At 44.9% G+C, this 121,115-nt stretch overlaps 1 protein-coding gene across 1 annotated transcript; it reads right to left on the bottom strand.

Moving 5' to 3' along the window:
• Positions 1-24,660: 24,660 nt before the first annotated feature.
• On the bottom strand, positions 24,661-116,350 carry Gxylt2 (glucoside xylosyltransferase 2). Its single transcript, XM_036182782.1, has 7 exons — positions 116,070-116,350; positions 89,584-89,773; positions 76,263-76,394; positions 40,872-41,123; positions 37,952-38,075; positions 30,901-31,073; positions 24,661-24,933 (listed from the first exon to the last, which is right to left on the bottom strand). Exons 1-7 carry the CDS (start codon positions 116,348-116,350, stop codon positions 24,751-24,753), a joined length of 1,335 nt encoding a protein of 444 aa, XP_036038675.1. The 3' UTR covers positions 24,661-24,750.
• Between the last annotated feature and the right edge of the window lie 4,765 nt (positions 116,351-121,115).

The following is a 121,115-nucleotide window of genomic DNA, read 5'->3' as shown; positions in this document are numbered from 1 at the left end:
ACAGAGTGGAGACAGGAAGTGATAAGGTGGGGCAGAGATAGGATCTCAACCCTTTTGGACAGAGGATCAGGAGAGGTTGGAAGTCCTGGTGGCTGCTTGTCCACTTATCTTTCAGGTTTTATCCCAATATCTGACTCCTGATTTTTATTGATAAGATTCATTAGATTTATGCTTCACACTTCTTTCTGTCTTGTACTTTATCTGGTATTTTCAGGCTTGCAAAGAGAGGAGCCTGAGGACGGTTTCTTTGGTTCATTCTCTACTTCCTCCTGGAATTCTTCACTGGCCAGCCTCCTGCTAAACCCTGATAATTCCCTGGGAGGGAAGCAGGACCAAGACGTGGCTGCCAGCCACAGAACTCCCCATGATTCTTGGGTTTCCTGCCTATGTAAGATCTCTCCCTACATTGAATCAGTGTACATGGTGGAGGGCGATGGCTGGATCATAGACTACCCCTGGTCTTCTGCCTTGGAGGCTTGATGGCAGAAGTCAGCTGCCATTCACGGGAACACTGGCTAGCCTGGTGGCAAGAGCCTGATGGAGAAAGGCAGAGGAGAGCGTAGATTGGGCACTCTTTCTGTGAGTGCGGCCCCAGCTGATGCTAGCATTGCATTAAAGGCTGCAGCAACTAGAACAGCCCATAGGGGCAAGTTCCCAATTACTGTTAAAAAGGAGCAATGAACAATGGCTATTGTTGTTTGAATCTTAGACGGTCTTTTAATAAAAAGCCCAGAGCCAGATATCAGGGTGAAAGCTGAAAGATCAGAGAAGCAGAACAGCCAGCCACTAGTTCTTACATCTATGAATTCCTCAGCCTAAAGAGAGTGAGTTCCTGCTTCCTCACACCTTATATGCCTTTCTCTGCCCTGCCATATTGCTTTCTGGGATTGAAGACGTGTGTGCTTCCTAAGCAAAGGCATGAGATCTCAAGCGCCGAGATTAAAGGTGTGTACCACTGCCTGGCTCTGTTTCTCTCCTATACTGGATCAGTCTCATGTAGCCTAGTATGGCCTTGAACTCTCAGAGATCCAGATGGGTCTCTGCCTCCAAGTGATAGGATTAAAGGTGTGTGCCACCACTGCCTGACCTCTGTGTCTAATCTAATGACTGGCTCTGTCCTCTGATCCTCAGACAAGTTTATTAGGGTACACAATATATCACCACAGGTTATAATGGTTCCACTTCTGAAATTTCAGGATTTTTTTTTTTTTTTTTTGAGAAAGGGTTTCTATTTGGAGCCCTGATTGTTCTGAAACTAACTTTGTAGACAAGGCTAACCTTGAGTTCAGAGACCCACCTGCCTCTGCCTCCCAAGTTCTAGGATTAAAGGAGTATGCCACCATGCCTAACTCAGGATAATTTTTTTATGTGTAACAGAAAAATAATGCAAATAAAAATTAAAAAGTAGCAAAAATTACTACATTTTTAGGGTTTTTGTTCTTTGTTTTTTGTTTGTTTGTTTTTTGCCAGAGCTGAGGATCGAACCCAAGGCCTTGTGCTTGCTAGGCAAGCGCTCTACCACTGAGCTAAATCCCCAACCCCTGCTTTGTTTTTTGATAGGATCTCACTGTGTGGTGACCAGCTAGACCTGACTCAACTGGAACTCACTTTACAGATCATGCTGGCATCAGATTCACAGAGATCCACCTGCTCTACCTCCGGAGTGCTGGGACTAAGGGCTAATTTCATGCCAATGTCACACTCCCAGGCGAGAGGTTCACAGGGTTCTGGCAAGGATCAGCAGGGCCAGCCACATGGAGCTCAGGAATGACAGCCGGCGTGTACAAGTTAGTGTCTTAGCTTTCACCTCACTGTGATCCAATGCCTTAACTCACTGTTTAGGAGGGCTTCGTCCCTCATGATGGGGAAGGCGTGGTAGAGCCACCCAGTGCATGGTGCTGGGAGGTGGGTTAAGCATTGTTCCCATCACAGCAGACAAGGAAGCAGAGAGAACATGGCGAGAACCAGCAACACGCTTCAAAGTCCAAGCCCTGCAACTGCTTCCTCCAGCTCCCAAGACACACACCACACTTCCTGTAGGTACCACAGTGTCCCTAAGCATTGCTATCTGCTGGGGACCAAGCATTATGAACTGAGCCAGTAGGGAACATTTCAGACTTAAACGAAAACAGAGAAGGCTTTTGAGCCACTGCAAAGATGGACTGAGGGGCTGTAGCCCCGCTGCACTGTGCGTACACAGAGGGAAGAACCAGAGCATGGAAAAGACAGACAGTAGGTAGTGGAAGATGGAGAGGGAAAGAAAGGGAAGAGTGAAAACACCCAGAGAGACTTCAGAGAACATGGAGGAGGATCTTTTTATAACCCCACAGGGAATTATGTGGGTCTGGCTGCCCTCCTGAGCTGAGTTTGTGGAAAAAGACAAGCGACTTGGGGGAAAATATAGAAAAACCATCATCCAGTCTCCACAGGATGGAGACCAGCAGACAGGCCTGGGTTGAAATATCACTGTATCACTGCTCAGCAAACAAAGCAATCAATGGAAAGAAAAATGCAGAATGGGAGAACATATCTGTGAACTATTCCTCCAAAAGGGGGTTAATATTCAGAATATATAAGGAACTGACAAAATCCAGTAACAACAAACTAGTTTAAAAATGAGCATTATAGGGGATGGAGAGAAGGGTCAGTGGGTAAAAATACTTGTTCCTCTTGCAAAGCACCCAGGTTCAGTTCCCAGCACTTACATGGCAGATCACAGTTGTTTGGAACTCCAGGTTTCAACACCTTCTGGCCGATATGGGCACCCATAGTCATGTGATATGCACATAGAAGCCACTGTATACACACATACACATAAATAAAAATAAAATTTTTAAACGAGAACTAGACCTAAATGTAAATTTTTATGTGTATATGTATATTTAGGTTTGTGTATGTGTGTTTGGGACACATATATGTATAGTTGGTGGGGGTTTTTTGTTTTTTTTTTACTCTTTAGAGGCCCACCACCCAGCTCCCAAATAAATACACAGAGACTTATTCTTACTTATGAATGCACAGCCTTAGCTTGGCTTGTTTCTAGACAGTTTTTCTAACTTAAACTACCCTGTTTCTCTTTAACTATGTTTTGCCTCTGGGCTTTTTAACTTTCTTTGTTCTATCTATCTTTCTTTTCTTCTTACTCTGTGGCTGGTTAGTTGGTCCCTGGCATCCTCCTCTTCTTCTTTTCTCACTTCTTGCTTCTTTGCTTCTACTTATTCTCTCTGCATGCCAGCCCTGCCTATCCCTTCTCAGCCTTAGCTATTGGCTGTCCAGCTCTTTATGAGACCAATCATGTGTCTTAGGCAGGTAAAGCATACAGCTTTAAAGAGCTAAACAAATGCAATATCAAAGAATGCAACACATCTTTGCATCATTAATATTCCACAACATGTATGTACATGCATTTGGAACTCATATCATGTAAGCCAACCTAAAGAAATGCATGTCATTCTACCTGCTATATAACAGGAGATGTCAGTGTGCACCTCACAATGGGTTATTTATACATAATGACATCACGGTGTATATTTTACAATTCTAGGAAAACGTAAAAAATTCCTGTAATCCCAGCACTTGAGAAACAGAAGCATGAGGGTCTCTGAGTTCAAGGCCAGTGTCTACATAGTGAAAGCTCCAGGACAGCCAGGACTGCATAGAGAGATCCTGTAGATAGATAGATAGATAGATAGATAGATAGATAGATAGATAGATAAAGTAGGCCTGTAGGAGTTCATCAGGAGGGCTCCCGTCCTTGCCTAACTCCCTCAGACTCCAACCCTCTTCCCTAGCCGATCCCGATCAGTGGTGGTGCATGCACTCCAAGCACTCGGGAGGCAGAGGAAGGTGGAGCTCTGAGTTTGAGTCCAGCCTGGTCTATCAGAATGAGTTCCATGACAGCCAAGGCTACACAGAGAAACTGTCTAAAAAAAAAAATAGATAGATGATAGATAGACAGATATATAGATAGATACAAAATGCTAGAAAAAGGAATTAGAATCTTTGCCATAAAGAAATGATAAGCATTGCCAGGCAGTGGTGGCACACACACCTTTAATTCCAGCTCTCAGGAAGCAGAGTCAGGCAGGTCTCAGTACAAGGACAGCCTGGCCTATAGAGTGACTTCCAGAACAGCCAGGGATACACAGAGAAATTTTGTCTTGAAAAACAAAAGGAAGAAAGAAAGGAAGGAAGGAAGGAAGGAAGGAAGGAAGGAAGGAAGGAAGGGAGACAGAAATGATGTTTGTGAAAATTGATAAGCTTATCTTGATTTAACTATACAAAAGCCAGGTGTGGTGGCCTCAGGCCCTTACCCCAGCATTCGGAAAATAGAGGCTGATAATCTCTGAGTTCAAGGCCAGCCTGGTTTAATAGTGAGTTCCTAGACAGCCAGATCTAAATAAAGAGACCTTGTCTCAAAAAAATTTAAATAAATAAATAAAATAAATGACCTGATACACAGATTATACTCAAAATGTATACAATTGTTATATCTTTATGTGTCTGTTAAAAATAAATTTAAATTAAAGTGCACTGTATAAAGCCTTGGCAGTTCTGCAATTCCTGTAGCATTTATTTATGCCTTTGAGTCCTTTACTTGTATATCACAAAGGGTGTGAAGATAGAACTGAGGTGGACAAAATAGACTGGCTATAATGTTCTCAACCGTGAGAAGGCTGCTTCACAAACACACTGGGTTTCCTGTCATTCCCCCGACTCTCAGAAGTGAACAGGCTTTCAGTGAAAGGGTCTGTCCTTAAAGACCCCAGGTTGTGTTCTGTTGGTGTCATGGCCACCATGATCATTGCTGCTGGTGACATGCAGTTTGCAAGCGCACTGAGAAACACTGGGCAGGCTGGATAAAGGCCTATCTTCATTCAGCCTGACTGCCATGGTGGAAGCGGACTTCCAGAAGTTTGGGGGTGGGGTGGGAAACAAACAGAACACAACAAAAAGAAGAGGTTGCTGGGAGAGCGCAGTGTCCTATGAGATCAGGACCTCCCCTCTACCTACCCGCCATTCGTGGGCCCCTCTCCCTCTTGTTCTTCTTTATGTCTCTATTTTTCTCTCTGCATCACCCCTCTTAAAAGTACACACCTTCATTCTGATTGGCTTGCTAAGGATGACTGAATGGTGTGGTTCAGTTACCATCAAAGTATTTGAATAGCTAACTCAGGCCACATGTCCATACCGCTATACCCAGGAACCAAGGTCTTGTATATGTCCTGCTGTTGCTGGCCATTGAGACAGAGAGGCCAGGAAATGGAACTTCTCAGAGAAGGGGAGAGGGTAGACTTTGGCTGGACTTTGAGCACATCTGCAAGTGTGTCTCTGCATGGGACATCTGAGAAGAACTGGCCCTTCCTTAATGTGGGTGGGCCTCATCTCGTCAGGCAAGGGCCTCAATACAACACAGCCTTCCTCTTCCCCAAAATGAGAGAAAACCTTTCCTGTCTGATTGATCTGCCAAGGACCTGGCTTGTCAAGTCACCCTGTAGGTCTTAGGACTAGCAGTGTCTGTAATCAGATGAGCCACTGTACTGAAAATCCTTATAATTCTCAACCCTTCTCCTCTGCCTCCTCAGCCTCTCACCCTTTCACCCCCACTTTCCTCTTTGTTGTTGTGAGCGTGTATACACCACACTACCAGGCACACCTGTGTCATGCATAATCCTACTGCTGGGGAGGTAGACAGGAAGATCTTTGGGGCTCACTGGAATCACTGGGTTCAGGCTCAGTGAAAGACTATGACTCAAAAAATGAAGTGTCTCTCTGTCCCACATACACAGACACACAGACACAATTTTTGTTTCTTTGAAAAACCTCAGACATATACATGTAAACGTACAGATGCACATACTCTATCAGTAATTGAATATGATAAAACCGGATGCTGTGGTTTAGATAAAGGTCTAAAATCTGACATCTGGGTTTAACTCCCAGGTTCTCACTTCCTGATTGTGTGAATTCAGGTAAATCATTAATGTCTAAAATGCCTGTTTCTTCAACTGTGACCTGAAGCCAACAGAGGTAACTTAACCAGTTAAGCCAGTGGTTTGCCTCAGGGACTATGACCTGGTGTTCTTATTTAGGCTAACTGACTTTTGTGATTTCTGTGATTTTGCTACCTTTGTCCTTTGGATAACTTCAAATGCAAAGAGTTACCACTAATACAAACACTTTTTCCAAGCTGCTTAAGGCCAAGGTGCTTGAGGTACCACAGGCTCCTGAAACCTTCGTGTAAATCCCTACCACAAGGACAACCAGGTTACTCTTCATTTTAGCAGGACATGAGCACTGATATGATACCTCCACCTGACACAGAGTCCTTTGTAACAATGGATCTAGTTCAGCATCATTCAGAAGAGCCTGGCAGGAATGCCATGAGGAGATGTTGGCTTTTCTTTCCACCTATTACATGGAAAATGTCAGCTGTGTCCCATCATTAGTGATACGTTACTCGCGTCATCAAGATAGTGTACCATATTTCTCCTATGTACCTTCCTTCCCTCGTGCCCTGGAATTGTATTTGTTGTCTGTAAACTCCAGTGACAATTCAGTGCTAACTCAGTTGCTTAAACTGATGTAACTGCAGCCTTCCGCAGACCCGGGGGCTGGGGGTGGGAGTGGGGGGAGTCTGAAGTCAAGGTGCGGTGGATCTGACTCCTCTGAAAGCTCTCGGGCCTCTTTCAGTCTCTGTCTCCCCCCCCCCACCCCATCTTGTCTCATGTAGCCCAGGCTGGCTTCAAACTCATGTACGAGAGGATGACCTGGAACTCCTGATTATTCTGACTCCACCTCCACAGTGTTGAGATGAAGCTGTGGGAGCACACCACACTCCCTGGTTTACGGAGTGCCGGGGATTGAACCCAGGGTTTCACGTCACCAGCTGAGCTTCTTCTGATTCTTTTGGATAGTCTTGTGTAGCCCAAGCTGGCCTCAAACTTTATATGTAGCCCAGGATAACTCTGACCCCCTATCTGTGCCTTTCTCACAGGCTTTCCCCACGTGGCTTGGCAACCGTCACCCTTGCTCTTTAAAAGGAGTGTGTGTGTGTGTGTGTGTGTGTGTGTGTGTGTGTGTGTGTGTAAGAGTGGCATACAAATGCCACTAAACACCTTGGTGATCAGAGCACAACTTGCAGGTATCAGTTCTCTCCTTCTACCGTTTGACCCTGGAGATCAATCTCAGGTCCTACGGCTTGGCAGCAAGTGCCTCTATCAGCCCCACCCTTAGCCTTAAAAGAATACTAGTTGGGGGCTGGGGATATGGTCAGTTACTAAAACTGAACCGTTGTGGTCCCGGAAGTGGTGAGTGAGATGTGAGAGAAAAGAGGAGAAGGTGCAGCTAGGCCTGTGAAGCCATGCTCAAGAATTTTCAACCCTCGTGGGACATAAAATGAAATGTTGGTTTATTTAGGGTTTTTGGGGTTTGGTTTTTTTTTTTTCTTTTGTGTGTGTGTCTGTGTGTGTGGGTGTGTGTGGTGAATGAGTGCCTGCACCCATGCATGCACATGCAGAGGCCAGAGAAAAGCATGGAGTGTCTTCTTTTTCTGCCTATTGACTTGAGACGGGGTTTCTCAGCGAGCCTTTGTGCTCAGGAGATACACCCCTCCTCACCTCAGTGCCGGGGTTACAGCCTTATGCAACCAAGTCTGGCTTCTGGCCTGAGTGCTGAGGAATTTGATCTTGGGACCTTCCAGTTACGGAGTGAGGGCTCTTACCCACTGAGCTGTCCCCAGCCCCTGCAGTGGAACGGGCTTTTGTTCTGATGGTGGGGTTAGTGGGGTTGGTTGGTTGAGATAAGATCTTGCCATGTAACTTGGCTGGCCTGGAACTCACTCTGTAAACCAGGCTGACCTTGAACTCCTTGAGATCGGCTTACCTTTGCCTCTTGAGTGCTGGGATTAAAAGGCATGTGACACCATGTCTGCTGATAGTGGAATGTTTTACACATCCAAATGACAGACACTGATTTATGTTTGTCAAAATCCTGTGTTCTTGTTGAATCTTCTGGACTCTCAAGAGAATGCTCATCTTTTAGAGATGCCCAGGTCCTGACACTTCCTCAAACATTCTAAAATCTGCCATTGGTAACACACTGCTAGACTGATCATTCTCAATTTGTGGAGAGAATTAGAATTGCTTGGGAGCAGCTTGAGGAGAGGGGACATTCTGGATCCCAACTCGCAAGGTTCTGAGTCAAACAGCCTTGAGTAGGAGGAAGGATTGTCCATTTCAGTCATTTTCGAAGTTACTTGAAGGGCTTGTTCAAACACAGAATGTGGGCATGAGTTGTAGTTCAGAGAGAGAGTGCTTCAGCATGCCTGAGGCTGTAGTCTTGACCTCCAGCACCACTAAAGCCGAAACCTGCACCACTCAAAGCTGGCTGTGGGGGTCCGCCCACAGGTTCTAGATTCAATTAAGTCTGTGGCAGGATCCAAGGATAGCCATTGCTATCAAGTCAAAAAAAACACACTGTAGGAACCATGGTCCAAGGGGGAATATTAATAAGTGTGGCCCCTGAGACCATACTTGGAGAAACATAACATACCTTTAATCCCAGCACTCAGGAGGCAGAGGCACATGGATCTCTGTGAGTTCAAGGTCAGCCTGACCTGCATAGTGAGTTCCAGGGGTACACAGTGAAATGCTGCCTGTCTAAAATAATAATAATTAAAAAAATCAAAGATGTTGCTCATGGCAGATAATAAGACAAAGATGTTGTTCTGTATGCTGTGAATATGTTGCTCTGATGGGTTGGTAAATAAAATGCTGATTGGCCAGGAGCCAGGCAGGAAGTATAGGTGGGGTAAACAGACAAGGAGAATTCTGGGAACAGGAAGGCTGAGTCAGGAGATGCCAGCCTGCCGTCTAGGGAGCAGCATGTAATGGCACACAGGTAAAGCCAGGGAACACGTGGCAACATATAGATTAATAGAAATGGGCTGAGTTTAAGAGCTAGTCAGTGGTAGGCCTGAGCTAATGGCTGAGCAGTTTTAATTAATATAATCTTCTGAGTGATTATTTTATAAGTGGGTGTGGGGTACATGGGGCTGGGCAGGACCTGAGGAAAACATTTAGCTACACAAAGATTTGAGTGTTTTCCCTGGGGGCCAAGACTGCAGAACTGTGGGTAGAAGGGTTAAGGGTCAGACAGGAAAGCAAGGAGGCCAACAGAGAACACACTATCAAGGACATTCCCATTATTGGCTCTTTGAACTTCTACTGGGGAATTCTGAGATCAAATTGTGGAGCAGACAATTCCATTACCCACCTGATGAGAGTTAGCCAGGGTATAGACACACCCACTCCGGTCAGTCTATTTGGAAGCCTATTCCAGGAAATGTTCATTTTCCAGCTCCTTCTGCATGCCATTAAGCAAGCAGAGCAGGTGTGGTGGCAGAGGCTAGGCTGCAGGCAGTCAGGGTTGGGAAGTGGAATGAAAAGTGCTTTGCATGGCATTCATGTGTGTGGAGAATAAGACAGAAAGTCCAACGGTAGCTGTACACGCAGAAACTGTGAGTCAGAGGGCAACTTTAGAGAGGTTCAGTCCTAATGTACAACAAATCAATTCTTTTGTTTGTTTGGCTGGTTGGTTGGTTAGTTGGTTGGTTGGTTGGTTGGTTGGTTGGTTAGTTTTTCAAGACAGGGTTTGTCTGTGTAGACCTGGCTGTCCTGAAACTCACTCTGTAGACCAGGCTGTCCTTGAACTCAGAGATTCACCTACCTCTGTCTCTCAGAGTGCTGGGATTAAAGATGTGTGATACCACCACCTGGCCTATTCTTTGTTTTTGTTTTTTGTTTTTTTTAACTTTTATTTTTGTTTTATGTGTATGGGTAATACGCCTGTATGTAAGTCAATGTCTTCAGGTCAAGGTGTTGGACCTCTTAGGCCTGCCTGGAGTTACGAATGGTTGTGAGCTGCCATGTGGGTGCTGGGAATCAAACAATGGTCCTCTGGAAGAACAGCCAGCCATCAGTCTTAAACAACAAGCCATCTCTCCAATTAAAATTTGGCATCAAATGTTTTCCCATTTGAACACATCTTGCTTTTGTTAACTATTGTCTGTATTACCACACATGTGCCAGTGATAGTGAACTGTCAGAGGACCTGTTTTAATCACTGGTCAGGGTTCAAACACTTGGTGTACCCAAAATGGTATAATTTCTTAATTTTTTGTTTTAAGTCTGTATCCTTGAAATAATTCCTAATAATAACTGAAAAATCTTGTTTCTAAGCCAATGAGACAGCTGATCATATAAGACCACTTGCTGCCAACCCTGATTACCTAAGTTTGATCCCTGGGACCCACATGATGGAAGGAAAAAAAACTGATTCCTACAAGTTGACCTCTGATCTCCACAAGTGTACTGTAATACATGTGTGTGTGTGTGTGTGTGTGTGTGTGTGTGTGTGTGTGTGTGTTGTGTTACACACAGATAAAAATAAATTTGAAGAAGAATCCAATTTTCCAATATGACATATATACTTATCATTTAACGCAACATGGCAATCCTAGAGAAAGGGAATGTTATTGTTTTGTTAAGTCCTACATGTTCACTAACAACAGGTATTCTCCCAAGTTCCTTTACAGTCACACTTTACATACACACTACAGAAGTGAAGAAGATACATTTACACTCATGACTTTGCCTACAATTATAGGGGATTGCTAAACTACTCTAGTCTAACAGACAGGGTTTATGGTTAGATTACTGAATTAATCTGGGGAAGGCTTTAGGTGGCCCATGGTTTTTCACCATTCAGGGAAAGTGAATTTTTTAATTATTTAAAGACAAACACTAGGAGAATAATTTTCTTGATGTGTTGGCCCAGCTTGGCAATGTCATTTTTTCATCCGGACATAGAGACAATGTGTTTCAGCAGATAGAAAGATACTATTGAAATGACATGAAAATTTTATGGCTGCAATCCTAGAAGGATGTCCAATGGTTTTCAATAAAATATTCATGACAAAAGCACTGTGAAAGAGATACATTTCCCTTGGTATCATTTGAGCCTTTGAGTACATACAGATTTTGTTGGGTGGGAGGCAGGTATCTTTTTACTTACATGAACCAATCCATGTTCATATTTTGTCTCTTTGTCTTTTTGTCTCTCACTCATACCTCCACACTACACACTAAATGCGCTATGTTTGCTATTATTTACTATTTAAATAATAAATGATGAAATAAATTGGTACCAGGAATAGGGTGGTTGGTTTCCAGACAAATGCCCTCCCCACAGCCATACAGAACAGACTGCAAAGACTGAGGATTTAAGCAGAAAACAACTTACAAGGGTCTCTGCCTCAGCCTTATCTTCTAATGAGTAAATAAATCCCTAAGAAACAACTCAATAAACTTTCAGTGGATAGGACTTCCTACCTCTGCAAGAACCTTTACAGGAAAAGTAATTTTTAAGGGTAACCAAAATCAGAGTTCTGAAGCTTTGCTGATAGGGCTGGATCTCAGATGAGCATCTAGCCAAATCATTTATTTCTTCATTAACTGTGATGAACAGTGTGTTCATCATCCAAGTCCAGAACAGAGAACAGGATAGCAAGGGTTGTTCCTTTAAGGAATGGTGTGTCTCCTGGGGAAGACAGTAATAAGTATGACACAAGTATTGTGTTGTTACTATTTATTTTCCTACTTTTTTTTTTTTTTTTTTTGAGACCAGGCTTCAGAGACCAGAGTATTCTAGAACGCACAGACATCCATCTGCCTCTGCCTCCTGAGTGCTGGGATTAAAGGCACATGCCACTGTGCCTGGTTTACTGAACTATTTCACTAGACAGACATGACAGTGTGCAGGGAGACCCATACAAATGAGTATACAAGAAGGCCTTGTCATCCTTGGGGGACCACAGGAAGCGTTCAAAAATGAATGACACCTTCATTAAGATCTGAAGAGTAGTAGACATTTATCAGGTGAAAGAAAAAGGGAAGCAAAGAGGATGCTAGAGAGGCTGAAAGTCCCTGTGATGGGTAGAGCTTGGAGAGAAGAATGGAAATTAGTGAAGAAGTCGGGGAAGGAAGTCAGGAGGAGGCCGGGGGTGGATCACAAAGAGACTTCCTGGGATATCTGAAGAGCAGCTTGGGCATTATTCTAAGAGCAAAAAGGAGTGATGGAGGAGCTTTACACAGGGAGGGCTGGGGCTGTGAAGTCAGGAGGGTGAAGACCTGGGTCAGAGGACTTGGGTACAGGGAGTAATGTTTTCAACAGAGGTAGCAGCGAAGGTAAACAGAGGAAGCTGAAGTTGTTATTGAGGATCCTCTCTCTCTCTCTCTCTCTCTCTCTCTCTCTCTCTCTCTCTCTCTCTCTCACACACACACACACACACACACACACACACACACACACACACACACACTTCTGACAGGGTCTCACTAGCTTCAAACTCAAGATCATCTTACCTCAGCCTCTTGAGAGCTGTGATTACAGGCATGCTCTGTGGTACTTGGCCTAGAATGTATCTTTTTAACCATTATTGTTTATTGCTTTCTATCATAGCAGCTTGTTTTCTTTCCTTTTTTCCTTCCCCTCCTTCTCCTCTTCCCCTCTTTATTTGGGGGTCAGGGGCTGTGGATTGAATCCAGGGCCTTGTGCATGCTAGGCAACTTGTCCTACTGAGTTACACCTCCACCTTCAAGTTGCACTATATTTAATATAGTTTCAAATCCTCAGAATGAGACCTTGGGAAGACATACCAGACTTGTTCCATGGTTTGGACTTCCACCTCCTTCCTAACTGTATTAAGCCATAAAGGAAATACACATGTTTAAAAACATTCATTTATTCAATATACTTCAAGAACAATGTAGGTACTGTTGTGGTCCTACCTGCCTGGAACCACACACTTTTGCTTTCACTCTAATATTTTAGCTTAATATTATCTTAATATTCACCAATAAAATGAATTTAGAGACTCTTTCATGAAATCTCAGATGAAAAAAAGTGAGATGTACCTAAGTCAACATCCCATCCCATGCTATGTAGGCCAAAAGCCTTGGCAGACCAGCCTTTGTTTGGATTTGGGTTGGTACAATTCAACTGGGGTTATTGTATCACAAGTTCCTACTTTAGTAGACAGGTCCCTGGTAGCAGCATTAGCTAGTGTTTGCATGTAAACCAAGTGTTTATCGTGTGTCAAGTATTTAATGCACATTTCTTCAATTACTCTTCAGAACATTACATAAGAGGAGAGGTATATAAACGGACATTTCCTGTCCTGATCACCTGGTCCAAATAACTGACTCAGAGGCTGAATATGAATTATATATGTTCAGCCAATAGCTAAGGCTTGTTGCTAGCTAACGCTTACACTTAAATTAATCCATATTTCTATTTATGCTTTGCCATGTGGCTTATGGCTTGTTACCTCATTTTTTACATATCCTGCTTGCCTGTGGCTGGCTTTCATCTCCTCCAACTCTCCTGACTCTGCCCTTCTTTCTCCTATTATTCTCTCTGTGTCAGGCTGTCTCGCCCAATCACTTCTTGCCCTGCTATTGGCCAGTTTTGTTTTTTTTTAATTAACAGTGAGTATAATCCATAGCATTTCCCCTTTTGTCTAATAAAAAAGATAAGTTTCAACCTTAATATAGTAAAACTATATACAACAAAAAGTTATTAAGTAAGAATTACAGTAACAATATCCAATCCATTTGCATTTGGCAAAATTGGACAAAATAATTGTCTATCATATCTTGGTGAGTTTAAATTTTTGTACCAACTGTCCTACTTGTTCTTTGTATAACCAAATTCTACTACCTGTAGGAAGTAACGCAAAGTGTGCTCAAAGAAGTGAAATTTGGCAAATGGACTTGTTTCATTTTTCAGAGTCTGGAAAATCAAAATATGTACACCATACCTTAGATGCATATTCAGGATTTCAATGGGAAACTGCTTTGAGTTCTGACAAGGCTGATTCTATAATCACACATTTGTTAGAAGTTATGGCCATCATGGGGATACCTGTACAAATTAAGACTGACAATGCTCCAGCATATGTTTCTAGTAAAATGAAACAGTTTTTTTTTTTTGTATATTACAACATAGAGCATATTACAGGTATACCACACAATCCTACAGGGCAAGCAGTTATAGAAAGATCTAATTGAACTCTAAAAGATAAGCTTAATAAACAGAAAGGGATAATAAAGAAGCCCCAGAGATAGAATGCACAATACTCTCTTAACTTTAAATTTTTAAATGCGAATGAAAAGGAATGACAGCTATGGAGAAACATAATAGAAAAAAAAACTGAATTAAATCAGCCTGTATACCTTAAAGATGTGTTGACCTCAGAATGGAAACCAGAGTATGTGCTACATTGGGGAAGAGGTTTTGCTTTTGTTTCCATAGCAGAAGAAATATATTTTAATTTTTGTCATGATATTAATAGCCATATAGAGTACTAACTAATTCTAGAAAAAGGCTTCATTTAGGTTCCCGATTTCAGGTTTGAGTCTCTTTTAGGTAACTAGGAATTAAGTTTTTGTACTCTGGATGTACGTAACAAATTATGATACTTTAACCTCTTCAAAATATGCTACATATGACATTCAAAATATTTAAGTTTACGCTGGGCGGTGGTGGCACACGCCTTTAATCCCAGCACTTGGGAGGCAGAGCCAGGTGGATCTCTGTGAGTTTGAGGCCAGCCTGGGCTACAGAGTGAGTTCCAGGAAAGGTGCAAAGCTACACAGAGAAACCCTGTCTTGAAAAACCAGAAAAAAAAATATTTAAGTTCTCAGCAGTGAACAATGACCATGCCTAACAGCAACATTTGAAGTCTCCAAAAGGAGGATGGGGCCCCACAATGAAGATTCCACCTGGATTGTGGTAGCATCACTAAACTGACAAACACCACCCAAAGACTGGCTTTGGACTACAAACTGGTCAGGACAATTTTGAGGTGGCTGCGATGCTGCAGCCTCACAGACTACTCTAGCCAGGACTTGAGACAGCCCTGCACTTTCACACAGAGACTGGACAACAAATGGCACAGCCAGCTCCCCCAGCACTCGACAGTTACCCGTTTTCCCAAGGTCCCCTAAAGACGCTGTTCCCTACAGACAGCAGGAAGTAATTTTAGGAACACGACACCCACATTCCCAAGAAGTGGAGTGGGCAGTTTTTGGTTGTTCAGTGAGTTATAGATATTTGTCATCGTTTAGTGGGGTTGGTTACAAGTTGTAATTGGTAATGGTCAGGAAAAAGGCTGAACAAAGGGTATTAGATTCGAGGATCTTGTTCTGAAAAGAAAAATGGGGGATATAGAAATGATAGAATAAAGAGTATGTTATTGAATCAACTTTTTTTAAAAATTGGAGCTGAGGATCGAACCCAGGGTCTTACGCTTGCTAGGCAAGCACTCTACCACTGAGCTAAATCCCTAACCCCTTGAATCTACTTTTAAACCCAAAAAGCAACTACTCATCTTAAATATTTTACATTGGTATGGATTTTGTATACTTGCTGTGGGATGTTCTGTATGTTAAATGTGTTGCTTTGATTGGTTAATAAATAAAACACTGATTGGCCAGTAGCCAGGCAGGAAGTATAGGCGGGACAAAGAGAGAGGAGAATTTTGGGAAGTGGAAAGCTGAGGCAGAGAGGTGCTGCTAGACACCTCCATGAGAAGATGTTAAGATACTGGTAAGCCACAAGCCACATCGCAACTTATAAATTAATAGAAGTGGGTTGATTTAAGATATAAAAACAGTTAGCAAGAAGCCTGCCATGGCCATACAGTTTGTAAGCAATATAAGTCTCTGTGTGTTTACTTGGTTGGGTCTGAGCGGCTGTGGGACTGGCGGGTGAGAGAGATTTGTCCTGACCGTGGGCCAGGCAGGACCAGGAAAACTCTAGCTACATATACTGATACAAATTTGAGGTTATTTTTGTTATACTAATATATGTTTCTACTCTTAAGATATTTTTGTATATTGATACAAATTTAATGTTATTTTTGTTAGAACCTCCTGTACCTACATTTCTATTCTTGTTTAAGATATTGCACCATATAGCTTATTTAACAATGTGTTATAAAATTTTAGTCCTTGAAAGTTATTATTACAAACTATGTATGATAATAAAGAAATGCAGTCAGTAGCTAGTCACTTATTACAATCAAAATTGTAGTCATGTTAGGAATGTTTTCAAGGTCAAATAGATATATTTTAGATAGATAGGTCATCTTCAAACACTTCAGAGATTTACAGAATATAGCATTTAAGATGTTTTAATAACATAAGGTTTTTATGACAATGAGACAGGTCTGCTCCTGGCAGCATCAAGAAGATGATGGGCATCAAAGAAACTCCATATGGTAAAAGTTAGCCATGGGGCAAGAAACTGCCCTTGCCTCAACTGCTGACAGCATGTTGTCCAAATTGGACACAAGCAAGACACAAAAGTGACTGCTGAACTTTGCCAAGACAAGGCACAGCAGTCCTTCAAAAATCCTGCTTCACAGAAAAGTCTGTCAGATATTCTAGGCCTGTAGTCCAAAGATGGATGTCCCAATTTGCAGAGGAACCTTGGGTGACTGTCCAGTCAGCCATCTGTTTCTGTTATTTCTTAGTTTTGGAAATTGTTTGCTATGCACTTCCTGTTTAGTTAAGTAATATATCCTTCTTGGGTCTCTGATGGAGTTGAAGACTAGTTAGTTATACTTATAGGTTTCCTTGTTACAAAATTCAGAAAAGAATCTTACAAAACAGGGTGTAAAGTGTATAAGGTTGAGAGACATAAGATAGTTTTGGGTTGATAATACAAGTTAGGATAGAAAGTGAATTAGCTACAACACTTTGGACTCATCAAGATAGGATAGAAAATGGAGTATTTTCTCTGAATTTGTCAAATGCAAATGGACTAGACATTATTATTGTAATTCTTGCCTGTACATATTTGGATATAATTATTGTACTTATTATAAATAGTTTTAGTATGTTAGTTAAAACCTTTGTTTTTTTTTTTTTTTTTTTTTTTGCCGGAGCTGAGGACCAAACCCAGGGCCTTGTGCTTGCTAGGTAAGCGCTCTACCACTGAGCTAAATCCCCAACCCCAAACCTTTGCTTTTTATTTAGACAAAAAGAGGGAAATGTTGTGCAATAATTTGATTATGTTCTGACAAATAAAGCTTGCTTAGAGTCAGAGGGTGGAGCTAGCCACTAGCTGACCATAGAGGTTTGGAGGACTGTAGAGAGAGGAGACAGGAAGTGGTAAGGTAGGACTGAGAGAGGATCTTGGCCCTTTTGTACTGAGGAATTGAAGATGTAGGAAGCAACTGTTGGCTGATCCTTGTTCTCTGATCTTTCAGGTTCTTACCCCAACATTTGACTCCCTATTTTTTATTGATAAGATTAATTAGAATAACACTCCAGAGAGGCACCTCTTATTCCTTTAACGCAAAGAAGCTGGTAAGGTGTAGAGTTACGTTCTATCAGACATTGGCAGCACTAGAATTTAAATTTAATTTTGAGGGTTGTAGAAATGGCAGAGGACTAAGTTTGGTTCCCAAGAACCCATTGGGCTGCTCACAAAAGCCAATAGCTCCAGCTTCAGGGAATCTGATGCCATCTCTGGCCTCCTGAGGCACTGTGCTCATGTGCACATATCCACAAATGTGCATACTTACACATAATTAAACTTGTTTGGTTTGATTTTGTTCTGAGACAGGGCATCTCTGTATAGCCCTGGCTGTCCTTGAACTCAGAGATCTGCTTGCCTCTGCCTCCCAAGTGCTGAAATCAAAGGCATGCACCACCACAGAGGTGGTCCCTGGTCTACAGAGATAGTTACAGGATAGCCAGGACTACTGTCTAGGATAGGAGTGGGGAACACTTAAAGTTTAGTCAAATATGAGGGAAAAAATCAGGAGATGAACTGAACACCTTATATTGATTCTAAAAAGAGACAATAGGAACAATGTTTCCATCAGATCAAAACCTTTGAAGCATTTCAGTTATTTCTGTACGTGCTGTAGCCAAACAAGTCAAGCCCAGTTTTGCTAAACACAACAAGGGATTACAGAGAGCTTATTTTCACATTTGTCAAACTTCGTTCATTCTTCCTTGGACAGAGAGGGCTACTAAAAACACAGATAACTTAGGATGATGCTATTAAAAGCAAGGTAAAATTTTTAATGATTTTCAAAAAAATAAACTATGCTACTTATTAAATACTTTTTACTAGTTATACATACTTAAGATACACTTTTAGGCTTAAAATCTTATAAAGAAAAACATACATAATTCAAAAGCAATACAAATAACACATATTTAAAGCTTCTAGTTTTAAAGAAGGTGAGAGACGACACTTAAAAAGATGAGACAGTCATTTCATCTTGGTACTGGTCTCCCATTTTACTCATTATTATAATTCTTTGTCTTTGGATTATTCTTTTTTTTAATGCATTTCTTTGCAAACAAAAATTACAACAACAAAAACATCTATGTTTTCCGATTTAAAAAAAATGCATCCAGGGACTCCTTAGGAGCTCTGAACAACGGACACACCTTTTCAATGACAATATGAACACGTCAACTCAGTGAAGAACAAAACCGCACCTGGTTCTCACATGCTGACACACGTGGTGACACACGTGAGTTTTCTGTTGAAGACTCAGGAGACTATTTCCAGTTTTGAACTGCGGAAAAACAAAAACTAGAACAAAGCTCTCTCTTTCACCCAAGAAATCTCGTCAGAGTTAAATGGCAGCAAGGCTATTGTGAAATGACCTAAGGGTTAACCATGCAGAATTCTTCAACTCACGGCTACAGCATAAGTTGGCGTCGCTTTTGACAGACATGTGATGTGTGTGCAGGTGTTAACTTTTTAAAATGTCCATCTTAGAAGACAGCATCTAAGGTCCTGATAGAGCTCTCTTCTGTCTACACAGGGGCCCCCAAATTCTTTCTCTTGGTCCACTGAAGCCCAGGTTCCTGTGGTACCCAGACATTTATATCGTAGGCAGAGATGGGAAGGCAAATATGAAAACAAAAGCAAAAAACAAAGGCATAAGAAGAGTTGCAATTCTCTGTTAGATGGCACTAGTACACTAACAGTGGATTTCTGAATTTCGTCATGAAATGATGTCCATTTTGGCTCATTAAACATATGGGATTTATCCTTTATGAGTAAATACCAAATAATATACTATAGTTCTACATTTGGTCACAGGTGTCCTGTTTGCAGGGCATACTGTAATGATTTTTAACTTCCTGAGTAACTATTTTATGATCAATCATAGTAACTTTTTGTTTGAGACAGAGCAGTGTGTGTGTGTGTGTGTGTGTGTGTGTGTGTGTGTGTGTGTGTGTGTGTGTATGCATGCGTTTGGCTTTGTTTCTTGAGAAAGGGTCTCACTATGTAGCCCCAGCTGGTCTGGATCTCACTCTGAGGACCAGCCTGGCCTTGAACTCACAGAGATTCACCTGCCTTTGTCTCCCTAGTGCTTGGACTAAAAGCATGTGTCATGCTTCAGTGTTTTTAAATTTTTAAAAATTGTATGTATGGGCATTTTGTCTGCATGTATGTCTGTGAATCACATGCATGCCTGGTATCCTAAGAAGTCACAGGAGGGTATTCCATTCCCTTCAAACTGAAATGACAGATGGTTGTAGACCACCACGTAGGTGCTAGAAATTAAACCCAGGTCCTCTGGAAAGAAGTAATGTCAGTGCTCTTAACCACAGACCCATCTCTCCAGTCCCCTGTCTATCTCCCCTCGATTTTTTTTTTTTTTTTTTCTGAAAAAGGCCTGGTGACCTGGTACTCACTATGAAGTCATTCCTGGCTGGCCTCTAATTCAAGCCATCTTCCTAAACACTGGGATTACAGATATGAGCCACCATGCCCAGAGCTAGCACTGTGAATTGTTTTTATTATGCACAGTTTGGTTGGTTTGTTTCTTTTTGCTTATGGGCACTATAAATGCATTCATAGGAATATTGGCCAGCCTCTGGAGTGCATAAACGCCCCCTTCGGAAGCAGACAGTGAAAGTGTAGACTGCTCACAGAGGATCGCTGAATATGAGATCCAAATGTCATAAAAAAGCTGAAACTTGAGGTTGGGGTAAGCTCAGTGGTAGACTGCTTGCCTAGCAAGCGCAAGGCCCTGGGTTCGATCCTCAGCTACAAAAACAAAAAACAAAAAACAAACAAACAAACAAACAAAAAAAAAAACCCTGAAACTTGGAGCGCTGTGCCCCAAATGCAATTGTCAAAGCTGAGGAGATACTCAAATTGATTTTGCAGACAGGACTTGCTCAAGTATTAGAATTTTCATGTAGGTCACAATTTCTCAGATTTACATTGGAAATACACAGCAAGAAATAATGTCAGCCTTTCTTCTAACCTTGCCGTTGAAATCTCCCTTCGACATGTGCCAAAGCATGGCCACTGCTTGCTATTAGAAAGTGCTGACATTCTCCACAGAACTTCATTTCTACTACATCTGTGAAGCAGATTTAAAAAAAAAAAAAAAAAAAAAAGGAAATGAGAAGAGAGAAGGCAGATGTAGTGATTTGAACGAGAATGCCCCCCATAGGCTCATATGTTCGCATGCTAGTCCTCAGTTGATGGGAGGTGTGTCCTTGTTGGAGCAGGTGTGTCCCTGGGAGTGGGCCCACATGAGGGCCAATCTCTCTGCCTGCTGCTGGAGGATCAGGATGTGAAGCTCTCAGCTACTGCTCCAGCTCCATGCCTGTCTGCTTCCCGACACTATGATAATGGACTAACTCTCTAAATGTAAGCAAGTTCCCAATGAAATGCTTTCTGAGAGTTGCCTTGGTCAAGGTGTCTCTTCACAGCAATACATCCATGACTAAAGACAGAAGGAAGGGGAGAGGAGGGAAAGGAAAGAGGGGGACAGACCTGGAGAAGGTGAGAGAAGCCGCCTTAGCTGTTCCCAGTATGGATTCAGTGTGGTCTAGGGAGCTAAAAGGCAGCCTGTTACTTCCTACCACAGACCACGTTTTCGAAGTTCATTGAATAAACACGTGCGGCTCTTGGGAGTTCAAAGGTGTTTGCCAGGAAGTACCAAAGGCAGAGAAAACCCTACCTTGTAGTAATATCTTAGTATAGAAAGTAATTACCATTTTTAGGTAAAAAAGAGTTGGAAGAGAAATTTTTTTCTTAAGTTCCCCACTAAACACCTAAAAATTTTTAGAACACAGCTTGGGAATGCCATGGTGGGGGAAAACCACACTAGGTTTCAAAGTATCACGTGATCATACTTGGTCCTTCTAGAATGTTTTAAAATTCTATCACTGACCTTCACTGGCAACAATGTTATGGATTCAGTTGGCATCAAACAGATGAGCATTGTGAGTAGACCTGGCTTTCAGAAAATGGAAGGCATTGTTGTATTTTGTATTTGAAGGCTTCTCTGAAGACTGGATGGAAGGTCTTTAGATCTGGTGACCAATGGAAAAATCTAAATAGCGCTCCTGGGTTCACTGGATGTTCGGAACAGAAAGGGGACCGGAATGGAAGTCAGTGTGTTCTTACGTACATTCTGGCTCTGTCACGGAAACCGAATTTGTGGGCGTTTACTGCACACCCACGTGCCCACAGCCAGAAAGACCGGAAATAAGAGGTCATGTCTGCTGGTGAGGTCACAAACAACAGTAAAAACGAGAGTAACACATCACTGGGTTGTTTCCCTAACAGTAGGCTGTAGGCTGTAGTCGAGAGGAGAGAATGGCCGTACCTTAGCATTTCGGCTCTTCCTAAGTGACTAACCCCCATAATTGTGTCGTGTCATACCCCAACTGCCTTTGCAGTGCTGAAGTATTCTGCTGTGTCCTCGGGGCGGCACAATTCTGCTGACTGTGATAACCTACTGGACTCTGATACACGGGCAACCACGTTACACTAATAATAATAACGTTTATTATCTTCCACATTCAGACTGCTTTCTATGTAGGGGGAAGAGAACTCAAGGGTGTTTTGTTTCAGTTTTTTCCTCCCTGGAAAATAGAATTCATCTTACACAAACCTGTGTTTTATAGAAATGTACTTATATCAAGTATGTTCTTTTCTCTGTGTTAGACTCTTTTAGAGATGATATAGGTCCCTCCTAGTTCCCTGGGTTGCAGGAAGACATCAAGAAGATCATTTATGCAAAAGTCATTTGAGATAAATAAAGCATTATGCAAAACATCTCTATGCTGATACCAACCTTAAGAGCAACTAGGGATTAATTCGGATCCCTCATGGGGATAGAATAAGAACTTCCTCTGCTGTAGCTAGGTGATAGGATAGCAAGGCTTCTAAGCTAAGAGCAGGCTAACCACAGTGAAAAAGAAAAAAAGTAGAGACCCGAGGCTGGTAGGAATTTGAATTTTCTTGCCGATGAAATTATCTGAGATATTTACTTTGAGCAAATTAATCTGAAACTGGAGCTGGGTGTGGTGGCACACACCTGTAAATCCAGTACTTACTTGGAAGTGGAGGCAGGCAGGTTGTGAAATGCTGTCTTTAAAAATACAAAACAGAACAAAACCAAACAAGGCCTGGGGAGATGGCTGACGAACATTTGCTGCTCTTGCAGAGGACCCAAGCTCAATGCCCAGCACCACTTGTAATTCAAGCTCAAGGGGATTTAATTCCCTCCTCTTCTGGGGCCCACAGGCACCTGTACTTACATGCCTGTACAGAGACACGGACATACACAGTTAAAAATACAATGAAACAAAAACAATGAAAGCCAAACAAACATCTGAAGTCCTCCTTGGCTATCTACCACTGCCCAGAAGCCCAGTCAAGTGCTCTTGTCCATGGAGAAACACAAAATACTACTCTTCGCTCAAGAGCTTTTACAGAAGCTTTTGTTGCGTAGACATTTCTCACAATTGCGCCCTCCTCGGAGCTCAGCAATCCTTCTGAGATGCACTCCCAGACACATGCTTCATCTTGAAATGCTGCCCAATTAGCTGGTCTGAAAGGCTCTTCCAGACGCGGCAGTGCCTGTAATTACCTCGTCTGGCTTTTTAGTCTCCCACATGAGATCTGAGCACAGAGGCTGCTCCTTACCGAGGTCACACGTTTTAAATGGGTTACAATGGAAATAGAGAAGTCAGGGAAGTTTTAACGAGTCTGTAAGGAAATACATTAAAACGGTGACAACCTTTTCAAGCGGTTAGCAGGATTATGTCTAATCTAATCTGGATTGCGTTTTGTTGACCTTTATTCTCTCCAGGTTTGTCTCACAACACATATTATCTTTTACTTTTTGAAAGTTATCATTTTATCTTATGTATGAGGGTGTTCTACCTGCATGTATATCTGGGCACATTATTTACGTGCCCAGTGCCTGTGGAGGATAAAAGACGGCATTGGATGCCCTGGAACTGGAGTTATAGATGGTTGTGAGCCATTATGTGGGTGCTGGAAAGGAAATGCAGGTTCTCTGGAAAAGTAGTCAGTGCTCTTAACTGTTGAGCCATCTCTCCACCTCCTATAGTTATTTTATTTTATTTTTTATTTTTATGTGCATTGGTGTTTTGCCCACATGTATGCCTGAGTGAGGGTGTCGGATCCCCTGGAACTGGAGTTACAGTTGTGAGCTGCCTTGTGGGTGCTGGGAATTGAACTGGGATCCTCCAGGAGAACAGTGTAGTGGGTAGCCATTCCAGCTTTGCCCTGGAAGTTCCAACCCCCATTGAGGCTTCAGTAATGGTCACACCTACAAGGCAGGGCTGAGAGAGGACGCTGAAGACCCAGGATCCAAATGAGAGGGATGTCTTGGTGCCCAGACCCTGGACACGAGAAGTAGACTGAGCAGAGTTCTCCAGAGAACACTGCTGGACTGCGCCATACCTTTGCCAGACCCTACAACCTACCTATCCCTTTATTTGTAAGTTACACCACAAAATAAACCTCCCTTTTAACTACATGGAGTGGCCTTAATAATTTCACCAATAGAACAGCCATGTTCTTAACTGCTAAGCCATCTCTCCAGCACCCTACTCTTATTTTTAATATTACATTTCTTTTTTTTAAAGATTTTTTTTTTTTTATTATGTATACAGTGTTCTGTCCGCATGTATGCCTGCAGGCCAGAAGAGGGCACCAGATCTTACTACAGATGGCTGTGAGCCACCATGCGGTTACTGGGAATTGAACTCAGGTCCTCTGGATCAGCAGCCAGTGCTCTTAACCTCTGAGCCACCTCCCCAGCCCCTACATTTCTTTATTTGCAGGTGTGAATGTGGGTACACATGAGGATCAGAAGATAACTCCTATCTAAGGAATTGAACCCAGGTCATCAGGCATGGTGACAGATGCTTTGCCACTGAGCCATCCTGCCAGCCCCAACACGTATTCCTTTTTAGTAGGGTGAGAGAGCAAGTTACATAGGAAGAATCTTTAGAATACCAGATAATTATGATCCTGCATACCCCAGCAGGGTCTCATGTTTGGAGGCTAGGAAAAGTTCCCTTCCTTAACCCACTGAGACAGCGTTAAATTCATGATAAGAATTTTTAAACAAAGATAAATACAATTTTAAAAGAAAATAAAGAAAAGCATATTCCCTTTTAGGGATAACTAACTCAGCATAATGTAACCAGGCATTTGAAACTCAACATTCACAGAGCACCATTAAATATTCACACACACACACACACACACACACACACACACACACACACACACACATCAGGGAAGCGAAAGGATCCACGCCCTTAGTCACTGACACCAGGCTGACTCAAGCACGGTAGACACTCAGCTCATGGAGTTGGGGCCCATGTGGATGATGACGTGCTTCTCGTATGCCCTTCTCATCGTTTTCTCAATCTGCTTCAGAAACACCTGGGGGATCCGTCCACACAGCGTGTGCACTGTCTCCAAAAACTTCAGCTGGAGAGGGTAGTACATGGACTGAAAAAGATTGTCTTGAAAGGGGAACTGAAAGATGATAAGAAAGAAAGAGAGAGAGAGGGAGGGAGGGAGGGAGAGAGAAAGAGAGAGAAGAAAGAGAGAGAGAGAGAGAGAGAGAGAGAGAGAGAGAGAGAGAAAGAACTTGTTAAGTGCTGGTTCAAACACAAATCACTCTTACTGAAACCCATGACCCGGTGTAAAGTTTCTTAGTTCTGACTCAGTGGTACAGCCCCAAGGAATCATGTAACTCTCTGGCCCCTCAGTTCTGTTTTCTCTCTCTTTCTTTGAAGTAGGGCCTCCTATAGCCGAGAATGAGCTAGAACTTGGAATCCTTCTGCCTCCATCTCTGGTGTGTTAGGATTATAGCATATACCACAATGCCCAGTTTTCTTTTCTATTTTTTTTTTTTTTGAGCTGAGGATCGAACCCAGGGCTTTGCACTTGCTAGGCAAGCACTCTACCACTGAGCTAAATCCCCAACCCGCCCAGTTTTCTTATACTTATACTTACATACATACATACACATATACATATACACAACACACATACATATATATTTATATATTACCAAGTAGAATACAAGACTAAAGCAGATAGTCATTTTGAAATTTACTACAACAAAACACTGAATGTATTTGTTTTTCAAAAGATGTATTTATTTTTATATGTATGTGTATACATATGTATATATGTATATGCATATATGTATGTGTACTATGTGCATGCATAGTACCCACAGAGGTCAAAGAGGGTACTGGATCCCCTGGAACTAGAATTATGCCACTATGTGGGTGCTGGGATTTGAACCTGGGTCCTCTGTAAGAGCAGCAAGTGCTGTTAACCTATGAGCCATCTCTCCAGCTCTTTTTTTTTTTTTTAAATTATTTTTGCCATTCAAGAAACTTAATGGCATGTCTGTGGTGGCTACCGAAGGCCTACAGTTCAGCGACTGCAAGTTAAATATATCGGCAGTGAATTTTCTTTTGATATTGTAGGCACCAGGCTGGGGGTGTGGCTCACTAGTGGAATACTTGCTTAGCACTCTAAAGTCCTGAGTTGGAACCACAGCATAGAGGCAGGCCTGGAAGGTTGGGGGAAAAGGAATTAAGAGGCCAAATGTCAGTAATAATTTTGAGTTTTTTAAGTTCATTCAGTATTGGACATTTGAAGATTTGTCTTGTTTAATGTCTCTTATTTTCCCCTGGGGAATATGAATGAGCAGTATTTTCCAAAATAAACCTTTCGAGCTACTTAGAAACTAGCATGTGCCAAGCTTCATCACCATCCTGTTGAATGAGAAAGGTAGATGAAGTCAGAGTTGAACTCTTGGCCAGTGAGGGGAAAAGATGAAGGAACAGAAAGGTTAAAGGGCAGGACAATCCAGCCCCAGAGCAGAGTGGATGGCTATCTGCATCCCTAGAACGTATCTCCCAGTCTTTCAAGGTCACCAGAGACATGGCCTCAGCATGTGGATAAGCAAGGTGGCGAGGTAACTTGAGAATGAGCCACACCAACTTGGACTTGGGACACCACTTTCTCTCATAGCCCTCGGCCAGTCGACCAGAAGTCCCGTGGATTCTATCACCACAGCCCCTTCTCCCCACCCTTCCACTTCCACACAAACTCCCACAAGCTCAGCTCTCACCTGTACAGTGGCTCTCAACCTCACAAACAGCCCTGGTTGCCTCCCTCTTGCAAGTCTGCAATTAGCTGACATAAGCCGCCATAAATCACAGCTGTCACTTTCCTGCCTAGACTTCCCACTGCAGTCCAACTCTTGCTTGAGAAGCCCCATGTGATCTGGAGCCCTGCTGCATCTTTGTCCCTCCCATTATCTCTCCATGATGGTTGAGGTGACTATCTTGACGTGCTCTGGGCACAGACTTCATTCCCATCTTGGAGAGTTTCCTGATTATGTCTTCTGGTTGGCAGGATCTTCCCCATGAAGCCTCCATCTGACTGAGTTTCAGGCTGGCATGGGCCTTCGCTGGAAAGCCGGCTGCTGAACAGCCCTCTGTAGTCAGTTCTCTACACCCACCACCCTGTTCCTCTGAGAAGGCTTTCACTTCTGACAGGTTCTTTCTTTCTTTGTTATGGGAAACTTTTATATCATCTGGCTGCTTTCTCTGCTAGAACAGAGATTCTTGACCACAGTGCTGTGGATATCACTCTGTATAAATAAAATGCTGATTGGCCAGTAGCCAGGCAGGAAGTATAGGCGGGACAAACAGAGAAGAGAATTCTGGGAAGTGGAAGGTAGAAAGAGAAACACCGCCAGCCGCCACCATGAAAAGCAACATGTAAAGACACTGGTAAGCCACAAGCCATGTGGCAAAGTATAGACTAACAGAAATGGGTTAATTTAAGATAGAAGAAGTAGATAACAAGAAGCCTGCCACGGCCATACAGTTTCTAAACAATGTAAGTTTCTGTGTGCTTTCTTGGTTGGGTCTGAGCGACTGTGGGACTGGCGGGTAAGAGAGATTTGTCCTGACTGGGCCAGGCAGGAAAACTCTAACTACACCACAGGGCTTGGACGATATTGTTAGCTTCCAAATTCTGGGCAACCAGAATTATTCCTACATTAGCTAGGCTTTGTAGATGACTGTTGAAAGAATCACTGAAGAATGTCTGCCTGATGACGTTTTGGAGGGTCATGATGGGAGCTGTTACACCATCCATCACATAAACACATAGACACAGGGTTAGGCTGTGTGCATGTGAGAGAGAAAGACAGCAAGCTAGAGAAAGACACACATGTGAAATGCCTGCCATTAAAACGGTTACATACTGAATACAACTGTCAGGTGTGTGATTAAAGTTTAAAGGCCTTCATTTTGTTAATCCTCACAACTGTCTCATTAGGACGGTTTATTTAAAAGTATTTATTAATACATTTTTAAGTGTCGTGTGTGTGTGTGTGTGTGTGTGTGTGTGTGTGTGTGTGTGCCCACAGAGGCCAGAAGAGATTGTTGGACCCCTTGGAGCTGGAGTCACAGGTGGTCGTGAGCCATCTGACATGGATGCTAGGAACAGAACTTGGGTCTTGTGTGGAAGGACAAACGCTCTTAACCGCTGAGCCATTTCTCCAGCTCTCAGAAGGTAATATTATTATCTTCATTTTATGATGAGGAACTCAACTGAGGCTCAGTAAGGTAAGAGCAGTTAATGACTAAACAGACAGTGAGAGAAACGGGGTGTGAGCCCAGGTCTGCCCAGGCGGAAAACTAGCTCTGATTCTTTACCTTATGATGAGAACACCACAGCCCAGTAGAAAAAGGTGGGCATACGGGAATCCAGCTTTACAGTGAAGTGTCTTACTCCCAGGCTGATCTGGAGTTAGTGACTGTCCTGATGGAAATCCCTGAATGAAAACTGTCTTTGGAGGTGAAACTGCAGAACTCCACAGAGTGATTGCGCGGAACTGTTTAAGAAGCAAAGTCATTTGGCTGCCTTTCCGATCCCCGGTGAGAACAAACCAGATGAGTCATAACTCAGCCACAATTGCTCAATTCCAAAGCAGGGCCAGATGACATGAGAAAGTGGAGCGGGCTCCAGGGAGCCCACATGGCTGCACGCTTTCTTGACTTCTACCCGTGCTGCGGATGGGTTTCCCCTTAAGGCAGTGTTTGAGTAACCAAGTGTGAGAATGTCACCGAGTGCACAACAGATTGTGTAATTTAATCACTTGCCCTTTGAAAACTAAACAGCAGGAAACAGGAGAAGAGGTGCTCACTCAGATGCATGTTAAGTGAGCCCCTATGGGAAGGGCAACGCTGGCGTTTCCAAACTGGAATTTTTTAGCAAAATGCTCATCTTCATACACACGGAGATGCTTTATAGCTGAGGGATAGCTCAGTGCGTCACAAAGATGCATTGCAAGCAGGGAGATGACTCAGTGGGCAAAGTGCATGTCTGCACACCAACACTAGGTTCCCAGATTACCAAGAAGAAATAAAAATAATACTTAAGAAAGTCCATGTCAGGGGAGGCATAGATGGCAAACACTTTTGGCACTGTGGCCCCACAGTCGTAACAGTTGGAGTGCCAATGCAGCCAGTGACAGCATGTGAACAGGGCACTGTGTTCTCCCACAGCTTTATTTATGAATGCTGAAACACAAATCTACAGATTCTTCATGTTGGAAACATTTGCTGGTCCCTGCTCTGTGTCTTGGAGGAACAGCTTAAGGAGGACACTCCTTGCAAGTGCCTGCTGTTGGCTTCCTGCTAGCAATCTCAAGGTAAAAGGCAATGGACAACACAGAACTTCCCAAGTTCACAGAATCCTGAGCCGCGCTCCTTAACACGAGCCCACCCCTCTCTTCAGGGAAGAAAGAGTGGGCTCAAACTCTATGCGGTTCCACTCACTTCATGCCAACATTGTACAAATTATCATCCCTTATCCGTGGGGGATACATTTCTACATACTTGGTGGATGCCTGCGACCCTGAGTACTGAACCCTACAAACCGGATACCTTGTGGCTACTGCATTACTAGTAGATGGGTAATATATGCAGGGTGGATACAGGCCCAAAGAGATGATTCACATTCCTGCATGGGCAGAGCAGGATGGCATCAAATTTCATCATGTTCCTGGGAACAGCCCACAATTCCCAACTTACAAAGCATGTAATTCTGGAATTTTCCGTGTAATATTTTTGGATCATGGTCAGATGTGGTGACCGAAACCATGCAAAGTAAAACCATGGGGGCAGGGGTTCTATCTACCATGGGATCTTTGAGACCAACCACAGACAGCTGTAGGGCTTTTCTGGAAGGCCTGGTAGGAGGGGCTGTTCTTTCAGGGTCAGCATCCCAGAAGGAGTCTTTAAGGGCAAGGACTCAGGCCTTCTCCACTGGGCAGCCATCCTCACATGCAGATCTGCATACCTAGCCTGGATGCTCACTTCTCAAGGCCTCCCTGTTGAGGTACCTTGGCCGAGGCACTTTCCTCTACTTGGTTTCAGAACCTTCTGTTCCTCACCTCCTCTAGCTCTTCACTCCTGGCTCATGCTCCATAAGGTGCAAGAGTGTTTTCCTGAGGTCCTCTTGGCTATGAGAAGATTCCCACCATCTTGGCTATAGCCACACATCCCTCACATATCCCTTTTGGTGGTAAAAATGGCTGGCACCTCTTTTTGCTGGCACCGTTAAGTCAACAAAGGCTTGGTGGACTGGGGATATGACTCAGTCGGCAAAGTGCTTGCTTATGCAAGCTTAAAGACTTGAGTTTGATCCCCAGCACCCATGTAATAACTGTGTGTGTTGGTGTACACCTGTGATCTCAGGACCGGGAAGGTGCAGACAGATCTCTGGGGTTACCAGGCAAACCAGTGAGCTCTAGATTATGTCTCAAAATATGAAGTAGAAGGGCTGGGGAAATGGCTCAGTAGTTAAGGGCACTGGGAACATGGGCTGAATTCCAGCACCCACACGGTGTCTCACAACCTTCTGTAACTCCAGTTCCAGGTGATCCAAAACCCTCTTCTGTCCTCCAAGGGCACCAGTCCCACATGGGGTGCATGTATGTAGTCAAAACACCATACACATAAAATAAAAAATTTTAAAAAAATCAGGTGGGAAATAATCGAGGAAACATCCAGTGTCAACCTCTGGTCTCCACATGCACACTCACCCACACATACACGTACAACAGACACAAACGTACACACACACACACACACACACACACACACACACACACACATACAAGACCAATTGCTGCTTTCAGTGTGGCAACTTCTAATTGCCCAGTGTGAGACGTGATTGCTTAAGAGCTTGGAGCTGGTAACCAGGCAACATGCTTAGCTTGAACTAAACAAAAACAATCTTGTTTCTGTGACATTCTCTTTATCCAGAACTCTTACTCCATAGGGCGGCAAAAGGCACAAGAGTTCTGAGAGTATTTTAGCCTTCCCAGTCCCCGCGCACCACAGCACTTGAAGCACTGCATGCTGGGAAACATGTGTCGGCTTTGAAGAGCACACTTACATCCCGGATTGCTTCATAAAGGGCTCGGAAAGTGGGCTGCTTATCGTCATGGTAGACGCCTCGGTTGCCGTGCAGAACAGACACACCTTCCCGCTCCGCCTCTTTGCAGTTGCTTCCGTACATGCAGTGGTCGGGGCGGTAGTTCCACTGGCAGGGGAACACGTAGAGATACTCTAGTGGCAGAGGAAGAGAGACAGCCAGTCAGTGCCAGGTGCCACCTGTATGTCCGGTGCTTAAAACTTAACGTTTATAAACCACACGCTGTGCACAATTTCAATGTTTAGGAGTGTGGTTATGAGTCCCAGGCCAAATATACTGTGCTGAAATGCTGAGATCAATGATGGAAGGGGCACCCATTAATGATGATATGGGAAGGCAGAACAATATAGAAAATAAGGAGTTAAACCAGGGCATCAACTAGCCTAATGTCCCAGTTTGCTCCTCTGTTGCGGTGATAAACACCAGGACCAAAATCAACTTGGAGAGGAAAGGATTTACTTTATATCAACTTCCCGGTAACAGTTTGTCACTGAGGGAATTCAGAGCAGGAGCTCAAGGCAGGAACTTGAAGGCAGGCACAGAAGCCATGGAGGAGTGCTGCTTCCTGGCTTGCTCCCTATGCCTAGTTTGCTTTCCTCTGTAACGCTGAACAATTTGCATTATATAGGTGGCATCACCCACAGTGGGCAGGGCCGTCCCACATCTATCATTAATCTAGCTGGAATTTACTGTTAAAACACATGAGCCTAGAGGGAGTATTTTATGTTCAAGCCACAACACTGATGAACACCAGCATACAGTACAACTGTGATCGGTGTTTACAACAACCATTCCTAGACATGCAGGATCATTCTTTACCATTCCGTGGGGCACAGATCTCTTTGAGAATCTAATGGAAGCTTTAGACCCCAAGTACGGAAAACTACAATTGGGGGGAGAGCACAGACCTAAAAGAACATTTGTTTATAAGTTCAGGGTCTTGCAGGTCTCCTAAACACCAGCTACGCACCCCAGCTGCCAAACCTCAAATACAAAATGGAACTCAGGAAGAAATTCAATTTACATCTTGACAGAATTTCTTGGCGTGAGAAATGCCAAATATTATACATGTAATCATAGGAAGGATCTGTCCCCTGTGTCACTGCAGGACAGTGGTGTCCTGTTTTGACAATTCCATTTAAATGCAGGCTTTAGTCAGGGTGCAATTCCGACAGAAACAGAAGCTTGGAAGAACACTTCAGGAAGAAAATGGTTTGATTATTAGAAATAAGAATGTGTTTTAGAAGATAAGTCACCTTGGTTTTGTTGGAGAGAAGATTTCTTCAATAGGGAAGGACGGTAGAGGAGGAGCTGTCATAAATACACTGGTCTGAAATAGTCAAGACAGAACTCTGTGCTGGGTTGCAAAGAACCAAGTCGCTCGTAAAATTGGAGGCAAGACTGAATTGGAGCCAGAAGTGGGGCAGCTCCCAGGTTCTGGAGTGGGGATTCATTGAAGTCAGCTTGCAGCCCTGCTGCCTGGGTGAACCAGCCATGGCTTCTTGAGTTTGCAGGATTTAGAAACTAAGGAATGGATGGTCTGACTGGTTTAGCCCGGAACCACTGGAGGGCAGGGCTCTTTCTTGGACACAGGAGATGGGGAAAGAGCTATGCCATCCAGCAACAGAGGCACTGTCACCAAAAGAAAGGGTGATCAACAGTGGGGAGATCAAAATATCAGATCTGGTCTGGGGGATAGCTCAGTTGGCAAAGTGCTTGCCGTATGAGTCTGAGGGCCTGATCTGATCCCCAGAACTCATGTAAAAATAGCCAGGCCTGGTAACATCTTTTCATTTTGAAGCAGAGAAAGCAGATCCTTGCAGTTCACTGGCCAGCCAGCCTAGCTTATATGGCAAGTTCCAGGCCAATGTGATCCTGTCCCCAAAACCAAGGTGTATGGTGCCTGCGAAACAACACCCATGATTGTCCTCTGTCCCCTACACATACCACACATGTGTACCCTCCAACATGTGCACCTCGCTATGCACACCCCCACCCACATCCTTCAAATACTTAGATGTGTCTTTTTATAATAGGTTAACTTCGTAAATTTGAACTGTCCATCTTATGAACAGGAGGAGGAGGAGGAGGAAGAGAAGGGCTAGGCAAGCCTCACTGAGAGGGCTGAAGACAGGCTACACAATGGACCCTGTCCAAAAACAAATACAAAAATCTTAAAACAAAGAAAATTCAAGACACCCTTTCTTGAAGCCCTTGGTCTTTGCTATTTTCTCTCTCAAAGTCATATGAAAAAGATCGTTAACTGGTTCTCTATGGGTGATATTCCTTAATGATAGATACCGCAAGAGTCCACACAGTGCCAGGGCTCCCTTGCAGCTCTGATGATTCATATCCAGAGGTGCTGAAGATTATAGAATGGTTTGTGCCTGGTCATTTTAACCTCACAGAAAGCTGAGTTTGCCACTCAATTACTACCATCTATGAACAGAATGGAGACTTTCACACTAGGACAACTATGTTTGGCTGTTGTGGTGGTGCATACCTGTAATTCCAGCACTCAGGAGGTGAAGACAGGACTGTGAACTGACAGCCAGTCTATGTAGGGAGATGCGCATTTTCTCTCTGTATGTGAGCATGTGTGTGTGTGTGTGCACATGCTGAATGAATGGATGAGTGAATGAATGAATGAGTGAATCAATGAATGGATGAGTGAATGAGTGAATAAATGGGTGAGTGAATGAGTGAATAAATGGGGAGTGAATGAATGAATGGATGAGTGAATGAATGGATGAGTGAATGAATGGATGAGTGAATGAATGGATGAGTGAATAAATGGATGAGTGAATGAATGGGTGAGTGAATGAATGGATGAGTGAATGAATGAATGAATGGATGAGTGAATGAATGGGTGAATAAATGGGTGAGTGAATGAGTGAATGAATGGGGAGTGAATGAATGGATGAGTGAATGAATGGATGGGTGAATAAATGGATGAGTGAATGAATGGGTGAGTGAACTTTATGCTCTCCTATACTATAAATATCTCTGTCATGTCTCTTGCTGTATGCTTCTTTCTGTCCCGTGCTCTGATTTTGTTTCTCTTCCATTTACGTCACTCTTCTTTCTTGATTCTACCCATTCAACCAACTCACACTTCTGAGGCCTTGTACTGAAACAACACCAAAAGCATAAACCATGCCTTTCTCACATGGACCTCACAATATTCATTCTTGTCTCATAAATCAGAACTCATGAGCTTCCCAGTTCATCAGTGTCCAGAACAGGCCCTAACATGAAGTAATGGAGCCGATCACCCTCACAGCACAGCACTCAGCACTTCCTGAGGCTCGGTGCTTCGTTGTGTTCATTCAATGTAGCCAAACAGCCAAGGCTGGGGCTCTGGGGTCCTGGGAAGGATGAGAGTAAGGACCTAAAATAAGGCTATTAAAGAGTATGTGTGAGCCAGGCGGTGGTGGCACACACCTTTAATCCTAGCACTCGGGAGGCAGAGCCAGGCGGATCTCTGTGAGTTTGAGGCCAGCCTGGTCTACAGAGTGAGTTCCAGGAAAGGCGCAAAGCTACACAGAGAAACCCTGCCTCAAACAAGCAAGCAAACAAACAAACAAACAAACAAACAAACAAAAAAGAGTGTGTGTGACTATGGGCCTTGATACCTGTGTCCTCTGGAGAGCCTCTGAATCCCTAGTATCACATACTCAATTGGTCTGGCTATGCACATTCCATGAGCAGGCTGGCTCTTCTCTCCCTTTAGAGAACTACATACTTCTCCCTGGGGGGATGCTCTGCTCTGTGGGTGCTCGCTCTCGGTGGGATCTCTGCTGCTCTGTCTGCTCTGGGTATGCTCTCCTCTCGGTGTATGCTCTGCCTGCTCTGGTGGGATGCTCTGCCTGCTCTGGTGGGATGCTCTGTCTGCTCTGGTGGGATGCTCTGCCTGCTCTGTCTGCTCTGGTGGGATGCTCTGCCTGCTCTGCCTGCTCTGGTGGGATGCTCTGTCTGCCTGCTCTTGGTGGGGCCTGCTGCTCTTCTGCTCATGCCTGCTCTGGTGGAATGCTCTTCGCCTGCTGCTCTGGTGGGACTGCCTGCCTGGATGCTTGCTGCTCTGGTGGGTGCTCCTGCCTGGTGGATGCTCTCCTGCTCTGGATGGATGCTCTTCTGCTCTGTGGGAATGCTCTGTCTGCTCTGGGGATGCTCTCCTGCCGCTGCTTTGGGATGCTCTGAGTGTAGAAAACTTCACTTCTCTGGCCCCTTGCCACCAGATCAAGGTTTGTCTCCACAGCTGGGCTATTTCTCTCCCACTTAAGTTAAGAACTATTAAAAAACCATCCTTAGCCATGATGGGGGTGGGGGGAGTGGTGGGGGTGGGAATGGTGGGGGTGGTGGGAGGTGGTGGTGTACTCCTTTAATCCCAGCACTTGGGAGGCAGAAGCAGGCAGATCTCTGTGAGTTGGAGGCTAGCCTCATCTACCGAGCAAGTTCCAGGATAGCCAGGGCTACACAAGAGACCCTCTGCTCCCTAAGACGAGTACTAGCACAAAACACCACCACACACACACACACACACACACACACACACACACAGCACAGAGAGAGAGAGAGAGACAGAGAGACAGAGAGACAGAGAGACAGAGAGAGACAGACAGACAGAGAGAGAGACAGAGACAGAGAGGGACAGAGAGGGACAGAGACAGAGACAGAAAAGAAAAGCACCCTTATTTGCAGTGGTCTCTTATGGCTGAACCGCCTGACAATCAGACTGAGCCGGGCAAACAGAGAATTCTGTCAGAGACATTGGAATCTCCTAAGTAAGCAGAAAAGATGCCAGAGCCCAGGAGGACTCTGAAGACTGAAGAAATCACTGCAGTCCTTAGCATCCAAAGAAACCCCCAGAAAGCCTGGCATCACCTGACCCATGTGGCCAGCTCTGCCTTTTGAAGCTGCTCTGAGGGGAATCCTGATGCCTGAGATAGGAGCTCATTCATCCCAAACACATCCCTTAGGATTTGGTCAGGTTTGCTTTTTCTACTAAACTCTGCTCACAACTAAAACTCACCTGTCAAGATATGAGCTCAGGGGCTGGAGAGAGGGCTCAGCTGGTAGAGTGCTGTCTTGAAAGCATGAAGACCTGAGTTTGATTCCTAGCACCCATATACAAGCCAGGTGCAGCAGCACACCTGTAATTCTAGTGCTGGGAAAATGGAGACGGGGAAGGATTTTTTGAGTTTGACGGCCAGCCAGTCTAGGCAAAATGGCAAGCTACAGGTTCAATAAAAGACCCTGCCTCCAAAAAGTTAGATGGAGTGTGGTTGAGGAAGACACCCAAAATCAACCTCTGGCTTCCACACACATGTATTCATATACATGAACACACATGCACACACACACAGATGCACACACATGCACGCACGCTGTGAGTTCAGCCTTTCATCCTAGAAGAAGCCATCTTTTTCACATACCAAGAAATGTCCTGTGGGACCAGCTACCTGCACAGTCCCCAGGGACTTCAGTCACCTCCATTTGAGTCCGTCTGTAACCTAGCCATGCAATACACACACACACACACACACACACACACACACACACACACACACACATTTTATGACCTAATTATGGCAGAAGTTCACAACAGTTTTTAGCTGATGACTTTTAAACACATCTCAGTGAGCAGGTTACTGGCTACAGGAACCTCTCCTCACAGTAACACAGCAGCCCTGTGCTGCTTGTTTTATGTACGTGGCTTCATCCATAGCAACCTAATATGTCACAACAATAAACGTATTTATCTCCTAGATTGCTGCCAATATCACCACCCTCTTCTTTACAATGCTAAAGGTAACACATCTTTTAAAATATATCATTGCCTCCAGGTTGTAGAAAGTCCACACACAAAATAAATGAATGAAGAATGCATAAGCAGTGGCTATCCTTGGAGGTTCCTTAGAGAGAGCTAATGTTTAATACAGCGCCAGGGTGAAGTGTAAAATGGGATCAAGAAGCCACACAGAGAACAGCGAGTGAGTTCACCTTACACTGACCTGAAATCTGAGCTCTTGGTTGCTTACTAGGCTCAGGTCAGAACCAAGATGTAGGACAACCTCATAAGTATGTCACGGTACCTTTGGCTCAGTGGGCCTCGGAAGGAGACACCCAGGTCATCAAACCCAGCTGGGTGCAGCCCAACTAAAGGCGAGGCACTGGAGTCAAAGCACAAAGCTCTTTCCAGTATTGTTTACTCACTGATCCTGTCTGAGTGAGGTAGAGGCAGGGGGATCTCTGTGAGTTCAAGTTCCAGGACAGGCAACTGGACACAGAGAAATCCTGTCTAAAAAAAAAAAAAAAGCACCTCAGGGCGGTGCTTTTACACTTCCCACATCAATCATTAATCAAGCAAATGCTCCACAGAGTTGCCTACAGGCCAATCTCAGGGAATCAGTTCCTCAACTGAAGTTCCAAAAGGAAAACCCAGAGGATTCTAGCTTGTGTCAAGTTAACAAAAACAAACAAACAAAACCCAACCAGGACATGCTCCCCCTTTTGCCCCCCTCTGCCAAACCACCAAGCTAACAACATGTCGACCTACAAAATTTTCTTTGGCTCTATATAACAAAACAAAACCCTGGGGGATCCAAGTTCTTATTCTAGGCCCATGGACTTTGGACAGGTGACTTAAAGTTCAAGAACCCTCTCCCTTCAACTAGTACTTGTTCCACTGTGAGGGTCTTGTGCTCATCTGAAAATCTTGTCATCTGATTTTGCGTCTTGTGTCATTTTGCACCGTACTTCTTGGAAGAATGGTGTGGCGAGGCTGAAGACACTCTCTAAAACCAGAGTGTAGCGTTGGAGGCATCAACATTCAGCCTATTGTGTTAGTGGCTGAGGAACTGCCTCCGCAGACACCCAGGGGCCAGACAGAGGAACAGAGCCTCTCTGTGCACCATGGAGGTCCATCAATAGCAGCCTGGGCCTGGAATGTTCCCTATGAAATGAGGTGGGCAGACTCCCTACACAGTGGCATTCTCAAAAGAGCACTTACCTGGGTTGAAATAGAAAATAATATTTAATAAGTCCTGGTCTCCCCATGTGATGGCATTCTTATACTTCTGGTACAGTGGGAGCAGCATGTCCTCCCAAGCCAGGCCTGCTGGAATCAGGCTGTTCTGGAAGAGAGAAAACCATGAGAACAGCTACGGCAAAGCAAGTGTGCCTTGTCCAATAAAATGCGGGCTGCTTTCCTTTCCTCCTAGACAAGAGTAAATGCAGGCGTGGTCCTGCTACCCTGGGTACAGAACCAAGCAGAGCAAAGGCTCTGTGGGTAGAGGTCTGGGGGGTGTACCTATGCATGCAGAGTGGACCAGCAAGTGGAGAGGACCCTTTGGTTTTCTTTTCCTTTTTTCTTTTAAAAAATATTTATTATTTAAGTGTGTGTGTGTGTGTGTGTGTGTGTGTGTGTGTGTGTGTGTGTCTGTAAACATGTGCCATGGGGTACATATAGAGGTCAGGGGACAACTTTGTGTAGTTGGTTTTCTCTTTCTACCTCTATATAGGCTCTGGAGATGGAACTCAAGGCATCAGGCTTGTATGGCCAGGCAGAATCCCCTTTACCTGCTGAGCCATTTCATCAGGCTTTTTTTTTTTTTCTTCATTTTTGTGGTGTAAGATGTGTGAGAATGCTCGTTTGTGTGTGTGGATGCAAGCACACGTGTGTCATAGCACACGTATGGGGGTGAGATGATAGCTTTCTAGGATCTCTGGCCCTGCCTTTTCCACCTTGTTTGAGACAGGACCTCTTTGCTGCTTATGCTGGCCGGTGACTTCCAGCATGGCTCCTGTCTGGACCTTTAGTGTGCTGGGCTGCAGGCAATGGTGCTAAACAAAACACAGATCACAGAGTCAAGGCATTTCAGGGAAAAACTGCTTTCTTTCCTTGCCTTTTCCCTTCATGTAATTAATTAATTTTGGGACAAGGTCTTGCACTATATCCCAGGTTGGCCTTCAACTTGGGGCCCCTGCATTCACCTCCCAAATGCTGTGATTAAACGTGTGTGCCACCATACCTGGCTCCTGCCCTTGTTTCCAAATAATTATTTACTTTTAAACTAAAAGTAACACACCCACAGACTAAGTATCCAACCAGTACATTCAGATAAAAAATTAAAAAGTGTAAATATTCTTTCTGCTGCTCTCAAGATTCCGTTCCCACTTTTCACAGAAGCATCTACAATGAACAATTAAAGGTCGCTTAGCCAGTCTTCCGGAAATTTCTAAGGCATGAAAGTAAACACACTATAGTATGAGATTTTTTTTCTTCCCTTGATTTTTTTGGAAATTGTGTTATTGATAATAATATACTGCTGTGGATATCACTCTGAATAAATAAAATGCTGACTGGCCAGTAGCCAGGCAGGAAGTATAGGCAGGACAAGCAGAGAAGAGAATTCTGGGAACAGGAAGGCTAAGTTGGAAAGATGCTGCCAGCCACTGCCATGAGAAGATGTTAAGATACGGGTAAGCCACGAGCCACGTGGCAACTTATAGATTAATAGAAATGGGTTGATTTAAGATATAAGAACAGTTAGCAAGAAGCCTGCCATGGTCATACAGTTTATAAGTAATACAAGTCTCTCTGTGTTTACTAGGTTGGGTTTGAGCAGCTGTGGGACTGGTGGGTGAGAGAGATTTGTCCTGACCATGGGCTAGGCAGGACCAGGAAAATGCTAGCTACAATATACAGATTAGCCTGTTCTTTTTAAAAATGTATTTATGTGTATGGGTGTTTTGTGTGCATGTATGTCTGTGTACCACATATGTGCCTGGTGCTCATGGAAGCCAGAAGAGGACATGGATCCTCTGGAACTGGAGTTTCAGATGGTTGTGAGCTGCCATGTGAGTGCTCAAATTGAACCCTGGTCCTCTAACTATTGAGCCTCTAGCCTATTCTTTTTTATTTTCTATTGTTTTAGCATGCTGTGGACTGAAGCCTTGTACAGACTACACACCAGCTGTGATGAATCTATTCTTTTAGTTTGTAAATGTATGTGCTCATTCATGTGTATGCTGGTCAAAAGTGTATGTAGGTAAGTGTAAGCATTTGTACAAGTGCTTGTGGAGGCCAAAGAACCTCAAATGTTGTTTCTCAGAGACCATCCACTTGTTTTATGAGACAGGATCTCTCTCAGTGGCTTAGAATTTACCACATAGCTGGCCAGTGATCCCCAGAAATCTGCCTGCCTCTGCCCCCCCACAATACTGGGATGATAAGCCACACCTGGCTTTATTTATTTATTACATGGGTTCTGTGGATTGAACACAGGTCCAAAGGCTTGCAAGGCAAGCATTTTACCAACTGAGCTATCTTTCAGCCTCCTCTTCTTAACTTGAGGTGAATGGATGGGAACTGTCATCTAAAGATGTTCATTTTGGTTCCTTTGATTTTTTATTAGTAGAAAAGAGACCCTGATCAGCCACGCATGGAGATCTGTGTACTCACAAAAATACAGCTTTAGAGCCATTCCAAGAGATCGGGTGTGGGCTTTGAAGCCTTGGATAAGCCGAGTTTGGACACTATATAATTCAGAAACAGAATGCAGTATTTCTGAATTGAGACTATGAAGCTTCCCACTCCATAGCCACCTGGGCTTTTCCTGAGCAAAATTCCACATTTCAGATATTTTTCTCCCCACCCACAAGCCAGATCAGCACAGCCACACCCCCAGCACATCCCTACTGAAAAGACTAACTCCTGGTCTTTGTTTATTTGGTTCATTTTTCAAGACAGGGTTGCTGTGTGTGTAGCCTTAGTTGTCCTGGAACTCACTATGCAGACCAGGCTGGCCTTGAACTCAAGGGATCCGCTTGCCTCTGCCTCCCGAATGCTGAGATTAAGGGTGTGTGTGCCATCACAGCCCAGGTTCTAACTCCAGGTCTTTAGAGGGGATTTTCAAGCTCTTCCTTACCTTGAACTGGGTACTTCTTATGCGAGTCAAGTTCATGAGCATGACCCCTGAATTAACCCCTGTAGAGCCGTAGAAAGGGTGCCGAGCAAAGCGGCTGTACCAGCCTATCTTGGGGATTTCATGCTCTGGGGCCATAGCGGCGAGCTGGGTGGAGTTAAACTGCCTCAGAAGCTTCCAGATATCATCCACGGGCCTCAGAAAGAGGACGTCGGTGTCCACGTAGAGGAGTGAGTCCACATCCTTTAAGATCACCTTTGTTTACAAGGGGCAGGGGAAGAGATGGGGACAAAACAAAACTGGTCAGAAACAATGGAAATGCCTCCACAGGAAGAAAATGCCACCAATACTTGTGAACCAGTGGTGGATTCTACACTGGGTACCACTATTAGCTCCAGTCCTCTCTTTTCCTTTCACCTGATGGCCAAGGCATGAAGACTTAACCGCAGATAGACCTAGCTCTAGACTGGCCCAACCCTGGTCTAGTTTATATGGGGTAGACTTTCAAAGAGATGGAACTGGAACCATCAACTGAACATTGTAGCTCTTTTTTTTTTTAAAAAAAAATTCTTTCCTTCCACAGGAAACCCACTTGTCTTCCCTCTTAGTTCTTTGCTGGAACAGTCAGGTATTGACAGTTTGTTGTGGACCATCTCCAGGCCTTCCCCAAGCTCTGGGGGGAGGGCTCTGTCCTAGGAGTCGGCTCCATATCTAAGATGGTATTTTCAGCTGATGTTTGGACTTGGGAATAGAAAAAGCATGTCATTGGCTGGCTTCATTTGCAGATTAGGGCCCAGCAAACTTCTGTAGACGGCCAGATAGCACAGGCTCCATTGTAGTCAGTTGGCCCTGCGTCTGGATTCCCCTGAGCAACACTGACAACTTAGAAATGAACAAGGGTGGTTGTGATCCCAACATCATGCAGAATTTTGTGTCATTGTTGGAGGTCATAGAATATTTCTTGCTTTGAATTCTAAAAAACCATGAGCTTCTATTTCCCACCAGGCCTGCTACCCATCTTTCCAGCTAGCCTTCCCAGGTGAAGTAGCGTTCCCTGCACCCCTACCCCAGCCTCCAGGGCTAGGCCCTGGAGGGTGAGACTTCAAAGCCTAAGTTAGCAATAATGCCATTTGCCTCATTTTGTCTTTGTTCTCAAAACACAGGAACAATTTGGCAAGGAAAGATTTCACTCTTTCCGAGTCCTCACTGTAACTGTACATGTTATAAACTAAAGGTGTGTGAGTCGGTGTCCAAATCCACACGGTGAAGCCCTTACACCAAGAGTGACAGCTTCTGGAGATAGGGCTTTGGGAGACCATTGGGTTTAACTGACGTCACAAGGACGCCATCGTTAACGGCACCAGTGCCCTTTTGACAGCAGGTCTCAGACACTGCCCTCTTCCCACTGCCCCATTAGGACACGGTGAGAAGGTGGCTGTGACGAATGCCAGGGAAAGAACTTTGGCCCAAACACTGCCCGGCTGGCATCCACATCTCGGTTTTTCCAATCAGAACTGTGGGAACACACGTTTCTGTTGTTTAAGGTATCCAGTCAGCCGTGTCTTGTTGTGGGGAGCTGAGCAGACTAAGATAGTACTCATTTGGATCCCCAGAATTTAACAGTGTGAACACAGGTACCATACAATCCAGCTTCACCGGGACTTCAGCCTGGGGTTATCTCCACACCTACCATGTTAGCCTCAGGTCCTTTCTTTCCTCACCCATTAGAGGAACAGCTTTTATAAATCAGTATATGGAATTAAAAATAACAGTTATCTACCATTAAAAAAACCTGTCCTGCTGACCATCTGAACAACTCAAAGATCCTGATTTCATTCAGAATTATGATGAATTCTGCAACTGAGCTCATAAGCCATTTTTTAACATCTACCACACAGCTGGGAATGGTGGTAAACACCTTTAATCCCAGTACTCTGGAGGCAGAAGCAGGAGATAACGGGAGGCCAACCTGGTCTACAGAGCTACTTCCAGGGCAGCCTGGGCTACACAGAGAAACCATGTCTCAAAACAAACAAACAAAAAACTACCACACATCATCCTTATATTTCCTACTTCCTATAGAAAGGTAAACCTGTCACAGGTCGGTACTAGTCTACTAACATCATTCAGAAATTTCCAATCCTAATGTACTGTGGAGAAGGGGTAAACTCTCCACAAAAATATTAAGAAATGTGTTATGATACATATTGTACATTATATATAATTAGGACCATGTGTTGATGAATTTCTGAATGGTCTTATTAAATAAAAAACACAGAGCCAGATATAGGGGTTAAAGCCTGAGAGAGATCAGAGGGATAGGAACAGCCACAGCTAACCTCACCTCACTAATACCTCAGCTTCCAAATGTGAGATACTTCCTGTCTTCCCACGCCAATATGCCCTGCTGTTCTGCCATCTGATTTGCTCTCTCTGTCCAACGACATCACTTCCTCTTCCTGCCCAGCTCTGTCTGTCTGTACAGACCTCCATGATTAACTAGTGTTAGAATTTAAGGCATGTGCCACCACACCAGGCTCTGTTTCCAGTATGGCCTAGAACTCACAGAGATCCAGACAGATCCATGCCAACTAAGTGATAGGATTAAAGGTGTGTATTAACATTGCATGACTTTTGTGTTTACTTACAATGGCTGGCTTTTTCCTCTGATCTCTAGGCAAGCTTTATTTATTAAAGCACAAATAAAATATCACCACATTTCAGCACAAGTAAAATACCACCACAATCATGTTGTCTTATCCATCCCCAAACCTTCCCAGGGGCTTCATGGGCTGCTCATCTAGTTTTGCTTGGGAAGGAAGCCAGTACACAATTGCTCCAAATATGAAGAACTATTCAGCTGAAGACAAGACCCAGGGGAGCTATGTGCCTGCCCTTTGCCTAGAAACAGGACAGAGACCCTTCTAATCTTCCCTCACCAGTTTCTACCAAAGAGAGGAGGTTCATTCTCTTCCACTGTTCTCCTCCGTTGTTTGTTTTTGTTCTTTTGGGGGCCCCACCACCCAGCTCCCAAATAAGTACTCACAGATACATAGTCTTATTTTTGAATGCCCAACCTTAGGTTGGCTTATTTCTTGCCAGCTTTCTTTGACTTAAATTATCCCATCTGTGGGCTTTTCCCATTCTCTTACTTCTGTAAATTTTTTTGTTTGTTTGTTTTTGTTTTTCAAGACAGGGTTTCTCTGGGTAGCTTTGAGCCTTTCCTGGAACTCACTCTGTAGTCTAGGCTGGCCTCGAACTCACAGAGATCCACCTGGCTCTGCCTCCTGAGTGCGCACGCCAATACCGTCTGGCACTTCTGTCAATCTAACTCTTACTCTGTGGCTTGCTGTGTAGCTGGGTGGCTGGCCCCTGGAGTCCTCCTCCTTCTCTGGGTACTTCTTTCATCATACCTTCATCTCTTTTTTCTCCTCCCAGATTTCTCCTTCTATATATTCTTTCTCCTGCCTTGCTATTGACCGTTCAGTTCTTTATTCGACCCTCAGGTGTTTTAGACAAGCACAGTAACACAACTTCACAGAGTTAAACAAATGCAACATAAACAAAAGTAACACGCCTTAAAATAATATTTGCGGGCGGTGGTGGCACACGCCTGTAATTCCAGCACTCGGGAGGCAGAGGTAGGTGGATCTCAGTGAGTTCGAGGCCAGCCTGGTCTACAAAGCTGTCCAGGACAGACTCCAAAGCTACAGAGAAACCCTGTCTCAAAAAACCCCCCAAAAATAAAATAAATAAATAAATAAAATAATATTTGCCAACACTCATCAGCTCAGAAACTGAGAATCTGCAGACTTTTCTCAACGAGACTTTTCCAACATTGCCTTTCCCAGAATGTCCCTGGAAGCCTGCAGCTGCTTTTTTCCTGTCTTGTCATTGCTTTGAAATTTATTATTCTCAAAGGGCTGGCAGGATGGCTCAGTGCATAAAGGCATTTGGTGGAAACCTGATGACCTGAGTTCAGTCCTAGAGACCCATACAGTGGAAGAAGAGGACCAGGGCCTGCAAGTTGTCCTCTGATCTCCACATTTGAGTCATAACACGTGTACCTGTACACACACACACACACACACACACACACACACACACACAGACTCAACTATTTGACACTTAGTCATCAGGGAGTGGCACTACTTGAACGGATTAGGAAGACTAGGAGGTGTGGCCTTGTTGGAGGAAGCATGTCCCTGGGGGTGAACTTTGAGGTTTCAAAAGCTCATGCCAGGCCTAGTCTCCTGTCTGAGGATCGGGATGTAGCTCTCAGCTACTTCTCCAGCACCATGCCGGCCATATCTGCTGCCATGCTTCCAACCATGATGATAATGGACTAAACCTCTGAAACTGTAAGCAAGCCTCCAAGTAAAAGCTTTCTTTTATAAGAGTTGCCTTGGACATGGTGTCTCTTCAAAGCAATAGAACAATGATTAAGACAAATAATGTCATGGAATTTATGGTTCTCAGTTAGGTAATAAATAAGTCAGGCTCCTGCCCTGGAAACCTGTGTGTTCTCCCATGTGATGTATGTGTCATGTGCTGATAAACGTCCTTCTCTTATGAGTCTCTCGTTTCAGGACTCTGACTCAACCACAAACTTACGAGGATTGAGGAGGAAAATTGTATTTTCTTTCCCTCACAGTGAAGGAAAGCTGAAGTGCAGAAGAAGTATTCTAAGTTCATGTGTCAAATAATGATTGTTGGAGTGGGACAAATATGGCTAGAATAAGATAAAGTTGTTTGCCAGAAGTGTTTAAGAGAACACAATACTGAATTGTGTTTAAAAAAAAAAAAACTAATTTAAAACCTTTGAACTTGAGAGGGTGTTTCAGAGCAAAACCCGATTAAGGTATACTCTACCAATGTGTTAATTAGCTACCGGTCTTGTAGAAATCTACTAGCAAACTGTGGTTCGCTGACTAGACTACTTCCATTGTTTTCTCTGGTCTTTAATCATTGTTATAGTAATACTTTCTGTAATATAAAGTGCAGGTATCAGCCCTCATCAAAACAAAAAAGGAAGAAGGATGGAGGAGGGAGGGCCAGGAAAGGAAAGGCTAAAGCAGAGAGAGGGGTGTTACACCGTGAAGGACTGTCTGTCAGGAGGGAAAGCTGATACGCTGGCTCAGAATGAACAGGAATAGCGTTCTTCTCTATTTGTGATTTTAGTTTCTGACACAAGATCTCACTACACAGGCCACGATGGCCTCCAACCTGAGGTCCTCTGGCCTCTGCCTCCCAAGTGCACCACCATGCTCAGCCAGAATGAAAACGGGGTAATACTTTTATTTACATAACATCTTACTATTTCATACATTTGTTTACCGTTACAGACAAAACTACATTTCATTTGTTCGCTTTTGGTTTTAGTGGAAATTCTAATAGTTGATAGCATTTCTCTCTCTCTTTTTTTAAAAACTTTAAAAAAAAATTACTTTTTGTTTATCTATTTAGTTGAGGAGTGGGAGAGGGAGCAGTCAAAGCACAGCTTGCTGAAGTCAAGTCTCTCCTTCATCCATGCGGATTCTGAGGATTGAACCAGGTTGTCAGGCTTAGCAGCAACTAAGGAGTGCCCCTGCCAGTTGGGTCACGTGGCCAGCCCTTTCTTTTCCTTTCTAACAGTGACTATTTATTTGGTTCAAAAATATGGTTTGGTTCTGAGGACATATTTTAAGGGTTAGAACTAAGGGACAAAGAGGAAAAATAATAAATTTAAGAATGGAGTTAAAAGTGTTCAGTTTGGATTTGGTTTTCTGCCTAATAACTCATGTTAAGATCTCCTCGCTTAAATCATAGTGTTTTGAGGTGGGGGGACCTGAACAGATCATTCGGTTACCAGCGGAGATTTGAGCCTTTCCTGAGAGCCGATGATGAATGACAAAGTCCATCCTTTGCCTCTTCCCTCTTCATGCTCTCTGAACGTTTCCGGTTCTGCTCGACTGTGATGTAGCCCTCACCTTCACCGGAAGCTGAGCAGGCATCAATGCTAAGCTTTTGCACTTCTTTGCCTCCAAATATGTAAGCCAAATAAACCTCTGTTTTGTTCAGTCTAGTTTTTGTGCTGCTGAGGGCCTCATGTACATTAGTAGGCAAGTACTGAGGATGTCTTTCTGTATGCTGTGAACGTGTTGCTCTGATTGATTGATAAATAAAACACTGATTGGCCAGTAGCCAGGCAGGAAGCATAATGTAGGTGGGATAAACAGAGAGGAGAATGCTGGGAAGTGGAAGGCTGAGTCAGGAGACACTGCCAGCCGCCACCATCACCCTGAGAAGCAAGATGTAAAAGTACCGGTAAGCCACAAGCCATGTGGCAACTTACAGATGAATAGAAATGGATTAACTTACAATATAAGAACAGTTAGCAAGAAGCCTGCCATGGCCACACAGTTTATAAGTAATATAAGCCTCTGTGTGTGTACTTGGGGGACACTAGTGGGAGAGACTTGTCCCAACTGCCGGCAGGCAGGAACACAGGAAAACTTCAGCTACACTGCCCTAAATTTCCAGTCCCAAACTTCTGTTCTTTTTAAGTTCCCCACTATGTGCCATTCTGTTATAGCAACAGAAAACGTTCTATAACAGTTGGACATAATCTAAAAGTGGTAAATTAGGGCCATGTTGGTCAAACTCACCCACAGCTTTAATATTTTAAACAATTTTGGCATAAAGGAACTTTTTTAAAAATTGAATTTGCCAAGTTTAAAAAAAAAGTTATCATTATTTTATGTATATGAGTGTTTCAACTGCATGTATGTAGGTATACCACATGTGTGCCTGGTGCCTGTGGAGGTCAGAGGACAGCAATAGATCCCCTGGAACTGTAGCTACAGATGTTTGTGAACCACCATGTATGTCCTAGAAATCGAATCTGGGCCCTTTGGAAAAGCATCAAGTACTCTTAACCACTGAGGCATCTCTCTAGCCCCACTTGCCCAGTTTAAAAAAAAAAAGTATTTTAAGCTAGGCATGATGGCACACAACTTTAATCCTAGCACTCGTGAGGTAGAGAAAGACTAATCTCTGTGACTTTGAGGCTAGCCTGGTCTACATAGAGAGTTCCAGGCCAGCCAGCCCTACACAGTGAGGCCCTGTCTCAGATTGCTTAAAAATTTTACAGCTATTTATTTATTTACTATTATTATTACTATTGCTATTTGGTGGTGGTGGTGGCGGCAGCAGCAGCAGTAGTAGTGTGTGTGTGTGTGTGTGTGTGTGTGTGTGTGTGTGTGTGTGTGTGTGTTGTGTGTGTGTGTGTGTGTGTGTGTACACGCATACATGCACATGCTATGTGTGTGGGTGCACTCATGTCACAGTACATATGTAGAAGTCAGAAGACTGTTCTCAGGAGTTCATTCTTTCACTGTGTGGGTCCCAGGATGGAATTCAGATGGTAAGGCCTAGTGGCAGATGCATTTAATTACCGTTAAGACATTTTGCCAACACTGCTCACAGTATCTTAAAAACGAAGAGATCATGAAAACATCCGGATGTCTACCTTCCTATAGAGCAAAGTGCAGTGTTCTTGGTTACAGACACCTGCAGTTAGTTCAATGGAGTAAACATTCATGGAAGTTCCCCTAGGTACCAGGCATGGCCCAGCCGGTCAAATATCGCTGCCTGTAGAAGGCAGCAGCAAGAAAAAAACGACTGATTATATAGTATGCAAACAGGTAGAGAACACACAGGGGAGTTTATAGTGTTTGTTAAGACAGGGTTGTGGTTCGAATCTTAGATTGTCTTTTAATAAAAAACTCAGTTTGCCTAAGGAAGCCCTGCAGGTCCACTCACAGGCACACTGTAACTGTGTGTGCAGAGGGCCTGAGGAAAGACAGAAAATGCAGAGGAAGCTCTCTGTTTTGTCACTGAGCAACATGCAAAAGGGAATAGCTGCTATATGCTGGGCAAAGCTTAGGCATTGACCCCACAGACTGTAAAACCCTAAAGAAGAAAGAAAAACATCATCACTCCTGGCAGGCCAGAGCCCCATGGGAAGTAGATATGGATGATCGAGCAGGAAGCAGTCCTGGCCAATGCACTCCATGTGTTCTCCTTCTTATTAGTGACGTGATAGGCTATATATGAGTCTACGCTAGCACCTGCAAAGTACCAAGGAAGTTTAAATTGTCACTGGTACAATCAGTAGTACCTTTTGTTAGAATTCTGATATGTACATTTAATAATGCACTTTATAACATGTCATCTTGGTTTTGGTAAAATCTAACACAAGGAACACTAAACATTTAAATACCCCCAAGTCAGTAAGGCACAGCAATCCGTTTTTTGTTTTGTTTTGTTTTTTTTTAAAGACAAAAGAGCTGCACAAATACATGGTTTCAGAAGCTAACAAAGTAATAAGCAAGGATATGACAGGATACCCAACCTCTCAAAAACTAGACAAACAAAACAACAGAATCTTGTTTTAGTTTCTTTTCATTTGTTTTGTTTTGTTTGCTGTTGTTTTCAAAATAGGGTTTCTGTGTAGCTTGAACTTCCTCTGTAGACCAGGTTGACCTTGAACTCAGACATCTGCCTGCCTCTGCCTCCTGACTGCTGGGATTAATGGGATGTACCAACATGCCAAGCCTGTTTTTTGTTTTTTTTTTTCTTTTTGCTCTCTGGTGCTAGGGACTGACCTCACAGCTTTGTGTGGGACGGAAGAATGCTCAACCACTGACCTGTATATACTCCTGCCCTTGCTGTACACTACTTAACTAAGACATCACAAAACTGAATTTTGCCAGGCTGTATGGGATGAAGTTATTGGCCTGGACTAACACTGAGAAAAGTACCTTGTAAACCAACTACACCCCATCCCTACCTACCCCACTCCTGGTCTACCAGCCCAGGCATCCTCTCAAGAATCCAGGATACCCTCATGTGGTAGGCACCAGCATGATGTGGGGCCAGCCCTGAAGAGGGCTCAGTAACAGGGGAGAGACACAGCCAGCCACAAGCAAGGCATACATTCTACCATAAGCTGAAGCAAACTACAAAGACATATGTGCTGGAGCAGCCTGCAGGGAAGCTGGCAAGAATGGGAGAAGTCTGACGGCAGGAGAGAAGGAAAGAAGGACAGAAGGAAGGAAGGACTCAAGGTGTCACTGACACTCTGGTTCCAGAACAGTTTTCCCTGGTGACTCCTCAAGGTAACAATGATCTTTTTCCTTTTTCAAAAATAAAAAAATAAAACCCAGAGCCAGATATCAGGGTGAAAGCTGAAAATTCAGCAAAGCAGAACAACCAGCCACTGTTCTTACCTCTACGAAATCCTCAGCCTAAGGAGAGCCAGTTCCTGTTTCCTTGCGCCTTATATATCTTTCTCTGCACTGCCATATTACTTCCTGGGATTAAAGACATGTGTGCTTCACAAGCAAAGGCATGAGATGTCCTGTGCTGGCATTAAAGGTGTGTGCCACCACTGCCTGACCTCTATGTCTAATCTAGTGGCTGGCTCTGTCCTCTGATCTTCAGACAAGTTTATTAGGTTACACAATATATCACCACACAGGGTTTTACTATGTAGCCTAAGTTGGTCCAGAACTCACAATACTCCAGGCTCTGCCTCCAGAGTTCTGGGGTAGTACGTGTGTACCACTCCACTTGGGGTGGGAGCTTGTGACCCAAAACTACACGGTGAGGAACAGGTTCACTTTGGGCACATGAGAACAGGATAGGTATGTGTGGCACACTAATAGCAAGACACCACATGGCTGGACACAGTAACAATTGAAAGGGCCCAAGATGAAGAGAGAGGTAGCAGGGCTGGCTGTTCAGGGCTGATTACACTCTTGTTTGGACTTTGTGTGAGACGGTAGCCCCTGGAGGGCATTTCCCTGAGGGGCTCCATCACTCTGTTGGATCATCTGCTGAGACCAGACTGTTGGGGACACAGAGGAAGCATCGAGGTTGGTGAGATAAGGTCTGAGAGTGGATTGACTCTGGTGACAACCCAGGGAGTAAGCAGTGGTGCAATCCTAAGTGCCGTCTGAAGACAGAACCCGTGGGAAGGACAGATGGACTGAATGTGAAGAGTCAAAGTCACGGATAACTCCAGGGATTTGTACTGAAGCAATGGAAAACCCTGTTCACTGGGAGTGACGACCTATATCACCCTGTGGCTCCTCAGAGGCATCAGAGTTTGCAGATGCCAAAGTCTAGCTCCATCCTTCCTCCTCCTCTTCCTCCCCGGCTCACAAATTAGCAGTGGCTGGCCTGGGACTCACTATGTATTAGGCTGGGTTTGAACACACACAGATCCTCCTGTGACGTGTGACACCATTTCTGTTGCGGGGACAAAAATATCCTGACCGAAACAACTTAACTGAGAAATGTTTCTTGGGGCTTACAGTTTGTCCATCCTGGCGGGGAAGTCACAGTTGTGGGAGCTCAAGGCAGCGAGTCACACTGCATCCACAAAAAGCAAACAGAAATAATCAAAGTGCTCTGCTCCTTTTCTCCTTCCACCGGCCAAGATCCCAGTCCCAGGGAAGGATACCTCCGGTTTTTCCACGTCAATTAACAGTCAAGAGACCATTACAAAGGCATGTGCAGACACTGATCTCCTAGGTCATTCTAGATTCTGTTGAATTGACAGCAGTAACCTCACATTCCTTGTGAACCCTCCTTACTTCAAGGGAAGGGACACAGATAGCAAGCATTTGACTTCAATGGGAGGCACCCAGGTTAAGCCGAGCACAGAGATTTTCAGTATGCTCTCTGATAGGGAGACTATATGTCAAAAGACGCACACAGGGTACCTGTCAGTGCAATGAGTTATGGTTCATATCCGTGCCCATGGCACATTCAGACAGTTGTCAACCACAGAAAGCATTTTATGTCATCAGAGTCAAGAAGAGAAGAGACAAGGTTTTTCTGATATCACAAGGCACAGGTTATCTTGACTGGAAACTGGCACTAAGCCTGCTCCTTGTTAATGTATAAAAACAAAATACAAAATGAGTATAATAACACTCATCTCTGTAGGCCCACAATTCTGCTGGCATTACCTTGAAGAGGATCATTGCTGGTTATGTTATAATGAGAAGAGTAATATTTACCAAAAGTATATAGAGGTTCCCATTGTGATTGCTTTATGGAAATGAATAAATACTAGCTGAGAGGTTTATTATTTCTTTTCTTAAGCAAAGGAGGGTGTCACACAAAGGCTATCTGTCTCCAATGCTACTTGGCCCACCTATTGCCCCAACTTGGGCAGCTACTACCAGTGACCAGCTCAGAGAAAGAAATATGTACAGTGTACAGTGGGGCCTAGTCACAGACGGCTTGGTTATTAGGAACTCACTGGCTGTAAACTGATTTTCATGGTACAAGTGGGTACAAATGTATTAAAAATCTGACTAGCAGGCCAGGCAGTGGTAACATACGCCTTTAATCCCAGCCCTTAGGAGGCAGAGCCAGGGGGATCTCTGTGAGTTCAAGGCCAGCCTGGTCTACAGAGCAAGATCCAGGATGGGCACCAAAACTACACAGAGAAACCCTATCTCAGAAAACAAACAAACAAACAAACAAAAAACTGACTAGCTGAATTCAAAACAGCCGGATCAGTCCATGTCTCTTCCTCTCCACTTCCTGCCTAACACCAAGGCACTACGATGGTCCCCCAGGAAATCTGTGACATCCTCCATACCTGTCTCCATCTAACCCACTCCTCACAGATAGGCATGGGGACTTTTAGCTTGCATGTGATTTCATGTTGACCCAGAAGGGGATTTCCAATTGTTGTATTTAATTACTAAGTATTTGGAAGTTACCAGATCTTTTTCCATCTACTTCTCATTTAATTCCCCTGTAGTCAGGGAACACTCTGCATGACTTCAATTTACCAAGACTTGTTTTATGGCCTATCAGATGGTCTATCTCTGCAAATGTTCCCTGTAGGTTTGTAACACATGTTTGCTCAGCAGTTGATGGGTGGGGCATTCCGCAAGTTCTGTAGCTGTCCTTGAGGTCACTAGGTCGATAGTATTGCCACAGTCTGCTTCATCCACACTGATGATAACCATGTGTGCTCCATGGAGCATCAACTCCAGACACAGAGAGAGTGGGAGAAGCATGACGGACTATGATTTCACCCACAACACTAGGTCTGTTCCTTTGCGTACTTTTGTCCTTTCCCTTGGTTGGAGCAGAAGCCCCAGCAGAACACTTGTGACTACTGTAGTAGACTGTTATTTTAAGGTGTGTTACTTTTGTTTATGTTGCATTTGTTTAACTCTGTGAAGCTGTGTTACTGTGCCTGTCTAAAACACCTGATGGTCTATAGCAAGGCAGGAGAAAGGACAGGCGGGGCTGGCAGCAGGGAGTATATACAGAAGGAGAAAATTGAAGAGAAAAGGAGCAGCAGCCAGAAAAGGAGGAGGACTCCAGGGACCAGCCACCCAGCTACACACAGCAAGCCATGGAGTAAGAGCAAGATTTACAGAAGTAAGAACGGGAAAAGCCCAGAGGCAAACAGTAGTAGACATAAGTTAAGGAAAGCTGGCTAGAAACTAAACCAAGCTAAGGCCGGGCATTCATAATTACGACTAAGCCTCTGTGTGTGATTTATTTGGGAGCAGGGTGGCAGGCCCCTCAAAAGAAAAGAGCAACAACAACAACAATGTACAATGAACAATTTCGCAGCAATGTTTGTTAAGGGTCGCTGTCTTAATTCACTTCCTATTGTTGTGATAAAGATAGTGACCAAGGGGTTGGGGATTTAGCTCAGTGGTAGAGCATTTGCCTAGCAAGCACAAGGCCCTGGTTTCGATCCTCAGCTCCACAAAAAAAAAAAAAAAATAGTGATGACCAAATGCAATCTAGGGAGGAAAGGATTTATTTGGCATATACTTCGCAGTAATGATCCATTTATTATCAAGGGAATTCAGGGCAACAAGCAGAAACCTGGAGGCAGGAACTGAAGCAGAGGCCATGGAGGAACATTGCTCACTGGCCTGCTCCTTCTGGATCACTCAGTTTGCTTTCTTATACACTCAGAACCACCTGCCCAGGGGTGACCTGGCCCACAGGAGGATGAGCCCCTCCACATCAATCATCAAGCAAGAAAACACCTCACAAGCTTGCCCACAGGCATTTTCTCAATTCAGGCTCCTCTTCCCAGGTAACTAGCTTGTGTTGACAAACTAACCAACACAAAGCACTATGGACTTCCTGGTGCCAGGCAGAACTGTGCACACACTGGCTTCAGGGTTCCGGTTCTGATTCAGCCCTTCTCAGAAAGTCCTTCCAGAGAACCCCTTTTCTTTCAACATAGACACCACCTGTGGAGGTCAGAGAAGGGCACTGGATCCACCAGAACTGAAGTTAGAGATGGTTGTGAGCTGCCATGTAGTGCTGGGAGTCAAAACTGAGTCTCTGGAAGCCCCCGTTTTAATCTATTTCTATTTACTCATTTATTTAACTTGGTGTTTGTGTGTGCACACATATACCATGGCACATATATGAAGGTCAGAGGACACCTTGTAGGAGCTGGTTTTTTCTTTCCACCATGTGGCTCCCAGGTCATCAGGCCTGGCAGCGAGTGCCTTTACTCACTGAACCATCTTGTGGGCCTCAATTTTACTTTAAACACACTTCAAGACTGATCATAGAACAGAGACAGGCTCAGCAACAGGAATTGTACAGGACTTAGAGTCTCAAAAGAAAACTAATATGCCTACCATACAGAGTATTGTTCCTTTGCTGCATGGGCCTGTGCATCAACCCACTAGCCTCTGCTGATAGACAGCCATGTCTCTAGGAACATCACTGCTTTCCCTTGTCTCTTCATTTTAAATGGTTCTGGTTTTTAATGCTTTTTTGTTGGTTTGTTTTTATTTGGGTTTAGTTTTGTTTTTGAGGCAGGGTCTCACTATGTAGATGTAGTAGGAATCTTAAAAGGTACTTGTTAATGAAATCAAACCTGAGGCCAGTTATTGGAGTGAACGCTGGAAGATCAGAGAAGCAGAACAAGCCACAGCTATCTCATCTTGCTAGTTCCTCAGGTGATCCTGTTTCCTCAGGCTGGAAGCTTCTGAGTCCTCCTCCACATGAATCTCAGCTGAACTGTGTTGCTCCAAAGCTTAACTCACCACGTGCTTTTTCCTCTTTTAGTTCCTGGTCCTCACGCCTTATATATACCTTTTTCTTTCTGCCCCCACTCCCTGGGATTAAAGGCGTGGGTCACCATGCTTAGCTGTTTCTAAAGTGGCCTTGAACTCAGAGATCTGGCTAGCTCTGCCTCCCAAGTGCTGGGATTAAAGGTGTGTACCACCACCGCCCAACTTCTGTTATGGCTTACTCTTCCCATTTTCTAGCCACCATTTCTGGCTCTGTTCTAGTGGCTGTCTGTTCTCTGACCCCAGATATGTTTATTTCGGGGAACACACAATATTTCAGGGAACACAATACCCACCACATTTCCCCTGTTTTTGTCTAAAATTAAAAAAGGTTATAAGTAATACAAGAAAAATCATATCCAATAAGTATATACAATATACACAGTCAAGATTACATTAATGATGTCTAGTCCATTAACAGATTCAGGTGAAAAACTCCATTATCTATAATAATGTCCAGTCCAGTAACATTTGATAAACTCAGACAAAAATTTTTTCATTACTTATCCTATCTTTTCTTTTCATAATAGATTCAGTAGTCTACCTTTTGTCATTTTTATATCTTCTCCTTTTTCTTTTTAGAGTAGATTCAGTGATCTACCCATTTATCCTATTATTTCTTTGTCTTTTTTTCTCAGGGTAGATTCAGTGATCTACCTCATATCTATTTTCTCTTTTTCCTTTTCTTTTTCTTTTTCTTTTAACAAAACCTCTGAATCTAATCTTCATGTTCAGCTTTTTTCCTGACCATTAACAATTAACAATTTGTAACCAATCATCATAAACAATGGCTGGCCTCACAGTATAAAGATCTACCTGCTTCTGCCTCCCAAGCCCTGGGCTTAAAGGCATGTGCTAGCACAGCCAGCCATTCTGAATGTTTTGTTAGCATATATTACCTATACATCATACTGGGTTTCATCATGACATTTCATATGTTTACATAGCGTATTTCGATCTTTTCACCCTTTACCCTCTTCTGTCTACCCCTTCCACTCCTGCTGAGCCCTTCCTCTTTCCAGCCCATTCCCTTCTACTTTAATGACTTCTTGTTTATGACCTAAGGAACCTCACTAGGGTGCTTGTTTTCAGGAGCATGGACACCTTAATACTGTCTACACTTCTGGAAACATGTCTTTCCTTCCCCCATCAACCATTAATGGGTGTAAAGCCTCATGGGGAGGGGGACTGGGACTCCATGAGAGGCCCAACCTGTGCAGGTTATCACACTGCTGTGAATTCAAGTGTGCAACAGAAACATCATGGCCGGAAGCCAATGCTCCCCACCTCTCCCAATCCTTCCTCTTGCCTACATCCTTTCCACATCTCACCCCCACTTTTTTCCCACCTAAAATATAGTTTCTTTATACAAATGTCATCTGAGGAGCTACTCTAAGATCATCCTTGATATCCATAATGACAGCAGGTCTCTGCCCTATTCCTGCTTGGGAGCATCAGTCATTCCTGCAGCATATACATCTGTAGGTCAAATGCCTTGCCCAAGCTGACACAAGCCATCCTCGCCAAGACGGGCTCAGGAGCAGACACAGTCAGCCTCAGCTAACCTACCTCCTTTCAGTCTGGGCTTTTCCCAGGTGAAAGACTCCAGGGAGAGTGTTCCAAGCCCTCTGCCTGTGTCATTTCATAAAAGGATCACAGACTGCAGTTGAGATATAAGGATGACCTGGGTAGTTACAGAGACAATAGTTACTGAGCAAAGTTTGGAAGCTGAGTACATGTGGCTATTTGCACTGATGACTGGCAACCTCGGATTGTCATAGATGCAAGCTATGCTTAAAAAGGCAAGAGCCCCACAGTTGAGCACATAAAATAACATGCTCTAACTAAATAATGAAACTAATTATAACCACTTACATGGCAGATGCTATTCAATCAACTATCCCATAAAAATGGGAATGAATATAGTCAGCTTTATTAAGTTTTAGTCATCTAAAATCACATTTGCTTTATGTCTTGTGCTTAATATGGAGATCTGACAGATCTGATATCTTTGAGGAGCACTGGTTGATGAATCTGAATCCAGGCCTCCAGTGTGGGAGTCTGGTGTTTTCGTGATTAAATGATGTTGTACAGATCAGGAGGAGGGCCTGCCTGCCACACGATGTTGACATGTGCCAGCCTTGGCCACTTGGACAAAGTAGTTACTGTCAATATTTTCCAGTACACTTATTCTTTTCCCTGAAGATTTTGGAGAAGATTCTTTAAAACCATGGAAGTGTCCCACTTCGATTAAATTTCCCAGTCCTCATTTTAGCACTCACAGGTTAGACCCTTCCTCCAGTAATTATAAGTAGGGTGTTCAAAGACGATCTCTCACTCCCACTCCCACGCTCTCATTCCCTGTAGCCCAGGCTAGCCTTGTGACCCTCTTGCCTCTGCTTCCGAAGTGCTAGGGTCACAGCATTCACTATATGTTTCTTCCCTCATTCTTTCTACATGTATTCATTGGAATTCTCCTATGAAGAAGAATTGTTACTTCCTGTGTTCATTTGCCCACTCCATTATTTCTTTTTATCAGCATGGAAACTATTTCACTAGAAGGGGAGCTGTAATATAGTATAGGCAGTCCCTGACTTAACAACAGTTTGACTTTATGACTGTTGCATGGAAGGAAGCCTTGCACATTGGGGAAACCCCTACTTTCATATTTGTCTTTGGATCTTTCAAGCCGCAGAGCCTTCCTCTCTGGTGGTGCTTGCTGGCAGCGGCAAGCACAGTCCCCAGTCTGGGAAACCCAGTGTCAGGTGTCTCAGGCGAGGTTAAGAGCACCTGCATCTTCTAATATTTTCAGTGAGCCCACTGAAGTGGATCCCACATAAGGCAGGAGGCCACTGTTCGTTCACTCTGTGTCCAAGTGTTCCAACTCTGGTCCCCTGAGCTCTTTCACATCAGCTCCTGTGTCCTATCTGGAAGAGCCCCCTTTAAAACTGGTGTGTGTGTGTGTGTGTGTGTGTGTGTGTGTGTGTGTGTGTGTGTGCGCGCGCGCGCTCGTGAAGGCATGTTTGTATGTGTGTGTGTGCCATGTGGGGGTCAGAGTCCAACTCTCAGGAGTCAATTCTCGTTCCAACGAGGGCTCCAGGGGTTAAACTACAATGATCAGTGTGTTGGTTTAAATGAAAATGGTTCCCAAAGCTCATATATTTGAATGTTTGCTTCCCATTGGTGGACTATTTGGGAAGAGCTAAGAGGTGTGGCCTTGTTAGTGGGGGTGTGTCCCCAGGGGTGGGGTTTGAGGCTTCCCTCTCTCTGCCTCCAACTTGGAGATCAGGATGTAGCTCTCAGTTACTGCTCCAGCACTGTGCCTGCTGCCACACTTCCTGCTGTGGTGGTCATGGGCTCACCCTCTAAAACTGTAATCACGCTCTCAATGAAATGCTTTCCTTTGTAAGTTACCTTGGTCATTGTGTCTCTTCACAACACTAGAATACTAAGACAATCAGCTTGCACAACACACCCTTTGACCCGCTGAGCCATCTCTCCTGGAACCCAAGGCATGGTCTCTCACTTGGCCTGGAGCTACTCCTTCAGGTAGGCTGTCTGCCTAGCGAGCCCCAGAGATCTTCTTGACTTTGGTCCAAACACACCAATTTATGTGATCCTTATGCTTTACACAAGCTAAGCCATCTACCCAGCCCTTTTTTTCTATTTGAATTTTTTTTTTAATCTTTATTTTCTGGTACCACATGACACACCAAAGTCATCTTGTGTTTTCCCCTTTTTCTTTCTCTATATCTTTCTTTCCTTCTTTTCTTTTTCCCTGGGACAGGGTTTCTCTGTGTAGCATTGGCTGTCCTGGATCTCACTCTGTAGACCAGGCTGGCTTTGAACTCACAGAAATCCTCCTTCCTCTGCCTCCCAAGTGCTGGGATTAAAGGTGTGTGCCACCACTGCTCCATTTTATGTTTCCTTACCCTAAGCCCTGGAATTAGTCTGCTGTGGGATGTCCTTCTGTATGGTGTGAATATATTATGTTGCTCCCATTGGTTAACAAATAAGCTTCCCCCAAGGAGCCCTATTGGAGGACAGTACTCAGAAGCCCAAATCTGAGTGTGAGGTGTACTCATTCCCACTACTTCTGACCTCTCAGTCAACAGAACTATATGGACATGTACCAACCAAGGGATACATATCTAAACTAGTTCTATTACACACACACACACACACACACACACACACACACACACACACACACACACGTTCCCAGTCTGGGATTATATTAGCTAAACTGGCTTCACATGTGCATGTGTATTTGTGCATGTGTATATGTGCCTATATAAATTTATGTGCACCATGTATGTGCAGGTGCCAGGGGTGGGGGCCAGAGGGTATCAGATCTCCTGGAACAGAAGTTATAAGCAGTTTAAGGGTGCTGGGCTGAGTTCTGAGAAACTAGGTGTGGTCTCTGTAAATGATATTGGAGGTAGGACAGTAGTGGCCACACATTGCCACCAAGTGACAGTATGAGGCAGGACATGTACAGCCATGGAGGGAAGGACAAGGACAGAGCAGTTTGGCTGGAGCAGGAAACGATCTGTCTGGAAAATGCTGACTGTTCCCAGGCGAATTTGCTCGGGTTGTATTAGGACTTGCTCATACGAGACAACAGACGAGCCTAAGCCATCTGATGAGAGAGGCACGGGAACGGGTACGGGTGCAAGGGAGATGGGCCAACAGGCCAGTACAATAACTCTTCTGCCTGCTACCACTGCCACATGTATGTCTTGTGTTAATGCAAACATATCCAGACCCGAGCAGGCATGGTGGTACACGCTGGTTATCCCAGCATTTGGGATGCAGAGGCAAGGGGACCTCTGTGAGTTCGAGGCTAGCCTTCTCTACATAGTGAGTTCCAGGACAGCCAGAGCTAGGTAGGGAGGCTGTCTCAAACAACAAAACAAGAAATATCCAGACCCAGAGCACTGGTCTCAAAATGCCTGCAACTTTAGGATGATTCTGGTGCATCTGAATGAATGTCCTTGCACACGTGAACAGAGGATCTGCATGTGTTATTGCTGCAAGCCGCAGGAAAATGTAATGGAACATAGCTACTATCACAAAAGCTACTACTTGGAAAAGTCAAAGACTTTTCCAAAAGTCAAGCCATGGATTAAGAAGTCTTGGTGATATTTTAGCTTTTGTATATATATTAGCTGGTTCCTAAAATGATTTTCTTATAATTCTTTTTTTTTTTTTTTTTAAGTCAAGACAGGGTTTCTCTGTGTAGCTTTAGAGCCTGTCCTGGATCTCACTTTGTAGATCAGGCTGGACTTGAACTCACAGAGATCTGCCTGGCTCTGCCTCCCGAGTGCTGGGATTAAAGGTGTGCACCACCACCGCCTGGCTTTTTCTTGTAATTCTATGCGTGTTTCCAAGAACTCCTAATGGTGTATTTATCTAAAATACCTATCAAGCATCCAAGGCCAACCAATCTCCTGAACTAAGGTAACACCTTGTTCCCTAGGTCAGACGGATAGCTTTATTTCTTGTGCAATCTGAGACCCTCCTTTTCTATTACCAACATTTATAGATGCCTAACTTCTTACCTAACTACTTCTAGAAATGTAGACTGAGCACATAGATCCCCTTCTTGATGTACTAACTGATCATTAGCTCTCAATTGACCGCTTCCTTTAACCACTCCATCTTCAGGTTGTAAAAGAAAGACTGATGGTCAGTGCCTGAGGAAAATTCTTACCTGCCTTTATGACCCTGTAGGAATTCCAGCCTGGTGACCAGGCTGGAGGGGGAGGATTGCTATCACTTGGGTTTATAACTGAACACTTCAGAGACTTGAGGGGATTTAGAGGAATAAGGAGATGGAGAGGAAGACAGGAGTGAAAAACGGAGGACAGGATAGAAGATGAGGAAGAGCCAGATGGGAAAGGACTAGATGGGTAAGAACGAGATGAGAAGGACCTAGATGAAGCAGAATTAAGATAGAACTTAGAGGGGACAGCAGATAAAGGTAGAGACAAATCAGGCAAGAAAGGAGCTAGGCTTGAGTACAGAACTGTTGCTGTGTAGATAGGATTCTATCCCAGAGGACTAAAGTAGACAGAAAAAGAGCTTGGTGTGCTGAGATTCTTTTCCCAAAAATAGTTCTAACTGTTCGTAGTTTCTCTTCTGAGCCCCTGGGAAGTATATTATTAAGTCACACTGTATACCCGTTGGTCCATACACCTCTTCTTGCAAGTGTTCATTGCAAAGGGTCACTGGTGTGGTTCAAGGCCCCTGGTCTCCACTAAGACTCTTCCTGGACATCCCACTGGCACCCTGTGTTGTGGAGATCCTGCAGCTTTGGGTCTGCGGGTCAGGTCCCTTCACAGGCTCCAGCAGACCATAGATGTTGGGGCAGGCCAAGTCATAACCCTGGGTCTGAGCATGGGCAGCTGTAGGGCTGGAGACCCACCATTTAGTCCACCATGTCATCAGGATCTCAGCATCATTTGGTTTTCAAATCACTGACCACTTGATATACTCTACCGAAGGCATAGCTGACAAAGTGTGCAGAGCTACCTGTGCTTGCTGCCTAAGGTCACCTTGGGAAAAACATGGAGTCTATGCCTTCTCCTGAAACTTCCATACTGAACACAGGATGTGACTTCCGGAGCAGCTGCAAGATGAAGCGGTGAAAGCTGCCTGCTACAGGGGACTCAGCTACCCTTGAGACAAACTGATTAATGGGAGATGAGACGGGCAGGGACAGGCTGGAAAAATCCACTCTTCCTGCCTCTGATGGACTGTCCCAAGGCATAATCTCTCTATCCAACCCTCTTAGAAACATTTTGTATAGTCCTGTAGGCACACTGCCAGGAAACTGGCTGTGTCTCTTCAAGGCAAACATTTCCCTACATGCCCTCCCATCCCCTGCTGTCCCATTTCCTGCTGTCCTTTGTCTTGCCCACAAGACCCAGCCAGGACTTTGTCTCACACATGAAGCTTTAGTACATAATCCCTTCTTCATCAAGAAAACTTGATTAGACAGGTCACCATTTCTTTTTTTGTTTTTTGAGACAGGGTTTCTCTGTGTAACAGCCCTGGCTGTCCTGGACTCACTTTGTAGACCAGGCTGGCCTTGAACTCACAGAGATCCACCTGCCTCTGCCTCCTGAGTGCTGGGATTAAAGGCGTGTGCCACCACACCTGGCTCAGGTCACCATTTCTTAACAGATGAGCACATAACCCAAAGGCTAAGCCAAGCAAAACCTTGATTTGAAATAAAATGTAATAGAGACAGGATTTCTCTTCTAGAGGCCTTGGGCTATAGCCATTCCTGCCTCAGAGAACCTCCAGAGCATGAAGGCATCTGAAGAGGGAGTGGGGTAAACCCCTGACATTCTCTCCTCTCTGTATATTTTTTTTTAATGGAGTCACCCCCAGAACCAAGTGGGTGCACTTCATTTTATTTGTGCTTCTCCTTCTGTCCTTTGTGATAAATGATGCCTGGGCACACTTGTGAACTTAACAACCTGTCACTTCAGAGAATCCCCTCAAGTGTGACCTCAGGCTTTTTTTTTTTCTGCCTTTGTTTGCCTTTTAAAGCTGGTTCTGTCCTTGACAGTCCTCAACTGTCAACCAGAATTTTTTCTTCTCCTTCTTCTTCTTCTTCTTCTTCTTCTTCTTCTTCTTCTTCTTCTTCTTCTTCTTCTTCTTTGTTGTTGTTGTTGTTGAATGCCGAATGCCGTTTATTGAAGGAGGGAGGAGGTCTTAAATACAGGCTTACAGCACAATGGGAGAACCCCAGGAAGGCAGAAGTTTGCTTCTGATGTTTTACAATCTTGCATCTAAGCTGTTAACACCCAATATGCTGGATACACAGACAAGGAGCTTCCCTTAAGTATTCAGGAGGGTGGAATCTCACAGAGAATTAGCATAGGGAGAATATCAAAGTCAAGGTCAGCAAGCAGGACACCAGTTACTCAAAACGGGGGGCCAGGGCCCTACAGGTTCCCCTTCCCCCCTTTTACTAAAAAATGAGCTTCTGACTCAGGTTGCATGAGACATCAACAGGTCACCTTACCCGTCATGGAGACACCTGTCCAGGCCACATAGGAGCTCTGTCTTAGGTTGGTGAGCGCCACCCCCCAGGCATTACCCGTCTCTGAATACTCATTATCATACAGGCTCAATCGTGTGAGAGCTGCAGAGTTATCTGCTGCCAAAGATCTCTAAGTGGCGATGGGCTTGCAATCTGTGTGTTCGACACAGAAAAGACCAACAGATGTCTTAACCCAACCATAGCCGGTAGGCTAAAGGCAACTGAGCCATTCCCTTCCTTAGCAAGCCTTACTGCAAACTGGAGTCCTTGTACGATGGTATCCCAAAAGCAAATGGAACTTGAGTTTGTAAATTTATAACTTTCAAAGCCAATTGACATGTATATAACTATTGATTTAAATTTGTCATGCCCAATAGAATGAAAGATTAATTAACTGTGGTAGCTACTTTTGCTGCCAGGGTCTCCACTGTGCTAGCTGTAGTAACCAATTATGAAGTGGCAATCCCAGAAACATTAGTAGAAGTGATCATCACTGTTATAACAGCAACAATGGCAGCAGCGATGCCAAATTCTCTTCTGGAGCGTGTGGACATCCATTGGCATGGACACAACTCCAGGAACACAAACCACCGAGGCTCGGATAACCTACATTCTTAACACACAAATCCATGCCTATGTCATAAAACTGTACAAACAACTCAGCAGTTGACAGAGTAAGAAGTAGACTTTGAGCTAAACATGATTGTATGTGCTTATAACCCCAGGTTTAGGGACGATCTCAAGTTCATTCAGGGTCATTCTGAGTGATATAGCAAATTCAAGGCCAGCCTGAGCTACACAGCGAGACCCTGCTTCAAAAACCCAAGGGCTAAGGATGAAGATGCAATCAGAGGCAAAGAATGTGCCCAGTACACAGGTTCTGGGTTTAATCCTTGATCCCAGCTCTGTCAACGATCATGACAGTGTAACACTACTACAGCTAGTAGTGTGTTCCCTACCAGCACTTACCCTGCCACACCACCATTCCACAGCCACAGCCCACAGGCACACCACCATTCCACAGCCACAGCCCACAGCCACACCACCATTCCACAGCCCCAGCCCCACAGCCCACAGCCACACCACCATTCCACAGCCACAGCCCCACAGCCCCACCACCATTCCATAGCCACAGCCCACAGCCACACCACCATTCCACAGCCACAGCCCACAGCCACACCACCCACAGCCACACCACCATTCCACAGCCACAGCCCACAGCTACACCACCATTCCACAGCCCATAGCCCTATAGCCCCACAGCCCCACAACCATTCCACAGCCACAGCCCACAGCCACACCACCATTCCACAGCCACACCACCATTCCACAGCCCCACAGCCCCACCACCCACAGCCACAGCCCCACAGCCACACAGCCTCACCACCCAGTCCACAGCCCCAGAGCCCCACAGCCCCACAGCCACACCACCCACAGCCACACAGCCACACAGCCTCACCACCCACAGTCCACAGCCCCACAGCCACACTACCCACAGCCCACAGCCACACAGCCACACTACCCACAGCCACACTACCCACAGCCATACCACCATTCCACAGCCCCACAGCCCCACAGCCTCACAGCCACACCAATATTCCACAGCCCACAGCCCCATAGACACACCACCATTCCACAGCCCATAGCCCTATAGCCCCACAGCTCTACAGCCCACAGCCACACCACCATTCCACAGCCACAGCCCACAGCCCCACAGCCACACCACCATTCCACAGCCCACAGCCCCAGCCCCAGCCACACCACCATTCCACAGCCCACAGCCCCACGGCCCTATAGCCCAGAGCCCCACAAGCCCCACAGCCCCACAGCCCCCTCTGCTCTCTGCATGATGAACCAACATAATCTTTCAATGTAGATACTATATTGTATCCACATTTGTCCATCCATAGGTGGCATGGCCAGGAAGGCAGGTCTCAACTCAATACGGCCTCTTCAGAGAACATCATTTTTTTTTTTTCAGAGCTGAGGACCAAACCCAGGGCCTTGTACTTGCTAGGCAAACGCTCTACCACTGAGCTAAATCCCCAACCCCCATTTTTAGTTCTCTCAAAATTCTTCATTTCTCAAATTTTTGTTTTTGTTTTGTTTTGGTTTTTGGAGATAGGGTTTCTCTGTGTAGCCTTGGAGCCTGTCCTGGAACTCACTTGGTAGCCCAGGCTGGCCTCAAACTCACAGAGATCCACCTGCCTCTGCCTCCTGAGTGCTGGAATTAAAGGTGTGCGCCACCCCCCCCCCACAGCCTTTTTCCAATTTTTTAATGACTACATGAAACTAACTCATACTATAATGAGTGAATGAATTAGTTAATTTGGGACAGGGTCCATTACATAGCTTCAATTATCCTGAAATTCACTATGTAAACCAGGCCAGCCTTGAACTCACAAGAGATGCACTTGTGTCTACCTCCTGAGTACTAGATTAAAGGTCAGGCACATGGTTGAGATTCAGCAAGTGTTGTTGAATGAACAACTGTTTATATAAACATACATACATACATACATATATATATATATATACACACACATATACACATATATACATACAAACACATATATATACACACACACATATATATATCAAAATATTTACATACTTATTGATATTTTAAATAACAATGAAATCAAAGTATCCATTTCTCTGATTTGACTTTCAGGTATTTTCCCTTCATTTTATATGTGCAGAGAGTAAAGAACTTTCTGTTTGAAGCTCTGTATGCCTAGTCACCCCTTTTAGAGTTGTTGAAAGAATTTAAGTGGAGAGAGTTCCATATAATCCGTTCTAATTTAAAACACAAATACATACTGGAAATTTTCACAAAATCATGCAGTGGTGTGTGTATGTGTGTGGTCAGATATAACCCAGCCCTTGGGTTTATTTTCCCCCAATAAAGGGTCTTATTATGTAGCTCAGGCTGGCTTTTAATTTGCTAGGTAGCTCAGAACAGGCCCAGATTAACTTATGACCCTCCTGCCTCTGCCTCCCCAGGGCTGGGATTACATGTGTGTAGAAGCTAAGAGGCCAATACTGAGTGTCCTCCTCTACTGCTCTCCATCCTATGTTTTGGAGATAGTCTCTCACTGAGCCTGGAGCTTACCAGCAACCCCTGGGATCTGCCAGTTTCTGCCCTCCCAGCAGCAGTGAGGAAGTTGGGGATCCAAAGTCAAGTCTTCATGCTTGTGCCCACCTTACCCACTGAGCCATCTCCCAGCTCCAATAAATGTTTGCTCTTGGCTCAATAGTGTTCCACCATTTAACTGTTTTGACTTGAGATCTTAAGGTTGTTCATTAAATGATTAGCCTAAAATGGGGTGGTAAAAACAAGCCACAAATGAAGTTGTTACCACTACTGAGCCCCTTGTAGAATTACAAATAGTGTACACATTCATTTCCAAGGCATGTTGAAGGACAGGCTGCTAGCCATCAGGGGTGTATTTTGCAGGGGTTTTCACTAGTGAAGTGGGATCTTCTGATGTGGTCATCTTGGCAGACAAGATTCAGTCCATCTCTGCACCAGGCAACTCTATGATGACTTTGTTCAGGACAGGCTCCTTAAAATCCTGCCTCATTGAACTTTTGTTTGGTCTTTGATTTCATCATCTCAGCTGTGTTGGCCAACTGTTGGGTCTGCAGCCCATTTTCCACACGGCTTTCGTAACTGGAGGGATCAGGTTTCTCTGGCATGTTCTGTGATAATGGCTTTCTCAGATCTTCCATCTGTTCCCACGTTCCCAGTTGCTTCTTCCCCTTATCAGGTGTTGCTATTCTAGACAGCAACTTACCCTTTCCTTACTGGTATTCCACTGGTCATGGCAACTGCGGTTTAAAGCTGAATGTCTTAGGCAGATGGTGACTCCCCAGAACACCTGCTCTCTGCCCAAGTCACTGGAAAGCTAAGTACTGGGTCACAAGGAGCTGCAGGTCTGTAGTAGAATCAAACTGAGTTTTAAAAGCTTCCCTCTCTGTCAACTTGAGAACCAAATCCAGCCAATATTTTCTGCGTAGATGTTGAGTTGAAGGTTGGGGAGTTTAGTAAGTGTTTTATCTTTAAATCCTCTGCCAGCATTTGAAGATATTGTTAAAAGCCTCCCAAAGCATTTTCTAGAACAAGGTGTAGCCCAGGTGGGCCAGAAGCTAGGAGTCTTCCCATTTCCTCCCCCAAAATTCTGGGATTTCTGTGTGCCATTACACCCAACTCTGAAGGTTTTTAAATAAGACTATTCATCCATATGTCTTTCTGCCCATCATGCATCCATCTACCCACCCTTCCATCTATCCCCTCCATCTCTCCAAACAGTATTAGGAACAGTTTTTTGTTAACACATGTATGTATTACTCTAGGAAACCAAAGATCTCAACACTGACCTTATATATTCACGAGGCAAGAAACAACCAAACAGCAACAAAACAAAAACCAAGTGAATTGCACACAGCCTGGCTCTGAGGGTCCTAGGATGCGGAAAAGCAGGGAGGGGCAGTCAGAGTCACAGCAGTCCACCTGGTGAGCAGAGCAGTGACAAACGCTGACACTGAATTCCTGCAACCAATGCAAAGCTCAGGGGAGTCACCCAAAGGGGCCTGTCTGGGAACACTTTGGGAATGCTTCCTACAAATGCAGGAGGAAATGCCTCAGGGAACAGAGCAAAATAACTATACTATAGGAGAAGTTGGGCTCCTATGTAGAACCTCCAGTAGAAATGATTAAAATTGCCAGAACAGCCATGTTCTTATTTGCAAAGAGGATACAAATGGGCTCATGCCACCAAGAATTAATGATATCATCAACCTAAAGGTCCTGAGAGATCTGGTATATACAGCGAACACTGGTTCTTTAGTCACCTACCAACATACATCCCTCTTCATTGGTATGTCCAAAGATTACTATTTCTTCCTCCTCCCCCTCCTCCTCCCCCCTCTTTTTGTGTGTGTATAATAAGCATGATCACCTGAGTTCAAATCCCCAGGACCCAGGTGAAAAGGTGGATATGCTATGCATGCAATTGGATAGAAAGAACCCTGGGGCTTATTGGTCACCAGCTCAGCTCCTGGTCAGTGAAAGATGAGAGTTATAGAGCAGGACACCCAATGTCCTTCTCTGTGTGTGTTCTCCACACACATGAATCAGCATGCATACCTGCGCATGTGTGCGTTCAGACAACACACACACACACACACACACACACACACACACACACATACAGAAAGGGTCTGTATTATGTATGTCTGTGGGCATACACACCACAGCATATAGAAATCAGAGAACAGCTTATGGGAGTCAGTTCTCCCTTTCTCCTATGGGGGTTGAGCTCAGGTCTTTGGGCTCAGGAACAAGCACCTATACTTGCCCAGCCATTTTGCCATTTCCTTTATATTTTTAAATTCTCTTGCGCCATTCCAGCTCCTTTATGGTTGTTTTTGTGACATATCTTCTTTTTTCCTTTAAGATCTATCCTTTCTGTCTATTTAAACTTCCTGCAGGTTACACATGAACAGACCATATTTATCAACTAAGGACAACTTGTAAGAATTAATTCTCTCCATATATCATGTGAACTGAACTCAGGTCATAAGGCTTGGTGGCAAGTAAGTCTTCTCATTGACTCCATCTCTGCTTTTTGATTGTATTGTTTTCTCCATTTACATTTAGTGTTATTTGTATAAGGAATTTATGCAAGCCATTTTGCTTTTCATTTTTAAAAAATAATTTAGTCATTTTTATTTTGCGTGCATTGATGCTTTACCTGAAGGTATATCTGTGTGAGGGTGTCAGATCTTGGAGTTACAGCCTGCCATGTGGGTGCTGGGAATTGTACCCAGGTCCTCTGAAAGAGCAGTCAGTGCTCTTCACTGCTGAGCTAACTCTCCAGCTCCCTCTTTTCATTTTTTTTTATATTGAGAATTTTCCAATATAGAATGATAATTTTTTTTTCAAATTTTTAGAGTTCAATGGGACACAAATTGCCCCATAATTTGACTCACTGAAATTTTGAGGCCAAGAGTGTTAAGTTCATCCTGACACTAACAGGATACTATTTAGTTATTATTAGGGGGTTACTTCTGTTTGCATATGAAGGCTCTAGAGCAACTCTGAGGTGTCAGTTCTCTCCTTCCATCTGTGGGGTTCCAAGAATCAGACTCGGGTTACCAGACTCTGTCAGCAGATACCTACACACATCTCCCCTTGCTTAAGAAATCTGCTGGGGCTGAAGAGATGGCTCAGCAGTGGTTAAGAGCACTGGCTGTTCTTCCAGAGGTCCTGAGTTCAATTCCCACAACCACATGGTGGCTCACAGCCACCTGTAATGAGATCTGGCGCCCTCTTCTGGCTTGCAGGCAGACATGCAGACAGAACACTATATAAATAAATAAATCTTTAAAAAAAGAAAAAGAAAAAGAAAGCTGCCATTTTTTGTTGCTTGTGGAATTTAGCTTCTTCAAGACAGTAACTGTAGACGTAAGAGATGCTGATGGCTTCCCCTTCCTTTGTTCCTGAGAAACCTTGAACTGAGTTTCAGTGGGCTGGAAGGGGAGGGGAGGAAGTGTGTCATGCAGTCTTCTTATCAAGTTTTATTAATTTTATTAAACAACTATTTACCCCCAGATAATTTAGACAGTTATCTGGAAAACAATGTCCACCAATTCTGCTTACTTCACTGGGATGCAACTTCCCAGAGTTCCTTATTCTACTATTTTGGATGTCACTGGCTTGGATTTGTTTGTTTGTTTGTTTGTTTGTTTATTGACATGGGGTCTCTTTACATAGCCGTGGCTGTCCTGGAATTTTCTATGCAGACCAGGCTGGCCTTGGACTCACAGAAATCCCCCTGCCTCTGCCTCCCAAGTGCTGAATGGCAAGTTTTTTAGATGTTGTTGCTGCTAAGCTTGTAGAATTAGGAATGCAGGGGTCTTGAGCAATCTTTAGGCTCACCAAATGAGGCTTGCAAGGACCTAGAGACAACAGATGAGTCCTGATGACATCATGTGAGCCCCTGGATCTAGCTATACTTAGAATTAGCCCTTTCATCTGGCCTTCTCTGGCAAACCAATCAAGTAATTTCTTTCTTTGCTTAGCAAAAGTAATAGCTACTTTTTATGGCTGTGATAAAATACCATGATCAAAAGCAACTTATGGAAGAAAGAGTTTATTTTGGCTTATAGTTCAAGAGAGATAAGAGTCTATCCATGGCAGGGACGCATTGCAAGAAGCAACCATGGCAGCGGGAACAGGAAGCTGAGAGCTCACATCCTTGATCAAAGCAGAAAGCAGAATGAGCAGGAAGTGGGGAAAGATTAGAAAGACTCAAAACCCACACCCACCCCCAGAGACATACTTCCTCCAGCAAGGCCCTGCCACTTAACTCTCCCTAAACAGTCCACCCACTGGAGACCAAGTGTTCAAATACAGGAGCCAGTGGGGGACACTTCTCACTCAAACTATTACAACAGAGCTAGGTATCTCCCAAATGTAACCAAGAGTTAGAATTAATATTCCGAATGTCAAATCTTTAGTAGTATGTGAGTAAATGATAATACTGTAGAAAGTTTCTCCATGGTTTGTTCACATTTAACAGGACCATTTTGCTAGTGAGGCTCATGTCAGCGCTTCTGTGGTCCCTGGTTGCTTGGTCAGATTGCAAACATCACCCAAGGTGATTCCAATGTCCCTCTTAGTGAGGGTATTTAATATATTCTTACACATTTGTCAATGTGTGTTCACAGCCATAGTACTGGTTCCCAGGGTGTCTCAATGTTAATTGCTAATGCTGAGGTGTGACATCAAGAATCACATAGGTCTGACCATAAGTTTAAAAAGTTCAAGCAAATCTAATAAGACACCCTTTCCCATTAGCCTACAACTAACTCATTAGAATACCTGTAACCGCATAGATTCCTACATATTGGAACCAGTTACAGGCCCCTTTAGCAAGCAGTAAATGGAAAGTGGAAATGTGACATGCCCTCCAATGTGATATAGAAAACATAGGTAATATAAGTTTATTTGGAATATTTTTTAAAATGGGGCAAGTTACTGGGTGGTTTGGAGGCAAACTGCGCTCCGGATACACTGCAGACGGGTCCCAGAGCAATTTCATCCTAACTCCTGCCATGAATACAGATGCTTGCAGCAAGCAATGGCAGTATGAACTGAAGTTCCCTGAAAAACCCACATCTGTGCTAAAGATTCTGCAGAACGAAGGAGTGACTAGAACCTCTAGCTGTGGAGAGTTGGAACACAGTATCAGAGTCATTATCTTGGGTCACCATGAACACCCTTAATTGCTATTCATCACCCACCTCTGTATCTGGCCTAACAGCCCTTTGACTATCAGGCAAAACCTTTGGCATGCTTAATTCCGCTATAACTAGCTTCCAACAATCCAAAGCCAAGAATATTATCAGGTAGCATCTGAGACCCATCACAGAGACTTCCCTGCTGTACTGTAACCTGTCTGCTTGATGTTCCCGCCTTGCTCTAGGGCTGCGTTTTGTTAGGTGACTATAAAAACTTGTCTAACTGCTTCCACACCATTCAGAGCATCCTGAGTTCAGGGGCATCGTCACAAATAGTTCGCTCAGGATAAACTATCTCTCACTCCTTTTGGAGTAAGAGCTGCATTTCGCCTTGCTATGACATCACCAGTAATGACATCAGATGTTCTTAGAATTAGGGCCATATCAACTAAAATTCAGTGAAATCCTTTCTCCCTGAATAAACCTGAATAGCACGTTCCTACCACACTAGGTACTACTTGCCAATCAACTTTCTGAAGAGCCTGCCCTTCAGTTACCTCTGCTCTACCCTAAATACTACTAGGATCTCCACACACCTCTATTCCTGATGAGAGAGGCCTTTGTGATCCAATGGGCCCAGCGGGTAGTGGAATGTGCAGCTGTTAAAGAATGCCACAGCCTCCCATTAACTGGGGGAAAAGATGATGTGCATTCATTCAATCAACTGTGTAGATGAATTTCTAAATGTTCTTATTAAATAAAAACAATGGAGCCAGATATAGGGGTTAAAGCCTGAAAGAGATCAGAGGAATAGGAACTGCCACAGCTAACCTCACCTCACCAACTCTGCAGCTTCCAAAATGGGAGGTACTTCCTGTCTACCCACGCCTATATGCCTCGCTATTCTGCCATCTGATTTGCTCTCTCTGTCCAGCGACATCACTTCCTCTTCCTGTCCAGCTCTGTCACTTCCTCTCTGTCTGTACAGGCCCCCATGGTTAACTAGTGTTGGAATTTAAGACATGTGCCACCACACCTGGCTCTGTTTCCAGTGTGGCCTTGAACTCACAGAGATCCGGACAGATCCCTACCTGCCAAGTGATAGGATTAAAGGTGCGTGCTAACATTGCATGACTTTTGTGTTTACTTATAATAGCTTGTTTTTTCCTCTAATCTCTAGGCAAGCTTTATTTATTAGAGTGCAAATAAAAATATCACCACATTTCAGCACAAATAAAATATCACCACACAACTGTTTTTGTAGAATGAAGGGCTTCCTGGTTTTTACTAAATTTAATTTCTCTGTAGTTGGCATATTATTTGGACTACTTTACATTACAGAATTGCCTGAAAGAAAAATACATGTTAGAGAACTTAGTCAAGCCACCTGTAGTGTAGTTTCACCGATAACAGTCCTACACCTTGAGCCATTATCCTCAGAAGTAGAAAAGTAAATTGATCTCTTAGGACTTAGTGACCCAAGCATTGGTGAAATTTGAATTCTTCTAATAGTACATCAGAATCTGAAAGACATGTGATACAAAAATCTTTGCTCTGATGGTAAAATATTAGTTGAGGGCTAGGGAAAAGGCTCAGTGGGTAAAAGTTCTTGCTGTACAAGAGTAAGAACTTGAGGACCCACATAAAAAGCTAGGTGTGGTCATGCACACACTGGAGACAGGAGGGTCGTGGCATCCAGCCAAGTTCCAAGTTGAGAGGCAGACCCTGCTACAGGGAATAAGGCTGAGTAATAAAGCAGGACACACAATGTTGTCTTCTGACCTCCACACCCAGGCAGGTACCAGCTTGTACACCTACACACCTACACACACACACACACACACACACACACACACACACACACAGAAAAATAGACATTATTTAAGAAAAGGTCTCTACTGAGTGTCTTGGAGGAGATGCCAACTGTGTTAGTTATGTTTCTCATGGTTGTGACTAAACACCCAATGAAAGCAACTGAAGGAAGGAAGGGTTTGTTTTGGCTCACAGTTTGAGGAGATACAGTCCATCGTGGTGAGAAAGTCACGGCAGCAAGTAGCTCAAAACAAAGGGTCACACCGCATCTATAGTCAGGAAGCAGAGAACAGGCAGAAAGTGGAGCCAGGCTAAAAAACCACCAGGTCCACCCTCTGTCCTCACTTCTAGCACAGATCCACCCACTAGCTCCATGACCTTCTAAAATGGAATGTTCAGCTGGAGACCAAGAGTCCAAACACATAAGCCTATGGGAGCATTTCATCCAAATCGAGGCACTGACGGTGCCAAAGATGGCTAAATCTACAGTTCTTCCCCTAGTCAGACATCTGCTAGAATGCTTGCATTACAGGGTCCATTTTCCATGTGCAGCCTTAGCAGATTCGCTTCATAGAGGGGGGTTACATGGGAAATATGATTTTGACTTTACTTCAAACTACCCTGAAGATCCATATAGCTCAACAATGCTCCCCAAAGCCACACTCATAATCTGCCATTATGCTGTAGGACTTGGGAGAAGTTAAATGTCCTGTCAACCACAATCTCTCTTTATTATTTTTAAGAAGGGCTGGTTTCCATTACTAGAAGCAGATAAGAAACACTAACACCCATTTGTCATTCAAAACAGACAGCTCACTTAGCTGGAGTGAATCATACTCATCCTGTAGAGAGCTTGCTTTTTGTTGTTGTTTTAATAGGGTCATAAAAATCACAATTCAAGGGCAGGGAACATTCAAATGTGTTTCCATTGAGTTGCTCAAAACTTTGGATAGGTTTGGGAGACAATCTCCTAACAGTACCTGGCTCTCTAATACACCCTTTTACCTTAAATAGAGACATCATTTCTCACCTCAAATGGTAATTGCTGTGCACATCACTGTTCTAGAGATTTCAGCTCCACTTTCAGGCAGTCATTCCTTACCCAGGTTTTCATACAAACAGCTCATCTCACAAGACGTAGACAGGTCTGCATGTGGTAGAATCATGTCATTTAACTAAATGGCACCTGAGGCTGTTGAAGATGGCTTAGTACTTTTAAGTGTATACTGCTCTGTGGAGGACCTGAGCTCAGTTCCCAGCACCCATAGCGTGGCTCACAAGTACCTGTCACTCCAGCTCCCGGTGATCCAATGTCCTCTCCTAGCCTCTGTGGGCACTTGCAAACATGTGGTATGTATATACACAAATAAAAAAACATTTTTTTTTTTGGTTTTTTTTCGAAACAGGGTTTTTCTGTGTAGCTTTGTGCCTTTCCTGGAACTCACTTTGGAGACCAAGCTGGCCTCGAACTCATAGAGATCCACCTGCCTCTGCCTCCTGAATGCTGGGATTAAAGGCATGTCCCACCACTGCCTGGCCAAAAAAATAAATTTTTAAAAAATAAAATAAGTGTCAATCCTAGGCAGCAGACTAGTAGCAGCCATCCAAGTCATGGCCTTCTCACTGATTTCTATGTTGGAAATGCTAAATTCACCATTTAGAGTTTCCAAACCAATGGATGGGGAAACACACACACACACACACACACACACACACACACACACACACACACACCAGATAGCCCTAGACATTTCAAAATCAAACACCATGCCACTTCTTTACTCAACTGTTGTTCCTGAAGTTTTCCTCATCTCTACACAATCTCACCATCCATTTCTTAGATTGAGCTATATGAGAAATGTGTGGTCTGAATGATTAGATATTGACAATTTTAACTGAATCACCCCAAACCTGGCTGAAATCCTTTTTACCTTCCCCAAACCCCCATTTCAACTCCAATAGGAGCTGGGAAATCCATCACAAATGTTTGTCTTCATCAAAACTCAAACCAGGCCATCCAGTTTCTGTACTTGATCATGCAATGGTTTCCCACTGCCTTTAGACAGAGAGCAGACATCTATGTCATTGGACTTTCAGAGCCTGCAGTTCCAGCCCTGCTGATATCTTCAACCCCATCTTACTTTCTGTTCTAGTTTCATGGACCTTTATTTTGGGAAACAAGCCTCTTCCCAGATCAGGGCCTCTGCACACACTAGTCTCTTGTCTGGATCTCTCTCTCTCTCTCTCTCTCTCTCTCTCTCTCTCTCTCTCTCTCTCTCTCTCTCTCAGGACTCCTAAATCTTTGTCATCCATTTGTCTTGCCACAAATGGTCTCTAAGATCTCTTCCAGGATACAGTGGGATTGTATATGGCATATATCCATGGCACTTTTTCTCTGCCTTGGTCCCAGTTGGACTTAAGGTCTAGGGAGCAAGACCATGGTCACCTAATTGACACTCTACCAAATGTCTACGGAAGGCATGGCTCCCTCAGATACTAAGGCTGTAATTCAGAGCTCAGTTCCCTCCCAGTTCAATGCTTCCGTTTTGATGTATTCAATGCCTTTCATGTTCCCTCTATTGCTTTTTCTTCTTCCTCCCCCCTCCTCCTTTCCGTGGTACCAGGAATGGAACCCTGCCAGGGCCTAGTGCATGGTAGGCAAATGCTCTCCCTGAGCTATAGCCCTAGCCTACATTGAAGATTTTTAGAAAACAAAACAAAAATATTCAGTTAAAAAATTCAAAACTGAAAGGCTAAACCAGACTCTGAACCCTCTATGACTCTTTGGGCACATCTAACAGTGGACATTGTTGTGGACAGAAGCTAACACTGACCAAGTTCTACGAGCCATGCACGAGGAGGAAACTGAGGCTGAGGTTCACAAGCTAGTAAATAGTGCAGCCACAGTCCCAAAGTCCCTTGTCTAAGGCATGCTTTGGTTGCTCTCAGGCCCAAAATCTTGAGGGAAGAGCCTTCTAGATCCTCTGTCTGCATACAGCAGGCTGAGGGGATCAACGTGAGAACTGACGGGGGCACTTTCATTCCCCCGCAGTAAGGGTCTCTAACACACCTCAGTTGATTTCACTGTTCTCAAACGGAAGTCTTTCCCAAGCTGCATCTTGTTAACAACAGGGTTCCTACCGGAAGGAAGAGTCTCTGGGCGGCACAGGGTTTGAATAATTTCTTCCATTCCTGAGGGTTTCCAACAGAAAATGTGATGGGGTAGATTCTGTGCTCAAACTTCTTTGTATATGAGTCGGGCCACTGGCGCAACTGCAAAACAGGAGAGACAGAAGTGTTGGGGTCAGACATCAAGATACACGGGGAGACAGAAGTGTGGGGTCAGACATCAAGATACACGGGGAGACAGAAGTGTGGGGTCAGACATCAAGATACACTGGGAGACAGAAGTGTTGGGGTCAGACATCAAGATACACGGAGAACACCCGAGAGGCCTCTGGCTGGCACAATGGAAATTATCCAGGTAATTCACACGGCAAGTCTAGCTTCACCACTGCTCCTACTGGTCACTAAGGGAAAAAAATATTTTCCTATAACATTGCTAGGATTGAAAATGAATAATGTTTGCTGTTGGCAGGGGAGCTGGGAGACTGGTCCACAAACACTGCCAACGGAAATACAGATTTGTATAAAATGCCAAGAGGGCAATTCAGAACAATTCAGAAGCTGGTTAACAAGATCCCCAAAACAGAGGTACAAGGGCTTTCATCACAATGTAGTTTGTGGTAATAAAACCTGGAGAGACTCTGAATGTCGATTTAAAAGGAACTGGGGAAAAAAATTTATGATAGACTTATACAATGGAATGATGTAGAATAAAGAAGATCTGTATGTTTTGATGTGATATATGCAAAAACTATTATGTGGTCCAGAGCAGTGGTGCATGCCTGTAATCCAAGAATTAGAAATTGAGGTAAGAGGAACACAAGTTTGAGGCTAGCCTGGGCTATGTGAGATCCAGTCTCAAAAAAAATATAATATGGCTCCTCTAATAGCAAAAATACATGCATCTTTATTTCAAGATTTACTTTTACGTGAATGTTTTGCCTGCAAGTATATATGCAAACTACATGTATGTGTACCCTGTGTGTGCCTGTTGCCTGCAGAGACTAGATGATGTCATTGGAGTTACAGTGTAAGCCACCCAATGTGGGTGCTGGGAACTGAACCCAAGTCCTCTGCAAAAGCAGAAAGAGCTCTTAACTCTTAAACCCTATGCGTATGTCTTTTATAAATGGAGAAAAGTCTAACAGACAGCATTCTATTATTAAAAGTGGGCACCTTTACAGGTGATGCTTATGGGTCTCATTTCCTGTTGATATTTCTATATTCTTCAGAACTTTTATAGTGAATATGTTTCTTTCTTCGCATATGTTAATTTTCTTAAGATGTATTCATTTTATGTATGTCTTAGCAAGTGTTCTATTACTGTGAACAGACATCATGACCTCAGCAACTCTTATAAAGGAAAACATTTAATTGGGGCTGGCTTACAGTTTCAGAGGTGTAGTCCATTATCTTCAAGCAGTGCACAGGCAGACACGGTGATGGAAAAGGATCTGAGAGTCCTATATCTTTACCCGCAGACAGCAGAAGCAACTGTACAGTAGAAGCTACACAGGGTGTAGCTTGACACTTCCTCCAACAAGGCCACACCCAATCCAACAAAGCCATACCTCCTAATAGTGCCACGCCCTATGGGGGCCATTTTCTTTCAAACTACCACAATGTGTAGGTATGTGTGGTTTTCCTGCACATACTTATGTGCACCACATGCATACCTGGTGACTGGAGAAAGCAGAAGAGGTCATTGTTCACCTGGAACCAGAGTTACAGAAGACTGTGCGTGCAATGAGAACTGGACTCAATTCTTAACTGCTGAACCATCTCTTCAGCCTCCATATCTGTTAATTTTAAGAAAAACTTCAAAATGGACCTTTTTTTTTCTTTTTCTTTTAGTTTCTTTCCTTTTTTTTTTTTTTTTTTGGTTGTTTGTTTGTTTGTTTGTTTGCTTTGGTTTTTCAAGACGGGGTTTCTCTGTATATCCCTGGCTGTCCTGGATCTTACTCTGTAGACCAGGTTGGCCTCAAACTCATAGAGAACCGCCTGCCTCTGCCACCCAAGAGCTGGTATTAAAGGAATGCACCACCACTGCCCAGGCAGACCTTATTTTTTATAATACTTGCAGGTTTAGAGAAAAAGGAGCAGAAAGTAAACAATTACCACCCTGCCTCTCACCTTCCCACACAGTTTATCAGCTCATACTGCTGTGGCATGTTTGTTGCAACTAATGGGCCAATACTGATTACTATTATTATTATTATTTTGTTTGTTTGTTTGAGACAGAGTTTCTATGTGTAGTTTTGGCTGTCCTGGAATTCACTCTGTAGACCAGGCTGGCCTCAAACTCAGAGATCCACCTGCCTCTGCTTCCCAAGTGCTGGAACTAAAGGTATGCACCACCACCTGGCTATTGATTATTATTTTAAAACAACAACAACAACATTTTTTTTTGAGACAGAGTCTCACTATGTAGTTCGGGCTGTCCTAAAACTTGCTATAAAAACCAATTTGGCCTCAAACTCAGAGATCCACCTGCTGGGTGTAGAGATTAAAGGTGTGCACCACCATGGTTGGTTATTTTTTTTAACTGATGGGCCAATATTAATTTTTGAATTTAAAAACTATCTTATTTTCTGTATATTGTTGCTTTGCTTGCATATATGTATGTATAACACGTGTGGGCAGGGTGCCCATGGAGGTCAGAAGATGGTGGACCTGGAATTATGAATGTTTGTAAACCGCTATGTGGGTGCTGGGAACTGAACTCACAAGAACAACAAATGCTTTTAACCACCAAGCCAACTCTCTAGTCCCACGATTGGCATTATTAACCAAAGTCTGTGGTGTACATTAGGGTTCTCTCTTTGTATCACAGTTCTATGGTTTGAATACATGCATAAAGTAATGTTCCCGCAATTACAACACCATGCAGAGTAGTTTCTCTTGGATTCCTGTTTTCTAGAATGTCCTGTCATGGACCCACATAGGCCCATCACCAAATGATGGCTTCTTTCACTTAGCAATATGCACTTAAGATTCCACATGCCTTCTTGTGGCTTGGCAACTCATTTATTCTTTAAAAGGTTTTATTTGTATGGGTAAATAATTTCACATGAACAAGTCACTGAATAACAGAATATAATGCCATCCTTTGTGACCATATCATAGAGCCAGAGTCAGCAAATGATGATCTCAAAAGACCAATACCCAGCCCACCACACCCAGGAAAGCAACTTGACATTTTAAAATAGTCAAAGAAATCAAGGGGATTAGAGATGGCTCAGTGGTTAAGAGTGCATACTGCTCTTGCGGAGAACCTGAGTTCATTTCTCAGCACCCAATCAGGTGGATTACATATCAGGTGGTTCACAGCCATTGTAACTCCAACTCTATGAGGGGAATTTAATGAATCTGGCCTCCACAGGCACCTGTAGTCATGTGTACATAACCCACAAACAGGCAGACAGACACATAAGTAAAAATAAAATAAATCTTTAAAAAATCAAAAGAGCCTGGCAGTAGTGGCACACACTTTTAATCCTAGCACTCAGGAGGCAGAGCAGGGCAGATCTCTGTGAGTTCAAGGCCAGCCTGGTCTACAGAGTGAGATCTAGCACAGGCAGCAAAACTGCACAGAGAAACCCTGTCTTGAAAAACCCCAAAAAGCAAAAACAAAGAAAGCAAAAGAATCATGCTTTGTGATATATAAAAGTTACATGAAATTTGATTTTGCATCCCTAAGTAGAATGGAACACACACCCCCACGTGCACATTGTTATGGCGACTTTTGCACTTGGTGACAGGGGCCAATGTAATTGTGATATATAATGCCTGCAAAGCCATAGTTGCTATAGCTGGTGTTTTACAGAAAATTTTTTTAAAAGTCACCCTCTGCTATAGAAGGAATTAGTTAGCTATGCGTTGTTAATAAAAGAAAGAAAATGGTATGTGATTTAATTTCTTATATTCTCTTAAAAGATACTGCTCTAGTTAGCTTTCTGTTGCTGTGATAAAGCACCATGCCCCAAGTATCATGGGCAGGAAAGAGTTTATTTCAGTTTAAAGCTTACAGTCTATCATGAGGGGAAGTCAGGGCAGGAACTCAAACAGGGTAGGATCCTGGAGGCAGGAGCTGATGCAGAGGCCATGGAGGAACCCTGCTCACTGGCTTGCTCCTCATGGCTTGCTCAGCCTGCTTTCCTATCCAATCCAGGAGCACCTGCTCAGGAGTGGCATCACCTCCAGTGGACTGGGCCCTCCATTATCAATTACTAATCATGAACCCCCCCTCCACGCGCACAAACAGATTTGCCCACAGGCTAGTCTGATGGAAGCAGTTCCTCAACTGACATTTCCTCTTCCCAGATGACTCCAGCCTTTGTCAAGTTGACAAAAAAGCTAACCAGCACAGACATGGAAGAGAAAAACATGCCGAAATTGTTCTTCTGAGCACTGCTGTGGTGATTGGGTCTTTTTCATTTGTGATTCACAAATCTGTTGGTTATTTGTTTAAAATGTACACATCATTTTTATAAATATAAACTTTTAGAAATATTGGGAGTACTTGACAATTTCTGAGTGACAGTTGACAGTATCTTACATTTGATTAGTGATGGGCATTGACCCATCTGAACCCACACCAGCATTAATACCACGATCAAGTTCACTAGCTCAAGGGAACTACCGCCCCCATGAACACACAGTACAACAGTATCAACCATTAGCAAGCACAGGCACACATGTTGGCACACCCTGGGCCCTAACTCAGCCCTTTATCAGTATCTAATCTCTCTTTCCCAATCCATGTCTTCAGTGAGAGCAGCCTCAGTCCATGGACATTTGTTACAGTGCACATCTAAATCTATTTCTACCAAGTTCAAAGCCACACTTGCAATTTTTTGGTTTCATTCCCATCTCCATATTCTGTATAGCATGTCCTTTTTTTAGTGCTTTATCTTCAAAATGTTAGCATCCATACAAAGTCAGATGCTAATTGTCATCATACTCCTGACTTACAGGGGACTCGTGGAATGTATAACTATGGTTCAGATGATATATTTTTGTCTGATTTTTAACATTCACTCTACAACTTAGGTAGTACTTAATCACCAATCTTCCACCCTGCCTACATCTGGTCTTTCCTCACGATCTCACCTTCCTTCTGGGATCACTTGACTCCATCTTAAAGCACATCCTATAAAAGTCTCCTTTAATGGAGATCTTTGGCTGTTAATTCTTTCATTTTCTGTATGTAGTTTAACCAGGAAAGAATACCCAAGCTGACATACCCTCTGCATTTTGAAGGTATTATCTCATTGTGTATTAGCTAGTAATTCTGTTGAGAAATTAACTGTTATAATTATTGCTTCTCATAAAATAATTAATTGGGAGGCTGTGGTGGCTTGAATGTCTCCTATAGACTCAGGTGTTTGAATGCTTGGTCACCTGTTAGCGGCACTGTTTGGGAAGGTTTAGGTGGTGTGGCCTTGCTGGAGAAAGTGTGTTACTAGGCTCTGAAGTTTTAAAGCCACATGCTAGTCCATTTTTGCTTGTGGTTTAAGAGCTAAGTCCTCAGCATTCTGCTTCAGCCTGTGCTGCCATGCTTTCTCACCACGATGAATGGACTCTTACCCCTCTGGAACCACAAATCCAAACCAACCCTTCCTTCTAATAAGTTGCTTTGGCCATGGTGTTTTACCACAGCAATGGCAAAAGTAGTGAATACAGAGGTAATGAGGCTTCCTCAGCTCTCATATACCTGGTTTCTACCTAAGCAACTGAGACCCACTTAGTTCAAACAGCTACATCCTAGGCTAACTAGAAACCAGCAACTAACCTCTAGAAACCGCCCACTACTTAAGCTCACCCAATGAAAAACTGCTCACAGCCAGGCGGGTGGTGGTGCATGCCTTTAATCCTAGCACTCGGGAGGCAGAGGCAGGCGGATCTCTGTGAGTTCGAGGCTAGCCTGGTCTACCAAGCGAGTTCCAGGAAAGGCACAAAGCTACACAGAGAAACCCTGTCTTGAAAAACAAAAACAAACAACAAACAAACAAACCGGCTGAAAAGCTGCCCACAAAGCCCCTCCTAGGGACTTCCCTCTGGAATGATCCAAATATGACTACTGATCGATGCTACACTTTGGCTTGCTCACACTTCTTCCTTACAAGGCCTTCCTTCTGGCAGCCCTTCACCAGGGCCCAGAACTACTGGCGATCTGGAGCCATTTGCTCATGAAGGTATAACAGATGCTTACACACTCGAGCGTACCTCTGCAAGTCAGTTCTTCCTTTCCACCAGGGGTTTCAGGGGTGGAATCAGGTCATCAGGCTTAGGTTCTTTTCTGTTTGGCTCATTGTGTCCCTCAACGTGCAGCCCTTCTTATCCCGTGTGTGTGTGTGTGTGTGTGTGTGTGTGTGTGTGTGTGTGTGTGTGTGTGTGCAGTCTCTTCTGTTGTTGCTGACCCTCCCTATATTCCAGGCTGCCTAGCTTGTGAGCTTCTGGGTGATTCTGTCTTTGCTGCCACCCCACAGTAGGAGTTCTGGGATAACAAATGTGAGTTACCTGGAGCTCTTTACTTGCATTCCTGGGATCAAACCCGGGGTCATCAGGCTTGCTCAGCAAGCACTTTAACAAGCTGAGCCATCTCCCCAGCCCCAGGTATCTTGTTAAAGCAACTTCTGGAGCCTTTTGTTCTTTTTCTCTTAAAGAGAGGCTGCATGTAATACAATTTTTTTTTAAAAAAAGAAGAGGAACATTCTAAATATAGGAGACCTAACCCATGGTGCAGCTTCCTGAGGCATGGCTATGGTGGTTGACTTTTTATTTTTTTTTAAATTTCATCCTGAGGTAAAAATATATGGTTCTAAATGGCCCAGGAAGTTATCACAGAAAACTCTAAACACTCCTACAATGCTCAGCGAGTGCCAGGGGACAGCAGAGGAAAGGGTGACACCGCCTACCTCCCCCAAACCCAGCCTCAGCCAGCTGCTGTAACAAAATGTCCAGGAGATAGCACACCTTCCGGAGAATCTTCACAGAGTGAAAGAATAAATCTATAATCAGACTGGCACACCATGACACTCTACATACAAACTCAGAAGAATGGTTTGTCCTGAGATATGGATGACAAAAATGAAAACAGAGACGTTCTATAACCTACAGAGAGTCCCAGGTTTTAAATCTAAACTGTCACCATAATTACTGCATGGAAAAGAAGTGATGCCGTGTGTTCTGCCAGGCAGCTAATACCTGTGTTAGTCAGCTTTACTGCACTGCAATGCAATACCTGGGGTAATCGACTTAAAAAGAGGAAAGGTTCCTGGCGGGGTGGTGCACACCTTCAATTCTAGCACTTGAAAGGCAGAGGCGGGGAGACCTCTGTGAGTTGCAGGCCAGCCAGAGCTATGTAGTTAGAGTCGGTCTCAACCAAACCAAACTAAACCAACACCATAACAGGCAAAATGAAGAAAAAATTAGTTTGGCCCATAGTTCCAGGCCCTAGTTGGTGGGTCCAGTTGCTGTGGGGCTGTGACAAGGAAGTAGGATCACAGCAGCAATGTGTGCAGATGAAATACATGAGATGGCTCAGCAGTAAGAATACTGTGTTTCCAAAGGACCCAGGTTCAATTCCCAGCACCCACACGGTGGCTCACAACCATCTGTAACTCCAGTTCTAGGGGAACTGATACCTTCTTCTGGCTTCTGTGGGCATTGCATGTATGTGGTACACAGGCATACATGTAGGCAAATAACCCTACACTTAAAATTAAATAAAATCTTTCTTTAAAAGAGAAAACAGAAGTGAGCTAATGCCCTAATAGACACTTCCAAACACTGAAGACCACAGACTTAACTTTCCTGAGGGTCCGCCAGCCCCTAGCAGTACCAGGGAGGGCCAAGAGTTTAACCATGGCATTTGGGAGACAGTCCAGACCTGAACCACAGCGATTGCTACTACAGCTCCCTTGACTGGTCTCACAAAGACTTGAAGCAATTCAAGAGAAAGTGTATCAGGAAAGCCAACACGCAGCAGAGCATCATAAGCACTGACCATCACTTCCCAGAGGAGTCAGCTCCCAATTCACAACTCGACAGTCACTGTGGCCCATCTAACAACCATCTATTACACACTCCATGGCTCAGGAATTCAGACAAGGCACAGTAGGAACAGGGAAGCTGTTTCACCATCCTGGAGCCTCAGACAAGAAGCCTTGAAGACCAGGCATGAACATCCATCTTCATCCACATACCTGGTGCCCAAGGCAGTCTGCTGGCTGAGGCCTCACTCCTCTCTCTGCTGGCCTCTACTGAGGGTCTCCTCACACAGACTACTTTAACTTTGTTGGGCATGGTGGCAACTTCTAGGTACAGTTCACCCCAAAAAGTCAAACAAAAGCGATCTTCTTTCCATGACCTAGCCTTAGATGTCACATCATTCCACCTGTCACACTCCCTCCTCTGAATGTGTAGCTACATATATGTGTGTGTGCACCGTAGTATTGACCTTGTAACAAATGACCCAGAAAGTAATAGTTTAAGACCATAAATGTTTGTCTCAAATAGTTTTAAAAAACTTTTTATTATAACTATTTATTTGTATGTCTGTGCACACGCATGCTACATCATGTGTGCGGAGGTCAGAGGACAATTTGCAGGAGCCAGTTCCCTGTCATGTGGGTCTCAGAGACTGAACTCGGGCTGTAAACCTTCATGGCTAACACCCTTACCTGCTAAGCCATCCTACCAACCTCTTTATATTTTTCCCTCTCTCATATCCGTATGTGTGGTGTGTGTGTGTGTGTATGTATGTGTGTATGTGTGTGTGTGTTGTGTGTGTGGTGTGTGTGTGTGTGTGTGTGTGTGAGTGTGTGTGTGTATGTATGTGTGTATGTGTTGTGTGTGTGTTGTGTGTATGTATGTGTGTATGTGTGTGTGTGTGGTGTGTGTGTGTGTGTGTATGTATGTGTGTATGTGTGTATGTGTGTGTTGTGTGTGTGTTGTGTGTGTATGCAGAGCATAGAGGAACACACCCAGGACCTCATGTACACTCGACAGTGCTCTGCCAGTGTTGCATCCCCAGCCCCCTTCTTACTTTTTGTTCAGAGTCAGTCTCACTAGATTGCCCAGGTTGGCCTTAAACTCACTCTGTAGTCCAGGCAGGACATGGACTCCTGATTCTCCTGCCTCAGTCTCCCATGGAGATGAGATTATAGGCCTGTGCCAAGAAACCAGGCTCAAATCTTTTGTTTTATTTATTGTATTATTATTATTATTGTTGTTATTATTATTATTATTATTATTATTATTATTATTATTATTTTGCTTGTGTGTACGTATATGTACCACATGCATGCCTGGTACCTGTGAGTACAGAAAAAGGGATTGAATCCCCCAAAATTGGAGTTACATGTAGTTGTGGTTCACCATGTGGGTGCTAGGAACCAAACCTGGGTTCTCTGAAAGAGAAGCAAGTGTTACTTGGTTTTTGTTTTGTTTTGTTTTGTTTTGTTTTTCCAAGACAGGGTTTCTCTATGTAGTCCTGGCTGTCCTAGAACTCTCTCTATAGACCATAGACCAGGCTGGCCTCAAACTTACAGAAATCAGTTTGGCTTTGCCTCCCGAGTACTGGGATTAAAGGCGTGCACCACCACTACCCGGCTGGTAAGCAAGTGTTCTTTTTATTTTTTAAGGTTTATTTTTTTTTATGTATGAGTACTCTATCTGCATGTACAACTTTATGCCAGAAGATGGCATCAGATCCCACTAGAGAGTGTTGTGAGCCACCATATGGTTGCTGGAAATTTAACTCAGGATCTCTGGAAGAGCAGCTAGTGCTTTTAACTTCTGAGCCATATCTCCAGCCTACTCAAATAATTTCTTAAGGTCAGGAATCTGTGAGCTGAGACGGTCTGGTTCTGGGTCCCTCCTGAAATTGGGGGTGAGATATGCTAATTTGAAGGTTTAATGGGGATTCTCTGAAGGCTGAGACTGGAGGGTCTGCCTCCTAGCTCATACATGAGCATCTTAGGGGTTTTTTGTTGTTGTTGTTTTTTGTTTTGCTTTGTTTGTTTTTGTTTTTGTTTTTTTGCTGTGAAGAAACACCATGACCATGGCAGCTCTTACAAAGAAAACATTTAATTTAAGCATCAACTTACAGTTTCAGTGGTTCAGTCCATTATCATCATGACAGGGAGCATGGCAGTGTGCAGGCAGATGTGATGCTGGCTACACCTTGACCAGAAGGCAGCAGGAAGTCGACTGTCACACTGAGTGAAGCTTGAGAAAAGAGACCTCAAAGCCCGCCCCTGAAGTGACATACTTTCTCCAACAAGACCATACTTAGTACAACAAGGCTACACCTCCTAAAAGTGCCACTCCCTTTGGGGCCATTTTCTTTCAAACCACCACAACTGTCAAGAAGACTTTATACCTCATCACATGAAAATCTCCATGGACTACTCAGACACAGCAGTGGGCTTCACCCAAGAGAGACAGTGAAATGCCTTTTACAATCTCCTCCCAGGGATGGCGCCTTCCACTCCATCTGATGCTACTGGTACACAGATCTACTCCAGGCTAGTACAAGAGGAATGTATCTGAGGATGTGAACACTCTGGCCATACAGATATGATCATACACATCTCCCTCCCCCCCCCAAAATTCCTAGCCTAATGTGCAGCCCCATGCTCAGCATCCAGCATGCAGGAGATGTCAAATGAACTCTGTGTGATGTGACTAATGTTCACCCATTGCCAGTTTTCCTCCATTCTTGTGCATGAACATTTCTGAGGCCCCTGCAGTTGGATGGTCTGTGGCTGCTTCTGGACAGTTGAAGAGATCTCTGTCAGTGTCACAGAAGGAGCAAAAGGCATAGAGTCCTGATGTTCCAGTCGTCTCCTTCCTAAAGTAGCATCCTGGGAACCCTGACTGGCCAACAATGCTCCAGCAGGTGTAGCTGTGGGAATGAACACTGTCACTGAGTTCCAGATCCAGAGCCAAGGCCATATAGACCAGTTAGGACAGAAGCAGCGGGCATGTGAAGTCTTGAGTGCCATAGGAACCATCACTACCAATGACATGACCTATCCTGAACATCATTTTTCTAAAAACAGCCTGCTAATCCCACGTTGCAGATGGGGAAGAGGAGACCTTCAAAGGCCAAAGGACTAGCCCAAGACCCTGGAACAAGTAAACAGTGAAACAAGTTCTGAATGTGAGTCCTTTGTCTACTGGTTCAGGAAGCTGTATGAATTGTGGTAACTGCCACAGAGACATGAATCAGTTGAGTTTAACCTGACATTTAGTGAGCAAACCAACAAGAACTCTCTGAGTCTTGGTTTTCTCAGTCTGCTATACTTTGAGCTTACAGCCCAACAAGTACATGTGTCAGGAGCCCAGTCCTGAGTGTGGCAATGTTTAAAGGAAGTATCTTAGGTCACTGATTAATGCCCCAAAAGGATCCAGGTAGTTCGTGGAGGGCTCTTGAGCTCAATCTCACAAGACTGTTGTTATAAAAGATCAAATCTCACCACACCCTGGCTTCTCTCTGGATTCCTGTCTGGCAATGTGATGTCTTTTTTCTACACATGTTCTGCTGTAGTAGGGCACCATCTGCCCCACCTCATCAGTCACAAAAGCCTCACAACAACTAAGATGATGCTGAGACCATACCCTTGAACCTCCAGAGCTGTGAGTTAAATGACTTTTCTTTAGAATGTTACCTAGCCTCAGGTATTTTATTATAGTAAAAACAACAACAACAAAACTAACTCAGACAGGGTTACTTTCTGCAGAGAGTTGTGAGGATTAAGAAGAAATCACAAATCATCAGCTGACATAACTACCCTGATCTTTATATTGTCACTGTCCTTTCCCTTACAGCGCCACTTAAGAGCAGCTAACTGGAGCGTTCCTGGTTTTCATTCCCTTGTCCCCCGAGGCATCCCACGAGGCACTGTTCCCGTTGACTCCAAAGCTTTAAGACTCCACGTTCCTGGTGGCATCTGGAGGCGACTGTTCCCTTCAGAAACATAACATATCCTCTAGTCTTCTGTCGTTAGTCTTTCTCTGCCCGATACATTGTTCTTGGCATTCCTCACAAGCTCCGCTAGCCTGATGACCGGACGCAGCACTGTTGACTCAGTCAGCAGAAACAAAACAAAGTAGGTTCCCTCTTTGCCAGAATCCAAAACCTCAGTACAAGATAAAACATCCAAGGCAAACAAAGCTTGGCCTGCCGAGGTCGGACAGGACCTCTACTGAGGGAACTGGCCTTTCTGTAGCTCTTCTGGATGGGTCAAAACTCGGAAAGGGAAGAGCCAAGTTAACCGAGACCCAGCTGCATAACAAAATCTCCACAGTTGCCAAAAAGGAGGTGAGGGGTGGCAGAGCACTGGCCCAGATCAAGAGTGACATGGCCTCACAGCAGAGAATCCATAAGAGCACTGCCCTGATCTATATATGTACATGAGTATGAACAGACATGTGGGTCTACATACAGAAACATACACTGACCTCTGTGTGAAAAGGAAAACATGGGGTTGGGGATTTAGCTCAGTGGTAGAGCGCTTGCCTAGCAAGTGCAAGGCCCTGGGTTCGGTCCTCAGCTCTGGAAAAAAAAAAAAAAGGAAAACATCTCCACCAAATCATTAGCTCTGACATCTCTTACATGAGACTGGAGGGTAGCCTTTTATCCTCTACATAATTTGGATTTATTTTATTGAACCTGCTACTTGTTGTTTAAAATTCTCTCAATCAATACATAAAAATAAGCAATTTGCCCCAGGAAGGTGGACAGTTCTAATTACCCAACACAGACTGAGCACCATGTCATATGCTCACATGCTCCCAATATGTCTGAGAGGAGCACATGATTGGCCCAAATTTGAAGAAGTCTTGTGTGTGGTGTGTGTGAATTTGGGCATAACACTCATGCCAGGGAGTACCTATGGAGGTTGATGGACAACCTTGGGTGCTGGTCCTCCCCTTGCATCCTGTTTGAGGTAGGGTCTGTTGTTTGCAGCTGCACAAGTCTGGTTAGCCAGCCCATGAGCTTCTGTAGATTCTCCTGTCTCTACTCCCCACCTCACCTTAGGGCTGCTGGGATTACAGACACATGCTACCATGGGCTATGGAGACCCAAACAGAAATTCTCAAATGCTTGCTCAGCAAGCGCTTTAGAAACTGAGCCGTCTCTCCAGCCCATCTCTGAATCACACAAAGGAAAGCAAAGCCACCCTCCTTGGAGCCAAGGATCCAAGGTCCTCCCACTGAGCACGCAGCCAGCCCCAGCTGTGGCCTGCACTGTCAGCTCCTCCAGTGTGGTCCTAATGGCCCTCCCATAAACACGGTGCCACAGCAATTCACCCTGCTTCACCTGTTTATCAAACTCGGGCTTCAGAGCATCCTCCGTGAAGATGTGAAAACACATCTTCCTGTGGCTGAAGAGGACGGCTGACTTGAGCATGACCAGCGTCTCCTCCAACCGATTGCCGCAGGCCACCACAGCCAGGTGAATCCAGAGCTCGGGCGGCACCAAGTGCAAACTCCTAATTTCCCCAGGCCTCCTAGAAAGAAGAAAAACAAGCCGAACTTTAAAAAAAAAAAGCCCCACAGAATGGTTGGAACATTTCAAAACACGAACAGGCACAATCTGTTATGTTTTATAAAGTGATAAGCATTTTGACAATTCCTGCTTGTAGAAACAAATGCCATTTATTCCCATATTTATCCTGGCCATCGTGAGATGAGTCACTGTTTGGATGGCTATAGGTGTCTGGGACTTTTTCTGCCAGCACTCAGCTGTCTAGTGCCTGCTGGCTGCCTACAGGGCTGTGTTTGGAAATATCATTTCCAAACTCCGACAGCTGACTGGGGGCTGTGGGGTTCCCACTAGCACGGGGCCATGGAAATTAGATTCGATGCAACTTGAACAGGAGAAGGGTGAGTTGTGGCTTTCCCATGTGAACCTCGAAACGTGATACTCCCGTCATCTGGAGGTTTTTAGTTTGCGGTGGAATGCGTGACTGCTGGATGGGAGAAAGGCCGTGCAATCGCAAGCGGTGAGGGAAGGGAACAGCCTACATGTCCCCACGCTCATCGTGTCCCAGGGCAGTCTTGAAGGAACAGGTGTTAATCCTAACTGTCTGGCCAAGGAGGGGTGAGGTGGTGGGTACGAGACTCCTCCTAATAAGAAGCAGGAAGTGGGGAGGCGGGCAAACCTGCGAACATCAAGGTATCCAATACTGACTGAACAGCTGGGAGGGGAAATGGGATCCAAGAGTCTAGGATCATCATCCAGCTATTTCCTAGGAATAAAGATTGGTCCCAGCCAGGGAGATGAAGCCAAGCCTCAAAAGCTCCACTGAGAAACATTTGCAGGCAAGCTGGAAGAAGTTAGGCTGAAAAAGGTGCCCTGAGACAAATGAAAGCAATTTACTCGCAAAAAGATTTGGAGAGCAGGGGAACTTGGATGTCAAATGCCACCTTCCTTCCAAAAACCTTCCAGTTCACTCTACAGGCTGCCCCCACCCCCATCCTCCCACCCCACCCACCCTGGCGAACTTGCAGGCTCCTTCCAGATTGCTTTCAACAAGAGGGAAGTCAAAGTTGTGGGTGGAGCATCCTGGACCGCGTCCCAGTTTGATTACTTAAGAGCAAGCTTGGCAGAAGCATGGCCTGGTGGCTCAGGCCAGGCTAGATGCAGCCCATTCTTGGATTTCACTAACTTCAGGAGTCACGGGGAAAGACGGTGTCTTTGTGGATCGGCCACTTTTCTTCATTCCCTCTGTTTTCTTCAGATGTGGCCACTGACTTCTCTCCCCTAGCACCATGACAGCCCTCTAGGAGGTCTGTCCATCTTAGCTTTACCTTTAGTCCCCAACCTAATGTGCAGTCCTCATTGGTGGTGGGGGTGGGGGTGAGGGGAAGGGGGGAGGGAGAGGTTGGGGGGGGGGGGGAGGTGGGGAGGCGTGGTTCCAAGATGTCAGTCTTGCTAGTTTTCCAATCCGAATCGTGTGAGGTTTGCCTGCCTTGAAGATCAAGCACAAACTGCCAATTAGGAATCCTAACTACATCTCAGCGGCCACCAATACAGCCTACCTGAATGGACGGTCACTCAGTCACACACTTCTGTTTCCATTTATGGTTTTATTCCAGTCCATGCAGTGTATTTTTAGGTGTCCTGGCTGGTTGTGTGTGTCCACTTGACACAAGCTAGAGTCATCAGAGGGGAAGGAGCCTCGGTTGAGGAAATGCCTCCAGGAGATCCAGATGTAAGGCATTTTCTCAGTTAGTGATCAATGGGAGGGGGGCAGCCCATGGTGGGTGGTGCCATCCCTGGGCTGGTGCTCCTGGGTTCTGTAAGAAAGCAGGCTGAGCAAGCCAGTAAGCAGTTCCCCTCCATGATCTCTGCATCCGCTCCTGCCTCTGGGATCCTGCCCTGTTTGAGTTCCTGTCCTGACTTCCTTCAGTGATGAAGAGCAATGCTGAAGTGTGAGCCAAATAAACCCTCTCCCCCCCAGCTTGCCTTTTGGTCACGGTGTTTTGTTGTGGCAATAGAAACTGAAGACACTAGAACTTGACACGGAAGCATTCATTCAATTCACTCATTCCTACTTTCTCTCCAAAATGTTCTCTCTTTGATCTTTCCTAGCCACCGCCCATTCCTTTATGGATGAATCTTTACTAAAAGGCCTGCTACGTGTGAGAGAACATTCTAGAATAGGGGTGAACAAAGCAAAGATGCAGAAGTCACCTCCTGCGGAGGACAAGGGGCGAAGAGAAATCACACTGACAAGGTGGCAGGGCCCAGTTTGTGTCGTGCTTGCTCTGAAAGCACGAGGACCTTGATTTGATCCCCAGAACCCACGTCTAAAAAATGAAAGCCAGGCAGTAATGCCCCCTTCTAGTCCCAGCACTGGGGAGGCAAGACAGGTGGTCCCTGGGGCTCAGCAGCAGCCAGAATGGCCCATTTGTTGAGTTCCAGATGAGCAAGAAACAGTCTTGGAAAAAAAAAAAAAAGTTGGATGGAGCCTGAGCAACAACACCCATGCTTGTCTTTTGGCTTCCACGCACACACGGCTCATACATACATGAACACACACTGTGGGAGGGACAGCACCAAAGCATTTTGCAGAAAAAGTCAAAAAGTTGGGGCTCGAGAGATGGAATTCTCCCAGCATCCCCCATGGCAGCTCACAACTGTCTGCAACTCCAAGATCTGACCCCTCACACAGACATAGATGCAGGCGAAACACCAACGCACATGTAGTAAAAACAATGTTTTTAAAAAGTGAAAAGGGTTATGACAGACAATGGGAAAGGGTTGCCGACAGGGTGGGAGCCCATCAGTGCTGGATGACCCTGCAGTGTGACACCCGGCAAGTAAGACAGGCCTCCCTGACAAGAAATTCACCAGTGGCTTCAGGGCATGAATACAGAGCATCCCTAGCGGACTATGGCAAAGGAAAAACTAAATCAGGATGAGCCTGAAAACTAGGAGGACCCCACCCCTCATGACCCCCATGCCTGCTGGTCTTCCTGTCTGTATTTCATGGAGGTGTCATCCCACTACTAAAACCAATTTCCCACTAGGTAACTCATGTGGATGGGAGGAAAAGCCACGTGAACAACAATAAGATGATGACCCAAACATGATTAAGGCACCAGCTACAGGGCCCATAATGCTCTGGGGCTTCTGAGATGTTTCTTCTCAGTTTGTGTCCCTGGAGCCACCACATGGTGCAAGGAATGAACCAAACTCCTAAACTCCTGCAAGCTGCCCTCTTACCACCACATATGTGTCATGATGCACACGTATGCACACACACTCATGAACACTCATGGACACACATACACACACACACAGACACACACACACACACTCTTATAAAAAATGCAATAGACCCAATATGAACAGCTGGCTAAAATATGCCATGTATTTGGGAACATGAGTTTGTTACAGAGGTCATGGTAAGTGGGGCTGGAATATAGTACGCTGGTAAGGCACCTGCCTAGTGTGTAAGAGACGGTCCATTCCATCCTCAGAACTGATATATGAACACCTTCCCCACTCAGACAGCTCTGTTGGGTACCCAACAGTGGACACTGGCCCAAACTCTAAAGAGATAATTGGCAAGTTAGCAGGTATGAAGATGGACACACACCCTGTCCTTCCACACAGATTCCGACATGAAAAACCTGCAGAAACTCTTCCATGTTTGCACAATCCCATGCTAGAGCATGCTGCTGTGGATGACTGATTGATAAATAAAGTGCTGATTGGCCAGTAACCAGGCAGGAAGTATGTATAGGTGGGACAAGGAGAGAGGAGAATTCTGGGAAGTGGAAGGCTGAGGCAGAGAGATGCTGCCAGTCACTGCCATGAGAAGCATGATGTAAGATACCGGTAAGCCACAAGCCATACAGTTTATAAGTAATATACGTCTCTGTGTGTTTGCTTGGATCTGAGTGGCTGCGGGACTAGCGGGTGAGAGAGATTTGTCCTGACTGTGGGCCAGGAAGGACCAGGAAAACTTCAGCTACAGCATGCAGAACAGTTCTGTTTAAAAAACAAACTAATGACTGTGCAAAGAAAAAAAAATCACCAACATATTTGCCATGGTGAGAGTGTGGAAGACCATATTGCTGTGATAAAGAGTGAACCGGACTGGTGTGCTGCAACATCAGGTCTAAGAGGAGATAAGGAAGTTTGTAAGGACTTCAATAGAGTAACCACATCCAGATTTCAACACAAGAAAGAGTGCTGTCATAACAGAACGCCACCTATTCCTGGGACATGAAATGAATTCTGGGGGTTAAAGCACCAGAGCTACTAGTGTCTATTTTCACAAAAGAGACCATTCTCTCATGTTCTCGGTCCTATTGGAACCTTTCAGATCTAAAAACTGCAATGTTAATACCCAAGAGAAAAGTCATGATCATGTGTAGGCTGATCACCACAATCAGTGTGCTGCCATTTTGTTTGTTACCTGTTTTTGTTTTAAAATAAACCATTTTGCCCTTAAATAAAAGAAAGAAAGAGCAGATATATATGGAATAAAAGTACATTATACCAACAAGAATGAAGGTAATCTAATACAGGATGGTAGTTATTTTTGGAGGCTGACTAAAAGTTGTATTTCTTTTCTTCCACAGATAAATTTATTTTTATTTATGTTAATGTGTGTGTGTGTGTGTGTGTGTGTGTGTGTGTGTGTGTGTGTACACATTCCAGCAAAGGCCAGAACAGAGTGTTGATACTCTGGAGCTGGGGTTGCAGGCAGTTGTGAGTCACCTGATATGAGTGTCATGAACTGAACTCTGGTCCTCTGCAAGAGCAGCATACCCACAATCTCAAAGGTGGAGCCATCTCTCAGTCCTGAAACTTGCAGTTCTTAAGTTGAGTGTTGAATGTACAGAAATTCTTTTCATTATCTGCATTTGTGTGTGTGTGCCTTCCAAACTGATGAACAAATACTTTTTCCACCAAGAAAAGTGTGTAGAGCAGGGATGTACTCAGTGGTAGAGTACTTGGCGGCATGCTGAGGCTCTGGCTCTTACCCCTCAGCACCAAACCCAAAAGAAGGGAAGGCAAACTCCCACTTTCCAAGGCAGAGCAAACCACCTCTTCCCTCCTCCGGAGGCTCCAGTGTTTTGGCCTGTGCAGTGCAGAAAACAAGGACTAGGCATGCATAATTCATGGTATCCGGTAACAGGTAATGAAAAGCCACTTCTGGTGCCAGGTCCAGCGCCAGTGGTCGGGATTTAATGAGACCTTCGCTGGCCCCACTGCTCCCTCTCACATTACATTACAAACCTCAGGCTCTGGATCCTGGGCAGCCTCAGTGTGCTGTCACATGAATAATGAAGCGTGGGGGTGCTACAATGGTGTACCTTTCACCAGCCCCTACCTACAGCACACCCAGCATCTCTCAAATGTCCCCCCACAATCTGCAAGGATCTGAGGAGCTCTGTCCAGGAAACTGGAACTTCTTAACCCCTCAGGGCTCTGGGCTTGGCCAGATGTAGGGTGGTAACTAGGCTCTGGCTTGTTTTATAAAAAGCAACTGCAGTAGACATTTGCTGTTTGGAACTTACGTTGTATGTAGGTGGATGTTTGCACAAGTGCACATGCACAAAGGTGCATCATTTGCAGGTTCATGCGCACACGTGTGAGCGGTGTGTGTGGAGGCCAGGGGACATCTTCAGTGTTGTTCCTCTGAGACAGTCCAGCCAGTTTTCATTGTTGTTGTTGTTGTTTGTTTTTTGAGTCAAGGTTTTGTTGCACAGGCTGGCCCAGAGCTCATTATGTAGCTAAGACTAGTCTTGAACTCCTGATCATCTGATGCCCAATTGCTGGGACTTTAGACATGACTACTGCACTCTGCCTGCATTCATCCTCTGAAATACCCACTGAGTCACCTTTCCTGGTCACCCTCTCCCACAACTCTGACCCACACCTCCCATCATGCCTCTGGCTGTAACTGGAAGAAATCGCTTATACCACAAACAGTAGGAGATTCTCTGCCTGGCAAGCATACTCATCTGCTGTTTGTTATCAGGTAAACACACACACACACACACACACACACACACACACACACACACACACACACACACTCTAATGCCACAGTCTTGGGGAACTCATGGAGGCTACTTACTAACACACATGCATCACACAAAAAACCCTCAGACAGGCCAGGATGCTTTCAATGACATTTTACCTTTGTCCATATGCTGGGAACACCTGCCTACCTCAGCCCTTGCCTCGATGAAATCAAAGATGTCTTGGGAGGGCAACACATTCTCATGGTGCATGTCTCACCCGGGAGAGGAAGCAGGATGCTCCTGGCTCCTCGTGGCCATCTCCAGACACAGGCATGTGCCTGCATCCCATGGGTGAAGGACACTGAGAAGCTCTCCTGCACTTCCCCTCTCCTCTTGGGATCACTCATCTACTTCCAGGTCACTCCTCACTCAGTGGAGCTTAGTTCCAGATCACAGTGTTTCTGCCCAGCCAGGTGCCCAACATCAGTGTTGGGGACTCCAGCCTCCTGACCCTCCAGCATTGTGCCCTCCACATACTCATCTTTATCTTCTTCTCCCTGAGACACCCAACAATAATTCTGTTCTCCAGCCTGGAATGTCCTACCTAGCACTTTGCCTGGCTGCCTCCTTCATGGGAGAAAGGCCAGGAGTGTTGGCATTTTTCTTTTCTATCATGGATCTGAGTGTCTTCTCTCAAGTTCACCAAAGCTGATGACTACATATTTCAATGTGATTTATACCATATATTCAATATATTACAGAAGACAGTATAAATAAACAAACATTTATCCTTAGGAAAATGATGAAAATAGTGTACCTTTGAAGCTGAAAACCATCAAACACAGTCTATTAAAATACTTGAGCTGGCAAGAAGGTTCAAGTCTGATGCCCTAAATTTGATCCCTGGACCCACACAGTAGAAGGAAATATGGACTCCTGCAAGTTATCTCCTGACCTTCCCACATACATCATGACGTACATGGACTGTGCCTCCCAAATAAGTAATTAAAATATTAAAAATTATATAAAATATTGAAGTTGTCAGATGAAAACTTCTTGCGTTTTTTACTTGCATTTTTCATTTTGTAATCAGGTCTTTATTCAATTAAATGCATACTTTTTTCTACAGCTGCTTGATAGCATGCCTCGTGTGTGTGTGTGTGTGTGTGTGTGTGTGTGTGTGTGTGTGTGTGTGTTTATACATACACATTGTAGTCCTGTCTGGCCTGGAACTTACTATGTAGACCAGGCTAGCCCCACACTCACAAAGATCCACCTGCCTCTGGCACCTAAGAGCCTGGATTAGAGCATGTGGCACCATACCCAGCATGCATATAATTTTAATTGCTATTTTTACTTGATGCTTTCATTTTTCTTGTCCTTTTTTAAGTCTGCATAACCATTGTTTTTAATGGCTATCTACTATTCCATGCAAGGAAACACCATTACCTATAATCATTTTTATCATTGGTTCTTTCTAATTCTTCGATCGGTTCAAAAACTTGCAGCAAGCAGCTATAGCCAGTAGCTTTTTCTTCTTCTGCACTATTTCTTTAGACTGCATTCTTAGAAATGGAAGTTCTGGCCGGGTGGTGGTAGCACACGCCTTTAATTTCAGCACTTGGAAGGTAGAGCCAGGCAGATCTCTGTGAGTTCGAGGCCAGCCTGGGCTACCAAGTGAGTTCCAGGAAAGGCGCAAAGCTACACAGAGAAACCCTGTCTTGAAAAACAAAAACAAAAACAAAAAAAAGAAAGAAATGGAAGTTTATATGGACCACCTTATTAGTCTTAGTGTTGCTAGCTTCTCAAATCTATCCAAGGCCTTCTTGAGAAGATTAACAAAACAAGCAGGACTGCTGAGCCACCTTGAGGCACTCGTGAAATGGGATCATGGAGCTGATGGCTTACATAACTGCTTCCCAGTTCACTGGGGTGAAGGACAGTGCTGTGTCAAGTCACCATGGCACAAGCTTCCCATTCCCAGCCCTTTTCTAGCAATGTCAATGACAAAGTCTCAGTCTCGTGCTGATACGCCTTGAACGCTATTCTAATATTGCTTACTGCCCCTTCCTTCAGTAGATAGGAGAACCTCAGCCGAACCTCAGGAGGGATGAGGACCAGGCCGAAAACCAACAACAGCAGTTTGTTCTCTCTGTCAACCTGTGTGATTACAACCATTCCTGGTACTAGCATCGGGGAATTTTTTTTCAAGACAGGGTTTCTCTGTGTAGCCCTGGCTGTCCTGGAACTCACTCTGTAGACCAGGCTAGACTCAAACTCACAGTAATCCCTGACTCTGCCTCCCATGCCACCAATGTCCAGCATTGTGGGGTATTTTGAAAGAGAGAGACAAAAAGAGATAGACAGACAGACAGGCAGGCAGACAGAGAGACAGAGAGAGAAAGACAAATCCAGGAGGCTGAGGCAAGAGGATCTTGAGTCTGAGGCTAGCCTTGGTGGTATAGTGAGTTCAAGCCAATCTGGACTACACAGAAACCCTGTCTCTAAATATGGGTCAGTGGCACACTGCTAATCTGACTTGTGCAGAGTGTTGGATTTGATCCCTAGCACCACAAAAATGAATCAAGGTACTTAGAGAACTGGGGCCCTCCAGCACAGCTGGTGGCGTCAGAAACTACGATGGACACACTGGAAAACTGGAAGGTCCTGAAAATGCTAAATACAGAGTCCACCACCTGACTCAGCAATTTCCCTCATGGATATGGACATTGAAAACATATGCCTGCACAAAATCCGTACACCAGTGTCCACACAAGCACTAATCATGATCACCAAGCCCACCCTAAATATTCTTCATTGATGAATGCTCATGCAAAATGAGCTGGAGAGATGGCTCAGAGGTTAAGAGCACTGACTGCTCTTTCAGAGGTCCTGAGTTCAATTCCCAGCAACCATATGGTGGCTCACAACCATCTGTAATGAGATCTGGCGCCCTCTTCTGGCCTGCAGTCATACATGCTGATTCATAATAAATAAATCTTTTTAAAAAATGTGGTGAGCTATACAACGAAATATTATTTTGCAATAAAAAGGAATGAGTATCGATACATGCTAGAACATGTGTGGAAACAGAAAACAGCCAGCTGTGAGGATAACTTAGTGGATATAGTTTCCTTCGTGGGTGATGAATATGTTCTTTAATTAAACAGGGGTGGTGGTTGCACAATTTTATAAATACACTAAAAATCATGACAATATATATGTGTCTACAAGTACGGGGATTAAACTGTAGCACTGCTGTTATTAATAAACAGATGCACTCAAATTTATCACATAGATTTTTGTAGAAAAAAATTTAAAGCTGGCCATGGTGGTGCAGCAATAACATTTGTGGCATGAGTGAGCCTGGAAATCACTGCCCCCATTGTCCAGGCTCCAGCCTCCACACACTGCATGAAAAATGATCCTTAGAACCCCAGAGGCAGCTCAGGAGGGAGCTGAGGCTCCCACAACTCCCCTGCCTGCTGTCTGAGACAAGCGGCTCCTTAATCGCTTCCAAGTCTCAAGTGTGTGACTTAATTAAACTTCCATTTGTGGAGTGTATAAATAATGGAAAACGGCATTTATGTGTAGTGCTGTTTACTCTGCAGCCTATTACTAAGAAACACACTGAATTATTAAAGTGGGTAATTGGTTCAGTTCGGGCCCTCTTCTCTGATGTCACCTCTCTTACCAGAGTTCCCCTTAACTGACAAGCAGAATTAACTCAGGCAAGCCTGATGCTGTGATATGGCCAGGGGAAGCAGCCAGCAAGATCACACTTCTTTAACACACAGCCCCAGACTGGCAGCAAGGAGCCTTCCCCGGGGAAGGAACCACAGAAGTGCCCTGAAGAAGACAATGGCTAAGACGCTGATTCTGCTCACTGTAGGCAAGAGGGCTTGAGAAGTGTTTCTCTACTGCAGTGCTTTGCTGAACCCATTTGGCTATCTGAATGTGAGAGAAGGATGTGAAGAAGCCAGAAGGGCAGGTGAAGAAATGGAGACACACACACACACACACACACACACACACACACACACACACACACGTCCCTGGAAAGGCAATCAGCTGATGTGGAATTCTATCCAAATCACATATGGGCAGTGACAGTCACTCACAAATGTTCTTGAAAAACCACAAATTTTAGTTGTGTATGTGTACATGTGTGTGTGAACGCACACACATCCATGTGCATGTGCGTGGAGAGGCCAAAGGACCACCTCAAAATGTCATTCTTCCTTAGGAGTTATCTTATTTTTTGAAATAGGGTCTCTCACTGGAACATGGAGCTTGCCAATTCAGCTAGGCTGACCAGCAAACAAACCCCAGTGTCTATCTACCTGTTGTCTCTCCCTCCCTAGTGCTGGGATTTCAAGTGTGTGTTTTTCACATGGTCGCTGGGGATGGACCTTGGGTCTTCTTCCTAATGCAGCTAGGATTTACTGATGGAGCCGTCTCCTCAGCCCTAATCCACGCACTTTAGAAACATGAATGGACACAAAACGCTTACCCACTGAAGCTGTGATCAGATCTTTCACTTGGAAGGCAGACACAACACTGAGAGAACTTTACTTACACTTAAATCACTTTTAATGACCCGTGGTTTGGAGTCAAATCAAGTATCATTAATCTTTCAAGACAGCCAAGCTGACAGCTTGCCTTGGAGTCGTGGTATAATATGAATAATGTCAAAGGCATGCCAAAAACCTGTCGTGGGGGGCTTAATAAAATTATTTGATAAACGCATTAATTATGAACAGTACATTTTAAATTTGGTTCATGGTATCCGAAACATGGCTGAGTTCCTAAACAAAGTCTAGGGCTAATGTAGTGTAGGTGTCTGATGTCTAAAGTGAGCAGCCATGTCCGTGTGGGGATGTGTGTGCCATTTGCTTTCTGTCATTTCTGCACACACATACACATGCTGTGTGATTAGTGAAGGAATGAGACCCAGGGAACACACTTAAGAGGCCAGGCTCCCCTTCACACTTTTTGGTGGCTTAGCCCAACAGAAATCATTCTCTCGTGCTGATGGGAGATATAATCAAGGTATGGGTAGGGCCAAGCTTCCTCCAAAGGGCAAAGGGAAGACTCCTCCCCAGGCTCTCTCTAACTTCGGGGTCCCAGCAATGCTCAGAGGTCCTGTCGGTGTAGCCATAACACTTCAACTGTCACTGTGCCTGGTACACTTCCCCGTATAGCTCTTTGGTCTTAAGTCTCTTCCCTCCCTCAATTCTTCATCTCTTCTTTTAATTTTATTTTAATTAATTAATTTATTGCTTTTGGGATAGACTTGCCTTGTAGCCCAGGCTGTCTCCAAACCCGTAATCCTCCTGTCTCAGCTTCCTGGGTGTTGGGATTACAGACATGTAGCAGTGCACCCAGCCTATGCATGTCACTTGTCCTTTCTTCTTGTAAGGATGCCAACCCTCAGACTTAGGCCTCCCCCAAGTCTAATGTCTTCTTGAGATCCTTAGCTGGCTGAATCTGTAAGGACATTTCTAAACGATGAATGCACAGTCTGCAGCAGGTCCAGGTGGTGGAGGCATGCTTCGGATTACTATACTAAGCCTGCTACACAAGTGAGTTAGAAAAAGCTTCCATCAGGGCTCCTGGGGTATGCTGGACTACAGTCCAGGACTCACGGCCTTCTCGGGTGCCCCTGTGTGGGGCATGATTCCCACAACACACCTAACCAATGTTCTGCCATCACTTAACATCTTTCGTTTTGTGTTTCTTTTTCTTTTTCTTTTTTTTTTTTTTTCTAATTTTTCTAATTTTTTTTTTTTTTTTTTTCAAAATTCCGTGCTGGTGCCTTGACTGACACTCACTTCTCACTTCACCTTTTTGCCTTGGGATTGTTCCTGACACAGGACATTAGATCTCTCCACCCTCTCTTCTTTGCAAAGTACGATGTTGTTGGGATCCTTAAACTATGAACCAGCAGAGTGAGCCTGAAACAAATGGCCCTTGATGTGGGAGGAGGAGAATCGGAACATTTTAGCTCAGCCCCTGGAAAAGAGTAAGAGCTCCCACCTCGAGTGGGAGGTGAAGGAGAAATGGCCTCTCCAGGAACTTCCCATCCTCCATACTTCAGGTCAATGACCAGATGTTCATATTTATGGTCATTTATAAACTTTTAGTGTGTGTGGGGGGGGATTTTGTTCTTTTTTTTTTTTTTTTTCAAATTATACAAGTAGCCAGGTGGTGGTGGCACACGCCTTTTATCCCAGCACTCGGGAGGCAGAGCCAGGCGGATCTCTGTGAGTTCGAGGCCAGCCTGAGCTACCAAGTGAGTTCTAGGAAAGGCACAAAGCTACACAGAGAAACCCTGTCTTGAAAAAGCCAAGAATTAAAAAAAAAAATTACACAAGTAATTGTTGAGTAGTGATTTCCTCCAAGCTGAAACTTTCTATGCTGGAGGGAGGCTGTGAAGACCCAAAATGTAGGGGCTAGAGAGATGGCTCAGGGCTTCAGAGCACTAACTGCTCTTTTAAAGGACTAAGGCTTGGTTCCCAGCACTCACATGGCAGTTCACAACCGCTATAACTCCAGCCCAAAGATCTGATGCTCCATTCCGGCCTGTGCAGGCACTATGCATGCACACATGCACAGACATACATGCAGACAAAACACCCATACACATTAAAAATTTAACATTAAAAATTTAACCCCCACTAAGTATGTACACAGTTCACTCTCAGGAAGTCCCTGAAACTTAGCAGATTCACAAGGTGCCTCCTCCCGCAGGGTTACCTGAGCAGTCAGGACTGCTGAGAAGCAGGGACTCTCCTACCTGTCAAGCTGCTTGTAGGCTGCACAGTAATTCCAGGGTTCTAACTCTGGAGGGTGCTCTTCCAGAAGACCTAGGTTCAATTCCCAGCACCCACATGGCAGCTCACAACTGTCTATAATTCCAATTCCAGGGAACCTGACACTCATGGCAAAACACCAATTCACATAAAATAAAAATAATAAAAAATTTTTAAAAAGAACTATATACAATATACGTGAGGATGTGAATATACGCACATTTTTATTTATGACAAATTTTAAACACTTATTGTGTGTGTGTGTGTGTGTGTGTGTGTGTAGGCACATGTGTACCACAGCCCACACACGGAGGTCAGAGGAAAAAGAACCTTTATCCACTCATCTGTCTCACTGGTCCTACATTTTCTTTTAAGCTGGAAAGGGAGAGTTTTTATAACTGGCTTTATATAAGTTATACATTTCAATTATAAGAAAAAGACAACACTGTATCAAAGAGATCTTTTCCAAAGGGATTCTCAATAGTGATAAAGGGTTCAGAGTTTGGGATTTGTTCCCAATAACAGCATGTGGTTTGCAGTTTTGCTCTTTGAGGCCCACAGGCATGGTACAATTTCTAGGTCTATCGTTTGGCTGTACTATCTAGAGCAAAAACTTACACTGTCTCTACCCTGGGACTTCCTATCTGTCATATGGACACACTGGTGATACTGGCTGTCTGATGCCTTCACCTTTCTCGGGAGTTTCGAGTAAGAGTACCTCAGTTATACTTTAAGGGAGCTACTCTTCAGTTCTCAGTCCCCGAGATTTGGACCAAAGCCTCACAGCCTCACAGCTGCAGGCACAGGAGTGGCCATCAGGGGGTGCAGATGCCTCTGATGCAAAGGCACAAGCCCAGATCTGCTGGTGTTGTGGTCACGAGACCCCCCAAGCAAGACCACCACCACAGAGCCCACATCTGATGCAAAACACACAGGGGTTTATTATAAGCCCGGGCTTGGTCCACGTCCAACACACTGGCTAGCCAGGTGAAGGAGGATGGCCCTGAGCTCTCAGGGTGAGGGGTTTTCCAAGGGAGAAACTGCAAACAGGGTGGTACAAGCCTTGGTGTCATATGATTGGGTGAGGGTGTGTAACCTTTGAATTTACTGGTTGGGGGTTACAGTTATCATTTTGGGCAGGCCTAGACAAGTCCCAGGCTCTGTCCTTGAGCTGCCCTTGGGGCTGGCTGGCCTAGCACATTTACATTGACCCATGTACATAGCTCTAAGTTGGTGAGGGGTCCCAGACAGTAAACAACTGGCTGAACCTTGAGCAGTCAGAGTATGTGCAGAAAGGGAGCTACTGCAAGGACTATGTCTTTTGTTCACGGCCCTCCCACAAACTGCTTGCTCAAGTCTCAGGAAACTGAAATTGAGGCCTATCTCTGAGAGGAGACTGGGCAGCCTGTTATGGCATCTGTTTGGTCCTTTCACTGGCAAAGGTTCCACAGGGAGAAAGCACCTGAGAATGTCACTCACACTATACTTGAGGACAGGGGCAAGATGGTCCTGGTCACAGCTGTAACTGGGCCCTTGTCGCCTCTGAAGTCTCGGGGCTGGAGTCAGCCATTTTCTGTTCCTGATGAAGTGATACTGTGAGTGGGCTGGAAACCTTCTGCTTGCTAGGGGAGATGTACTGGCCGACCCAGCGACAGGAGTGACCTGTCAGGTGACAGTGGAGATTAAATAGACCTCACAACATGCTTCGCACCTGCCATAGTTAGCTTCAGACATCAACCCTGGGGAGAGGGAATCTCAACGGACTGACCAAACCGGCATGACTGTGGGGGCACTTTCTTGATTAGTGATCGATGTAGGAGGGTCCAGTCCCTGACCACTGTGGTGGGGCCACCCCTGGGTCCATGGCCTTGAGTTGTATAAGAGGGCAGGCCAAGCAAATTATGCAGTGTAAGTCAGTCAGCAGAGTTTCTCCTTGGCCTCTGCATCAGTTCCTCCCTCCAGGTTCCTGCCTTGGCTTCCCTTGATGATGGACTGTGGCCTGTAAACTAAATAACCCCTTTCTTCCCTTGGTTTGGCCAGTGTTTTATCGTGCAGGAGAAAGCTAACTAGAATAGTACTGTTCATGACTGGTGTCTTCTCTCTCTCTCTCTCTCTCTCTCTCTCTCTCTCTCTCTCTCACACACACACACACACACACACATACACCACACACACACACACACACACACACACACACACACACACACACACAGAGTAGTGCTGGGATTACAGGCATGTGCCAGAACACCTGGCTCAGTACTGGGCATAAAGGAATGATGAAGTAGTCATTATCATCATGGTTATAATTAAATATTATCTTTATCAGACATCCTTGTGTTTCTCTAAATATGTTGTATTTGTGCCCAAAACCAGGCTGGGAGGCAGTTTAGCAAAAAGCATACAAGCTCTAAATGTTGCAAATCAAATTAAAGGGTGGGCAGATTTTGTAAAATTCTCAGACAATGACCTGGGTTTCCATTAACCCACTCTCTGTCGATAAAAAATCAATTACTTGAATGTGTATGACTTTGGGGTCACTAGTCTGACAATGTTAAGACCTTGAAATTCTCAGAAAAAAAAAAAAAAAAAACGAGAGGAAGAAAATAGAGTGCAAAGGCTTGCGTCCTCCACAGCCATGGACCCTGAGGAGAAATGTCCTGGACCAAAGTCCTGCATGGAGGCTCCCGAGCAGGCTGCTAAATCCCCAGGGACTATATGGCCCACACCCTACTTTCTTAAGACTAAAACAACTGGTCCTGTGTCCCTGAAGAGACATCAGAGTGTTAGTTTGCATCTAGTAGACATCAGGAAACCAGATCTGAAACTCTCCAGGAGTCAGTCTAGAGGGTTCTGTCTCCTCCACTCTATCAGGAGACAGGGCCTTGTGTACATTCACATGCGTGGAAGGCAAGTCTCAGGGTCCTCAAGTCTGAACTCCTCCCCACCAAAAGAGCCTGCTTGGATAGATGCACCCCTGAACCCTCACTAGCACTCACGGTTCTGCCGCAGGACCTACGCTGGCACTCCATGCCCCATGCCGGCGCCCCGTGCCCCATGCTGGCATTTCACTTGCCTCATCTCACCCCACCAGTGAGCTTGTGAGAAGGCCAAAGATTCCTGAAGACTGATGTATTCAAAATCACACACGAGGCATCTGGGTCCAATTATGGGTTAGCTCCCAGCTAACAAGTGGTGGGCAGTAAGAGTGCCCAAGGACAACAGAATGCTCTGAGGAGGGCTGTGAGCTAGCCCTGTACCAGATGCTTTTTACATCCATCCTGGTTTGACTCCTCTGGACCTCAGTTTCCAAATCCACAGATTTGGAAGTCATATTTTCAATTATGCATTCTTTATGTCTTATGGAAGATGTGGGTCCCATATTATACAGTATACATTTCTGCTAGATTACACTATTTCATGTATTAACAGTCATGGTATCAAGTAAATGTCACATTTAAACATACCAAAGACACTCTGCTATCACAAAATCAGGGGCTCTCAATAAAGATGCTCTTCACTGGTGGCTTCACTGGATACATGCATGTGGGTGTGTCTATAAGGGTATTACCAGAAAGGTCTTCACTGAAGTGGAAAGACCAACCTGCCTATGAATGTAGGGGGCATTGTCCCTTAGGCTGTGGTCCTGGACTGAATAAAAAGGAGAAGGCAAGCTGAGCACCAGCATCTCTCTGCTTCCTGACTGCAGACGCAATGTGACCAGCCGCCGCACGATGATGGACTTATTTAAGGCTCCTTTCTAAGTATTTTGTCACAGCAGCAAGAAAAGTAACCAATAAGGAATCGAGTCAAGAAAACTATTTTCCAGGGGGTAGTTTTCAGAACTTCATAATCTGAACTTAGCCAATGCTGGGAAATAGTCTGGAGAAATACAAAATGAACTTTATCGTCAACAAAATTCTCATCTTTGTTTAATTTTTACATTGCCATGAAATACAGGTACTATAAAATTTTGTCCCATTTATTAGATGGTAGATGAAAACATGAAGTGTTCTTTAGAAAAATAAAACAGTCATCAAATTTTCTTGCAAAGAATCCTGCCTGTGTTTGTGTGTGGAGGAATTAATTTAACCAGTGTTAAGTGAATTTAGTAATGGGGCTAAGGACAGGTGCTGTGATTCAAACAAGTTGTGTTTGCTTTGGGGTAAGTGTCGGATAAGGCAAGCCAAAGTAGATTCAGAGAACAGGGGGACTTACTAGGTTCTGGAAGCCGTGGGTGGAAAACAGAGCTGACCTTGGAACCAAAGTTGGGGTTCCTCACCCCAATCCGGTGCCTCTGCGCTGCTGTATTGCCTCGTTTTTCCACCCCATGTGGGTTTCCATACGCTCTCAATGCAGTCTGGATTTCTCAGTGGGTCAGAGGTTACCCACCTGTGTATCGCCTGCAGCTTAGAATGCAATCAAGTCTACAAAGTGGCTTCCGTGGTGTAGCAGAGGCTTACTTCCTGTGCACCCGGGAAACCACTCCCCTTTGTCTCCATCAATGGCTCCAAGATTTTGATTGAGAAAATCTAGTTCAACTAAGATGACTCCAGATGCAAATAAGAAAAACTGCAACTCCAGACAGTGTAACAGGAGGATCCAAGACTGGATGGACCCAACAATGCTCTCAAAGTACTCGATATTAATTAACCTATGACGGTTAATATTGATCATCAACACGACAGGACCTAGGATCACCACAGAACAAACTTCCGTGTATCGCTGTAATAGAGTTTCTAGGCTAATTGCAGGGTAAAGACCCACCCTCAGTGTGGGAGGCTCCATTCCACTGTCTGGAGTCCTGGACTGAATTAAAAGGAGAAAGTGAACCGAGCACCAGTGTTCAGCTCTCTGCTTCCTGACTATGGCTGCTGTGTGATCATCTGTCTCCGGCTCCTGCCGTAATGGCTTCCCCACCATGACGGTCTGGACCCTCACTGTGAGCCACATGAAACACTTCCTCACTCAGGCTGCTTGTGCCGGGCAGTCACAACAATGAGAAAGGTGACTGTAACAGAGCCCCTTGATGCTCTCATCCTGCAGCTGATTTCCTCAGGAGCCGCTGGGGGCTATTCCACTGGTTACATCTAGAAGACGGAGTCTTCTGTCCCATGTTATAAGTTCATCCTTTTGGGCAAATTAACTGCAGCTAGAGACATGAACGGATCGGTGTCTTGGTCCTAGATACACAAAGCTTACAACTCAGGAAAAAACGGGCTGTCATCTAGGCTTAAACCATCTGTCCCTTGGGGCTGTGGTTCACACAATAATTGTGAAGGGACGGAGGAAATGGCAGTCAGATGCTGTGGTGGTTTGAATGACAATGGCCCCACAGGCTCACAGGGATGGGCACTACTGGGACGTGTGGCCTTGTTGAAATAGGTGTGGCATTGTTGGAGGAAGTGTGTGTGTGTGTGTGTGTGTGTGTGTGTGTGTGTGTGTGTGTGTGTGGTGGGGAAGGGAAGCTTTGAGGTTTCAGAAACTCAAGCCAGGCCTGGTGTGACTCATTCTCTTCCTGCTGCCTGTGGATCCAGATGTAGAACTCTCAGCCACCTCTCCAGAACCATGTGTGCCTGTAAAGTCTCCATGCTTCTTGCCATGAAGATAATGGACTAAATCTCCAAACTGTAAGCCGGCCCCAATTAAATGCTTTCCTTTATAAGAGTTGCTATGGTCAGGGTGTCTCTTCACAGAAATAGAAACCTTAACTAAGACAGATGATAAGCACATCTATCTTACCCGCTCGCCCACGGGGTTTGAGTAGTCTCAAAGGGATGAGTAGCTTACATCCATTGGCTGATCTGACTGAATCTGACCCTTTGTTCCTTCCTATTCCCTTCCTCCAAATTACAAGCATTTAAATCAAGCAAAGGCAATGGGATAGGAGAGAAAATCTGCTAGAGCTCCTGGGAAATTAAGGAACCCCTCTCCTGCATATGGGAGGGAAGGAGGCAAGGATGATTCACCCAAGTTAGGGCTGGAGACATCAGCAGAAACCCATGTTTAGCTAAATGTAGACACTGATGATCATACACAAAAAGATTCAAGAGGTGTGCAAATATGCAGGGACGTATATGCACATACATATACATTTTGCTCTGTCAGCTTTGAAGGCTTATAAGAAATAACATCCCAAGAGCAGCAAGCATGCCCAGTGCCCTGCTCTTAGTTACAAGTACTACTCCTGCACCCTCACCCTCCCCCAACACACACACACACACACACACACCAGTTACCAGGGTTCCTTGAAGAAAAGGTTGATAGCATGACTGTACAGGATGAGCCCTTAGCACTTTACAGGGCCAGAGAGTAAAGACAGACGCAACCCCCAACAATACTACAGATAAAACCAGGCTTGTGTGTGTGTGGCTCAGTGGGAGAGTGCTTGCCCATTTGGCCTGAGATCCCAGGCTTGATTGATCACCCAACACAAAGCCAAACCAAACATTCATTGGAGGGATATGCGGTCAAGGACAGGAGGAGCCCCTAGCGGCCAAAGTGGGAACAGTTTTAGCCACAGAACAGCCCTATGGAGGCGCAACCCAAAGCATGGAGATTCTTGTGTCCAGACTGAAAGAAACAAGGGAGGAAGTGACAAGTGAGGACTGGAGAGACAGCAGTCTCCCTGCAGGGGGAGGGCTTCCGGTAAGCTGTGTCACCACTGACCAAACTCCCCACACCTCAAACTGTGGGTCGTGTTTCCTTCCTGTGTGCAGAACCGGAAGGGGAGACAGGGCAGGGCAACAGCCCAGAGCAGAAACCCAGCAGGTGCCACCTCAGCCAGGTGGCCAGGACCAAATTAGTAGCTGGAATCTCTTTGTTGTTGTTATTTGTTTTGGTTGTTGTAGCCTTGGCTGGCCTAGAACCGTCTATGTAGAAAACGCTGCCCTTCAACTCCTAGAGATCTGCCTGCCTCTGCCTCCTCAGTGCTGGGAATAAAGGTGTGCGCCACAACGCCCAGCCTGTTGTGAGCCTTGTAGACAGAGCATATAGAAGTGCTGCAGTGAAGAGGGTTTTTCTTCTAGAGCCCTACAACCTGGGACTATCATGAGTAAAATATCTCAATATTCCACTAAGGAGACCTTCCCAAATAACCCACCAGTGTTCTCCCTAACCAGCCAAATCTTTAAACACCTATGGCAGAACCCAAAGGCAAGCCTCCAAAACCTGTCAGAAACTGGCAGTCTAAGAGACCATTGCAGTGTCCATCCTGAAAAGGCGACAACATATAGCAAGGTCTGCTGAGTGGGACCCTAGAACGGGGACTCGAAATGAACATTAATAAAAATGTCTTAACGTGACTTCATCAACACAGTTGAACCCCCAGCACTGGAAGATCTTACAAGTCGCAGAAGTCGGGTACTGGCTGGGACAAGGTGGACCCTGCCTCTGTTCTCTGGTTCAGTCCATAAATATTCACCGAGTATCCACCATGCAGTCATCTCTGCCTTAGCTGTCAGGGATAACTGATTAATGGCACAGGCTGTGCACCTGAGATGGGAAAGGTAAATCAAACACTGCTCACATAGCTTTGACTGCAAACAAACAAACAAAATACAAATCATTGACCAGGATGAGTGAGGAGATCTAGAGGGGTGGGAAGTGTCCAGATATGAACAGCTTGGAAGGCTTCTTTGAGAATAAGACGTTGGACCACTGACCCAAAAGAAGTGAAGTCCCTTGCTACATGAGGATATAGACCAGGACAGCAGCTCAGTGACTGAAGGGAAGGCAGAGAGAGATGAGGGCAGGGGACGGAACTGGGGTGAGATAAGTAATGGCTCAAAGACCACACGGAGAATTAAAATTTAAAGTTTATTTATTATATGGGGGCATGCACATGTGTTGGGGTCAGAGATAACACTGGGCAGGATCAGATGGTGTGCTGCATAGTCCAGACTAGCTAGCCCTCAAGCTTCTGGGCAATTCTGTCTCCACCCCGGGAGAGCTGGGACTCCATTTTATGCAGATCCCGGAGATCTAACTTACGTCATCAGCCTTACAAGAAACATGTTTTTACAGGCTGACCAATCTCCTCTCCCACCCAAGAATTTTATTAGTGTGATAGGGCACGCAGACTGGACAGCTTTAAGCCTGCATAGTGACCTGCTTTGGTCAAACTTGTTCAAGATTATTTCAACAGCTGTATGGAAAATGAACTATAGGGGGCGCTAGAGTAGAACCGCTCAAACCAGAGTAGGCTTCTGCAGTGAGTGGTCCAAGGCTAGCGGACAGCAGTACCCAGGGAAATGGTCGAGACGGTGGAAGTATGTTTTGTGGCAGAGCTAGTGTGACTAATTTGAGTGGGAGTGGGCTTGTGCCAGACAACAAAACTGAGCTCTAGGCTCCATAAGATGTCACATCTGGTAAAAGCACTTGCCACCAAGCCTGACAAATTGAGTTCAATTCTTGGGACCTACATGGTGGAAGGAAAGAACAGAGTCTGGAAAACTGTCCTTGGACTGCCTACCACATGTGCTCTAGACCACATCCATGTGAACACACACACACACACACACACACACACACTCATGTGCATACACACAATTAAAAAATAAGCTGTGAAGAGAATCAAGACTCACAGCTACACAACGTCATAGATGTTGCTCAAGTCCTTGACATCATGACTGTCCTCTAAGGCCACCATCTAATTCTGAGAGGGCAACAGATAGATTCTGCTACATGACATCATCCCTGTTTATTGAGACCTTTGTTCAGGCATGAGCCCTCTGACGAGACTCATCTCAGAGATCAAAGGGAACCGCAGGAAACTAGTGAGGAGCAAGGATGTGTTTCCTCTCACTAGGGTGGCTGGGGAGGCGGCCAAGTGCAGCCAGCAGCTTCTCCATTGTCTCCTCTCCCTTCGAATCCCAGGAGGGCGGAGACTCCATCCTCCACCGCACAGCAAATGCCTGGCAGTCTATGTGCCAGAAACATTTGCTGCACAACTGTGGAGTATATTGACAGAGGCAGACCAGGAGGGATCTGAAGTCTTGTTCAGAAACCACATTTTAGGGGCTTATGAGAAGATTCAGTGGGCAAGGAGCTTGGGGCTAAACCTGAGAGCTTGTATTCGACCTCAGAACCGACATGGCAGGAGAGAACCAACTCCTACAAGTTGTCCTCTGACTTCCACACGTGCGCTGGGTGACAAGCGCATGCACACACACACACACAAAAGAAATATACGTAGCAATTTTTTTTTTCTGAAAGAAGCCATATTTTAAAAGAAAACAGGCTAGCCCAGAAGAGGAAGAACAGAGTTCAGGAGGGGTCTGAGTCTGAGCAATCAGTGAGACAGCGCAGGGAATGTGGAGCTGACCGTGCAAGCAACAACACGTGACAGTCATGGTTGCAATCCTCATGTGCTCATCAAAGGATCATCGCATTACAGCTGGAAGAGATCTCAGGAAACTTTGGATCGATATCCTAATTTTTTGTAGATGAAGAAAAAAAGATGAAAATGGCTTGGGACCAGAACCCAATCTGCTGAATTCCACAGGCCATGTGCATCTTCTTTTCCCCTTTTAATATATTTGTGTGTGCGCGCACGCATACGTGTGTGTGTGTGCGCGCATACGTGTGTGTGTGTGTGTGTGTGTGTGTGTGTGTGCGCGCGCGCGCATGCGTGAGCGCACTGCCGTCCATGTGCTACATCACATGTGTGGGGGTTGAAGGATCCTTAGGAGTGTTCCTGCCTTCCACCCGTGTCTGAGACAGGTGTATATGCTAGGCTAGCTAGCCCTGAAGTTTCTGGGGGATTCTCCTTTCTCAGCCTCCCACTCCAACACAGGAGAGCTGGGGTTGTAGCTGGGGATCCAAACTCAGGTGCCCACACCTGCAGACCAAACACTTGACTCAACCAACCATCACTTCAGCCCTATTCTTTTTTATACTGTGGATCCCCAGTTACATTGAACTCCCTTTTCCACATGTAGGCTCAAAGAGTTTTCTGAAGCAACATGGAAATGCAGTCTTCTAAAGTCTGAAATCTATTCCCAAGTAAAACTCTTATTTTAGAATTTAGCTTCATTAAAAAAAAAAAATCTCTTAGCAAACTTCTCTTATCATTCACTGAAGATTGGGCAGCTCACCATGTTCCCTTTTTTATTTGGCTGCCAGGAAGCTTACAACTAAATTTAGTAGTTAATCCTTCAGTAATAGTGGTCTCGATTGTTAGCAAACAGTACTTATTACTCCCCTCCATGACCTTCTTATTTTAATGACTCTATTGCATATGGATCTTTTACTGTGGTCACCTCAAATTCTTTGTGGAAGTCAGCCAGGCATAAACCATCAAGAAACCAAAACAGAAGAATTTCATTTTTGTTGGACTCTACAGTGGTGGCTACTTCCAGGACGGTGTCCACGCATGATGGTGTTCATGACCTGAAAGCTCAGACCTTCCCTCGCGGCCGCATGTTTATGTTGAAGGAAGTCACCACAGGACAGATGGCATACCAATGGCTAGTTCTAAAATTGTAGGGTCTGCCTGCTCACCAGGCAAGCCCGTGGAAAACGTGCTGGAAATGCAAACAAGATGTGAAAGGAGAAGGCTTCGCTCCCCACACTGACTGACGTGGCAGAGCTTGAAGTACAGCAGGGCCCTCAGGGGGCCAGCCTGGGCTCTGTGTGGTCAGCAGGTGGCCGGCTGGGTCCCATCTACCCTCGAGCTTTCTGCTAACTACAACCACACATCTAACCCTCACCACGAGGGAGAAATGAGATCACATAGCCTCTATCTCCTCTGGATTCTGGCCACGTAAAAAGATTAAGCCACAAGGCTTTCTCTTCCCTCCCTAAATGAAATTCCTTCTCAACCACAAAAATTTCACCCAGGCAGAACTTAAAAAGCAATAAAAAGAGTCAGGGCCGGGGTGGGGGGGGGGGGGGATCTTGAGCCCCTCCTCCCTTTTCACCTCAAACCTTGAGTTACCCTTGGTGTGGGGGTAGCAAAAGAAAGGAAATGCCCCCAGAAAATGTCAACTGTTTATGAATTTGAATCTGAGGTGCCTGGTGGCTTTTTTTGTTGTTGTTTGGTTTTTTTCCCACTCTTTCCAGAGTTTTCGAATTAGTTCTTCATTCCTCCGGTGTTGGGCATCATTTCCATGATCATCTAAGAGATATGTTCAGAAGAAAAATGGCTTCCAGGATGTTGTTGCCTGAGGCAATACAGCTTCACTCTGGCATCCATTGGGATTCTATTCACGATCTCCTTCGAGTCAGAGCCAATTTGTTCAGATGGAGACAAGAAGATGCTGCCCCAATGTCCCTAACACCTTGAAGAATGAGACACATCCAAGAATCCATGATGCTTCTTTAGAAAAACCTCAGTGCTGTGATGAATTGCAGGCAAGACAGTTGCCTGACAGCAAGTTCTGTCCAGTCCCAGGCTGCCTGGGTCTCTAGCCTCCTCTAACTCTTACCTGTAAGCCCTGCACAAACAGCCCTTCTGATTCAGAGTCTGTAAAACTCAGATAATACTAATGGGTGCATCATGGAGCAGCTCCGCCACTCTGACGTGTACTCAAAGCAAAGCCGAAGGATGAGGAGATGGCTTCGCTGATGAAGAGCAGGCGGGCCCAAGCATGAAGACCTCAAAGTTCAGATCCCCGACTTCTGTAATTGCAGCTCTGGGAAGGTGAAGACAGGGGGATCCCTAGGGTTTGCTAGCAGCCAAATCTGCAAGCTCCAGGTTCAGTGAGAGACCATGTCTCAAGGGAAAAAAAAAAAAAAGATGGAGACAACTGAGATAGACCCTGGGTGTCAACTCTGGTCTTCACATGCACAAACACGTATGTACACACAGAGTGTAAAGGAGGAAGGAAAAACATACATTAAAAACACACATTACTGTCCATGTTTTAGGATTCTGTAGGGCTGACTGAGGTTTAAGAATCTACACTTGAAACAAGTTTTCATGATGCTGTACAACAGTTCTAATACTGGGAAGTTTATGGACCACTGTCAAAGAGTTACTGTAATGATTGCAGGGTGTGTGTGTGTGTGTGCGCGTGCGTGCGTGCGTGCGCGTGCGTGCGTGCGTGCGTGTGTGTGTGTGTGTGTGTGTGTGTGTAATTATTAATAGCTATTTTTACATGGTGCTGTTGACACTGTTTGTGTTAAGTGATGCCAGCTTTTGTTATCTCCGACATCATAATGAACTTGTAGCTTAACTCTGAAATAATCTACTGTAAATAAGAAACCCCAGAAAACTGGAGGGGGAAAAATCCTGTTAATTATACAACAGAAATAGCCTGGTTTTTAAAAGTGCATATTCAGAACTTGTAAAGAGTTCTAAGAACTTTAAGGTCTTCAATTGGAGGTGGCAAGATGCTCAGTGGGTAAGGTGTCTACTGCCAAGCCAGAGGACCTGAATTCATTCCCGGGCACATATCGGGTGGAAAGATAAAACCAACTTCTGACCTCCACACATGCCTCTCTCAATATGCATACACAAAATAAAGATAGTAATATAATAATAATAAAAACAGACAGATTGCTGGAGTATTTTCTCCCCTGACATATATATCCATGTGCATATATTGCAAATAGATCGAGAAAAGCTGACCCAGTTACTTCTTAAGGTTTCGTGTTTCTCTTAACTACAGTTTTTTGTTTTTTTTTTTAAGCGCCCAGACTTCGTCATTATGGTAAAAAAGAATTCTTCAACTTGTTTCAAGTATTTAAGGAGCCAGCAAATGTGGTCGTTGCAAGGCAGTTAGAAACAGAAGCCCTGAAGGAGCAGAGGAAACAGAGGAACTACAAGACTGGGGGACTGTTCAAAACTGTCTCCACAACAAAGGAGAACGCGAATCCCTAACCTGCGGGCATCCGGTAACGCCAGGACCAAAGATAAAAAGCTGTGATGGAAGGCAGCCGCGTGGACCGCCTCGTTTGGGGAGAGGGCAGGGTCGAAGGTTAAGATGGTTTCCCAGCGGGAGCCTTTGGCGGTCCTGCAGCTCCAAGAGAGACCAGGAAACCCCCAGTCTGCCTCTCCGTGGTGCCACGCACCACTCCCTCCAAGAACAAAACTTCTTTCTAATCAACTTGAGCCAGATGCCGGCTCCGCGGGCAGCACGCGTGTACCGGAGCTTGCATAGAACGCAAACCAGTCCTGGCTCAACATCCAACTTTTCCAACTCCCATCAAGATCAGAATTCTCCCGTGAAACAAGAGAATGAGCTCGTTGCCTGGCGATGGCTTTTGAAAAATTAAACAAAGAGCACATGTTTGCAAGAACGCAACCAGACGCCTTGCCCTGACACTTGCGTCCCGTAATCTACAAGCCACTTTCTCTGACACTCTTTCATGGAGCTGCATGGGTGTCACCAGGGTGGTCAGCGTGTCCCGCGGGGTGGGAAGAGGTAGAGAGTGGGTGAAACTTGGAATCTGCCTCTCCATCCATCCAGCCCCAAGCCGCCCTTGAACTTGGCACCGGTGCGGGTAGCGAGACGCCCGTCCCCAGATGGGAGGGATCCAGGGTGCCACGACTCACCTCGCCAACTTCTCGCGGCTGGCGGCGCGCGGGCGGCCGGCTCGGGGGCGCGGACGCGGTGGCCCGCGCCTAGGGGAGCGTCGGCCGGCGACCCCGGGGAAGGCGTGGGGCTCCGGAGGGCGCGTGGGGACCGGCGCGTGGCGGCGCTGAGGGGCAGCCTCGGGGCGCGCGGGGAACCCGGGGGGCTCCGGGTCGCGGCGGGCGCGCAAGGACAGCAGCGCCAGCAGCAGCACGGCCAGCGCCAGCAGAAGCAGCGCTGCCGCCTTACTGCGGAGCTTCATGGTGCGGCGCGGCGGCCCCGGGGCGGCGCGGACCCTCTGCGCATCGCGGCCCGCGGCGGCGCAGCGTCCAGGCTGGTTCGCCCCGGACTGGGGTCGAGGCTGGCGGCTGCGGAGGAGGACGGGGAGGAGGAGGAGAGGGAGGAGATGAGAAGCAGGGGGAGGGCTGGAAGGAGGTCCGTGTGGACTCGGGTGGAGCAGCCCTCCCTACCGTAGTGTGTGGAGTAGCGGCCCTGCAGCCCACCGCAGGCTGCCAGATGCCTAGACCTCTGGTAGCGCAGACTGGCTACACCTTCATCCATTCACTTCATTCATTCTGTGAGTACTCATACTCACCCAGGCACTCAGATTCACTCTCCAGTCCACCCAGTCATTCTCAAGACTGTTTCTCTCCGACTCAAGCAAGCATCCACTCACTGAAGACTCACTCTACCACCCACTCACTCGCTGTCCCACCAGCTACCTCACTGTGCCCACTCACCCATTCCATCCACCACTCCATCCAGTTCCCTCATGCGTTTGCTTATTCCATACCTGTTCCTATCATTGATTTCATCCATCTATCCAGCAGGCTGGAGCAGTCCCTCTTGACCCGGGGCAGAATTCTTTGCACCAATGAACAACTGCTGGATACAGTCCCGCTAGATCCACGTAAAATGGATTGCAAGTTTCAAATCTGAAGTCTGACAGTCACTGGCTTGATGAACCTGAGATAAACACAGAACTTTTCCAAGCTCGCAAAATGGGAACGATAAGGCTGCTATAACAGGCCTCTCTGAGCATTAAGTTAAATAATCCTTTCAAAACGAACGGCAATGTGGGGCTCACAATGGGGACCCAGTGGAAATTGTGGCAATGAATACAACAAAATAGTTTATCATACATACACACGTGCACATTCTGTTTTCCTTCTGGCGCAGAGCTAAGACCGAGTAATAACTTCACAATCCAGTGTAAGAATGGACTCTTCAGAGACGTCATCATTGGCGACCACCAGATCCGAGTCAGAATTGCACAGCTATTTTCCTACGGCATCCCGGTCAGGATCTGAAACATGGGGACATTCTCTTCTACTCTGCATGAACTGGCAGGAGGCATTCTATAAACTCTCTCCGTGGCATGTCTGTTGGACAAAAAAAACACCAGGGAATCACATTGTCCCTGGGCTTCCAGAAGTTGTCTTATAACTCATCTAAAATTACATTATAAATCATTATGTTAGCATCTGATTACAAGTCCTTGGGGACCCGTTGTGCTTAAAGTTATAGCAGTAAGGCTATCTAATAAATGGGAGGCTCTCACCAAGAAAGCATCTAAGAGGTAGCAGGGGCACGGTTGGCAATCTGTGTGGTAAAGAAAGGAAGGAGCTCTAACATTGCAGTGGTCCCCCTGGCTTTTCGAAGAGCCCAGGTGTCATAAATCCCACTGTGGAGTGTCTAGACTCGTGGGAAGGATGCTCTGGGTGGTCACAGTAATTAGCAGCTTCTGGCATGTTGCTGACATTGCAGCGGTGATCGGGACACTTGGCAGAGTAAAATATTGACCTGGGCCAAGGGCCAACACAGATACTCCAAGACCTGGCATTTGGCTTTCAGATTCAGAAATGCAGTTATTTTGGAACATGACCCAGTGGGAAAAAAAGCTCCCCTGAATCTGCCTAGGTGCCTTCCCACTTCCTTAAGAAGAATGCTGTATGCAGCAGAGGCCCAGCCAGGCAAAGTAGGTCAAAGCAATACATCACTGTGGCCAGGGTTTGGGCGTCGAACACAAAGAAAGAACTTGGAACCAATAGACTGAATCAAACAGAGAACATGCTTTTGTAGAAATTTTCTAATGGATGTGTGCACTCAAGTGTTTGTGTGTGTGGGGGGGTGCACATGTGTATGCTGTTGCTCATGTGTGTACAGGTGTGTGTGTGTGTGTGTGTGTGTGTGTGTGTGTGTGTGTGTGGACTGTGGATGGCAGAAGACACTTGGGCTGTAGTTTTTTAGGCACTCTACACCTCTGGTGGGAGAAGCAGGATCTCTTACAGGCCTGGAGCTCACCAAGCAGGCTAGGCTGGCTAGGAAGCAAGCCCCAGGAACCTCCCTGTATCCATCCCCAATGCTGAGATTGTAAGAGTGCACCAACACTCTTCAAGGAAGGAGGAAAAGCTCTCTACTTTTTTTTTTTTTAAATGTGGACTCCAGTCCTCTAAAACAGCATGACCAAGGCAACTTATAAGAGAAAGCATTTAATTGGGCTTACAGTGTCAGGGGATTGAAGTCCACGATGCCAGAGTAAATGCTTATTGGTTCCTCTCTCAGCCTCCCAGCTCTATTTCTCCCTCTGGACTATTGACACTTCTAGCTAGTGGTTGCTTCTGTCAGAAATTAGACCCATTCTCTTTCCCTTACTTTCTAGATGAATTGTCTATAGCCTCATAAGAAGTAGCTCCAGGGAGTAGGGATGGGGGTATGGGGTGGGAGGAGGGGGGGGGGGTGGGAAACTGTGGTCAGGATGTAAAATAAATGAAAAAATGGTAATAAAACAAAGCAGGTTCAAAATGTAGTGGGGTAAAACAACGCATATCTGGGTTTTTGTTTGTGTTTTTGAGGCAAAGTCTCACCATGTTATTCCAACTGTCCTGGAACTTGCCGTGTAGACCAGGCTGTCCTCAAATTCATAGAGATTCTCCCACCTCAGACTCCTGAGTGCTGACATTAAAGGCATGGGCCACCATCCCTAGCTACAATGCATATTTGATTTCACAGTTTCTGCATGTTGAGAATGAGGTTGGTTGGCCAAGGTGTGCTGTCCAATCAGAAGGTTCAGCTGGGAAGTATGGCAGATGGAAGAATCCAGCTTCTCTTGGTCACTGGACTGAGGGAAACTGTTCTTAACTGGCTGGGGACCAGATATCTTCTTCAGGTCCTTGCTGGGGGTGGGGGTTCCTCTTTCTGTCAAGACAGGGTCACAAGATAAGAGAGACAGACCCTCCTAGGAAGATAAAAGCTACAGGCTTCTTCTACTGAGTCTCAGAGGTGGCTAATCCCATAGCTTTGCCATTTTTCTATTTGTTCAGTCCAATCCACACCCGTGGGGAGGGAATTATACAGGGTCTGAATGCCAGGAGGAACCCCTGTGAAGCCCTACCTTCCTACCCTCACCCCCATTCAGCAAAACAATTCCTTCTGTTGGTACCCCCCTCCCAAACCTAGCTGGTAGCTGTGTAGAACCCGCCACAGAAACCAGTACCGGGTAGGAACAACCCACCCTTAGCCGACAAACTCTGGGGGCTCTTTGGGACAGTTCTGAGAATGAAAGCCCCCAAGGGGGATGGTTTTAGGATTTCAGTGTGGTGAGCCTCTTGCAGCTTTTCACAGCAAGTATTGGAGAAAAAGCTCTGTCCACTTCTGGCAGGGGACAAGAAGTGTCCATTAAGCCATTTTGAAGTCCTCCAGGCCTTCCGAAGGTCTCCCTTCAAGAGAAACTTCCTCAAAGCCTAAGTTTATTGGGCTGTATCAGAACCCTACCAACCTCGGGGAAGGGAAAGACCCAACTTCAGTCCCTCCCCGTTATCTTGTCCTCCTTAAGACAGATGTAGGGCAGCCAGGAGCACTTGTGATGTTCTTGGCAAGACTGATCTCAGCGCTGCCCAACGCTCTTTTCCTTCACATCTTGCCAGCACATCCCCAAAGCCACCTGACCTCAGTTCTTTATGGCCAGTGCAGAATCCTTGACTTTCAGCAACAACAAGAACATCCTAAGGCATGTGAAGAGGCACAAGATACAGACTGAAGAGAGTGTCTGTGCCAAATGAGTTTCAGATTTGCCACCAATGTGACACTGTGGACAGGCGACCAGTTAGGGACTTCAGACAAGTGCTCTTAGTATCCTAAAAGCTCTAATGAGAAGAGCAGGACAACAGGCAAGAACAGATGCATGGTAAAAAGAAAAAGATGGGAATTCTAAGAACCAAGAAGAGGTGCTGGTGACTGAAAAAATAAATAAAGCCCCTGAACATATATGAAGATTTTTTTTTCTCAGAAGGGTCTCGTTTCCTTATGTCCAGGATGGCTTTGAGCTTTCCATGTAGCCAAGGATGAACCCTCCTGCCTTCACCTCCTGAGTGTTAGAATTACAGACGTGTGCAAGATCAAGGTAGCCAACATCTTAACAGATGGCTGGCCTCGAACTCACAGAGATCTGCCTGCCTCTGCCTGCCAAGTGCGGGGTCGATATTTTCAATATGGCAGGCCTTCCCAATTGATCCATAGGCTCACACAACTGGCATTCAAATATCAGTACTTTTAATTCATTCATTTTCATTCATTCATTTTTATTGTATGTACATTAGTGTTCTGCCTGCATGTATGTCTGTGTGAGGGTGTCAGATCCCCTGAAACTGGAATTACAGACATGTGTGAGCTGCCATGTGAGTTCTGAGAACTGAATCTGGGTCCTTTGGAAGACTAACCAGTGCTCTTAGCCACTGAGACATCTCTTCAGCCCCCCCACCCCCCCCCCCATACCAGGATATTTATTTGGTGGATATGAACAAAATGCTTTTACATTTAGAGAGCCAAATGCCTTCAAATAACCAGCTCAGTACTGAGGTTAAAGACAGCTATGGTATTAATATGTACTATAAAGCTCAGTAATCAATGTAGTATGGTATTGGTGAAAATACAGACAAATCAGCACAACAGAATGCAGCGCCTAGATGTCGATTCATGCAAATTCCAGGCAATCCAATGGAGCAAAGATTCCTTCTCAACAAGTGCTG

This window comes from Onychomys torridus, chromosome 3 (assembly GCF_903995425.1).
Source record: "Onychomys torridus chromosome 3, mOncTor1.1, whole genome shotgun sequence".
Lineage (NCBI taxonomy): Eukaryota > Metazoa > Chordata > Mammalia > Rodentia > Cricetidae > Onychomys > Onychomys torridus.
Note: the sequence above shows the minus strand (reverse complement) of the source record. Positions and strands in the feature narration are given on the sequence as shown.

Bases quoted from the DNA above. Each gene is read 5' to 3' on its own strand.
- Gxylt2 (XM_036182782.1), bottom strand. From the start codon at position 116,350: ATGAAGCTCCGCAGTAAGGCGGCAGCGCTGCTTCTGCTGGCGCTGGCC. The intron at 38,076-40,871 runs GTAAGGAAGAGC...TCTCTCTTCCAG, and splicing joins TAAGAAGTACCCAGTTCAAG to AACAGCCTGATTCCAGCAGG. The intron at 31,074-37,951 runs GTAAGTGCTCTT...CTCTGCCACTAG, and splicing joins TATTTTCTATTTCAACCCAG to AGTATCTCTACGTGTTCCCC.